Genomic DNA, 101,327 nt, shown 5'->3' with positions numbered 1-101,327 from the left:
AAGCTGGGGCTCATTTTCTGTCAACAGCAGTCGAGTAGGATATGAACCGTGGGAATCAAAAGGGTTTCATAGCAGCAATTCCACTGGCTTTGCCACTATGGGAGCTGCAGAGAAATCTCTTTTTCCTTTTCCTTTTCTCTGCTTGGCATCTCTCTGCCTGTCATTTCAGGCTGTGATGTTTTGTAGCTGGAGGGGCTGCAGTAGCAACCAGCTCTTGCCTCCTGGAATGTATGTTGCTCTTACCTACTCCTGCCTGGTCACTTGTGTACACCCACGAAGAGAAAAGATGCTCCATGTTGCCTGAGTGCTTGAGAGCCAGATGTTTTGGAGCAGGCAATCCCCAGCAGCCAGTACACCAGCTGTGTGACCAGCAAGACTGTGAGGTGATTTTTGGAGCATCCCCTGCTGTGGCTCTCTTCTCCCCTCCTTGCATCCCTTGGAGCTTCCCCAGCCCTGTGGGTCCCCTATGCCTCTTCTATACTGCATCCTTGCCTGTCCTGGGACTTACTGCACATATGAGTGTTAGAGGCTGTTATTCATTAGCAGCATTGGAACAAATACAACTCTGTATGGAGATGGGTCAGGTTTTGTTCATTTCTCTTTTTATATCTGTGGCCTTTAGCTGTAGCCAGTATGCTTGGCTGCCTATGGCTGCCCAAGTTGGTTCTGTGGGGGGGAATGTTGCCTTGGATGTGTGAGCTGCTTCTATTTCTAAAACCCAACAGTGGTCTTACAATCTTAAGTGTGATTTACTGTAGTGCACAAAGAAGAAATGAAAACGTCAGACAGGATCAAACTCTTGTTACATCTTGTCCCAACACGGGTGCAGATGAGGGTGTCCGCAGAGCAGAAGGGAGTTGTGGGGTCAGGCATTGGCTGGTCCTTGCTTGCCTTCCTCCCCAGCACTGGGGCTTGCTCTTGCTCCCACTTGGGGTAGTTCAGCAGTACTCTGGCCCTCCTTGCACTTGCAGAGAGGTTTCTTGTCACCTCCATGGGACTTTAGATGTGGGAACGCCTTAATCCTGCTCTGTCCATCCATCTCAGTCCTTTTTTTGTTTTGGCTGGGCTGATACTTCTGGGCTTCTCTCCAAGGGATTTACTTGATTTCTCAGAAAAACCTGTTTCAAGCTCCCATGACTCATAATGATCTTGCTCAGAAACTACTTTCATTTCTTTACTTTTCTGGTTAATCCTTCTTAAACAGTGACCTTTCCTTGGCTCCCCCTGGAGAACAGACCAAGGAGGTGTGTTCCTCCCTGTCTCAGTGAATATTGCTGGTTTCTTGGGAGTTTTTGGTTTTTTTTTCTTTTTTCTTTTCTCAGTCTGACTGCAGGGATTTTGCTGTTTTTCGCTCGTGCAATGAAGGTGTAAGTTTTGAGGCAGGCTGGACTGTGTGACACTGCAACACTGATGGCAGAGGAGCCTGCCTTGGGGCATGCCCAGGGTGCACATCTCCTGGCAGCAGAAGCTGGAGTGCAGGCAGTCCCCTGGGCTCTGGAAATACATCTGTCAGGACAGGACTGACCCTGAAGTGGTCTCTCTATTGAACCTGAGCCTGGAATCTTCTCCTGCTGGCGCTTATGAGCTGGTCCCTCTGCTGCCGATGGCTGGAGGACAGTGGGAAGAACCTAAGGCAGTGCCCCTCCCTGCAGCTGGATGTGTCCCGATGTGAAATAGCTGCGGACTGAGCACATGCCAAAAGCATGGCCTTCAGCACAGGGTCAGCAGCAGTAAGTCTTGTCACGCATGCCAGGGAATGAACAGGCTCAGCAAAACCCCTGTGGCACAATAACCATGCTTATGCTCAAAATGCTGAGTAGATGACATGGATTAACCCTTTGCTAATGCTCTTAAAAGCTGGCCTGCGGCTGAGGGAGATAAAGGGGCTTATTATTACAAAATCAATATCCTGCTGGAGTGGGATTTCCATGCAGTTCCCAGTTCCTGCTTTCCAGAGGCAGACATCTGCATTAAGCAGGAGAGCTGGGCACCAGAGCAGGGCACCAGGCTGTTCCTGCAGGGAGCGACCCTGGGCTCAGGAGAGGACCATGTCCATGCCCTAGGTCAGCAAGTCCTTTCCTTGTGAGGAGTGCTAAGAGGAAGGAGAAGCTAGTGGGGAAGCTGTCATGGCCATGAGGCTGCAGCTCTCCTAGCTCAACAGTCTTGACTGGGGTTGTCCACCTTTGTGGTATACTCCTTGTGGGTGATCTCCTTCAAGGGCTGCTTCTCCATCACAGCAGCCTTCAAGGCAATGCTCAGCTGATGGTTTTCAATGCTGGCTCAAGTGTCTCTTGTGTTTTCACACAGATCTCCCTGCTGGCTGATGGGGATGCACTGAGGGGTAAAGCTTTCCTGAGCCACAGTGGCATTTCTCCCTACCTTCTCTTGTGCCTCTTTGAACCTTTTAAATCTTCCCTCTGCGAAAGTGTCCTTCTCCCACACTCCCACTACTGAATTCTGAACTACAGAGGAGTTGTGGATGCCCAGAGAAATTGTGAATGCCCCATCCCAGGAAGTGTTCAAGGCCAGGTTCTATGGGGGTTGAAGCAGCCTGGTCTAGTGAAAGGTGTCCCTGTCCATGGCAGGGGGCTTGGAACTAGGTGACACTTAAGGTCCCTTCCAACTCAAACTACTCTATGATTCAGTGAACACACAGGTACTAGCTTCAAGTCAGTGACCATGGGTAATCCTCTTTGCTTGCAGAAAGTGGGCAATGGTGTGGGCAGTTTCACATGCTAGTCTAGGTGACACAGGTGTTGTTGTGCACCCATGCCTTTTGGATGTTACACAAGTTTATACAAGTTGTTTAAGAAGCTCTGGTTACTGAATGCCTGGGTCTCATCTGAAAACAAGGTTATGGCAGGACTGAGAAGTCATTGAACAGATGCTGGGCTCAAATTAGGAGGTAGGAGACTTGTTTTATAAAAATAAAAATTTACTGGGAAGATAGACTAGCCCCAGAGGAATATTGTAGCATTCTAGTTTAGAGCTAGATGATCTTAAAGGTCCCTTCCAACCCAGCCCATTCTAAGTCTATGATTCTATGACCTTCTCAGGTCTCTTCTAATGCAAACCAACCTATGATTCAATGATTTTGATGTCTTAGAATTTATCTGTCCAGCAGGTCGTAACTTCACTCAATGTTTAGGGAGATGTTGTCCTATCCTGTAATGAAGTCTCAATCTCAAGAGAAGATCTGAGAATAACAAAGCTCTACCGAAGGAATAGGGACTGGAGTTTATTTCAGTTCCACTGCATCCTTCATGGAAACCAGAAGATATTGCCAATGGCTGATCACTAAGTGTAGGTGATAACATGCTCCTTGCTGAAGGAGTTCTTTGCAACTGGTCTGGGAAGCTCACTGCCTTAGAAAGCCATTAAATTAAACAGAAATTAATCTAAGTAGGGGTGGGGTGGCTGGAATGGTTTGATGGGGCATTAACACAATTTGCCACTTGTTAAGAAAAGGGTATCTATGCTTTGGGCCATCTGATGGTCCTGAGCTAGGATCCTTAGCTGCATGAGGATAATCAGATGACTCAAAGTCATTGTCTTTCAGTCTTATGTTTTCTAGACCTCTTTAGTGTGGCGTTCTGATGACTTGTGTGAAATGAGAAGCTGCTGCCTGATTGTTCCAGGAGTCACAAACAGCGCCCCCCCCCCCCCCAAGACTATAACAACAGAGACCAAAATCCCTTCACAGTGAGCAGTTCCATGAACCAGGCTCAACCATAGGTTTCCTACAAGTCTCTGGCATCAGAATTTATAAAAATAAAGAATTTAATAGAGAAATTCAGCAGCACATCAGCTTGAGCTGGATGCCTTAGGAGAGGGACCACGAACAAAGAAATTCCCAGGCATTTATATGCTTAAGATCACACACGTGACCTTCATGTGCTCTTAATGCAGTTTTTTAGTCCAATGGTGATTTTTGGTCTGGGTCTTCTAATATATTATTGGACTTTTTCTCTGTCTTCATGTAAACAGGCCATTGCCTTATTTTATTGAGTTGATGGTTGTAGCATCCTCATCTTCTGTTTTGCACTTCTTGTGCACCTGTTCATTGGCAGAACATGGGAAACTAAAAAAGTGTTAGACTCAGGATAAATATTACAACTAAATCATCAGTGTATTATCAGTATTTTTTTCATACTAAAGATAAAACATAGCACTGTGCCAGTTACTAGGAAAATTAACTTTATTTCAGCCAAAAGCATATCTCTGTGAAAGTCCACAGCTTGTGGCCCAAGGCTTCAGGAAACCCAGCTACTCCTGCTAAGAAAGTAAAGCCAAGCAAACAGTATTCTAAATCACACAATATTTCAACCATGACTCATTCTATTAAAAATTTATTTAAGCTAAACAACTAATATATATCAACAATTAGTTATTGATTGCTGCCATAAATAAATTCACAGTAAAGGCTTCATTCTTTTCAGGCTGTAATAGGAGTATCCTACAAGAAGACAATGTTTGTACCTAAGCAAAAATACACAGTAGTTTACATATGAAACAAGTGAAACTATTTAGTAATTGAATGTCGAAAAGATGACGACAAAGATCTTCAAACAGGCCCAACCCACACAAAAAAATGCAAGTTGCTGTTGAAATAGTAATGAAGCAACAAGTTACAAGGCTGTGTGGGATGCCTCTCTGATATCCTCCAGCATCCTTACCTATGGATGAAGATTTTTCTGTTATCAGTTACTGATTGTCTCATTCCAGGGAAGGGCTGTTTTCCATTTTGATTTGAATGCTGATCCTCTAATCAGCTGGAGAAAAGGAGTCACTTATATAAGCCAAAGAAAAGGAAATGCTTCTGCAGTACAGCTCACATGAATAGCTAGGGCTGAGTGCTGTTTGGCTCCTGAAATCCAGCTTCTGCATCTTCTCACCCCATTTCTTTAGGGCTGTTTTGACTGGAAGGAGTGGGAATTTGGGAGGCTTTCCTCTTCTGACTGGCTTTTTTCAAGGCAGTCGGTGAAGGCATGACTCCATCTTCAGACAAAGATCTCAACGGGCTAGATAAACCCAGCTTTGTGGTGAGTCTGCTCTCTGAAGGGTAATTCTTGCATAAACAGGTGCAAACCCTGTGGCAGGAGGAGAACGGGAAAGCGAGGGGCTCAGGCTGCTGCAGTGATTTTGCTGTGTGGTAAACTTCTGTCTCGGCTCTTACCGACACAAATCCAAAGAATGATTTCCTCACTACAGCCCCTGCTGCTGCTGCAGACTCAGCATGCTTTCTGCTCTCTGGCACCCTTTTAACTTCTTTTCTCTCCACTATTTCTAAAATGATAATGTAGATGAATGTCAGCACAAGTGTATCTGTACTGAAAAGCAAGTGAGTTTGTGGCTGTGTTCCTGGGTAAAGCATCTTATGTATTAATTAGAAAAATTAAAATAGAAATTTAGCCTGGTTAAGACTGTGTTTCTTTGGCTTTTGGACTTATTTCTAGTGAGATGAATTGTTAGAAAGGTGGGTGAGGAAGGGATTTGGGTGTTATCTGAGGAGGACACCCTGTAGAATTATAGAAATGTAGTAAAAGCTGTAAATGATGTGCCAGTCCAGGGGTGTGTGGTACACTGAGAATGCTGCTAGCTATAACAGCCATGGGCAAGGTCCTGGGACATGGAAGCCCCTTTCCTATCCCAAAGCAGGGGTCACCTCTGTTAGAAACAAAAAACTGCTTATTTTCTGTCAGCAGGTGTGAAGGAGTGGGGTCCTGCAAACATCTTGCTACCTTGGTACAGACCAGCTGCCTGTGCTACCGTGGAGGAAGCATTTAACCTCCTAGTGTACAAGTCCCACATTTCTTGGGTAGCTCTGGATGAGCTTGCTTTGTGCAGTGGGGGTGCTGTGGCCAGAGCCTCAGGAAAGTGCTCAATCAGTTTTCTTTCATTTTTTTTAACAAGCTCTCCATTTTAACTTGTTCTGCCATAACACATACCAGATTTGTGAATTCTTATGGTTTGAATTACCCTAAAGAAGGTAGAAGACAAAGGTCTTTTACCTGTGGTTCAAGCAGTTCAGCTCCTCACTGACTTCCTGATGCACTTCTTTAAGACATGATTGAGGGCCCTTGTGCTGTGACTGGCACATGGAAGGTGTACTAGTTCCCTGCATTCATGGGAGCAGCTGGGATGAGAACCCCTAACACTGGTTTCCATTCCCTGCTCCAGACTGCTCCTGCCTCGTCCTCCTGCCAGTATCTCAGCCTCACAGGCTGGCTGAGGTTGGAATGAAACTTTGGAGGTCACCTTCTCCAAACTCTTGTTCAAGCAGGGTTGCCTAGAGCCAGCTGCCTAGAACTGTGTCTAGACAGTTTTTTAGTATCTCTAAGGACAGAGAATCTAGAACCTCTCTTGGCAGCCTGTGCAGTGCTTGGTCACTTACAGCAAAAAATGTTTTCAGATTTTAAGATGGTACCTCCTGCATTTCAGTTTCAGTCCAGTGCCTCTGCTCCTATTTCATCCTGTTATCTCCACTCCATCCTTTTCCTGATGATCCCTGCTCACTCCCCTCCAGCTCCTGGGGAGAACCAGGCACTCATGTGATGGTCATGCGGGGCTGTTACTGGCTCTGCCTGGCTGGAATATGCCTCCTGGTTAATATGGGGAAAATTGCAATGAAAAGAAAGGAGCTTACTGCTGTCTGCCTAGCTTAGCATTTGTCTACCCGTGGTGTTATTCAGGAGTAGTTGTCCCCAAATAACTCCATGCATGGGCAGTCTTAAGTACTTTGGTGTACATTTGTTAATCCATGGCTCAGGCTCTCTTGTTCTGAAATGAAAATGTCTGCACAGGGAGTTATTAAGGAACACCTTTTGGTCTTGAAGTTCATGCCTGAGTCCAGTTTGAATTAACTCTGCCTTCACCTATCTATTTTGAAGTATCTGTAATGCTCCCAGTTTGCCTAGGCTGGATAAATAACACTGTGTTTGTTAAAGAGGCTTCTCCATCATAGCTATCCTGTAGCAAAGTCTCAGGCTTTAAGTTGTTAAGGTAGTTTATTTGAGTGGTACTCCAGTAGAAACAGCTCAACCTGGGTGATGCTGGGGAGGGATCTTGAACAAAGAAATTAATGGGCAATTGTACTCTTACAACCTGAGTTCCCTACCCCTCACACAACCATTCAGATAAATAACAATATTAGGATCTGGGGTCTTAGGGATTACATGGCCTGTTATCAACAGTGTGACCTAAAATGGGACTTCAGAGACTCAGCCAAGAGAATGCAAACCTGGAAGTTCCAGGCAAATGAATTCAGTGATATCTGCCACACCTGCAAAATTTACAAAAGAATGCAACAATAATTTCATGTCTCTGTTCCTGACCACAGCACTACCTGTTTGCCTCCATCAGTAGGTAGGCTGGGGGAATTACTGCAGACACTTTGCTGTTGTGTTGGGTATTTTGGTGTCTTCAGGTTCCTGCAGAACTTGGAGGATAAAAAAACAAAAAGAAGTTTGGTGCAGACAAACTGGTTAAGCTTCTCCAGACAGCAGGTTTCTGTTCCTGCCTGATAGAGCTGGGCACCTCAGCTCAGAAAAGCTCTCTGCTTCCAGGATGCTGAGAACTTGCTGGTTGGAGATGGGTCAATGAAACAAATACTTTGGGATCTTAATTAGCTTTTGCATCTGGCTCTACATGTTGTGGTTTCCCAGGCAGCCTCCCTCCACCTTGCATGTGTGCGTGTGTGTACGCACAGGGGTGAGAGTGGGCTGGAAGGAGGCACAAACAACAAGGAGAATGTGCTCAACTTAAAAGCTGTGGCAAATGAAGCAAAGCACTACTTTGCTTTTCTTGGCAAAATGCATCTTTATATAAATAAACTCTGAAAGGTGTACAGCTCCCTGGGAAGCCCTGGGGCTTCTGGATGCCTGGGAACAGACCTGAGCCTTCCTGGGTAGCAGTTTCAGCCAGCTCCTTCAGCATGGATGCTGGGATTTCCCATCTACTGGTGTCCCTGTGTTTCATACAGCTCCTCTGTAGGAGCAGGGTTTTCTAGTAAGACAAAAGGCAGGTGTCTTTATCAAGGCAGAACACTGGTACAGGTGACCATAAGGAGATTGAAAGAAAAGACCAAGGAAATGAAATATAAAACATGCTTCTACTCAGTAATTAGTGGCAGCCGGGTGTTTTAGGCATATTTTATAAAATATGTCGGTTGGGTGGAATTGCCAGGAGGTACAGAGACCAGAGGACAATGCAGCTTTCACTGACAAGCCCACTGCACATTCTTCCTTGCTTCTGGTTGCAGTATCTTCATCCTTAACTAGATTTTAATGACATTAACACACTTTGTCTGGATGTCCCTTTGAGATTGAGACACCCTCTAATGTTTCTTCAGGCCTAGACACACCAGCACATACAAAAAAATTCCAGATGTGTTTTGAACCTCTGTTTTAATTTCCCCTCCTTGGTATTTTTTTTTTTCTTTTTTTCTTTCTTTTAATATCGTGGCATTGTTGAAAGCTACACAGGAGGTATTCCTGCCAGACGTGGAGCGTGGCTGCAAGAAAGGTGGCTGCTGGGTGGCTGCACGGCCAGGCTGTGGCTAACAAAGTGTCTCTCCTGTTGTCTAGGGTGAACATGGGAGCCACTGCCATTCCTCACCAGCTCATGCTGCCTGGGGCCCAGAGGAAGGTGGGGGCACTGGCCACAGTGGGACCAAGCTTGCCTACACTGTCACAGATGTGCCTCCCTGGTATCTGTGCATCCTGCTGGGCATTCAGGTGAGACAGGAAAGCAGGTAGAGGCTGGGAGTAGGTGAAAGTTACATGGCTGTTCAGCCAGTTAATTGGGGTGAAACCTGAATTTGGGAGTGCTTTACTTTCACAGGGCTTGAGTGGAGCTCTGAGGCTGGATCTTGGCTCAAGTCCTTTGGTCCACATCCTGAGCACTGACTATTATCATCATGCCCATGGCTACATTGCACCCTCTGAAGTGCAAATGGTCAGTCAGAGTGCTGGGACTGGGGTCAGATAGTTAATAAGAACATGTTGGGTACCTTGGCTGAAAGTAGCCAAACTAATTTCTTCTGCCTTCCCATGGCACCAAAAACTCAGCAGCAGGGCACACAGAGCTTTGGCTGGTCTTTGCCCAGGTGTGTTAAATGACCCAGTGCCACCAATGCTGTGCTGGGTAGGAAGCCTGAGGGAAAAGAGACCTCAGAGTCATTAAGATAATGACAGACTGTGCCTGGAGGTTGGTGGAATTCTGTACTTCGTTTCCTTAAATGGAAATTTAGAGTGTATCAACTTAACACATCTGCATCATACTTTTAATATAACATGCCTGAAATGAATAAAGTGTGTTTCTGAGTGCCACCAGTTCCACCACTGCAGTTCTGTGCTACAAAGTGAGAGCAAACAACAAAGGTTAATAATTAAAACAAAAATGTTTTAAAAATTATTTTCAGATTTAGTCATTAACTACAGGTCACTGTAGAAATATGTCTGTGACTCTTCTGACAAATACAATGCCCAATTCTTCCATTCTTTGGCACTCACTTTTTTATGATTAATCCATAATTGCACTGTGTGAGAAAAGCTACTGATGGCAAAAATCATGTAGCTCCAAAGTGCCACCTTCTTCTGTCATCCTTTGTGGTGCAAATAAGATGGACTGAAATATTTGCATTCACTTTGCCTGACTGCTCTCTCCCTGTACCTGGGGAGGTCCCCAGCTTCCTGGAAAAGTATGTCCAACAGCTTTGTCTGCAGGTGTTGAAGATAAGCTGGTTGTGTCTGACAGTGGCCTGGGAAGTCCAGAGCACTAGGAAAGGTCTTTGGACTTGTAAAGGAGGAGACATTTCAGTGGGTGCATTGAAATTCTTGTAGGTGCTTTGGAATAACCCCTAACTGAGCATTAAAGCTCCCAAAAAAAAAGGAGAGAGAATGGGAAATGCAAGTGTCACCCAAGCACAAATCTGTGAGTTCTCTCAACAACATGGTAATAACATAGAGCCAGTCCTGTGTCCTTCTTCACCCAGTCTTTCTCTGTGGCTCCCAGCACTTCTTGACAGCCATGGGAGGTCTTGTAGCCATCCCGCTGATCCTCTCCAAAGGGCTTTGCCTCCAGCATGACCTACTGACCCAGAGCCACCTGATCAGCACCATCTTCTTTGTCTCAGGAATTTGCACCCTTCTGCAAGTCCTCTTTGGAGTCAGGTAGGCCAAATGCAAGAAGTGGGAATGTCACTTAAATACTCACTTAAATAAATTACTGTGTGCTAGGCCACCACCCTGTTATAGAGTTTATCAATGAGTCGTTTGTTACCCTTGGGCAATCAGGGTCCATGCCAAAGCACCCTGAAACTGCTGACAGCTTTACCGGGCTACCTTGCTGTCCCAAATTTTATATCTCTGATACTTCATATACCTTTTGTTTGGCTTATAAGGAATCTTCCTCAAAATAATAAAGCATGGCAACATGCAGGAAATGTACCTGCTTGCTCCTTACTCCAGGGATCCTCCAGCTGAGGCAGGAGCCTTCTGATTTGTACCCGGGGTCAAGAGAGCACAGATTCTACAGGAAACTCTAGGGGAGGGGATAATTAGATGAAATTGAAGTCCATCTGCTACCACTTAGGGACTCAGGGAAGAGTTCAGCAGCATGTCCTGTTAAGTGATGCCGTTTCCCATGCTCAGGGATTTGTGGCATAAAAGGTAAATTCTTTGCTGATGAGCAGCCAGCAGTGAGATGAGCATGGAGTTGCCATTCAGTACCCAGAAAAAGAAGTATTTAATGAGAGAGATGAATGCAAGTACTCCCCTTTTCCAGACAGACCCTATATCTTTGCTGACCTTGAAAAATTTCTTCTCTTCCCCTTGTCGTAACTCTGGGCTGTCTCTCTCTCTTTCCACAGGCTGTTTTTTTCTCCAGCATGGTGGGAACCTGTGTTTCTTGCTTCAAAGACAAAAGTTACACATTCTTTGGCTTATGAATCTGAGGGACTCTGCTTAAAACTCCTGCCATCAAATCACTCATCAACTGCTAGCTCTACAAAATGTTTTTCTTCCTCCTGCTTCATTCAGTATTGTAATTTTTCTTTCTCTCTAAGTCTTAAGAGGTGTCTGTAGACAAACTTCCTACCTTGTTACAGGATTAGTGGAGGAAGGAGGAGTGGAGCACCTTGACCACAAAAAACAGAGAAACTGGTTCTTCATCCAAATTCAGCCTGGAGTGCATGACCATCACTGCTGGTGCAATTCAGGCATTCTGAGTTCTCCCAGGCACTCTCCAAAACATGCCTCTGTGAATTCCTGAGAGCTGTAATGTTCCCTGCTCTCTGTTAGCTGGAGATGAAAGAGTAGCAGAGAGCCTCTCTCTCTCCCATGGCTGAATAGCTAATTGAGGTACAACAGATCAAATTAAGTGGTAAGGAGTTGTTCCCATGGGATAAACTTGAATGGCTTTTACTGTGCTGAGGGTGCAATTGCCTTGCTGCTGACCCCAGCTGTAAGACATGAGGACATTCATAAAGCAATAATCAAGGGAAAAGCTGACCCACTGCACCCTGCAGCTCAGTCATGTTACACAGTGTGAAAAAGCAGCAGTGGGTCCTAGACAGTCACTGGAGACACTATCAGAGGCTCCTGAGGGGACACACAGGTCATTTGATGTTATGATGAGCCCTTCTTAGTAAATGCTTGGACATCATATACTGATTATCAGAATATAATATTGCCTTCCCTATTTCTGTAGCTTTCCCTCTTGCAAACCCCACAGGAAAGAGTCCAGTGTGCCACATAAGCATTACCTTGGCACCCCATTCTCCTCTGAGCCCACCCATTCCAACACTGGCTGTGAAATGTCCTAAGGACCAACACAGCAGGAATTATAAATCTATTGTTAGATTCTAAGGCATGGCCCTGGGCCTTCTCTTTCTTTTTGTTTGTTTTTTTGTGCCTTGCCCAGCAAAATTGTTTCAAAGCTTTGACAGTGCTTCAGTTATGCATGACTAGTATAAATATTTGGTTTAGGTGACAGAGACATGGTCTGTTGCAGTTACAACATCTCTTATTTCAAGAATGGTAGAAATGCCTCTGTTTCAACAGAGGCACCTTGAAGATTTCCTTTGGCTGTTTCAGGGATGCTGTACCCACCCTCAGACAGCTTAGGATTTTTAAAGCATACTAGAAGAGTGGTTAAAAAAACTTGCACTTCAGTGGAGGCTTGTGTGGGGCTTTGAGTTAGGCCTTTTAGGTCTTTCTTTGTTTCTTTCATGCATGGCAAAAGAGGCTGGTGTAGCTCAAAAGGGCATTGCTCTGCTGTATAAATCTCTGCATGAAGCCAGAGCTGAACTCCTTGGGAGATGAAAGCTCCTTGCTAGCCCGAGGGATTCCCAGAGGGAGAGATAGTCTAAGCCAGGAGACATGTGGTGTGGGAGGAGAGCCAAGGTCTCACCCAGTCAGTGCCCACAGACCCTTCCGTGCAGGTTTCCTTCCTAGTTTCAGTGGAAATGCAGAAGAGGAATTTGCATTAAAACCTGGTGTACTGAAAGTCAAGTCACATTTTCTGTCACCCTCAGACTGAGGATTGTTGTGACATTGGAGAGTAGTTAGTGCATGTCCTTGTGTGCATGAGCACGTAAAGAGTTGTGAAGTAAACCAAAGCAGCCAAAGAGGACAGAGGAAGCAACTGGATATTGGCAATACTGATGCTAAGCTTTTCTTCAGCATCTCACCATCTTTCTTCCTTGGTCTTCTCCCTTCCATCAGGTTTTTCCTACTCTGTGCAGGTCTGTGGTCTCATCAGCCATTGAAAGTACTATTTTTTCCTTAAGATGGGGTAACAGGGTTGGACTGCAGCACCAATGTGCCCCTCCATTGCTGCTATTTGAACCTCAGCTCTTGCCCCATGTCACTGCTCCTGCATGCAATGGGCAGCAATTCCTAACCATGGTCAGTGAGAGTGACCTGCCACAACAATTCAAAAGATACTGTCAGATGCCACAGGCAGACTGATTTTTAAATTCATTTTTGCTTTCCTTTCTCTCACCCTTATGGAGCGGAGTTTCTAGCATTTTCACTTGCCATTTTTTCCCTCTGCTTTTCTTCCAGGCTGCCTATTATTCAAGGAGGGACTTTCACATTCCTGACCCCCACCTTGGCAATGCTGTCTCTCCCCACTTGGAAGTGCCCTGCCTGGACACAGAACGCCACCCTGGTGAATGCCTCTTCACCAGAATTCATCCAAGTCTGGCAGACACGGATGCGAGAGGTATATTACATTTTCAGTGGAACCTGCTCTGTATCAGGGCTGTTGCTTTCAGTAAAGTGCCTGACCATGTAGTGGCCATCACAGCTGGAGAAACTTCTATTCCAAATGAACCTTGGCCCTCATGCTGTTGTAGTTTCCTGATCATCTATTCTCTATCAAAACTGCTGCTGAATGGGGGACATGCAGATCTCCTCATGTGATTTATGTCCTTGCAAAGTCTCCACTGGTCCAGTCAAATCCCTTCTCCATAGAGCATGGTTAGCCTAGAAGAAGAAAGGGAGGGAAAATATTTTCAAGGAAAGAGCCCTATCTAAGCACAGGAAACGTAGTAAAAAAAATGCAAGGCAAAACCTACTTTAAATATTAAGGAAAAGGGCATTCTTAGGTAATCAAAAAGGAAGAGGAAATGTCAGGGGTCTCACTGCCTTATTCTATATCGATTGCCTTTATCAGAGCAAGTGACTGAATTTGCCTCTGTTGATCCATTTGTTGGTGTGCTTTCCAAATCACTTGGGAAGTGTTGAAAGCTCATTTGCTGAGCAGCACAGGCTGCTCTCTGTTGATGCACATAAATCTATCACAAGGGCACCGCTGAAATCTCCTTTCAACCTGGGTCATTCACCCTGTGTTTCTCTTCCCTTTGAAGCTGGGGAAAGGAAGGTGCTCAGCACCACAGAGGTCCCAACCTGGGCTTGTCACCAAATCTTCGAAGGCAGAGAGCAGCCACACCCCTGCCTGAAGCTGACACTGAAGCCAGCAGCATTTCAGAATGTAATTGCTGCCTCCTTGGCAGTGATTGTCAAACACTGGCAAGTTCAGGGTGAGGAATGTGTTCCCAGAGTGAAACTGATACTCAGGAAAAAAAAGAGGCTGTGATGAGTTGCCTCCCCCATCAGCGTGCTGAAGAGAGCCAAGCCCTTCCCAAAAGGGAGATCAGTAGATACCATGGCCCTGCTCCTGTTTTTGGGGCAAGAGCTTTTCCCCTGTCTTGTGGCAGCAGGCAGGAGAGTACAGGCAGGTGACGCATGCTTGGGTGGCTCAAGAGGACTGGGAGGAGGTGATCTCTGGAACAAAATTAGCCCTGGTGAGGACTTAATCCATCAGCCAAGCGGGCAGCTGCTGTGTTGCTGCTTTGGTAGTCCTTCCCACATGTAATTCTCAGCCGGGTTTTACTGTTGTCAGCAGGAGGCCTCTATGCCAGTCTGTCACTGGAGACTGAGCCTGGCTCTCACGCTGGATTTGCACTGACATAAAGAAAAGGCTCAACAGCTGGAGCTTCTTCCAACCTCAGTTTTCATCTTCCATTTTTCCAGGTGCAAGGAACTATCATTGTAGCTTCTTGCTTTCAAATCTTCGTTGGATTTTCTGGCCTGATTGGATTTCTGATGAGGTTCATCGGCCCCCTGACAATTGCCCCCACCATCACCTTGGTTGCACTACCTCTGTTTGAGCCGGCTGGGGATATGGCTGGGCAGCACTGGGGCATAGCATTCATGTAAGTCTCACATCTCTGTGGGAAACTGAGTACACAAATCACCTGCCTCTAATATGAAACCAACCGACACAGTCTGTAGCAGAGTTCCCCTGGGTTCAGGTTTATTTGTTGAGCACCAACATGTGACAGGCTTGTGCAAGACAGCCATGTGACAGTCATTCTCCTCCAACCCCCAGGAGGCTAAATCCCTCAGCAACAAAGCAAAACCCAAAAGTGAGTTTTAAAACCCTGATTTTTGTAAAAATCCAAAGTTCAAAGGTCAGTAGAGATACAAGCCTTTTCCACGTGTGTGTGTGTGTGTGTGTGTAGTCTCTGTCACAGTTGTCTGCACACACTGTCTTACACACCCATTATTTAAGTTTTAAAGACATTCCTAAAATGACAAAGCTGAGCACTCAGAGTTAGGTGTCTATGTTGAAATAGCTGGTGCTTTATGTATTGTCTTCACATGAGTAGGAGGAATTGTTCCCTCCAGAGAGGAGGTCTGGAAAGGCCTATTTACATATGTAGCTTTGTAGCAGTGAGTGCTCTTTTAGGGATATTTGTGTGCTTGCCCCTGCATGACTGCAGACTGTGGCAAAATTTCCTTGGTATTTCAGAAATGAATTAGAAAAGGAGAAATGCCACTGCATGGTTGCCTTGCAGACTTAGCACCTTCAGCTCCCTAATGTAGACTTCAGCATGGGATAGCATGCAACAAGAGTAGGTTGTTAACCTTTCTATGGGTTACTATCCTGTTATTTGCCACTGCTTTCAGAGCTGATTTTGGAGACTTGGGACACAGGCTTGACTGTAGCCCTTGGAAGACAGCACATTGTTGTGAGGACATGCTCCAGTACACTTCTCTCCTGGTCTCTTCTCCTCCGTGCACCTGCCCTCCCAGTACCATAAAGCCACTTCTCCTTCACCAGCTCCTCACCCAACTAGTCTCTTCCATCAGCACCTCATACAATTCCAAACCCTGCCCAAAACCCAGCTGTCTTTTCACCATTGTTCCATCATATTCCTGGCTTGTTGTCCTGTTCTCCAGCTCTAGTGATTTGTCCCAACTCCTTATCTTAGCAAATGTGAATTTTCCTTCTCAAACTGTATGTTTCTATATCTCCTTTCTCTGCTGCTCTTCTCCAGCCACTAGCTCCCACCCTCAGACTCACACTTGACCTCTTTGCCCAACTGTGCCCCCCCATTAATGGGGTCCCAGTCCTTCAGCCTGTTCTCAGCCCAAATCACCTTTCTGTCCTGTTCAGTTCTGTCCCATCTTCCACCCATGGTAATCCAATTCCTTTCTTTCCTGACTCAGACACCTTAGCCCCAGCCTGATCACTGTGCTCTGAGCCATCCCAGCTGTGGCCTCTTTTGCTGCCTTCTCCATACTCCATGGGTGTTGTTAGTGAAAGAGGGAAAGCAGGGATGGAGAAAGAAGAAGACATGAGCCATGTGCTCTCAGGGCTGCTGTTCACCCCCACCACATCCCAGAGCTCTTGTGATGGAAGATCCCCACTTCTGCCTCAAGAAACTTCTCTAGTGTGTGGTGACTTACTCTCTGGTGATGATGCACATACAGTTAATCACTGGGCAAGGCCTGGATATACTCAGAAGATTCAGAATCTTTATGGTCTGCAAATGTGAAAACCTGAGATGTTTCTGCTGACCTGGAACCTGGAGTCATTGTTCCAGACTGAGCATACCTGAGCAGATTTTTGTGAGAAACAACAATATCCCTTGCCCCAGAGAACAGGTTCTACTAAATCTCAAATTTATGCTTCAGGTCATAAAAAGATCCTGTTATTGCCTAAGGCAAAATGACCTTTTCAATGCAGGCTACATGCTATGTCTATTTCCTGAATGTCACTCTTTGAAATAGGTTTGATACATATTTTTCAAAAAATACTTGCCCTGAGGCAGGCATTTTTCCACAGAAATTTTCATCCTGGATGGGTAAAGTTATGTAAAACTATAAGCAATTGAAAATAGAGTTTGTTAATAGAATGTGTCAGGCAACCTGAATAATGAGCAGTGAAACTTCCCTGAGACAGATGAGGGTTCTGTGGTGAGTCATAAGGGCTGCTGAGCACCTTTGTTCATGCAGATGCACAAAATGTGCACTCGCACAGTCCGTCTGGACTCTGTAGCATTAGAAACCACAAAAGGAAACCAGCTCCTCCTCAGACCTTTTCCCTCCAGTCATCCAGTGCTTTGAATTGTGTATGTCATGGAGTGCCTTTGCAAAGAAGTGAGGATAGAGTTTTCTTTGCACTGTTGGAATTCTGCCTGTCCCTGACTATTGCACCTACAGTTCATCACCTTTTCACATGGGGAAAACTACCAGTTTTCCAGTGAAGTCAGTGCACTTCAGCTGGTGCAACTGATTTCTCACCAAATACTATCCAGATGAATTCATTCAATGTATAAAATTTACATTTGTTATAAAATAATGAGGGGGCCTTCAGAGGCCTGGCTAACACAGGAAATGTCCATGCTCTTCCACCAGCTCAGCAAAGTGGGATGCCCAGTCCCTGCCCTCTCCCCATGTGTGGTAGCCTCCAGCTTTATCTGGTTGGCCTTTCTGGGCAAAAGGCACATGGGGGGCAGGCTGTGCTGCTGTTCACAGATGTTCACTACACAAGGGATGGGAGAAGAGCTGAACCAGCAGTTGCTTCCACCAGCACGAGCCCCAGGTGCTGCCAGGAACACACGGGAACACCCCTGCCGGGGAGGGCCCGTCCATCGCGCAGCCCTCGCAGACAGAGAGCCGTGCTCTGCCCTTCCTGGCTGGCTGGGAGGGCTCTGTGGGCACCATGTGCAGCCCCACAGTCCCACCATGTTTTTTTTTTCTTTCAAAACAGGGATTTGCACAGCCAAACCAAATCCTCTTCTTTTACTCTGTGTTACAGGAGCTTTTTGCCCCTTGAAGAACAGCACAGGTAAACCTGAAATCAGGAAACAGTAAATCCTTTATTTCTAGTACATCTGAATTACACAGGCAGAACCTGAACCTTGCGTGTCTGTCAGGTCTTTCTTTTACTTAGGAGGCATTTTTAACCTTTCTGCAACTGTGTCATATAGATGCACTACCTGGGTTGTCAGTTGTGAAACAATAAGGATAAAAGAGTTATTTGCAAATATGTGGAGCTATCAGGAGATTATGATGGAAAGCTTGTTCCATGTCTGGCTTGGTGGAGTGGGGAGCTACCCTCTAATGCTGAGAGCCTGTTTTTATAGGTCCTCTGGAGTCCTGGGTTCTTGGGTAACAAGTGTTCACTTAATGTGGGGACAGGTGGGCAGCTGGGCACCCACTTTGTTTATGGTCTCATTTTCCCTCCTTCTAGGACTATTTTTTTCATAGTTCTGTTCTCTCAGTACTTGAAAGATGTTACTGTGCCGCTGCCATCTTACAAGAGAGGCAAGAAGTGCCACTTCTCTCCAATCTACCTCTTCCAGATCTTTCCGGTACGTTGGGGTTCCTGGATACCAGGGAATTGTGACAGAAGGACTGGCCTCACTCACCCCGGGCTGCCTGGACTCTTTCCACTCGTGTTAGTGCTTCCCAGCTGAGCCTGTGTGGCAAGGGGCAGAGGGGGAAAAGCTCCGCATGGCCCTGATCATTGGGAGGGAGGGAGGGAGAGAAGAAGGGAGGGCCACCAGGAGGTTCTGCTGCCTCTTTGCCTCATTCCACGTGCAGGGAAAAGGGTCGGGCGGGGGTACCCTAGCTGTGAAAACTGCTGAAGATGCAGCCATACCCTAACCAGCCCTCACCGCTGCTTGTGCTGGCCAGGTGCTGCTGGGGCTCTCGCTGAGCTGGCTGCTCTGCCACGTGCTGACAGTGACCAGCGTCCTCCCTGCGGCCCCCACTGCCTACGGCCACCTGGCCCGGACAGACAGCCGTGGGGACGCCCTGTCACAGGCTCCCTGGTTTCGGCTGCCCTACCCAGGTACCGCTGCCTCCTCTTCCCCATCCTGCCTGCTCCTGCTTGCACCTCCACTGATGACGATCAGGTGGAGATGAAATGTCAGAAATCAGGCGAACACCCACAGCATTCCTGCTGCCCTTCCTCCCCCGGGGCAGATTTCAAGGCTAAAGTGCCCCACTCACTTAAACCGAGCTTTTTGCTTCCAGGCCAATGGGGAACGCCAACGGTGAGCCCGGCCGGGATCTTTGGCATCCTAGCCGGGGTGATTTCCTCCATGCTGGAGTCCGTGGGGGATTACTACGCCTGTGCCCGGCTGTGCGGGGCCCCGCCGCCGCCGCAGCACGCCATCAGCCGCGGCATCGGCGTGGAGGGCATCGGCTGCCTGCTGGCTGGGGCCTGGGGCACGGGCAGCGGCACCACCTCCTACAGCGAGAACGTGGGGGCCCTGGGCATCACCAAGGTGAGCCTCGCTGCAGCGGGGTGGCCCTGGTGCCTCCCGGAGGGCTCCCCCGCGGGTGTGTGTGTACAGGAGAGCGTGTGCGGGAGCTGGGCAGTGATCTCAGCACACCTCCCGAAAGGCGCTCTGGAAAATCCTGCCTTGGCACGCTGCTGACCAGCACCGCAGCGCTACAAATGACTTAATGGAGGTGGGCAATGCTTCCCTTTCTCTGCTTCTGGCCTGCATAGGGAACTAGTGCACTCACTCGTGGCACCTGGCCTGGGTAAGGCTGAAGGGATGCTACATCTGAGCTAACCTGGACAGGTGTGGAGAGGGAGAGGAGAGGGTGAATATTTAATAGGGCTTCAAATTCCACAACTTCTATAACCCGAGGATGGCAATCACGTGAAAGGTAGACTGTTTCTTCAGGGTTATAAAATGTGAGAGCAAAGGTTTGTGGTTTTATGTCTCTATAAAGTTTTGTGAGCCCCTTGAGTATATTAATTGCACTTATCAGGGAAAGAAATTTCCAGAGATAAGCTTGATAATCAGATCATAGATTTTCACTAAGCTTTGCAGCCAGAGGATAGGCTGACAGACGTCTAGCTGCTAACTGGACATTTTCAAATCATTACCAAATAAGTGATTTCGTGTCAGAAGAGCTGTGAGTTCAATAAATAAATGCACTTTCCTTACAGCTTTCACTCTATAATTCTTATTTTACTGGATTTTATAAACGTCACTCACAATAACCATTTTTCACTCATTGCAGTGTTAGCGTTTGACTGAGGTGGCTGCCCTAGAGCACCAAGGGCTGTCTGGATGTCTGCATGGAGCCCAGTTTAGTCTATCACCACGTGTGCATTGTCACTAGGAAGTCTATGCATAATAACCATCTACCTGAGCTAGTTCTTTCCTGATGGGTAGTTTGCTGCATGCATTGTATGTATGGGATGCTGCCCAAATTCATAATTACTAGATTATAGGACATATATTCTCACAATGTATGCTCCAGGAGGACTTGCCATACTTGCTGATTCAGGAGAGATATTTCCGTTGGATCCCACCTCTGCTCACTCTGTCCACACTTGAAAGAGCTGAAAATAGTGTCATCTCAGTCAATTTAAATCAGTGTAAACACTCTGGCTGGGGACAGATGGGGATGCCGAGAGCACAAGGCAGATTTAATTTCTTTTTTAACATGGGAAACACATTTTTCCGTAACAAGTGGAAACACAAGGGACTTGTTTCCTCTACTTAAACAGAGAAGTTCAGCACCACCTGAGAAATTTTTGGAGATCTCAGATACATACAGGGGCTGACAGAGAAGGCGAGGAGAAGCTGCTAGAAGCTGCCAAGATGCAACATCTTACGTGACACCAGGCACCAACATTTAAACTGCTTGATCAGGCCCAGTATGCCAGTACTGAGAACTCCTTTCCAAGAAAAGGAGAATTTTAAAGAGAGGTAAAGGCCTCAGAGTGACCACATATTGTCAGGAACCTTGTAGTTTCTTCAGCCTTACGAAAGAGTACTGATTTGATTTGATTGTTTTCCTGACATAATTGAAACAAACTCCAAACTAGTGGCTTTAGCAGAATATTGTCACAGTGCTATCACTGGATTAGGTCTTTTGCCCTTAAGGCCAACTCCATATACATGGTAATTCAACATTTTAGCAAATTGAGACTGAATCTTTGTTCTAATCCTGGAACAAATAGATCAGTTGGTTTTTATTAATTAACATTTAGATCGTAATAGTGTCACAAGGTTTTAAGCCAAAGAGTACAAAAAGGACCTGAAGGCAATGCATGATTTTATTTGGAAACTCCACACCGAATAATTTTCATTTATCTTTCAAAAGCAAGAAAGACTTAAAATATTTTAAAGGGACGTGTTTAAGAAATATTTTAAAAGAGACACTATTAGTTACTGAGAATGCTTTCGTTGAAAGGATTCAAAAAAAGCCTGTCCTGTAATTAGACATTCTTCAGATATTTAAAGGGAGGGATTAAAATATTTAATTGAATTAGAAAATGTTTGCAGAGGATTATAGAGTTTTCCTGACACAAATATTGTAAGTTTAGCATGATTCTTTAGGCAGTCCAAGTTTTGGTGTGAGCAAGACACATCTTGACTAGGAAGTTTAATAAATATTACTGCTTTCCTTTTCACTTTCCATATAAATGTCTCTTTCAACCCTTTGTTTGGCAGATACTCTTTTTCTTTCCTATTCATATGCTCTAGCAGATCTGAATGAAGGGCATGGCTTGGTGCTTCATCCCATCTCTGTTGTAGTGCTCAACCAAGGAAAGGCCACCCTGACTCTTCCTAGGGGAAGAAATGAGAGAAAAATGGTTTTACTGAAGACAGACGGGTGATGAGAGATAGGGACAGATCAAGAGACTTCCTCACTTCTTACTCTTATTGCTTGACCATAGAAAGGATATATCAGAACCCAGAGCTCAGGATGGAGTAGCCAGCCAGCTCTGGTCTCTGAAATCTTGGTCTCCAGGGAATGGAGGGATCATTGTGGGACACCTCACTGAAAGTCATTTCTGGATGGCAATCCAAACCCTGGTGGAAGGATTGTCCAGTGAATTGACTGGGGGTTTGCAATGCCAGGAACAAGCAAGAACAAGTGGGGATTACTGTGCTCTTAATTTAATTGTTTTTATTTCAGTTTAATAGCAAACTGTTGAAGTTCTGTCAATAGTAGGGAGAGGATAACACTGAGTAAATAGGTCTGGTGCTCTCAGAGTGCATTTCATGATAAATATTAATGGTGCACAAATACTGATGCTTCCCATTCAGTGTCAGTATCCCAGCTCACCAGCAGCTGTATCCAAACCTGTTCCTGAACATGCCATGGAGTGCTGGGGCCAGAGCTGCCACACCTATCTGACAGGCTGGTGCTGGAGCCTGCTACCCCTCGCCTTTCCCTGCTGGTCAATGCATGACTGCCTCCTCTTCCTCTTGCCCCAGGTAGGGAGTCGAATGGTGATCATTGCTGGTGCCTGTGCCATGCTCCTGAGCGGCATCTTTGGGAAGGTTGGGGCAATGCTTGCCAGCATTCCCATCCCTGTCATTGGAGGCATGTTCCTTGTGATGTTCGGAGTTATCACGGCAGTGGGGATTTCCAATTTACAGGTAATAGCTGTGTGAGCACTGCTTCATCCCTGCTGAAGGGGACTTAATTTCATTGAGACAGAGAATCACAGAAAAAGCTGAGTTGGAAGGGACCCATCAGGACCATTGAGTCCAACTGCTGGCCATGTGCAGGACACCCCAAGAGTTACACCATGTGCCTCAGAACATTGTTCAACACTTCTTGAGCTCTGTCAGGCTGGTGATGTGACCACTGCCCTGGGGAGCCTGTTCAGTGCCCAAACACTCTCTGGGTGAAAAGCTTTTTCCTGATACCCAGCCTAAACCTCCCCTGACTCAGCTTCATGCCATTTGCTGTCACAGGTTATGAGGGTTAAGAGATCAGTACCTGTCCTTCCTTTTCCCCTCTTGAGGAAGCTGCAGACTGCAGTGAGGTCTCCCCTAAGTCTTCTCCTCTCCAGGCTGAACAAGCCAAGTGACCTCATCTGGTCCTCATATGGCTTCCCCTCCAGACCCTTCACCATCCTCGTGGCCCTCCTCTGGACACTCACTAATAGCTTTATATCTTATATTGTGGTGCCCAAAACTGCACACAGGACCCCCAGTTTTAAGTCAGCTATAACTACACTACAGCAAATGTAAACATTTATGTTGGCAATTCCTCAGGTAAAAATAAGGGGCTGAACCCAGAGGGGCTAAATCACAGAGGGCTCCCTGGTAAGGGCAGGGCTGGCTGGGACTGGGGGCTGCAGGATCATAAATGCTCCAGCAGCACCAGGACTGGGTCCATTCCCAATTTCAGTGTTTGCATCCCACCATGTCTCATGAACACAACAGTAACCCACAGTTTTATGCATGTAATGTATGAAATTTCTCTGTGCAGTATACAGATATGAATTCCTCAAGAAACATCTTTATCTTTGGATTTTCTCTCTTTGCTGGCCTCACAATTCCCAGCTGGGCAAGCAAAAATAGTACACTGCTGGAAACAGGTAAGAAGTGACATCAGAAACATTTTCTGTAGCATAATACTGAAGGAAATGCTGATCAGATAAATCTCTTAAAATAGTTTTTCCTGATAAAATGCTGAAACCTGTGCTTTGACTGTTGCCTGTTGTGTGAGGGCTGTTTTTGCCTTTTGCTCTCATGCACAGCCGTGGTACAGAAATCTCTGCTTTTTGTCAATGACTGCACCTCATCAGATTCTTCTTGGGCTAAGGATTGCAGAGCACTTCCCTGGGACACATTCCTGGGGCAGGGCAAGAGAATACTCCGGGGCTGAATCTTGATCAAGGTTCTCAGTGAATGAGGCTTTCTAATGTGCTCATACACAATAAAAATGCTGTGCTTTCAAAATGCAGGAGCATACTCCTCTACTAAATTCCATCAAGATCACTTTATTGAAATTTTCAGTTCTCCAACAGCTGGCCTTGTGTGACTAATGTCTACATCACAAAGGCCAGAGTGTCCTTTCTTAAAGCATATGTGGTCTGCTGGGTGGGCTGATTAAAGAGCTGGGCCCACAAACCACGTGCTCTACAGATGCTCTATCAGATGCTCAGTGCCACTGGGCTTTGCCCATGGCCATCAGCCCTCCAGGGGAAACATCACACCTGATGAACTTGTGGTGGAATCCCATGCTAAATATACTCATATTTCTTTGGGAACTAAAGCTCATGCTCCTGTGGGGAGCTGTTGGGTGTTACATTGTGGAGGTGCTGAATGTGTTTGGAGCAAAAGGTGGCTTTTTCTCGGACAGTGCTGGGGTCTGCAGTGTTAATAGGCTCTTAATGTATTTATGAGCCATCTCCTGCCCACTGTGGGTCTGTGCATAATCATGTAGAACAAAACTGTAGGTCTGAAACTGGCTGTGAGATCATTCTCCCTTCCGCTGCCAAATCTTACACTCAGCTTTGGATTTGCAAGTCTTGTCCAAGCAAGCATGCAGCTTGTAGCCTCTTGGCACCAGAAATGTTGCTGGTAAAACAGGTAAAATGCATCTTCCTGCACCATGATCTAAGGCTTTTTTTCTGCTAGGAACCATCCAGCTTGACCAAGTGATCCTGGTGCTTCTCACCACTGGCATGTTTGTGGGTGGACTTCTGGGCTTTATCCTGGATAATACCATTCCAGGTAGGATTTGCTGAAATGAGCTGCTAGTTTGTGCCTGTCCTAGGGCTTGTTCCTGGTATTTTCGTCTTCGTGACTCCTGTTCTATGGATAGGAGTTGTGCTAGCAGCCATGAAACACTGTGTGACTGCACTCCTCCCAGAGAGGCGTGAGGAACAGGATGAGAAACATCACTGAAATGGTCCTTGTCTGGAAAACAGCAGCAGCTTGTCAAAAATTAAATAATTTGTCAGGAACAACCCAGGCTGAAGAAAAGGTTTGTTTGGCAAATAGGTCTTTCAGGGAAAATGCCAGCCTAAAACAATGTTGCTGGTTAAAAGAGAGAGGAAAGCAGCTATAAGAACAGGAAGTAGCCAACGTGTGCCTGTATGGGAGCTGCTAAAACTGAGGCTGAACTAAAGCCACAGCAGTGGAAAGCAGTAGGAAAGACTGGTGATGAAAGACAGGCCACCTACAGCTGGCTCTCACAGGCAGCAAAGAGCCTTGGGTTTCCATCTAGCATGGGGAGGGAGGGCATAAGAATAGGAGAGGAAACCCTCTTTTCTGCTGCAGGAAAAGAGCAGGAAGGAAGAACACTGTTTACAGAACACTGTTTGTTACTGTCTGAGGCTTCTTGGAAAGCCAATCTCCCTTTGGCTCATTAACTTTCCTCTAGCCTTCAACTGTCAGCTCCTCTGGGCAGAATTGACAGGTATGCTCACTCACTTTCCCAAGAGATACTTTGCTGCCACAGCAGTTACAGGCACTTAGGAATTCCTTTGGATAGGGTAAATACCTGTGACTGACTAGTAACTGCTAGCTAAATCCTCCCTGAAGTGTTTGGGCAGTAACACCCTGCACTAACCTCTTTGAACAGTTTTCGGATCTTCTATGACAGGTGAAAACTTGGTATACATGATTCCCATGGAAAAAGTGGAGAAGGCTGCTTATCTGGAAGCTGTTGCAGGAGAAAGGGTGTTGTCTGGAAGCTTGTTAGTAAATATTTGTAGAGCTCTTTGGAGCTGGAAGGGTTCAAGTAGAAGGGATTTGTATTTTGTACTGGATCTGCTGGGATTTGATCAGTGGGTGAGGCACAAAAAGCAGCCCTATGCTCTAACACCTGCTGTTTTAAACACAACAATCTCACTTTGCTGTTGCAGGAACACAGGAGGAGCGGGGGCTCCTGGCATGGAAGCAAAGCCATGAGGGAGGGACGGAGAGCTCTCAGCTCGTTTCCAAGGTCTATGATCTTCCGTTTGGCATAGGCACCAAATATTGCAATGTCTCTTGGTTTCACTATCTCCCTGCTTGCCCCAAAAGACTGTCTTGTGACAAGAGAATGGATGAACTGAAGGCTGCTGAGCAGAAAAAAAGTATTAAAGCAAGCTTAGAAAGAAACTCTGAGATTGGTGCTGATACAAGGATATAAGCACCTGGCCTGCAAATGAACTCATCTCAGAAGCAGAGGTCTGCAGCCCCCATCATCTGAGCATGAGCTGGCAGCTGTTAGAGGGGGGAGCAGGAGAAGGACAATGTCTTCCTCTTCCCAGCTCTGCTGACTGCACCACTGATAGTCTTGAAGAAGTAATTTTTTCTTTCTCTCTTCCTGCCTGCTCACTTCTAGGAAGAGCCTATTCCCTCCTTGGGGAACACCAAAGCCCAAGAAATGCCTAGGAAAGATGTTCTGTTTCCTTCCTTTCAGTGACCCTTGGGCACCCTAAGGGGCAGCTGGTCAGCTGAAGCAGAAAGGCTTCCTGTGCCCTGATGTAGCAGCTGAAGGAGGCAATGGAGAAAGCATCCCTGATGTGAGCCCTGTACCACTCTCAGGCATCCCTTGGGTTGAAGTCAATCCCCAGCACCCTAAAGCAACACTCACCTCTCACCTTGGCCAAGGGGAAGGAGCAGGTGCTCCTAAGTCATGATTCATTCTCATTCCATATTCCCATCATTTAGCCAGCTAAGTGAGTGTTGCTGTAAGAGAGGCATCTAAAGTTAATGAGATGGATTGTCTTCTGAACCTGTCTCTTCTGCCTCAGACCACAAAGGGACTCTAGAGACCTTAGTTAGGTTCTTGACCTAACAAAAAAGAACAGCTTCACTGAAATGTATCCCACCTTTGGAGTGCTGGGAAGAGTCTCAGATGAACCAGTTTGCTGTAGGGCACCCTGCCCTACAAAGATGAAGGAATCCTCATCAAATATAAAGAAGAAAACACTTCTGCTCACAATCGTACGCATCCCTGTGCTACTGCTATGTCCTGTGTGCCCTTGCTGTACCTGTTTGCTCTGGTATGGTGACTGGGTGGTGACAAGCTCTGTCACTCTGGAAAACAGGTGTGCATCACATGTGGTCCTGGTTGCTGTAATGTAGTAACTGGTGTAATAATAATGTAATAGCTGGTTGCTAAATGTAATAACATTGTTGCTGTAGGATAAGCTTGTGTTTCCTTCACTGAGATTAATACTTGCTTTTTGTATGTATAATAAATAATAAACAATGGAGTGAACTCTGTAATGGTATTTCTCAGGGTGGCAAGTGGCATTCAGAGTCACTTGCAGGCCTGCACTCTTGTAAACTATGGTCATGCAAGAGGAGGCACCACAGTAACGCATTCTTCATCTTCTCCTTAATGTCATTACAATGCTTCTAGCCTCAAAGCAATGCCTGCCTACATAAATGAAGCACACTGGAAAGGCCAGGGAATGGCAAGGCCGCACCCTGGAGAGCTCTGAAGAGCTCTTAAACCCAAACAGGACCCCTGCCCCCCCACTTTCAAACACGGCAGCATGGCAAACATTCATCTGGGGTGTTACCACAGTCTCAAGTGCAGGAACAGAAAGGGCTCTGTAGTGTTTACTCTTCCCTTGTACTTCAGTACTCAGCTCCACCTGTTTTTGCCTGAATGTGTCATGCTTTTATGCACCAAGGCAATGCTGGGCCACAGTCCAGGCCTCTTGGACTCAATCTAAAAGCTGGCTGCTGAGCTGGATAGCTAGGCATGCCAGCTTTAGTTTAGGTTTTAAAATAAAACTTCCATCCTTTCAGTTTGTGATGGCTGGTAGCATGACCTCAACATAATCACTATCAGAACACAGTTTGTTCAAGTCTGCAGAGAGCCTTTAATGATAACTCAGAGATGTGAAGGACTTTATTCAATTTCACAGCATTTTTAATTCCAAGACACTATCTGAGCAGCACTGCTAATCCAAGAATTAGATGTGGAAGAAGAGCAGAGGGCCAGATCATTTGGCTTTACACACTTCACAAAGGTAAATAATCCAAAGTGTACTACTGTGCCTGCACTTTTCTGGGTGACTGGGGAGTGGGTGCTCACTGCTGCTGTCCTCAAAAGGAGATAGAAGAGCCTCATCCCACTCTCTGTGAGGAAATCCCTCTTTCCTTGTCAGCCCAAGATGAAAAATTGCACTAGAAAAGTAATCACTGTCAGGAGGAGGCTTTTGCAGGTTGCAGTTTGAGACTGCATCCTGTGGGAGTGTGCAGACTGCCACTGATCTGGCCTCCCTGCTGCTCTTCCCACACCTTATGCTAGGCAAGGTCACTTAACTGTACATGCCTCAGTTTCTTTGTGAAGCAAGGCTAAACATTAAATAGCAATGGGTAAAAACATTTATTAATAAATAGCTAAGACCTTTAAAAACTTTAAAAAGTATAAATTACTCAACTGATATATCAAGAAGTACTAAAGAGGGAAGGAGAAATCAATGGTAACAAACCACTTCAACACAGTGTCTCCACACTGCTTAGAGAGGCAGCTCACTGAAAGAGGTGAAGCCTCCTCACATGCCTGGTGTACCTGGCAGTGCTTGGCAAAACATTAGTGGAGATACTGTTTAGAAATCTTCATCATCGAAGGTCTCAGTGCACCGTAGCATCACTGTCTCATGATCATAGGGAAGATCTTCTTCCTGAAAGCCCACCCAAAGTCAAGCAGGATTAAAAACCAGAGGAGTTCATTGGATTTCAAATATACAGTGACTTGGTCAAAAACTGATGTACCAGCAAATGCAGCATGAGCCCTCCCTCCTCTCTGAATCAGCCACCAGCACTTGGTGAGTTCCTGAGGTGCCTGATGAAGAATGGCTCAAATTTTCTGCCAATTTCCTCCTAAAATCACAGGGCTTCACCCTGTGTCTATTTACATCATCTAGACAGCTGTTACTGACTGTGGTAGCAAGTATGTCATATAACAGGCTCCTTGAGGCCTTGAGTTCTACCAACTTCAGGCTTTTCTCCACTTACAGCAACAGAATGAAATGGTCTTCTCTTTCACCAGTTTACAGAGAAAAAGTGGCTCTTGAAAATCAAAGTCTGGAAGATAAAAGTGTTCATGTCTGCAGTCCATCTAGTCCGTCTCTGCATTGATGCAAGAATCTTCAATAAAATACTGCTTTTAAAAATAGGTGCTGTTTAAAAATGTATAGCTTAAGGAGCACTAAATACCACTTGCTTGTCAAGTGATTCATCTAAAATCCATAATTTTAAAAGAAAGCGTGCCTTTGAAGACACAAAGGTGCTCAGTACTATTTAGGAAAAAAAAACCCACTGAGTTTCTTTCAGGTAAAACCTTTGGATCTCAATCTAAATTAACTCTTTCCTGCCTTTGCTGCTATGCTTCTCACATGATATGATCTTAAGACAACAGCTCTTGAAAAATTACAGGATTGCATAACTGATCTCATGCTTAGAAATATTTCTCTATCACATACTGTAGAAGCATGCTCCTGTTCTCATTTTGGAGTCCCTGCCCTTTTAAGACCTCTTCCTTTCCTCGTCCAAATTATTTCCCCCCTCCTCTCGTGCGAATCTTTCTGAAGCTTTTTATTCCAGTGGAGTGCATGCCCTTGGCAGCCTTGAGAGCCAGGGCAGCGGCTCAAGAGGAGCTGTGCTCAGTAGCTCTGTGACTGTGAAACAGTGACCATCCACAATCCAACAGCAGTAGTTGTAGTTGTACCTGGACAGTTAACCAGAAATGACAGAACATGGCAGTGGCATGAATGACCAGCAACAAAATCCATCACCTCGTCAGCTCTGCAGGTGAAAGGAAAGGAGACCATGGGCTGCCTTTTGTATTTCAGTGGGGTGCATGCCTTACCTCGGTACTTACTGTACTTGCTACCCACCTCTGTATCTTCTACAGGGTGTGTGCACAGTGTACTGGGACACTGCTTTATCCTTGAGATAATTTATGCCAGCACTGCCCAAACTCCTGTGCTAGCACAGCACCAGCACAGGTACCACATCAGGGGAAGGGGAATGGTCTGCAGAGGTTCAGTCATACCCATAAAGTAAGCAGGATGGGTTCCTTTCCCTGTCAAGTCCAGAAGTCTCTGATGTTCTGAGTAGCCCAATTTCTGGGATAAGGTGAGTAGCCTATACTGATCTCTCTGCTGCTGCCTGAGTTGGTGTGTTTCAAGCTAGCTGGAACATCTTCTATCCCTGCTCTGCAACCACTTTCATAACTGTCTCAATCTGTTTGCTTTGAGATGGATCCGAACTTCTGCTCTCAAAACAAAAAATATCTTGTCAGTCATATTTCCTTTCTTCTACTTTTTTGCCTCTTGGTAGCACTGTGCTGTTCTGCACTCTAAATCAAAACAGACTGTAACCTCCATATTATCTAGCCTGGGTGATTTCTGCTCAAACTCCCTTTGTATTGTCTTATCACAGATAACTAAAAGTTCCTGCATAAAAGAAACCTGTGCAGCTTTTTATTTCCTTGTGGATCCACACAGTACAGTCAACTGCCAATTTGCAGTACTTTGGGCTCTTTTTCTGCTTGTCTTCCCATCACTCCCATTCTTCTAGTCTTACTTTAAATGTGCCTCTTTAAACCTTGAAAGAGACACTACCTCTTCCCATACCACCTCATCTGTGAGATAGACTTGGGCTCACACATAATGAGGCAGCCCCAAGCAGAAGGACAAGACGAGACCATGCCAGGCATGACACTCACAAAAGAAATTTAAAACCAGAAACGCTGTATCTTGCCTAAAGCTTTTCTTTCTTTTCTAGGCCTGTTGAGTTCATAGTAATTCACTTAAACACAAGAAGAACCCTGCTCTTACACACAACATAGCTATTCACAGACCAAAGGGCTGTGTAGGTCAGTGCTTGGTCTCTGACAACAGTCAGCAGGGGAAGATTAGAAAAAAGTGCAAGAATTGTGCACACAGTGTGCTCTGTTTTACAATAAATGCTCGTACATTATGGCAAACTGGGCTGTGAGGCCTTCCTGCACTGGAAATTTAATCTGGACCTTCAGATTTAGTAATTGCACATGGACTGATGACCCTGGAGTCTAAATGTGGTAATCTGTATATGCAAATATTTTTAATATGTTGTTTTTTAAATTTTATTTAGTGCTTTCTAGTTCTTCTGGTGTTAGACACAATGAGTAATCATTCTGTGTACCAAATCCCCACCATGTACAAATAAAATGCTCTTACATTGCCTCTCAGTCTTTTTTTTTTTTTGTAGAAAAGTCCTACTATTAACAGTTTCTATTCAATGCCTTTTCCTGTGCTTGCTCCCATTTTCTGCACCTCTCTAGTGCTACTCTCTCCAGGATGGGGGAACTAAATGGCACTCAGCAGTCTCTCTGTGATGGATTCCAATAGTGGTGCAACACTAGTTTCTGCTTTGTTTTCTGTCACAACTACCCCTCATCACAAACCTTCTATTTGCCTTCAAAGGAACATCTGCTCAAAGACCAGGAGGGAGCTAGGCAATAGAAACCAGCAAACCAGGGGCTACTGTGGAGGCACCACTGACTCTGAACCAATACAAGCACGCTCTGCTTGAGGGGTATGTCCCTTTCGGTTCTGCACCCACGTGCAAGCTCTGAGCCACCTCCATGGCAGGGAGACAGGAAGGAGAGGAAGAACAATGCAAACACAAAGACTTCTGGCTCAGCAAAACTGCAACAGCAGGCTGAAGAGGAAGGTCAGGTACTTTTCACCAGCTCTTTCAAGAACACGAATGTCCTGCTTCTAGAGCCTGCCAGTGGAGGGCTCAGGGCAGGGAACCTGGTACCCAGACAAGCAGAAGGTGGTTGAATGGTCAGAATGAAGCAGCTGGGGGTTGATGGAGAACTGGAAAGTGAGATTTACCTCCTCAGAGGAGATCACTAAAGCTTTTCCACAAAGAACTTTCATGCAAACAATAATAATACTATTTTTTTTTTTTTTACAATTCCTCATGTCATTTGCCATTTTGAATAATATTCAAAGCAGTGTTTGCTCACACTTAACCTCTTACAAAGGCAATCCTATTGGCCTTTTGGAATGACACATCTAAAATGATGAACCCCAAGTTCTTATTCGTAATCATTCTGGACAATATGATCAGAAGTTTGAATACAAAAATCCCTTCCTGACATTGCTCTGAAATACATTGTTCCTTCTATAAGAAATCCTTTGGCAAGGCTTACCTGGGAAAACTGTGCATTAGTGAAGAAGAGGTGTTTTAGGAAGTCAGTGACCTGCAGATAGAGTCTCTGGTGATCCTCTGGATTTTCAGAAGTGCAGCTTGCAAATGCTGAACTGAAAATGGAATCAGATACTGTATTTAATTTTCTGTTCTGTTTTCCTTACTTTCTCTCCTCTACATTTTTATTGTAAATTAAAAAAAAAATTCAAATTGTTTTCAAGATGGCTCTGATATTAAAGACAATAGCCAAGCAAGACAGGGAGGAGTTGTGATGGATGTATTGATAACTCTTTGCCAAGAGCAAGGTAGATATGTAAGAACAGAGAACAGAAATACAAGAAACTGGTGTCACAAGGAGATCTGCTGATACATTACAGCATAGTGACACTGTTTTGGGGAAAAGTAAATATCCATTAAAACAGCAGCAATGGTTATTTGGGAGTGTATTTGGTAGAGTTGTTCAGGAGAACAGCTTTGAGTTCCTCTGTAAAGTTTTGGAGTGAATGCAATAACCTGTGGTCATGAACTGATGTGTTAGCTATAACTGGCAGGTTTGTTCTCAGGTAACTGTGGCACAAAGCTAAGCTTTTCATTCTGGACCTCACCTCTTTCTTCTTATTTTACAAAGTTCTGCCATCACACCTCATTACATTACAATGGGCAGAACAACAGGCAAGAAAGAGAACACAATAAATGTTGACTATTGAAACAGCAAACTAATTTGGTACCTAAAACAGACTTTAAAGATTATAGTAATACTTTGCCATATTAAGGACTACTTAATCTTATTTTAAAATAAAATGGAAATTGTGACCTAATAAATGCTATTTAATAAATAAATATTTGTTAAGCTTTTTCATCCATTCCAGTATATTCTGATCATCAGCCAAAACAACCTTATTTTAATTTATTCTCTTCTGGAAGTACAACCTGGAGTGGTGGTGAAAGGAAGAGATTCACATTAAAGATCACTCTAAGTGTTGAAAAATAAGCAGAAAATGTGATAAAATCCCCACAGATTAAAAACACTATTTGCAAAGAGAAACAATCCTAACAAAGAATAAGTAGAAAGAATACATAAAAGATTAATCATAATGTGATTTTCCTCTTGAAGAAAACAATGCTTTTCTTTCTTTGGTTTACTGGGAAAAATCAAAAGAAGTGCCAGCTTTGTATCTGACATGTTCTCTTCTAGGTAACTCATCTGAACTGAAGAGGAAAGAGATGTTATTATTTAAAAGGTCCTGTGGTTCTTTGGTGTTACTGTTCAGGTCAACCACACTTTAACCTGATCACCTCCATGCGACTGAATTAGGGTAAGACAAGGGAGAAAATGTTGCAAAATTATCATATTTGTCTCATTAAATAAGAGTATGGTTTATGATGAGCTGATTTATCAGGGAATGCCTCTTGGTCCTCACAGGCCTGGTAAGTGACAGAGAGAAAAGGAAAACATTACGAGTATTGTAAATTGTAAAGACAGAAAGCTGTGCAGAGTGGCAAAGAAAATCAGGACCCCAGTTATCCTGAAGTGATGGGCTGCTCTTAATAAGTGATTCTTACTGATTCTGCTGTAAATGACCATTAGTTGTTCACTTTTTCCTCTTAAAAAGAAGTATTATTGTGAGCCCAGTTGCTGGAGGCTGCTATTCTGACCATTTATTACAAAAGAGAGCTGTTGTCTTACTCCACAGAGCACTTGTCATGGAGTTCTGACAGTGGGTTATTGACATACTGTGCTAATACTCCAAATGGGGAGTGTTTGTAATTTACCTCTGGCTGGACATTCCCTGAGCCTTGCTTCTGTCAAGGAAACCAGCAGCAACGTCAAATGCATCTTCAAACATCACCTAGCAGAGAAATAATTTCAGAAGTCAGCATATCCAGCCAACTAAAAGTTTTATCTAGGGCATAATTCTTAATAATGAAGTCTTTAAAAGTGTTATATTCTCTCTTTACATTTAACAGGTATGGTTACAGCTGGAGTAAACCAAGAGGTTTTGTGGAGACAGGAATAATGTGGAATAACTGTATTTCATGGCTAGGAACACAAGGTCAGTCCACTCCCTTAAGCCTGTGTGCTTCAGCCTCTAGGAATTAGACTTCACATTACATCTCCCAAAAAATCAATAAAAACTGTGAATTGTATCAGTGCTTTAGAGATTTGACTGTGGACTGCTGCTTATGGCTGGAGATCTCAGCTGTACCAGCCAGTCTCTCCAAAACTGACTTTACGAAGGAGATTGGATGCTCCTTATGCCAGACCACTAAACTCATTAGTTCACCCTGCCATAATGCAGTTCACACACTTTCTGTGCCAGAAATACCGTACAGGGAACATTCCCACCACACTTCCTAAGGCAACGAGCAATATGAGTTGTGTCCTGTGACTCAAAAAGAACTTGCCAATGCAACTGACTTACATGCTAAAGGTAAACATCTGTCCCTTCCTTGCAGCTAATGAAATTACACATACCTCTTCCAGCAGCTAGTTACTTCAGTAATCAGTGCTCCAGGAACCATTTCTAGAACTGGCTGTTATTTAATCAATCTCTTACTAATAAATGCCCATGTCTACTCAGTCACTGACTTCTTGGCTCTGCAGAGGTGCATGGTACAGGCAGTCATTGGCCCCTGTACCACTGGGACTGGTCTAAAAATACTTTCTCTTTGCTACCCAGTGTTTGGATGAAAAAACCCCACCCAACCCAAAACACAGCAGGCTTTTGGCAAACTAGGTATCCCTTCTGGATTTATATCATCTACGCTCTTTGGAGAGTCTGCAGAGCACAGTAACTGTATAATTCTTGTTCTTGCTCCCTGTCCCTAGAGCAAGGTAGGAGAAAATTTAACTGTTGCTTAGCACAGGAACTCCACAAGCCAGTGGAGACTAGCAGGATTACTACCACTGCACTACTGTAGCTTGCTAGGTATCCTACCAAGAGAAAATTTGGTGCATTTACTCAGACTGCTTATTGTCTCCACTTACGTATTCAAGTGATCTTGAGGAAGCTTAGTTACAATTACTGTATGTTTGCAATTAAAAGCTGCAGAGCCAATTGTCATCTGAAGGCTTGGAGTTTCAGAGGCAGACTATGAATGTTGCTGAGCACTTACTTCCTCTGGTGTGGAGACTGAGGAACCACTGGCTTCCTCACTGTTACCTCCGCTGTCCCTCACACTACCTTCAGTGCAAGCAGGCTCTGGGCAAGCAGCCTTGGGATCCATGAGGAAATCTCTCTGGCTACAGTACTGCAAGATGCTGTCCCTGCTCTCTTCAGAAAGCTCTTGCCAGAGATGGGAAATAGCTGTGGAGACCTCAGGAAGAGGCACCTCTCCAGTGCAAACAACTCCATGCTCTATCAGCAGGTCCACTGTGTGCTTATAAAAATACAGGTATCTGGAAGGAAAGGAAAGGAAGTATCTCTTAAGAGCAGGCTATAAGGCAGCCATCTACTGAAAATCAGCTACTGGGATCCATAGCTACTTCACTGACTCTGCTCCAAGACACCATACAATTACTGAATGATGCCCAACACAAAAGCAGGCTCCAGCTTCAGCCTCAGCAGGACTGCCTCACAGCAGAAGCTCCAGGCACTGCAGGCTGTATGGGTTGCATGGGCAAACCTTACTCTGGAATTTAATAAATTTTCAGTTACTTGCCTTTGTATCCTGAACCTTTTGCACTGCAAGTCACTTTTTATACATTTACTGGCATACCCTTTAAAGCCCTGGCTGAGGTCATCTCCTGATGCATTAGGCACTGTACATGCAGACAGAAAGACACCAGCCCAGGTCTGGATGCTCTGACATAATGGGAGTTCCACTTCCTCCATTTTATATCTAAGGAAACACATCCCTAAGACTGACTTCTATGCAGTCTGTAGTGAAACTGGTGGTGGAACATAGGGGGTCATAATTTCAACCCAGTGACTAAATCTCAGAACAAGCCTGCTTCTTCTGTTAGCGCTGTGTGGCATAGTGAACCAAGGATAATAATGTTAACTCCAAAAAGCTGCACCGAAGGTTATTTAACGTTAATTATATGCTTAGAGAGTCTCAGATGAAAATAAAAAGATCAAAGGAGTATAAACCAAGAGTTCTATAAGCAGCAGTCTTTGTTACTATGTTTGGGCTCAAAATGATTCCTTGGAAGATGTCCCAAATGAGCACATTTCCTGATTAACTGAACAGTATTGCATGAGAAAGTAACTCAAAAGAGGTCATTCTTTTCTTTTTTATTTGTAAATATTTGTTCCAGCAAACCAATATTGAAAATGTAATTTTGTAAGCAAGCTGTTAAAACCCCAGTTTCCACACTCTGGAGTATTTTCCACCACTGCTGGAGACAAAATACTGGAAGGGAAATAAGTGTTATCATGTAAGGTAATGCACTTACTAAGCTTTCTGGATGTCCAGCTCCAAACAAACGACCTGGAATTTCTCAAGCAGAAGAACATGAACCACCATTAGACTGATCTGCTATAGAAATTAAGCTTGAAGCATGACTCAGCTACTTCCTTCCCAGCTGGAAGGAGACAATCACATTTTGCAGGGGACAGAGTACTGTGAGGTCCTACCAATGTATCTCCTGCTGCTGAGCATGGGAAAAAAATCTAGACAGTTTAAGCTCAAAGCACTTCTGATGCTTCCCAAATAATGTGATTAAATGATCACCAAAAGGCTGTTCCTTTCTTTGCTGAAGAGTCCTTGTCGTTTTATGCCTGTTATGAAAGGTAATTTTTTGACAAGAATTAGCTATAAACCAAATGCAATCTAGGACAACAGGGTAAGCGCCAGAGTCTACACAGTACAGGCACTGGTCTACCTCGTCAGTAAAGAACATGTAAGCCATAAACATGGCTCAGTCGTGCTGTCTTTGATGATGCAGATTTTTCTAATCCTGAAAATCTGGATTCAGCACATTTCAAGGTCTTCTAAACGACAGCTTAACTACAGCCACCGCCAATTCTAACAGGAGCAAAAGCAGGAGCAGGAGTGGGAAGCTGGTGCCATCTGCTGGTCCAGCTGCAGTCTCCTTTTGAGGAAAAACCCGGTGATCGAAGGGGGTTTTGGAAATGCACGGCAGCTCAGAGCAAAAGAAAAGAAAAGAAGGAACTGCAGAAGTTTTTGGTTACAGTGGTGATGCCATGGAAGAGGATGCCAGCTGCAGCTCTAGATTCTCCTGCACTGATTGTTGTTAACTGTGGAATGGTTAGGGTGAAATTGACTGCTTGATGGTACATGATCAATTATACATGCATTGATTTCTCATATCTTGGCAATCTAATCGTTTATCCTGTTGGAAATTCAGGGTAAAACCTCTAAGTACCTCCTAGTGCTGTCTGACAGGAAGGGGGAGAACATGGAGTATAATACTCAGTTTTAAGATACCAGTAACTTTCGAAAAAACCAGTAATTTTACCATTATGACTTCCAAATAAAATACATGGACAACTGACATGAGAACAGTGGTCTTTGACTTTTAGGACCCACACCAGGTATTTAGGAGCTTAAAGGGTTTACAGACTCACATCCACTAGCTCCAAGTGTAACACACTTGTGTTACACAAGTGTTCAGGTTCCTCCCCCCTCCCCAGTGTTGCAGTTTTGCATTGTTGCAGAATGCCTCCTGGTACTTTCCAGACAACCACTATTCTGCAGCCCAGAGGCTGAGGACTACAAGAACTTCCTTGGCTGGATCCAGCCTTACCCTACTCTGATCCCACTAAAAAAGTACTCTGAAGTGTCAGGAGATAAGGGTCTGCTTCTGGAAGGGGCAACAGTGTTCAAGCTCCTCATAACAATGGCATTAGAGGAAGGATGAGCAATGTGGCGTGAGGAAAATAATGTGCCCACCTCTGGTTCCTGCACCTCCCTGGAACACAAACACCTAGACTCTTGGCAAATTCATCTGGTGCAGCAATCCTTACCCTCCTAAAATCTAGCCCCATGGCAGGGATACAGTGGTAAAGCGTGGCAACACAGGGACAGACACACTTGAAAAAAATTTTCTTCTTTTTCTTAAGCAGTGAAAAATCCTCAGGGATTTACCAAGGCCTGAAAAGCTGGGGACTGCCACAACTGTAAGAGTTCATTCATGTGCAAGTTGCAGGGACTTAGGAAGTCATCAGCTTCATCACCAGCAGGGCCAAAGTTGCTGGCACAAGGCTTCTGTGAGGCAGATGCAGGCTCCAGCAGGGCTGCATGAACGGCAATGCCTGGATGCATAGTGATAATGCAAACAAGTTAAAAACCTGTAGGCAACATGGGGTGCACCTACCGTTCAAATTCCACTAGATCTGGGGATCCAGTGTCTGAAAACTGGGTCAGTTCTGGCTTCCCATATTCTTCCAGTGTTTGTTTTTCACATTCTTGAAGCAAATACCAGATGGCAGAGTCACTTTCACTCATATCTTCTGAGGCTGATGTAGTGCTGGAAAGAGCACAAGGGGAAAAAGACACATGAATAACTTCTCAACTGGATTGATAATGCCCTTGTCATGTCACTCCAGAGCCTAGGGCCATTCTTCCCAAGTCAGGTTTTCCTCCTTCTTTTGCTTTTCAGTCAATCAGAAATCCTTGCCAGAGATCAGCTACATAGAAGGGAAAAGAAATACAACCACTGACTGGAAATGAGACCAACAACATGCTTAGAATGTTTGTGCACTCCATGGGATTACAGCGGTCCAGGTGAAAACTCTTTGTCCTTTCCACATGATGAAAAACCTCTGTTTGGAAATACAGTAGCAATGACAAAGAGTTTCAGAGATGCTGGGATGAAAGCAAGTGCAAAATATTATAATCTTTTCTTGACTGGTATAAGCCCTTACCTGGGACTGCCGAATTGCCTCCTGACATATTCCTCCCTGACTTCCTCCAAGCTGGATGGGCTCCCCTCCTCCAGACTGCAGCTCGCTGTTGTCAGCAGAAAGATTACTGTCACATCAATGGCACTTTTGGTTTCTCTCTCATCCTCAGCCCCAACCAAGCAAAATGCTACTTCACAATCCAGAGCTTTTCATTAGGCAAAAAATTATGTGAAAGAAGAAGCATCTGTCTCTCCTACAACATAACTCCTACAACATAACTAGCACTACAGTTAGTTTACAGGGAGTTTATGAACAATGAGGAGCTTAGAATCAATGCCTTCTTCCCAACACTGATTTTATAGAACTGATGGTGAAAACAACCTACAAATCAAACTCCTGGCACACACTAGTCAATGCAATATTTTTTGTTTACCTTATAATGAACAAATTGCATGTGAAAAACCCTGACATCCAACCTGTGATTCACTACCACTATGGATTTTACATATATGCAAATACATAGAAGGGGAAGCTTGCCTCAAACTCTGCTCAACCAGCCTCACTGCTTGTTATCCTTTCAATTTTGCCCATTCAAACTATTCTTTCTACCTGTGACTCATTTTTATGGGTTATCCAAGGATATGGGTTCAGATGAGATTGTTAATTTTAAGCACTGACACTTCTAATTGATACAAATTATTGGAGGTGCAAGTCACATGAATAGCAATTTTTTTTCTAGCTAACAGGAATTTGGACACTTGAAGGGACAAAAAAATATGACCAAAGCCTCTATCCTATCAGCCCCTAGTCTTGCTTGCTGCCAGCAGAGGCTGTGGCCAGCAGCACTAAACAGAAGGCAAGTTTTTTTGGGCATGAGGCTCCACAGCAGGAGCTGCCACAAGTGCAGAACGGACACAAGAGCAGGGTGTGAGGATGGCCCGCCAAGCTGAAAGAAAACAAAACTGTATCATCTCTTTTAACCATTTATATCAGAGTACATTCTTAACCAGAGGCTTCCATTTCCTACCCTAGGAAATCCTTTTACCTCACACTGCAGGGTGCTGTTGTGCAGTCTAAGCTCTGGCAGGGCTGGTGGCAGCTGTGGCTCGCTCCGTGCCACTCTGCTGTGGCCAGGAGGAGCACACAGCTCCTGCAGGCTCTGAGTGGAAGCCTAAGGATCCAGCCTGGGGACACATGCCAGCCCCACACCTGCTGGGGTGAAGCAGCCAAGGGTACTCAGCCTGAATGGCCTGCTGCCATGGGATAGCAGGGATTGCTTGTTTCCTTCCTTCACCTAGGCTGGGGAGGGGGTAGGAAAGACTGAGTCAGAGGGGGATTTCTGAGATACAGTGCCCAGTGGATTGACAGACTTCTCACTATCCCTTACTTATTGCTACAACTAAAGCCTAAAAACTAAAGCTGGCTGCAAGGCTTTAATGGGCTCAGCTGTGTACCTCTGTCTCTATTTAACAAATACATAAAAAACAAATCCAGGCTCTCTGTCAAGAAAATACTTGCATAGTTACCTTTCATCTTCAGCAAAGAACACAAGGTTTGCTCCAGCTTCTGGATAGATGTCTTAGCCTTACGCAAAACCTGATACTAAACATAAGAAGAAAACAGAACTGATTGTTCTCTGCTCTAACTAGATTCATGTTTTAACATGCCTTCGTTGCTTTGCTTTTCCTTCATGTTTACCTTCAGTAATTTCCATGTCTCTGTGTTGTTTTAATAGCTACCCTTACACATATGAAAAGGGGGAAGAATTAATAGGAGAGTAAATATATATAGAATATAAATATTTTGGAGATATATTATGCAATACATACACATAACACCCAGTCACACAGACATTTGCTACTTTACTCTGATCTTTTGTCATCAGCAAATGGTCTTGTTTGGATTGTTCTCTTCTTGGAGCATGTCCAGAAATACCATGCTGTGAAGTCTTGTTGGATGCCTACCAACTTAAGGCATAAGACTTTACTAATGATTTTCCATGAGATTTTTGCTAGGAGAAGCCTTTGCCATGTTCCACATTGCTGTAACCTGCATTACAGCAGCATAGAACATGGCAAAGGCTTCTCCTAGCAAAAGTCTGGATTAACAGGATTAACATCAGTGGTGCACATCATTCCTTCATCATCTATACCAAGCACAACTGAAAACATATGGCCAGTGCATTTAAACATACACATCTCCAAAATATTTCAAGATTTTTGTGCGTGGTGAGACCATCCATATTTACCTTGCAGAGCTTTCATGCTGGATATTTCGCCAGGCACGAAGAACTGGGGTTACAACCAACCTTTTGTATTAAGGTTTTTTAAGATATCAAACTTCCTTGGCTCCCAAGAGTCACACAAGGGGCATAAGACACTATGAAAAAGATATTTCAAGAACTGGCATGTGAACACCGTCCCCTTAGACCAGGCAAAGGAAGTGGATGTTTAGGCTTGGCTTCTGACATCCTGCTGACTTCAGGTTAGCTTGTATCTTGCTCAGAATATGGCAAACTGAACTCTTACCTTAGCCTACGCAAGGGCTAAGGGACTCAGCAGGCACAGGCCACATTTAGTGGTACTTAGCATATTTGAGGGACAATTCCTGTCCTAAACAATCATTACTCCCTCTACTTTACAAACTGAAAAGCCCAAGGTAACCAATGTAACTAAACGAATCAGTGGCAGAGTTGGGGAAATACTCAAATGATGTTTACTCTTCTCCCTGGAGCATGGTAATTTCAGTCTTTTCAGTAGTATTTTGAGTAAATTTCTTTATAAAAAATCTTTATAAACAATTTTGGTTTAATAGTTTCTTCCTTTAGTAGATGCCAAGAAACAGCAGCAGTGCTTGTTTTTATTCCTGAACTTATTTTTCCAGTGTCTTGAAGACAAAGTGAACCTCATAAAGCTGAATGAATTGCTCCTTTCCCTCTAACTCCTTCTAAACTCACTGTTCTGATTTCAGAACAAAATGCTGTGCCATCAGCCTCATCATGGGATCTCTTGGTTTGTTTCCAAAATACTATAAAAGTAAATGCAAAGCCATAAAAAAGCCTGCAAGGAAAGTACAGATAAGGCACATGATAAACCCATGACCCAGCAACTACAAACTGGACAACTCGCTTAGGCTGAGTTGGCAGCTTTAAAGAGATCCAGAAAAGGTGCATACAGTGAAATTACACACATGCTGGCACCCATAAAGACACATCCTCACAGACTGAACCTAAACCTAGTTAAATCTGAACATACTCATGTATCAGAATGATGCAGAGAGAAATAATCACTGTTCCGCACCTTTGAGGCACAGTTGTCTGACTGGGATAAAACTCTTCCCCGCAAGCTGCTGAAGAGTCTTGCCAGAGGAACCCAGTGGTGTACCTGTGGCAAGTGCTGCTTTGCCATGCAGTGTTCTACCTCTTGCAGGTGTCTCAGGGGATTGACACTCACTTTGGCATGTGTCTTCCTACAGTCTCCAGCTGTGCCTGTTGAAAGCTGCAATGCAACATTTATTTATACTGAATAAATATGTAAGTGAAGAGAAAGAAATCTTACAGCCTGCATAGTGGATAGACAAAAAGAAAAAATCTGGTTTATCTGGCTTAGAAAATCATGGGAATTTGAAATATTCTCTTTGCCTGAGAGACACCTGCCTATTCAGTACTTACTAAAACTTAATTCGCCACTAATAATTAACAGCAACCGAGCTGAAGCCAGCCTCCCATCTCCTGCAACCTTCCCTACACTGGATCTGTTTCATTTCCATGGAATATCCAGGGCTTGGCTTCACAAAGCACTGAAACTCCTCTGCTCCCACCGATGTTGCTAAATGACAGACTTTTTTATAACACTGATTGTTTTTTTTCCCCAATAAACTGTGACACATTGGTGTGGGCAACGATACCAGGCATACTCTTGCACGAGAGAGCCAGATCCAGGCCCAGACGGGCCTGCTGGAGCTGCCCCGCCGGCCTGACAAAGCCTGAGGCGCCCGCCTGGAAAGCCCTTCCCGGCCTTCCCCTGGATTAATGCCCCCTGCCTCGCTACCGACCGCAAGCACAGCCTAGAAGCAAGAGTGCCCGCCCCTGCTGCTCCTTCTGAGGTCGGGAGGGACAGGCCGGCCGGGGGAAATCCCGTGAGGGGCCGCGCCGGGAGCCTCTGGGACGGCTGGGTCTGTCTATCAATCTATCAGTCAATCAATTCGCGCCGCCCGGACCCCGCCCGCGCCGCCGCCGCCGCGCCTCTGCCGCCCGCGCCAAGCAACACCGGCCGCACGTGGCGGCCGGCCAATCGGCACGCAGCCGGCGCCCGGCCGCGGCCAATCAGAAGGAGGGAAAAAGGGGGGCCGGACGCGCCGGCGGAGGGGGGAATGAGGCGGGCAAGAGGCCGGCAGGGCACGCAAGGCACGCTGGGAGCTGTAGTCCCCCTGGCGCTGGGCAGGGCCGGGCCGTCCCCTCCCCGCCCGTGGGCGGGCGGAGCCGGCGGCGCCGCGGGGCACCCATGGCGGCGGCAGCGGAGCGCACGGACGAGCTGGTGCGGGAGTACCTGCTCTTCCGCGGCTTCACCGCCGCCCTGAAGCAGCTGGACGCCGAAATCAAGGCGGACCGGGAGAAGGGTTTCCGGGTGAGCGGCGACCGCGTCCCCGTTCCCGACGGGGCGCTGGGCGCGGGTGCCCCCCGGGGAGGACGCGGTTCCCGGGCGGGCCGCGGGCGTCTCTCCGCGCTCCAGGGGCTGGGCGAGGGGAGCGGGCCTGGCGGCGGGGGGAGCCCTTGGAGCCCCGGCCCAGTGCGCTGGGCTGGGCTGGGCGCCGGGGCCCGGCCGGCCGCACAGGCGGGACCCCCGCGTCCCGGGGGCGCCCGGCCCGCTCTGCCGCCGCTCTGGGACGGGCAGCCTCCGGGCGGGGGCCGTAGCGGGATGAAGGCTCCCCTCCCGCTGGGCTCCGGAGCGCCGGCGGCGCAGGACAGGGGGCTCCATCCCCTCGCCTGCCTTCCGAGCCAAGGGCTGCAGCTCCCGGCAGGCGGCCCGCGCCGCTGGCGAGCCCGGCCCTCCGCGGACACTGCGTCCGAATCCCGCCAGCGGATTCTCGGCTGCGAGACGAGAAGAATGGAGGAGAACCGTGGACCGAGAGGGCAGGAAGGCATTTCTTTGCCTGCATCTTTTCTCGGTCATGAGATTTTCATCCGGCAGCTTTGCAGCTCCGCTCTTTAGTTTGTATGTCTTGAGTACCGGCTGCCTTGACTAACGTGTGGAAATAGGCACAAAATTTGCCAGTCTCAAAAACAGAGTTTCAGTCCTTCGCGTGAGCTTGTATTCCTGTAGCAACAGTTTTAGGCACCGAATGTAGTGCTTTGAGCAGTCAGATTTTTCTTTGACCGGCAATATAAGCACTACTTTTATCATTAATAAAGCATGTTGCTTTTATTTTTTAAAAGCACTTTTGCTAATGCGTAGAGGTCGGCAAACAGCTGACTTAATCGGAATTGTCCAAGAATGGTCTGCTGGGGTCACAAACTTCAGTTTTCTATATCTGTAGGAAGCCACAGAGATAAAAGTTGGGTATGTCCGAAGATACTGGCTCATGAGGGGAGAGTAAACCAGATATTAAACAACCTTAGTTTAATTTTATACAGGATGGAGATTTTTCTTTTTTTTATGACTGTCTTGGCCATCACAAACCACTGAACAAAAAATCTATTCCCACACCACCATTCCACCTTATTCATGTTGCAGAAAAAATTTCCAAAGAGACATAATGACAAAAAAGAAAAATCCTTTTGCAAAATTTTATGCCTGCCCTGTTAGTAGATGATGTTACTAAAGATAAACACATTTCAAAGATTGCAGTGGAGCGGAACTGAGTTCTTTCTGTTGGCTAAATGCAGGTATTTTTCCTTTTAGTCTAAAAATAATACTTTTTTATTATTATTATTATAAACTGACTTTTGAAAGAGGTAGAAAGTTTTGCCTACTTGCAAAAAAACACATCAGTTGGGTTCAACAAAATGTGATATTTCCGTCAAAAGCTGTTTGGCTATGCTCTGTCATATTTCTTTTTCCTTCATTTGCAATGTGCTGCAGAGTGGAAGAATGCTAATACAAAATGCAGAATGTTTCCAGGATTAGAAAACAGCTAATGGATAAGGATTGTACTATACTACTTCCGAAGTTAAAGCTTCTCAGCACTAGGTTACAATAAGTCTTGTGCCTCAAGAGCCCTCACGTGGCTGAAGTATTCTCTGTTTTGCCCTCTTTAGGTGGATAAGATAGTGGACCAGCTGCAGCAGTTTGTTCAGAGCTACGATCTGGCTGCCCTGCGGGATTACTGGAGTTATCTGGACCGACGCCTTTTCAGCCGTTTGGAAGACGTGTATCGGCCAACAGTGAACAAGCTCAAAACCAGCTTATTCCGCTACTACCTTGTCCATGCTATTCAGGTAGTGTTTGATTTTTAGGCTTCTACTTTATAAAGATCCTGGTTTCTGAAAGCAAAGGAATAAGCTGCTCTTGTGAGCCTCTGCCAGGCCTGCTGGATCAGGAACAAGCAATTCGTGTGTCGTGATCAGGAGTGTAGTGTGGAGTTTTGTGCAGACTCACATGACAAGCTTGTGTGTGGGATAGGGAAACTCAGGCAAGAGGGAGACATGGGATAGCTGGGTGCAGGATACAGTCATATAAAGACAGGTTTCCCTCAGAAAGGATAGGACTAGCTCAGTCCTGCTCAGTTAACTTAGATACTGGCAGAGAACACGAGGTTCAAACCAGAACAGACCAGAAATGTGGGAGAGAAAATGAATGCCTTTTTGCTTGCTTCGAATAGAACAGAAAATAATGAGCTTAAAATGGAACAGAGATTTTTCTGTTCAAAACCTGGAAAGTCAATGGATTATATTCTCCCCTTGATTCTTCTTGGTTCTCTTCCCCGACTGAAGATCTGGGTGTTGGTGGAGGAGTCAAAATCGAATGCATCTTTCCAGAAGTGTGTTTTTTCATGGTTTATTTTGCCATTGCTTACCCTGAGGTATGACAGTCCTGTCTGAATAATGTGTCAGATGGAAACATTTTCAAGCTACATCTGCTGTGGACTTGAGTAATTTGGATTGTGCTTTGGTCCTGTGTATGAATGCTCATATCAGTGCACTCTGCATTGGTTTAACTGGAAATCAGTGTGTTTGGTTCAACTGGTCTCAGCCTTTAAACAAGATTGTGGTGACCAGAAAGAAGGTTGGATTAAGTGCATTTGTAAGCTTCTAGCGTATTTGGGATTCTTTTGTTTCCTGATGAATCTGTAAATATCCACTTGTTTTGTCAAGGTGGTGAAAATAATTGTTGTGTTCATAAGAAAAAGCAAATGTTCCTAGACCTAACGTGGTGGCGTTAATGGAAGTGTGAGCCCTGTTCTTTTTGCTGTGTTTCAGAATGGCCGCAATGACAAGGCGCAAGAGTTTTTCCTCAAGCAGGCCTCCGAGCTCCAGAACCAGGCAGAGTGGAAGGATTGGTTTGTCCTGCCCTTCCTCCCTGCTCCAGACTCCAACCCCACCTTTGCTACCTATTTCTCACGCCAGTGGGCAGATACATTCATTGTGTCTCTGCACAACTTCCTGAGCGTCTTATTTCAGTGCATGCATATCCTTTTTTGCAACTAATAGTTAAATCTCCCTTGCCCTGGTGTTACACTTTCAACAGTCATGCCAAGGATATAGTACTGTAGAACTCCCTGCTTTCAGGTGACTTTTTACAGCCAAGACTTAATAGAAAGTTAGTGTTTACCAGAGGATGTTGGAATAGTTACTGCTCAATTATCTGACAATATATTGTATTCCCAGGGGAAAACAATTGTGGTCATTGCTGATGCTGAATCATCCTGATGCTAGTGACCAAAAATGTTGTGCACATCTTGTTCTGAAATGGTTTTACTTTTGCTTGACATAGTACAAAACAGGCATACAACCTTGGGTCATAATCCATAACTGTACTGGCATCTTCTACCTTTGGAACTCATTCTAATTGAGCAGTTGATTGTTGGCAGAAACACTTTCTTTTTCCCCACACTACAGAGTTCTGTCTTACTTGTTTGGTGATGGGCAGGCTTATGCTGTAGCTGGAATACAACTCATCTTGACCTGTTTCTTTGGGGTACAGTAAAGGGTGCAGTAAAGCAGTACTGTCTTGCCCTCCACTTCTGACTCTGAAAAGAAATAATCTAAAGATCCTTGCAAAGTCCACATAAAATAGTTGGTGCAAGAGCAAAGCAAAAAATTGACTTAAGTAATTAAGCTGTTGCTAATCTTCTGGTCATGCACATGCTTTTTGCTAATTGTATGGACTGGGCAGCTTTATTTTTGCAGATAAATGGCTGGTATGGAGTTATGGCTTTTAGAATTAAGCCAGGTGCACACAAGTTACTGTCTTGATTTTCTTTAACATTGCTTACCAGTTCCAGTCATACTGAACTTTGAAGCTGAATGTCTCAGGAGCAGTCTCATACAAGAGGAAAATGAATCGTTGCGGCATAAGGTCAGAACTGAGATCGCTCTTGAACTGCTGACTGTGTGATGTGAGCTTTGTAAGATTGATTCCATCCATCTGAGAACATTGTAACTGTTCTGCTTGGTGCAGTTACTCTAAGGCAGATTGTTTAAGTATTTTGTTTTATTTTGATTTCTCTTTCAATTGTCTCCAGCAACCTTTGGGTTGTGATCATATGGTGAAATGTGTGTTTAGGATATTCCTGTCCCTCTGCTGGAGGTGATTGTCTCCCCTCCTTGTGCTGTCTGACAGGTGATTGAATACTATACAAACTCTTTTTCTGTTACACTGCGAAGTCAAAACAGGGTGAAACTGGTGGCAGGTTAAGGGTGTATGTTGTAGTTATGCAATGGGTTGGAAGGGATGTATGGATGATTTTGTGAATACTATTTGGTCACTTCCAGATTTTAGCTGATAGAGCAATAGAAGCAATAGAAACAGGCAGTAAATTCTGGCAAAGAGACAGAAACTGCTACTTCTGACATGGCTCCTTCAACCATGTTTGATGTGCACTTAAAGCAGTTTAGATCAGCTGATGGAAATGTTGAGAATGTCTGTTTCTCAGCTCTAGATCTTACCCTAAACCTAAAAGGGTCTTTTGGTTCAAAATGTTGCCCAGCTCGATGTCTTGTTTGACAGTATCATCAGCAGATACTTAGGGAAAGGGTGTAACACAGGTCAGTCATTTCCAAGTATAACTTCTAGTAGAGAAATTTGTAAAATCTGCAGTTTAAGAACTTTCTGAACTATAGATCACATGTGGTTGCTCACATACGAGTAGGAAGGCTTATTCATGCAAGCAGAACTTTAATTTCACTTCCTCAAACATACCAAGAAAAGCTCTTTCTGTATAAATACTTCAGTAAAGTTTGTGCTTTATCTCCTGTGTTACAAAACATTGTTGTATGTTGTGTTTCCTGTTTGTACTGTTTTAATAGCTGTTCAACACTGTCCTAAAAATTTAAGTAAAATAAAATAATTTATTTCAAAAAGGAGGTAATTCTTGGGGAAAAAACCCAAGATTTGTCACTGTGTATGGAGTTAGTGGGTCGGTCAACATTGACAGGAGGGTTCTGCAAAGATGGTCAGTGAATAGGGACAGAGGACAAGGTATGTTTTGAAATAGAGCTCTATTATTTACTCAAGTTTTGTATTCTCTACTTTGTCATACTAAAGCTATGGTTTGTGTTTTGCACATTGGCTGATATAATTTGCAGACTGGGTAAGAGTTTTCTGGCAAATCAACAGAAGTAAAACTAGACTTTCCCTTTTAGTCAACTTGTCAGGTCAGAGGGGGAACCAGCTACCTCTAGAATACAGGTTTTAAAAAAGGATGCCAATAAGTATTGAATTTTACGCTAGCTGAAATTAACTAGTGATTTTGTTTTATGTTGCTGAAACAATGCAAATACATAAATAGAAAGGTAGATTTCTAAAGCTCATATTTCTTCCTGTATTTTCTTTCCTTAAATACTGTGTTAAAAAGAAAAATAAATATATCTGAAAAACAAATGCACAGAAACAGAAAAGCCTGAGGAACTCTTTGTGTGAGTAAGAGTCACAGGCATAAACCACATATGTTCCAGAAAGCTGCATCCTGAGGTTCCTCTCTGCTAAAGGGAAAAAAAGATGGGTTTTCTTTCTCCATAATGTGGGGATTAATCTCACTGTCATGCTTGGGAAGGAGTTGCACAGAGTATGGAGCTGGATTTCAGGGTGACCTGGTTTCACTGATCTTGGTGTACCCTGCCAGTTCAGCAAACCCTTGGCTGTGGGAAGAAGATTACCTTGTGGGCTCCGTGCCTGCAGTGCCCTGGCCTCAAACCGCCAGCATGGAGAGGGACTGGTAAGCTCTGCCCTGCCCAGCTCTTGTTTCCCAGCACCACTAATGTCCCCACAGTGACAGCCCAGGAGAGGCGTGAAGGGTTTTAAGTAGGCTCCAGTTTCATGTGTGTAAGGTACTGATTGTTTTGACTAATTGGGCTAATGTGGTGCTAGGCTGGTCAGAGCAACTTTTTTCCTTCTCCACCCTTCTAGAGCTGTTGAAATAAAAGGAGTAAACAGCTTCAGTGAGTGGGAAGGAGGTGAATCTCAGTGACCCTGTGTTCACTTGGCTCTCTTCTTCTGTTGTAGCTGTTTGCTCTGCAGGCTGAGTCCTCCCGCGTGAAGAAAGAGGAACTGGAGGTGGAACAAACAGTTATGCATCACAAGTTGCCTGCATATGTGGCCAACATGGATCGACTAGGGGACTCTGAACTGTGAGTGCCTTCAGGAGAAGAGCTGGGGACAGGCTCTGCTGCTTTTGTTGGGTCAGAGAGGTTCCTGGAGGGTCATTTCCATGCCCCTTGCCCTGGGATTCAGTGCAGAAATTATGGTGAGCTAAGTAGGTGTAATAGAATTCATGACGGGTGTCTCTCCCGTCATTTGGGAGGTTCTTGCAAACCAGTGAGATCCCAAGCACACATGGAAGTGATTCTGCTCTGCTGTCAGCATTGCACCAAGGTGTTCTGGGCATCTAGGGCACTGTAGCAATGCAGTACCTGCAGTATTGCTCAAATGAAGTGGATTGTCTCTTGATTCCAATTTACTTGAGTGCCTGCAGTGCCATAGGTGAATGCCCTGTGTTGTTTTGTAGATACTGTTACTGTATGACCCAAAGGGATTCTTGTTACACAGGGATGTTTTCTTGCTTTTGCAAAGTCAAGGGAAGAGGAGCTTCTCTTCTGTGAGATTCAGTTATGCACAGAATTCCCCATGAATTTGCTGCAGTTAAATGTGCATTTTATAGCTACCTGTACTTTGTGCCTGTCTCTGGAAATTAGGCAACATACACAGTTGAGACAACCTCTTTAACTGTTATTTTTTATCCCAGGACAGGAATAGGATTGATTAAATTATCCAGTGACAGATAGAAGTTGTTGCAGGTACCACACACAAAATGTTCTAACCTAAATTTTGACTGATTAAATAGACTTAAGTGTCTATTCAACTACCTTGATAAGTGCTTTGCAGTCTTTGCACAGGACAGGCTACAGAGTTTAGTTTGTGATATGTTTTTTTTAACTGTGTGGAAAGCCCTGATGCTATCTGTGTGTATGGAGGAGTGTGATATGAGGGATGAGGTAATTTAGTTATTTTTGTCCATTTGACAAAATGTTTGACAAAATTGTTTGTATTTATTTTTGTCCATTTAAATTAGAAAAGCTTGCCTAAGAAGTGGCCTTTCTTGCATGTGCAACTTGTCTCTTAGTCTGGGGGCCAGTTCTGGTTGCTTATTTTCATGTCTCTGCTTAAGCCAAAGCCCATCTTTGGCAGACCAGTTCCATCGTTGAAGAGTGGATAGAGATAGTGAGGATTATTGTATTCCCCTTGCCCTTGCTGCCACTCTGCTCTCAGAGGAAGCTGTAGCAGAGTGAGGTCAGACAGTTATGTTCTGGGAAGCAGCTGCTGCTCTTGGCAATGTGGACTGAGAAGGGAGGTGTTTATAATCATAGAAATGGGCTGTAGCTCTCTTATTTTCTTTGGGTCTGAATTTTGAGATATTGAGGGCCTGTGCTGTATAATTGTTAAACATGATTTGTTGATTATCAAATGGTGTTCAGTGAAATATTGGATGCTGAATGTCTCTCAAAGTAGTTCTGTTTTATGCTTTGAATTAGGAGTCACATCTAAGTAAGTTCTACAGAATTCTGAATTCCCCTGCCTTTCCGTTAGGGTTTTTTCTAAACAAACCAGATGCAGTGGAAGGAGTTTAAGGCTACAAGGGGATTCAGCAACAGTTTGAGCTCACTATCTCAGTGGCATTTTTGAGAAGTGAGATTTTGGTTACAGTGACTATAATGACCTGCTCTAGGCACTAACAGGATATTTTCCAGTAGTTTTTTACTACACAGTAGTGGTGCACTGGCTTGGAAACGAACATCCGTCTTCTAGTTGTTCAGACAACTGCCACTTCACTAACTGGGTGGTCTTTGATCAAGTTGCCTCACTACATTTGCATACTCTATTTGGTGGTGTTTTGTTTTTTTCATTAGTGATATGACCTGCAATCAGAGGAGTACAGCACATTCTCTTCAGTCCCGGGGAGGCTTTCTGTCCTCTTTTCTCTCCCAAAGTAAAAAGGGCCCTTCCAGACCAACCCATTCAAGTGGGGCTTCTTCAGTGCAGACTGGCAGTATGCTGCTAGGGAAGAAAGAGCCCACAAATCACCAGGTAATTCTTGACTGAAAGCTGCTCAGTCTCCAAGGAGTTAACTTGCAGCATGGCACTGCTCCAAGCTTTTGCTTCCACCTGAAAAATTAAAAGTCCTTTCCTGCCTTGCAAATGTATGCTGGGCTTGAATGTAGCACAAGAACAGCTATTATCTTCTAAGAGCTTGTGGAGCCCGTGCAGGTGCTTGGTTGCTTTTCTCCTTCTTTTGCTATTTGTTCTGCACCCTACTGGAAGCATAACTTTGCCCAATCACTTCTCTGCCTTCCAGAGTGCCAAAGGAAAAGAAGGAACAGTGAGCTGTAAGGACGGGAAGAGCCACTTCAGTGGTTTGGGGGCGGGCGAGTCCAGTTCCCTGCAGCAGCGGCAGAAGCGCTTGCAAGAGCATGGGAAAGAAAGGAAGGAACTGTTGTCAAAAGGGACCTTCCAGGTACTGCACTGCAAGGCTGGGAAGCAGAAGGCTTGTATAGCTGTAAAACTAAGTGGTAAAACAAATGCAAGTGTTTCCTTTAGGCTTTGGAATTGCTGGGCAGAAATAACTGTATCAAAGGTGAAGGTCTGTAGATAATCAGCTCCTTCTGCACTTGGTTTATTTCTGTGTCCCGGCAAGTTAATCAGTATTGGCATTTCAAATGGAAGAAGAGCTGTCTTTTGTCTCCATGTTTTTCAGCAGCCTGCTGCTGAGGCTTCATTAACGTTGCATTTGCTTTTAATGGTTGTGTTCAACTACCTTGTTAAAATCCCCATTCCTCAGTGGTAATGAACTTGGCTCACTCATCCAGCCAAAGTGAATTCTCTTCCTGTAGGTTCTTATGTTGATTTTTGCAGGCTTTGTGTGGGGCAGTGAAAACTAATAGAAAACTTTCCTTGATAGGAATGGAAGTTGCTTTCCTAGCAACATTTGCTTTTTGGAGCTTTTTGTACTTTATTGTCACAGTTTTGCCTGGTGGTATGCCCTGCTTTAAAATCTAATGAAAGAATAAAACTGTGTCCTGGATTTTAACTGCAGAAGGTCACCACACTATTTCTGTTCACCTGTGTGTTGTCTGGCTTTCAGAAGCCATGTTGTCAAAAAATACAGAGCACAGGCAGCATCTCAGCTGCTGTTGTTTTGTCTGCATGAGACATTGTGCCTTGTGGAGAGACAGTGCTGAGGGACTGTTGCCCATTGGTCAGTGTGTGACAGTTCTGTGTGTGGGAGGTTAAAGAGATGTTCCTCTATCACTCATCATTCAAGGCCTTGAGAGGACTTTTTATTCATGGTTCATCTAAAACACTTTCAGCATTGGTTGGAAAATTGCAAAGCCTGATTTCCCAGTAAGTTTCATTTGACTTTAATTTTTCTACATTATCCCAGGTTAGGGCAGTGATTTTTGGGCTGTCTAAAGATTGGTCCTTGTGCTCTTGGGGAAGCTTGATACTCTTAACTTTCTTTTGTATTAAGCATATGAGAAAAAAGGAAACTGAAAGGTGGCACTGTTTCTTTCACACTGGTGTTACTCACTGGTTGTTGCCTCCCCACATTAACCAGCAGAATAATTCTTGTATTTATTTCCCAATCTTTTCCAGCTCTGATTTCAGATGATTTGATTATGCAGTGCTTGATCCATTGGTCCTGATGATAAGCTACTGTACATTAGTCAAGCATGTGCTGGACAGAACAGGAATTCATAACCACCAGTACCGTTTTGGGGACACTTAATGTTCAGAGGATGGTTTATCAAAAGAATGCTTGCAGATGATTTACCACCTTATGTGCTGTATCTGCTTCTTGTTCAACTTCTGGTGGCAAGGGAAGGCTAAGCTGCTTCCAAATATTTCTGCAGTGTAGCTCTTGTCTCATCCAGATACTGTCACCTTCTAACACTCCATTTGTTCTGTTTGCCCTGTCAAATAGGGTTTTAAGCTTTTGGACTCATGTGTCAGCTCTACTGTTGTCATCAGTCAGTTGGCTGCAGTGGTGGCTCCAGTGTGCACAATCTAAATCTCTGGCAAATGAAAATAATCCATACACTGGGGCTTGAGAGCCAAGTTTTTGTGCAAGTTTGCTGAGCTGCATATTATACAGACTTAACTTATATTGCTGAATGCAGGAATTTCTTGAAATATGTTAATTTACTTGTGAATCTGTGCTCTAATGGCATGTAAATGGGCCTCTGATATTGGCTGAGGTATGCTAGAAATGTTGTGGTTATTTTAATTCTTACAGAAAAGTGTAGAGCTGGGCACATGGAGTGGGATGTAAGGGACTGTCATCCCACCCATGACAACTAAGCAGGTCATATTAAATAGTGCAATTGTGCAACACATGGTCCTTGTACTCAGAAAGGTCCCTGGCAGAACAGTGGGCTGACAATGCTTCTATTTTGTTGCAGCTTCTTTTTTTTTTTTTTTTTTTCTCCCAGCAGGCTGGGGTAGCTGAGGAGCTTGATATGGAGCTGCTTCCTTGTATTTCACACAGGATTTCTTCCTTCAGGGCCAAAGTGCTGAGAAGAAAACAGATACTAACATAGCTGAGGCAGAACCATGCTCAGAGCTGCATGCTGAGCAAACAGAGACTTCAACCAAAATGCCTGGCAGCAGTGCAGAGGCTGTGGGGGTTCGGCAGGAGCAGCCTTTCATCGTCCTGAGCCAGGAGGAGTATGGGGAGCACCATTCATCCATCATGTACTGCAGGTAATGCACTGGCAGAAGAGAGCTGTCTTGTAGAGGCCTCTGCAGCAGGATCAGCTGTGTCTGACCTCTTTCTCCCAGCCTCTATTCTGTCCAGCACAGTGGACATGTACTCTCAGTTGTAGGGCAGTCTAGTCAGTGTGACTGAAAATAGCATGTAGCTTGTGCAGTGAGAATGGACAGAGATTTTTGTGACTGGGCAATGCTAGCCAGGAAGAAACTCCCTTGGAAAGCAGGTATTGCTTAAGGGCATTATGCTTTGTGTCTGGGGCTTAGTGCAGTTCGTTGTGCCAATTACTGTGAAGGGAGCAGGAAGCGGTGCAAAGAAGTTCTAATTTCTGCAGAAGGAACTGGTGTGTGGCCAGGAAAGGAAGGATTAGTGGGTTGCATCTGAGAATTTGAGGGAGAAAAATATCCCATCAGTTTCATTCTACACACAGGGTTGATTGTTCTGGACGGAGGGTGGCCAGCTTGGATGTGGATGGGGTCATCAAAGTCTGGTCTTTTAACCCCATAATGCAAACAAAAGCTTCATCCATTTCCAAATCTCCATTGCTGTCCCTGGAATGGGCCACCAAGCGCGATCGGCTGGTGAGTAGTCCGCGTGTGGAAGCACAGCAGATGATTTGGGGCTGTGTTGCTACGTGTTGCACATTCACTTCTAGACAGCTGTGCTGTGGATAAGACTGGGGCAGCAGTTAGTTTCCACTTTTAGTGGGAAACAGGGAACCAAAGCCTCTAGGGTCTAGGAAGAACTAGAGTGGGGAATGTACACTCTGTATTGAGCAAGGAGTTCACCACCACTTGCCTTGAAACGGAAATTCCCAAGCTGCAGTGTGGGTACAGCTGCTGGATAGAAGTAGTGCCTTTGAGAGAAATGCCTGTCTCCACACAGATCACACAGCAACTTGTAAAGACAGGCAGAGGCAACTGAGTACAACAGCCTGTGGGAGGCCTGCAGCAGAGAGCTGTGGAGCTTTACTCATACCCTGAGCCAGCAGCAGAGGAGGGTAAACAGGGTTGCAGGGGTGGCATTTTACTTGTGCAGGTGTGAAAAAAGCTCCATGGCCACTTTTAGACTGGTGTCGTAGGAGCTGAGGGTTTGTGTGTGCATAAGGAGCTTGGAGCTTGTTTAAATAACACGGCAGTTTAAATGTTTCCTATATCCCTTTTTCTCTAGTTCTGTTACTAGAGAGGAACCTTAAAATATATGCATTCCTTTGAGTCCTAAAACTGTTGCTAGTGTTCCATGCCCTCCCTTGGCAGATACAGGGCTGTATGAGAAGGCTGGCCTGCAAATGAGGCAGTATTTTTTGAATTTTGGCACTGACAGTGTGTGGCTTGCTAACCCCAAAATGCCACCTGTGAAGAGCTGGTGCTACAGCTTGTATCTTCTTTTGCTTTTAGAAAGCAAGTTGTTGATGCAGTTGTTGTGCTTTGTTTGTTGTGTTGATGTTTCTTCTGCTTTGTGGAATTTATTTCCTTCTTGCTAACAGAAAGATTCTTCATTCTGAAATACATGTAGGATTCGCCAGCAAATTAGGCACTGAAGTGACAAAGATCTGGCTTGCTCAATTTTCTTTTATAATGCATCTCTCCATGACTTAAATTTTAATTGGAAGTGTAACACCACTGATAAAGCACGTGTGAGCTCTTTGGGGTGAAAGGAGTTGGCTTGATATTTCTCTTTAGCACACAGTTAACAATCGTAAGCTTCTCTTTCCTTGGACCCCTAGATATTGAGACTCCATACATGTTTTGCATCCTATAGGGTTGAGCCATGACCTGGAAGGCGGTGTTCATCCCACCTTGGGGCCTATTAGATCTTTTTCTTTTTGGGAAGCAGGGTTTTTACTCTGACTTCTGTGGCTTTGAGGTAGTCCTTCTCAGTGTGATTGCACAGGAAGACAGGATGTACCATAATGGAGCAATATTTAGTCTGAATGCATAAATAGAAAAAAAAAATTACTAAGTCTTGGTGGTTGTTGGCCAGCATCATTGTACTGCTCACTCACACTCTTTCCATCTATTTCCTTGCTGGTTTCAAGCTATTGCTTGGCAGTGGGGTTGGGACGGTTCGTCTTTATGACACAGAAGCAAAGAAGAATCTCTGCGAAATCAGCATTGATGAAGACATGCCCAGGTAACTCTGGAATACTGATTTTTAGAAGTAATGTAAATAAATGTAAATCAATGGTGTTGATTTTAATAGTGAATATCTCAATGTTGCCGCTGCTTTTCTGCAACTGCAGGACTATCCAGTCTTCATCTAGAGGGCAGTCCTTGCCTGAGCATAAAACAAAACTGCCCAGTTAAATGGGAGGCACTCAAAAACTAAGCACATGAATCCTGCCCTCTTTCACAGAGTGCCCTGTCTTGTGGGGTCTTAATGGGAGAGCTCGTAGGTGAGTGTTTTGCTTGAGGCATCTGCAAGAGAGAGGTTCAGACCATGTGCCTGTGTTTCAGGATCCTCTCGCTTGCCTGCAGCCCAAGTGGCGCCTCCTTTGTCTGCTCTGCAGCAGCCCAGAGCCTCGTCTCCCACATTGACTTCTCAGCAATCAACTCTGGGGGCAAAAGCATGAACCAAGTTCCTGGGAAGCTGCTACTGTGGGACACTAAGACAATGAAGCAGCAGGTACTTGCTAGGTTTCTTTCCTTTCTCAGTGTGCTTGCTGAGAATGTCTTCTGTTTCAATGTGTAGAGCCCTCTTTCTAAATATTGCTGATTTTCTTTTCAACACCCTTCTTTTTCCTCCTTCCTCCTTTCCCCTCTGTCAGGATAAAAATAAATTATATAAGTAGCTGCTGGATTGGGTGAAGTTTTTTTGTTTTATTGGTGTGTTGGGGTTTTTCTGAGGAAATCTTCAGAATAGTCCATGGCCTTGTTTTTATCCTGGCTGCACAGTTTGTGACTGGAAATATCCCAAATGAATTGAATGATGCTTTGCTTAAGCTTTCTCCAGTTGAACTGTACTGAAGGGTTTTTGTTGCTGCTCTTGCCCTTGCCTTCCATGTTTTTAAGTGAAGTGCTGTCCCTGATATGTAGGAGAAAGCAACATACTTAAGCTAATGCCTGCCAGGAGCTGGTTTTGCAACCTTGAGGCTATGGCCAAGAAAGCTTGGCTGAGGTGAATTGCTGGTTTAGTGTGACAGTAAAATGCTGCTGCCAGACCTTGAAGTCTGTAGTCATTAAAGGTGTAGGGCTCCAAACCAGAGTTCTTGTTACTAAATACCATCTTTCTTTCTTTCTTTCTTCCTTTCTTTCTTCCCTCCCCTGGAGTTCATCTTTTCAGCACCCCGAGGTCCATTTCTCAGCATTAATGCAGATTTTCCCTTCCAGCTGCAGTTCTCCCTGGAGCCTGAGCCCATTGCTATTAACTGCACAGCCTTCAATCACAATGGCAACCTTCTGGTCACTGGGGCTGCAGATGGGATTGTTCGTCTCTTTGGTACGGTGGAAGGGGACCTGGGGTTGATAGCCAGCTGTGAGGCCGGGACTGGCATCTGGGCTTGTGTCACAAGTGGTGTGGCCAGCAGGACGAGGGAAGTGATTGTCCCCCTGCACCTGGCACTGCTGAGGTTGCACCTCAAACTTTGTTCACTTTTGGGCCCCCACTATGTGAAAGACACTGAGGGGCTGGAGTGTATCCAAAGAACAGAACCAAAGCTGGTGAAGGGTGTGGAGCACGTGAGGAACGGCTGCAGGAGCTGGGGTTCTTTAACTTAGGGAAGAGGAGACTGAGGGGACACCTTACTCTTTCCACAATTTCCTGGAAGGAAGTTGTAGCCAGGTGGTGGTCAGTCTCTTCTCCCAGGTAAAAAGGGATCAGACAGGAGGAAACAGTCTCAAGCTGAATCAGGGGAGATTTAGAATGGATATTAGGGAAACTTCTGTCCTCAAATGGATTGTCAAGCACTGGAGCAGGCTGCCTGGGAAAGTGCTGGAGTCATCATCTATGGAGGCTTGCTTTAGAGCAGGCTGTAGGCCCATGGCCTGACAGGCCTGCCTGAGAAGCTAGCCTGGGAAATTCATGGGAGGATTCAAAACAATCCTCAAAGACACAAAACAGCCTGCAGGTGCTGTTTTTCTGATTCCTGTGTTTTCCTTACAGGAGAAGGTCAGGGGGTGGTAAACCCCACTGACCAATGATGGTAATGTAGTATTTTACTAACCAATAAGAGTTTCCTTTCTGTACTCTTCACGAACTAGTCTATATAACATGGCTATAACAATAAACTAGAGATTCTCTCCTGTTCTGACTCCTTTGAGAGTCTGTGTCGTTCTTCCCGCCGTTCCCAATTAGAACGACAATCATCCTTGGAAGTATTTAAAAGATGTTATGGATTTGGCACTTATGAATATAGTTTAGTGGTACACTTGGCAGTGTTAAAGTAACAGTTGGGCTTGATTATTTTGGAGGTCTTTTCTAACTTAAATGTTCCTGTGAAACTGAGTAGTGAGGTGGCCACTAGTCCTCATCTGGATGCCCTTAGCAGGGAGGCAGCTGTAGGATAGGCTTGGAGACCAAGGTGGAAGCTATTGTCTCCACAGGAGCTCTCAGGAGCGAATTGACATAGCCTTTTTCTGGAAGACATTGGCTGGAGACCCTGGTAATGCTGCTGGATTTGTTGTTTCTCTTCTGCTGAAGAGGAGAGTGAATTTCCCCTTAAGCCAAGTGGTCTTGTGCTGTGCCAAGTAGCAGCTGAGTTGTGAGGAAAGCAATTAATGTGAGACCATCCATTTAAATGCAAGGGCTTCACATCAGTCCCCCTCCTTGGAACAATTTCTGTTTCTCATGTTTTTGTCCTCTTCAGCCTGTCCTTGCAATAAAGGCAGTTCAGGCCTCCTACCTTTGAATGGGGAATCTGCTTCTGGCACAGGTGCAGGCAGCAGTCCCAGGTCTTTGGGAGGACAGAGCTGTCAGCAGCTTGGAGGATGGGTAGGATAACAAGGGAGGGAGGAGGAGTGCCAGTGGTGCTTGGATGCAGAATGCCTGCAGTTGACAGTGAGCATGCGAGCAGCCCTGTGAAGTCGAGTAGTTATAGACAATGATTTTTGTGGCCAAAGTGAAAGCGGGAGTATAGGCACAGGGTGCTGGGACTGGATTGGGCTCCCCCTGGCTGGTTTGGAGGGCTGTCACCGAGACCTCAGGAACATAAAAGGCCTCCCTCTCTTCACCTGAGCTCTGTGTGAGTATGAGGAGTGTTCGGTACTGGTTCTCCCCTCAGATATGCAGCAGCATGAGTGCGCCATGAGCTGGAAGGCACATGATGGGGAAGTCTACTCCGTCGAGTTCAGCTATGATGAGAACACAGTCTACAGCATAGGCGAGGATGGCAAGGTAGGCTGTGGATGACCTCCTGCTGGTCAACTGGCAGAGAGATCACTTCTGGAGTCTTCTCCATATGGTGGAAACAATTGTAAAAATACTCTCAGATTCTGGAAATGTGGACTGCTAACTGCCATCTTAGGTGTGCGGTACCACTGTGCTCCATACAATCTGCAGAGAGAGTGTCTGAAAAAATGTGTCAATAGTTGGAGCTGTCGTGGACCTTGTGTGCGAATCCTACTGTTTGTGACATCCCTTTCCTAGATAGTCCATGTAAGGATGACCTTTCTCTGCCTCTGAGATCACTACATTTGAGATCTGGAATTCACAGGGAAGCACATCCTTGACCACTTTGCATAAATCTTGTCAGCAGCTCCCTGTTGTTTATAATAAACACTTCAATTTCTGCAGTTCCTCAGTTTTCAGCAGTAGAAGTGTGGCTCAGAGAGAGACCTTGGCTGAGGAGTTGAGCAAGTTCTCACCAGCATACTGCATGCAGTATGGAAGGACACATAGGTAGTAGTGCTTGAGGAAGGCACTATCTATCTATCTTCTATCTTAGTCTGGATAGAAGGCACTCTTACAGCCTTTGCAGCCTGTGTTTTATTAATATAGCCACTTAGATATAGATGCTAAAATGCCATCTTCCGTTTGTGAGGAATACCCACTTTTTTGCTTAAAAGCAAAAAAAGGCAACTCTACTTGCATCCCAGTTAATTTCATTTTAGACTTTTGTCATCTCTTTTTCTCATTCTAGTTTATTCAGTGGAATATCCATAAAAGCGGATTGAAGGTGTCTGAGTATGACCTTCCCAGGGAAGCTACAGGTCCTTTTATTCTGTCTGGGTACAGTGGCTACAAGCAAGTCCAGTTCCCACGAGGACGGCTTTTTGCTTTTGACTCTGAGGGCAATTACATGTTGACGTGTTCTTCTACTGGGGGAGTAATTTTTAAGGTAAGTCTGAGAAGTGGAGGGGAGTACTCTTAAGTATCCATATGGCTCCTGTTGATTACAAGGGTGCAACAGCAGCCTCTGGAAGTTCTTAAGCAGAAGGTACCCATCCTTGCTCTGTCAAAGTTACTGCTCAGTTTCACACTGTGCATTTTAGCAGTGTGTGGTGTGTGGCAGTGTGTGGTGTACAGCAAGTGCTTGGGTCCTATAGCTGGAGTATTTGTGCTCCTTCTTAAAGCTTAGTTTTTAGTGTCCAAGTGCCTCGGATAAAGTTTTAATTAGTTTTCTAATATATGGATGCATGCCAGTTCAATGTAAAATGTATGGTTGTTGACTGGTGCTCATGTTCAATCTGCCTTCTGTACCTGCTAGAATTCTCTAGATTCTCTAGATAGATAGATAGATAGATAGATACCTGCTAGATTCTCTGTTAGACCCAGCCTGATTCTCTTCCCTTACTCTGTACTAAAATCAAACGAAGGGTAAGGCTCAATGGTTCTGAGTGCCCAAATTTCTGTGCTTCAGTAACAAGTGTTACTGATCACATGTCCATGCTTTTGCAAGGCAGGTTAGATGGAATTTTTACTTTGCATCTGGGGCACTGTAGAGCACCTGAACTAAGAATGAGCTATAGTTTAGGCTCATGTGCTTCTCATCAGAAGCTAAGAGCACTATGCTCTTAGCCTGCCTTGTTCAATTACTTCAGTTCAGCTGATGTCAAAAGTTGAGCTGCTTGAGAACACGTGCTTCTGTAGTGAGACTGGAAGCTCCCTTTCTTGTCTGTGCTACACACATCTCAGTATCTCTCTGATTTTCTGCTTACTTATGCATGCTCTTAGAGATACAGAGTCTTTATCAGGCTTTGGCTTGTCTTGTTGGGTGCATTGCCCCCGCTGCAGAAACATACTTCCTTAAAGTCTTACACTTTCCTTCTTTTTAGTTAAATGGTGAGGAAAAGGTTCTGGAGAGCTGCCTTTCCCTGGGAGGACACCGAGCTCCTGTTGTCACAGTGGATTGGAGCACTGCCATGGACTGCGGGACCTGCCTCACTGCTTCTATGGATGGGAAAATTAAATTAACAACCTTACTGGCTCAAAAGTCTTAACCTGGACACTACTGAAGGGGGAAAGCGCAATAGACTTGACAAAACCAGTGTTAACTCACAGGAACAAACTGCATGGGAGAGAAGGCAAAGCAAAGTCCCTCTTCTCATTGTAGCTTTTGCCTCTTGATAAATATGTTTGCCAAACCACTGTGCAACAGAATGCCAGTATGGAACTGGATCAGTGGCAGCACTGAAAAATAAGTCTCCACTAATCCATTGTGGCAGCTGGACTTCCCTCTGTTAGGGAGTCTTGAGTAGCACGTGGCTAAAAGGCTGTGGTCACGTCACGGTTCTGCAGAAGAAGGTGAGGCTGGAGGAAGCAAGCATGAGGCAGCACAGTGCATGATGATGACTCAAACTGGAAAGGCTGATAAGAAACCAGAGTGCTCTTTGGGTATAACATTTGTTGTTATGATTTTGTTAGTTTGTTTTTATTTGTTTTTTCCATAAAAAGAAAATATTCCCTTGCATTTGAACTCTATGCTTTGTTAAGCAGTTGCTGCAAAACATGGACGGTGGTGAGTGCAGTGATATGCCAAATCTCCTGCATGCAAAAAAGCCCTTATGTTTTCACCAGGTGCTTCCAGCACTAGACATACACACCAGGGTGAACCAGACATCCAGGAACAAAAACAACTGCATTTACTTTGATGTATTGTGTTACCTTGCCATAGGTATCTGCTAGCAGCCAGAGCAGAAATCCTGAATCAGTCTTTGAAATACTTGTGCTGGAGTTCAGAAGCTACATAACGTCTAGCAGCTACCTGATGGTGGATAGGGGGAGGGAGGCCAAGACCAGTCTGGCCCTGTCTAGGGCTCTCTTGTCACTGGAGCTGTTTCTCCCCCTAAGGCCCCAATCACCAGGGCAAGTGCTGTGCTCAGGTATTGCATAATCTTTGAATGGACTCAGCAGATACATTTCATCTGCTTATACATTGCCATGGAGCTTTCTGCTGCTTATGTCCTTGGCCTGTTTTGGGAGCTTATGGTACTGTTGTTCCTTGGCAGAGCACACACTGCTGGAAAATGAACAGCCATTCATGAGCCATATGGATAGCCATCCTCATGGACAGCTGTTCAAGGGCAACACTGCTGGATGCTGAAATCCTCACTACAGGCTTATTCATGCTACAGGTATCTGTTGTCCATGGAGCAACTTGCTCCTGCTGACTACACTCACGTAACCCCACCTTCCGTGTCAAGGGCCTCCAAGAATAACAGGTCCTATGCCAGACTGACATCTAAATACAGGGTTTCCACCTCAGTGCTGTGTGATACTAATGGTGCAGCTCCTCTTCATGCCAGTGTGAGCTAATGTCTCCTCAAAGCCAGTGCTGACTTCAAACTGGCTTCAGGAACTCCCAGGGTTAGTCCAAGAGTTGAGAGAGTTCTCAAATGAGAGCTCTTGTCGGCCTCTCAAAAGACCAAGAGAGATTGTTGTTGTACTCTAAGTCCTGCAGGGTTGACTACATTGCACAGTTGTTTTAGAATTTAGAATTACAAAATTATAGAACGGTCTGGGTTGGAAGGGACCTAAACCTCTTCTAGTTCCAACTCTCTGCCATGGGCATGGCTACCTTCCACTAGACCAGGTTTTCCAAAGCCTCATTCAGCGTGGCCTTGAACACTACCACCACGGATGTTACTTTCTTCCACATGTTATCTTCCAGCCCGCACAGAGGGTCAGCTGAGATTTCTGGAGAGAAACTACTTTAAGGTTTACATCATCAGTAGGACTAAAAGCAAAACAAAAACCGCCAAAGAGGGAAAGAAAGTTTAAAAACACGTGCCAGCCCAAAGCTGCTTTCCAAAATGATGCATTATCACAACATTGATACTGTGCAAGAAGCCTGGAGAGAAGGAATGAAGACGTTGTTTTGCTAGAACAATGCTCAACATGCTCCATTCCCGGAGGAGCCTTTATTCCATCCCTGGCCTCGCTTCCCGGCTCTATCCCCCGCTCCAGCGGACCGGCACAGCCGGGGCCCCGGGGCGGCACCGCGGGCCCGTCCCGCAGCGCTCGGGGGTGGCGCCGGGCGTCCTCGCGTCGTTCCAAACGTGCCGTCTGCTCGGCAGCTGGCCCTGAGCCACGTTTACTTCTTGACGGAATATCGAGGGACTCCGGGCCTCACTGACCGCCCGCCTGCCTGATCAACCACGGGGCTCTGTCGTGACTTGGGTTTTAGGGCGGCCCCGCCCCGCGCGGCCATGGCGGCGGGAGCGCGGCGGCGGCAGCTCCCGGCCTGGATGGGAGCGGCGGGGGACGAGCGGGCGGCGGCGGCCCCGGCCCCCAAGGCCGTGCGGCGGCGGGCGGCGGCGGGGCGCAGGTAGCGCCGCTGGGGCGGGGGAGCGGCTGGGGCGGCGGGCGGGAGGGCGAGCCCGGGCGCCGCCCGCGCTGAGCGTCCCCTGTGCATTGCCCAGGCCGGCGGCGCTGTACTGCATGAACGAGGCGGAGCTGGTGGAGGTGGCCCTGGCCGTCCTGGCCGAGGTGAGCCGGGACCTCCGCGGGTGGGGACGCGGCCCTGGCCGTACCCGAGCACGGCCGGGCGGCAGGGCTCCGGAGGATGGGCAGGGAGCGCTGCTGCCCGCGGCTCCCTGCAGGCCCCGCTCCAGGCGGGTCGGAGGGCGCTGCCGGGTGCCTCATGGCTCTCCCGGGCCTCTCCTCCTGTCCCAGCGGGCGGGCCTGGCGAGGCGCGGCTCAGGGCATGGTGGGCTGCCCTCCTAGTTCTTGGGGTGCTCGCGGCCTGAAGTCACGCACGGCCGGCCTGTTGTTTTCCCTCTGGTCGGAATCCACAGTGCGAGGAAAGTGAAGAGAAGGCCCGGTCCAGGAGCGAAGAAGAGCAGGAGCTCCCACCAACACCTGACGAGGCTCCTGGAAGCACGGCCAACACGGATGAAGGCAGTGAGCACGGTCCGGCACTTCCATCCCCTCCTGGTGCTGGTGCTGACGCAGAGAGGACAGGCGGGAAGGACTCTGAGGACGATGTCCTGAAATACGTCAGGGAGATCTTTTTCAGCTAACAGCTTCTCTCTGAATTCCCAGGAGAAGAGGGCACAATGGGGAGCGTGTCTCCTCCCGCGGCCCTGAGAGCGGTGGGAGGAGGGACTGGGGGGGGCTGTGCATCCATCTGCTGTGTTGGTGCCCTGTGTAGCTGGTAGGATACCCATGAAGGCCACAGGGACAAAGGAAGGAGGTACACAGTTCTCCCACGCTGTGCTGGGCTCAGGGGGATTTTTGGGTCCAGGTGTGTTTGTTTCTGTTCCACATTTCAGAGCATGGACAGATTAAAGAGGACATTTGGATTTCTGTGAGTATCCCTTTGGTGGGTTGGTGTTGGGCATGGAGGGGAGCAGGGAGTTGCTGACCTGGAAGACCTTTGCTGGCAGAGCAACATGGTCCTGGTTCAGTCTTGGGGGCTCCCTTGTCCTTGTGGTTCCTGTCACAGCTGCAGTGGGTCCTGGCAGGCTGTTCCCATTGGGCCTGCTGCTGAATTTGCCTCCAGTCTCCTGCAGTCCTCCCAATGCTGAGGAAGACGTGCAGGAGCAGCCTGGCAGGGGCCGGCACTGCCCGGAGGAAGCTGACCCCATGGCAAAGTGCATGGGGGTGTAGGAAGGGATGAAGATGGCTCAGTATCCTCTTCCCAATCCAAAAAGGGGACAAACCAACCACCTGAGGCCAGGTGTGAGAGCATGTATTGAAATGAAGAATTGGTCAAATCAGCATCACCAGCCTCATCCTCACGAAGGCTGAAACATGAAAACAGACCCTCATGTCCCTTGAAACAAATTCATTCAATAACAAAGGATATCACTGTTAAGGAGGTGTTCTTTATTTACATAAGTTCTCCCAGCCACTGGATGAATTCATGCAGTTTATATTTACAAGGCTGTTACATATTTACTGCACAGACCAATCAGTAACATAAAATGCCTATTTTGAAAAAATATTATATCAAGGTAACTATTTCAGCCTTTTCTGCCATCTAGTGTCCTTTAAAGGACACTACATCTAGTGTCTTTTAGAGGTTGTTACAACCCCTTTGGGGGTTTTGGTGGTCGTTCAATCGTCTTCCTCACTTGTCCTTTTATTCCACTTTCTTAATTGGTGCATGCTCAGTCTGTTATCTTTTCAAACTACAAAACTGGATCTTTCTGGTGTTATTTCTGTGTTGTCCTAGTAGCTTTCTTCACAGATTTGAAGGTTGGTTGGCTGCTTATTTATTTTAAGTGATATATCCTGTCTGCTTACAAAGAAATTACCTATTTGGTTACATTTTCCTGAACATTTGTTAGTTCCTAGTTAAACATAATCTACAGATCCTGTTTTTAAACTCCCTTTATCTTTGTTACATGGTAGGGCAAAAGGTGTTAAAAGCATTTTGTTAGTTACAGATATCTCATCCTATGTGATCCTATGAGATACTAGCAACGTTTTTACCTTAGACTAGGCATGGTCTGAGAGCTGTGTCCATTGTGTGCTGGTTCTGCTACCTTCACTGCTCTTTGGGGCCAGAAGTGCTGTCACTTTGATGCTGTGCCCCAAACTGAGTTTTTTTACGCACTGTTTTACCTCAGAAGTTTCTGTGCTCTGGCTGCTGGTGTCTGCTACCAGCTTGATGCAGGAGTGCTGCACACAGCAATGTGCCAGAACATGGCTTGACATGAGCCTTTGGACTGGGAATCAGATTTTTTCTAGGAAGCAAATCTGTATTTGGATGACTATTTTAAATCATGTTACCAATAGCTCTTGCATTCACTGTCAAATCTTAGTGGGCAGGGCCTCCTCAGTTAGGTGGCTTAGGCAGTCTTTTCCTTGCCCCACCTGAGGTACACAGTGGCAGTGAGAATCTGGAGCAGTAGCAGAACCAGAGTCACAAGCAGTGCCAGGAAGCCTCCAGTGAAATCAGAGGGATGAATCCACTGTGAGGTTTGTAAAAGAAATATAGCCAGGCCTCCAGACAAGATTATCATCTCGATGAAGGCTATGATGCGGATCCACTTCCATTCCCCTCTCTGCCATGGGCAATTCGTAAGTAAAAGATAAAGGATGTGGAAGAGGATGGCGAGCAGGCAGGCATACACACAAACTGTGGCTAGTGCCATTCCATGTAGACTGATGTACATTGCCTGTAGATGGTTGCTGTCCAGGCACTGCAGCTTCCCAGCTGAATCATTCCACAGGCAGAAGTTGTAAAAGCCAATCCGTTTGTCAGGGAGGTTCACCAGGTTTCCAGCTTCATACAGCAGTGCGTAGGTCATCAAGGCCGAGGTCCCAACCATCTCCAGTAAAGTCAGCACACTGAACAGGTTCTTGTTACACCTCTGTTGCAGCAGACCCATCCTGCTGCCTGCATCGTTTCTTGCTACCATAGTGTGGGGATGCCTGTTGCAAAACACGAAAGGGGGACCCCTCAGTTGATGCCCTTTATGGCACCCTTCCCAAGATGGGTTCTGAGCCTTAGAGCTGGGGTCTAGGGACTCCCTTGCAAATAGGAGTGTCTCAGTCCTGCCTAGGACTGCGTTGCATATATGTTAGTGGGTTAATGCAAAGGTGCATTTGGTGCACTTCTGGTCACAGCAAACATGGCTTAATGATGTCCTGTGCGTGGACCAGTACAGGGAGGAGTGTATGACTCTGGCCCACACATGCCCTTTGCACCATGGTCTCACTGGAAAAGGCATTTACCAGCAAACTGCAGGGACAGGAGGAGAGAAAAACTGCTGTCTGGTAAGACGCAGGATAAGATAAGAGATAGGATAAGAGCTATTCTGGGATAATGCCTCTCAGTTTTTATCAGACAAGGACATCCCTTGTGATCTTTGGGCTACTGAGTAAAGTGCAGACATGACAGCATCTGAGCTGCAGGGCTCCCCTTGCCTCCCTGCTCTTGTCCTCTAGCTCTGGGACACCCTGTGCCATTGATACCAGCCATTTCCAGCATCTGAGCTCCACATGCAGGTCCTTGCACGCCTGTAGATTTCTGAGCACAGCAGAAGTGAATACCTTCATCTCTGCTACCCACTGAGGCTGGCAGACATGGTGCTGCTCCTGTCTTGGTTGCCTGGGGACCAGTCCCCTACACAGACAGACAGGTGCCCAGCTCAGAGAGGCACCCTGGATCCACCTGCAGCCACTCACCTTCCTCTGAGGCCCAGGGACATGGGTGCTACTGAGAAACACCTGTGATTGCCATCTACCTTGCTTCTCTCTCAGACTGCCTGGCAAACCTGACTCTGCTCCTTTCCCTGGAATGTGTACTGTCCTCAGTGCCCTCTTGAAGGCTTCTGCTTCACACTGAAAAACAGGGAAGGGCACTGGGAAAGGGTATCTGTGGCAGCGGCCTCAGGGAGACAAAGAGTTAACATTGTTCCACCCCAAACCCCTTGTGAAGGGCGGCCCAGGAGTTCTGATTGGGTTTGAGTCCCTGGGGGGTTCTCCCTTGGTGTGTTTCTAATGGTCCCTGACCCTGAACTCCACCCTCAAAGGTGTAAACCCTCGGTTCTGTCCCTCAAAAACCCCTGCTGAGCCTCTGTTCGGGGCTCTCTGTTCTGGACCTGACTTTGTTCCCATGCTGAATAAATGGTTTAATGAACCGGGAGCCCGTCTCGTTGGTGTTTCATGCTGGTCCCCAGAATCCTGCTGCTTCCCTGGACGAGATCCCGAGGTTGCGGACTGCAACAAATGGTGGAGAATGCGGGCATCCAGTGAAGCACCAGGAGAACAGCAGGACCCGGCTCCATGGACACCTCGTAAGTCCCCGGCTGATGGCTTGAGAGCCGGCGAGACCCCCTGCCTTGGAAAGGAGGACTCGAGAGACCTGGCAGGGAGACTGGGTTGAGAGTGCCTCGGGCATGGGGAAGAAAAGGGATTACGGAGGTGTGGGAGCCGAGACCAGACGCTGGGACAAGCACCTAACATCACCCAACGAGACGTATTATGGACGATATCAACATTATGGACGATTATGGATGGTATGGCTCTTCTGGTGGACTGTTTCTGTCTTCTGTGAAGTTCCTTTTTTTTTGGTGTATACCTCCCTGTACCTTCCCCTTTCCTCTGTTCCTAAGGGCAGGACAAAGGGTGAAAAAAGCCAAGGTGGCTCGGGGTTGCTGCCGACTCCCCGTCACCCCGGTGTCTCTGCCATCCCATCCCCTGTTTTCCTGAAGGCAGGCAAGGGACGGAGAACATCCAGAGTGATGCGGGTCTGCTGCTGTCTGCCCGCCATTCCGTGTCCTCCTTCACCCCCTGTCTCTCCATATTCCCCGTTCCCGGTCCGGGAAAGTCCGTCCCGGACACCCCCCCCCCAAGATGGCGCCGGCCACGCGGTCTGGGATCTCTTGTTTCCCGCCTTGCTCCTTCTTTTCCGGTCCTGAACCTTCCCTTCCCGAACCTCCCAGTAACTCCTGCTTCACTCCCACCCCTTTGTTCGGCTGCTCCACCCCTGGGGGCTGTGCCTTTGACATCGTGGGCAACACCTCCTCCGGGGAAATCAAAACTGTAACTGAGCTCCCAGAGCCAGTGTTACACCGAGATCATCTGAAGAGGCGGCGCCCACATGGGAGCCAGAGCCGAAGCTGGAGATCGAAGAATTCTGCCCCTCGTAAGAGGAGATCTAAGAGCTGCACCCTTCCAAAGACAGAATCCTAAAGTGGAAGAGACTGAACTAAAAAACCATTATGTTTGCATTAAGTACCATCACCGTTTAATTTGCCCAGCGTGGTCTGAGATTTAAGTGTTTGTTTTTAATTTTGGGTTTTTTTTTTTTCTGTTTGCCTAATGTGTTTTGTGATTGAGTTTTTGGTGTCCCACAAAGCAAAGTGGGTGCTCTGTGGAAGAGGTGAGATTTTAAGGTGTATGTTTGGAAACATTTTAAGCTCCTAATTAAAAATTGAAAAAAAAAAAAAAATAATAAAAAAGGAGCAGATGTGGCAGCGGCCTCAGGGAGACAAAGAGTTACATTGTTCCACCCCAAACCCCTTGTGAAGGGCGGCCCAGGAGTTCTGATTGGGTTTGAGTCCCTGGGGGGTTCTCCCTTGGTGTGTTTCTAATGGTCCCTGACCCTGAACTCCACCCTCAAAGGTGTAAACCCTCGGTTCTGTCCCTCAAAAACCCCTGCTGTGCCTCTGTTCGGGGCTCTCTGTTCTGGACCTGACTTTGTTCCCATGCTGAATAAATGGTTTAATGAACCGGGAGCCCGTCTCGTTGGTGTTTCATGCTGGTCCCCAGAATCCTGCTGCTTCCCTGGACGAGATCCCGAGGTTGCGGACTGCAACAGGTATCCTTGGCTTCAAGCTCAGCCTCAGGCTTGAGGCTTTGCAAATAGCTCTTCCTCCTTTTGACAAGCTTTATCTGCTGAGAATCATTTCCCACTTTCCTTCAAGAAGTTCACATGGCCTACCACTACCTATTACCCAATAGTATATCATTCTTCAATCCTGTGTGGGCCATTTACTTAAGAATTTGACTCTGAGTCCCTTCCAGTTCCGACTAGTCTACTAATCTGTGATATCCTGGATGTCCTCCTAGACCACCACCCAAAGCTGATTGTGAATTTGGTACAGCCTATGAGTTTTTAAAGTGCCAGGAGAGACTCCACTCAATCTGTACTCGGCACCTGGTGGTATTGCTGGTGACTGGTGACCTTTCATCATCCCCCTCCTGCTCCTTCTCTCCCTGGAAACTTGGAAGTGGGGCACCTCTGTTAAATGAGCACAGAGATGAAGCTTCTCAGTCCTAAACTCCCTGGAGCAACATATATATGGAAGGGGGGTGGGTGTCACAGCATCAGACACCAACCTGTCCACTTCCTCTGGTCACTTTTCCCTCACTTCTTGTAGGATCTCTTGGAAGGTTTCTTCACAATAGGCTTCTGGAGAGACTGGAAGGTCACATGGAGGTCACATGCCCATTGTTCTGAATCTGCAAGGAAGACACAAGCAACCAGGAGAATATCTGTGTTTGGGCACAGAGTGTGCTGCAGAATGAGACCTCCAGCAGATGTAATTTCACCATGGTTTGTCTTGCCTGTAGTATATCCCCTTGGTTTGCCTGTCTTACGCATGGTCTCCTGCACCCAGGCTTTGCTCTTCCTCCTCTCCCTGTTCCGCAAGGGCTCACACCACTCTTTGTTCTCCCTACTGTCCTGCCTCAAAACCCTCAGAGGAAGAACAAGCTGCACTTGGAGGGAGCTCTTGGCTGGCTGACCAGGTCTCCAGGGATTTCTGTTAGACCTCAGGGTTGGGACCACAACAGCCCAGCCAGCTCTTGGCCCTTTCCACACACCCAGCCACCCACCCACCCTCGCTGTCGTATTTATTTAGACCAGTTATTAAGGAAGGCAGGCTTGTAGAAATGTGGCTTTTTGTTCAATAATCTCACACACTCCCTTGGTGTCCATGAAATATAAAAGCTATTAAAAATTGTCCTAGTTGCACATGTTTGCTAGAGAGGAGACAAAGAATTAAATTCCTATCAGGTTTGTGGTAACATATGGCAGGGATGGAGGACAGCCACCTCAGAGACCCTGTGCTGCTGTGTGGTTTCTGCATGCAGGAGGATCTGGAGAAAGCCCATGATATCTCTGCCCTCTCCTCTGCTTTGAGACCCATATGTGTAAGGACATATTTTCCCAGTGATGTCATCCTCTTTACTGCCAAATTGCTGGCATCTTTGCCTCCTGCTGCCTCCCCTGCCCAGCCCAACCCAGTAGGTAAATCCCTGTCCCTATGTGTGACCAGAAACATGCCTGGGATGGCCCTGTGCCAACTGGATAGAGAACTCGCGACTGGCCTGGAGGCAGTGATGGCTGAGACCTGGCGCCCTGCCACAGTGCAGCCACAGATAGGACATTTGTGAGCTCTGCAGCTCATCCCTGAGGCAGGTTTGACAGCAGCCTGGATGAGAAGCAAGGGACAAACGGGAAAGAGCTCTCACCCAGTGTACAGCTTGGGTTTTTCCCAGACAGCAACAGCCTTTCTGCTTCTAAGGAGGTATCTGTGCCTTTGGATGGGAGACTCTGTGGCTCTTCCTCAAAGGTGCAAGAAAGAGGAACCTGAACATGACACAGCGAGCCCCAGCCTGGATTCATCCTCCTTGTTCCTGGATTGGCATTGATGGAAACACTGGTTTCACCATCAGAGCTCTGTGTCCCCAGCAGAGAGAGGCCCCATGTGAATGGCTCAGGAGCAAACTGAGGTCTTTGTATGGGAGATAAGGCTCCTAGGCACCCTCTGTGCTTTTGGGACTGCACAGCCCTTTCCTCTGCTGCTCACAGGCAGATGGGCAACCTTCCCAGGCTGAGGCTGTGCTTTCCTCCAGAAAGCAGCTGGTGGAGTGCCTGGGTAAGGGGACAGGAGTGTCGCCCTGAGAATCAGACCTTTCTATATTGTTTTCATAATTTCTATCCCTTTTCCCAGGAAAGTAACTATAAATATAGGTGTTTATACATTCCATTAAAGATATACCTTTTGATGAATGTCTCTCATGACCAGTGCGGTTAAGAAAGTGGTAACCTGATTATCCAATCCCTGGTCATTGTGAAAAACCTATAAATACTGAAAGAACAAATAAATGCGTTTTCTTCTTTCACCACACCTCGAGTTTTGTCCGTGTGAATCATTTTGTGTATGACAGTGGCACAGGAAGGCAGAGCTCTGTCACAGGGTCTGGACTCTGTGCAGGGACAAGCGCCTCTCTGGGATGCCACTGCAGTGGGACTGAGTGCAAAGGGGCAAGGGAAGGGGCATTTCCTTTTGCACTGAAGAGCCCTGCAGATGACATTCCCGCATCCCCTCTCCCTGGCTGCTGAGGGGAGAAATGCTGTACAAGAGTGATGGGAAAGTGTCAAGCTTTAGATGTGATGCTTTTCCTTCAAGACATCGGTCCTGTCCCTTCAGCACCTCCCCACCCCAGCTATCCGGATCATCTTTCCTCCTCAGGCAGGATTAGCTGCAGAGAAACCATGGGTGAAGAAAGGCCACTGACAAGCTAAGGATTGCTGGTAAGCAGAAACCAACCAGTGGCAAATGGAACAGACTGCAGGGGAACTGCCCTTAAAGCGTCTTACAGCAGGTGAAGAAGCCTCCAAGACATCTGCACCTTGCAACACCACTTCTCCTGGCAGTTCTCCCCAGTGCCAGCGACATTAAAAAAGTGAGGATCGCAGTGGAGGATACTTACAGGCTGCCCATTTGGCTGTGTGTGGAGCTGAACCACGCTGGAGAGGGCTGTGCTGCTGTTCTAGGAGCCAAGTGGGTTTGCAGCTGCTGCCGGTCCTGTTCTGGCTGTTTGCTGTCACCACAGCCTGTTTTATCACATGCAGATAGTTATCTGCTTTCTCTTTCAGTTCTGAGGGCCGTGCTCTTTCCTGATACCGAGTCAGTTGCATGTGACCAAGAAAACAAGCCAAGCCCAGCTCCTCAATCAGCCAGGGTCAAGCTTGCATTTCCTTTCCCTCTCCCGGCTGTGCTGACCAGCATGAATAACTGACTGGGCTAAGCTCACCCAGACTGTTGTGCTATTAGAGTAGCATGGGTGTCCATGAAGCCTTAGATGAATTTGTTTAGTTTTTTTGACACTTCTTTAGAGGTGACTGACTATCCCAGCATGGACCTCAGTCCTTCAGCACTGCCAGAGTTCGCTGCCAACACAGCCCTTCCTGCACTTTGGACACTGATCCTCACCTCTGCTTCCCAGACACAGTGTGGCTCAAGTTCTCTCGCCTGCAGCCACCGTGCTTACACAGGCACAGTGCAAGGTGTCAAGGTGCCTGCTGCTGCAGGGAAACACTGAAACCTCGAGTTATGTTAGGGACAAAACTTCCTTCAGTCCTCCTGGGCAGATCTGGAACTGTTTGTCCTACTAGCAGTCTTGTGGTGGGTCTGTAGGGAGGGCTGTGTGTTGGGGGTTGCTGCATGTGGGACACCTAGCCATGAAACTGTTCACAGATTTTCACACAGTGATTCCATGTTTAGGCACAGTCTAGAAATCTCCATGTGGTACACACGTTTTGAGCCTGTAGTACTGGCACTCACATCCAAGAGCACAAAGTGAAGAGAAATATGGAAGTCCTAAGAGAAGCTCGGTGAACAGAGAGGTGCAAGTGGTGGTGGGGGGATGCCTTCCTGTGTGCCTTTGTGTGTGGAATAACTTGAGTGTAGAGAGGTACAAGGGTTTGGATCAAAGGAGTTCAGATCATGGCAGGGGTTAGGCATGGGTTCTGGTGGGTGAGGACAGAAATCCTGCTGCAAATGAAGCCTAGCAGTCCAGAGCTGCTGAGCTGAAAGTGGAGAAGGAAGCTTTGGGGCCATCTTCTAGCATTGAAGCTGATGGCTGGGAAACTGAGGAATAAGAGATTTCTGAGGCAAGACCTCTGTTCCAGTGAAGTAACATGCTTTGGCAGGAGACATGTTTGTGCTTCCAAGAAGCAGGGTCACACAGTTTAGCAACGTGCTGTTCATTTTTTCTGTCATTCAGGGTGAAAAAGGGTTTATAATTTTGATCTGGTGATCAACCAACTCCTTAGCTGATCTTAGCACCACAAGTGAAGCTGCTGTTTCACTGCCATGGGCAGAAGGCACAAGTAGATCCTTCAAAAATGTCCTCACTTTTACACTGGGGTCCTGTTTGCTGGGATAATCAGGATGACTGCCACAGTGGGTCTGCTTCATCATGCCAGAGTATTTCTCCCTGGAGCCACTGTCCCCCTAGAGGGATGGCTGTTCCAACACCATACACCATGTAACCTGACATTGCTTCCACTGGGCACACACCTTTCTCTTTTGGCCTTTTTCCCCAAGAGAAGATCCCTGTTCAGCCAAGCTGGTCTGCTGCCTCATCTGCTTGATTTCCAACATTTTGGAATTGCTGGCTACTGTACCCTTAGGAGGTGATGTTTAAAAAGCTTAAATGTGTGAAATACACCATTTGGGAATGTTACTCTTGGAGTGTGGCATCTCACTGGCCAGAGCTGGTTGCCTGAGGAGCCCCATGTCTCCTCCCCAGCAGGGTCTCAGTCTCTGCTGCTTTTAATGCCTCCTGGGATGCCATAGCTGCCAAATGGGAGAAGTCCAGTCAAAATTTGACTCAAGACTTGCCCTTGGTCCCAGCTGACCTTCTGATTCTGGAGGCTTCCTTCCACACCTTTGGCTGCCCCTCTAGCTGGTAGTTCCCCTGCCTTCTCCTTCCAGGTGTTTGGGAAAGGAACATTGTGCCCAAAGGCTGGGCAGGGTGCAGTATGCCTTTCCATTCTCCTTCCTAGGGACATTTCACAGGAATGCTCTGACTGCCTCATGGGCTTCCAGTGCCGAAGTCCATCTGATGATGGAGTGGTTGGGAAAGCTAAGTCTGATGGGGTTGGGGTGAGCAGGGGAATGATCATCTACATGTCTCATGGAGAAAGAATGGGAAGGGAGAGGAGAATGAGAACAGGGCTTCTATTTGTGTGTGCCTGGAGGTAGGAGAGATTGGATGGAATATTTGGGCTGCTGGGTCCTATTTTCTGTGGGTGGGAAAGGACAGCATGTTTCAGGAGCCAGCTTCTACTAAATTCCTGTGTGAGCATTGCTTCCTGGAATTGTTTCTTGAAATAGATACCATTTTTTGGTGTGCATTAAGAAGGTTTATGTGACTTTAAAGTGGAATTAACTGCTCTGCAGTTCTTGATTTCTCATTGTGCAGTTAAAGCAAACACTCAGCAGTTTAGTAATATTAGCAATCACAAGGAAAGCATGAGATGAAGTGGGACTTTCCAAAATTTTCTGCTTATTTTACCCTTCTGTTTTTAAAATAAACTACAACACCTTATCCCATATATGATTTTGTGGGATAATACTCCAGTCTGTCTATAAAACACAGAAACAAAATGTTAAAAGCCAGGATATTAATTTATTTGTTTGTTAAATTTCCTCTAAGTGATGCCAATTCTGGGAAAGCCTAGAAGAATGTGATATGTTACATTTCTTGGGTACGATACACAATATCTAGGAATGAAATCTGCAGCTGGGGAAGGAAGTGTCAAGCCTGCAAAAACATTTAAAGAGACATTCTGTATTAATCTCCTCTTTGGCAGGCAAGCTCTTACTGATCATAACACTGCAATGTACTCAACTGTACAATACTTAACCTGTACTTGAACTCAGCTGGGCTGCCTGTCCCACGGAAGACAATTACATCTGTAATGACCTGTGCCCAGACTTAGAGGCTGGGAGAAGTGGTCTCCCTTTTAACTTCATCTCTCCCTCCATACTGTGGGTGGCTGATAAGTCTGTTTTCTCAAGATCTGGATCTCCAGAGCCTTGGCTGGTGTGACAGGCACAGCCCCTGCACGGATGGCAGGTGAGCACCATGTCCTCAAGTGCCCAAATCTGTGCTGCAGGCCGGGCCCCTGGGCTCTCTCTCTCAGCATGACCTGACCCAGCAGATGTGTCTCACCAGCTGGACATGGGCCAGGTTAGCTGCAGTTGGCTTTAGTGCTGCACTGCATGTACCTCACCTCACAGAACCGCTGGGTGAGGTCCATGATCAACAGGTAGATGAAGCAGGTCTGACAGTGTACGGAGTGGTGTGTCCCTTGAGAAACAAAGAATCTATACATTTTTAAACACCTTTTATTCTAGGCAAAGAGGTGGCTTTTACAGCTGATAATGAATTTTAATATTCAACCCAATGAGCACATTATTAAAAATGCATGTACCCTACTGCCAATAGGGGAAAATATTTTTTAAGCTCTCTGGGACTTGCCTTGGGTTTATTTTTTCTCCAGTGAGACTGCTGTCAATCAGTAAATCATGGTGTAGTAATGTGATGAAGACAGTTTAAATTACAGAAAAATGAGCTCTTCCAAATGCTGAGATTGAGGGAAATCCCAGCCAAAGAACTCTGTACTTATCTTTGTGGAACATACTCTGTACTGAGGCTTGAGATTATGGAAAAAAAAAGAGGCTTATTGATATTTAAAGAATTAAACAAACCTGTAACACTTATTTTTTTTCACTGGCTCAGGTACTTGAAATATCTTAGGTTGAGTATCAGTGCCTCAAGTCTCTGAAACAAAGTAGTGCCTTGAGTAGTGCCTGAAAAAGAATAGAAACAGGAATGAAATATTACTACTAACAAGTTCCAAAAGATTGGTTGACAAAAAGGTATTATCTATCAGTCAGCACTTAGGGGCTGTTCAGGGAGTGTCCCAGGCTGGGACAGTGCAATTTTGGTAGGAGTTCAATAACTAATGGGAAATAGTTATCATGTAAAGACTGGTATTTTGCTTTTGGTGATAAAATTATTTGTGTAGAGTTACAGTGATTAAATTAAATTGTCATATATCTGTCTCTGGTCAGAAAAATACCCATATAGCTACAGCATATTCCTTCTAGGACAAAAAAATACAGGTATTTTTGCTTTTATGACTTCTGTTCTTAGCAATGCTGTGAAAATATTCTAATATTTTAGGGACTTCTTTTTTGTGTGTCTTGGTAACCATTGTGATTCATAAGGGAATATTACAGTTACAAATTGAAAAGCCCCAACAAACCAAACCAACAATTGCAAATAAACATAATAACCACAATGCCAGACGGAGTACACATAAGAAAGCTGCTCAAGGTTGAATCCCTTATCTGTTCTTTTTAAATAATTATGAACCTGGATACAAACATTTATTGACAAGGGTGTTCACTTCCTACTCAGAATGGTTTGTTTATTTTCAGTCTGGGAACCTGGACAGCTATTCTTTCTCAGTAATATTAATTGCCACTGCTCTGTTTTTCATATGTTTGGGCTTCCAAAATCAAGAATTGACATGAAATGCAAAAAGCTCAAGAAATGCTGGTCTACCTCTTGAACCAATATTAATTAATGAACCAGCATTAATAAATCAGTCAGCATTATAAAGTTTATGTACATAAAAAAAAAATATTACCCATTGAAATATCAATGTGACTTCTTTACAAAGAGCAGTTTGCTTTCTCTAGCTAACAATAAGAGTCCTATTTTACATCTTGGGGCCATATAGTTTTCTAGGCTGAATATCAGCAAAATGTTGTAGAGGGCTACATACAGCTCCAGAATGATGTCAAAAATTCTACTGCAACTGTGATATTCCTTGCTGTTCACCTTTTTTCAAATGCTTTTAACAACTTTCATCAAGATCAACAGCAAAAACTTTGTTAAGTCTTTTGATCTAATAAACTTACTTAGTCACTGAGGTAGATCCACATGGGAAAATGAACATAATCATGAGAGGAAGAGAATTAAGAAGTTTCTTGAAAGGATTGTGATCTATTTGATAAACTGTTGTTATTTACTTTACATAGTAACAGCATCACCCTGACATGTTTTGCTTCTGGTACATATCCAGCAAAAGAACTTTATTCATTGCACGAAAGGTGTATGAATGCAATCAATACAATTTCATTGCATGAAAGATGTGTTCACTTATATTTTAGCACCAAAATGACAGAACAGTACCTAGTGAAACTCGACCTGACAAACAGTTTTGCAATGTATACTGGTGCTTATAGGTCTTGGCAAGCATAGCATTACAGGGTCAGGCTCTTAGTGGGCCTAAATGGTGTTCAGTCCTGAACATCTCCTCCTCTGCTAAATTTTCTCTTTTTCTGTTGTTTATTTACAGTATTCATGTCACAAGCAGGAACCAGCAATTTCCAGGAACTATTTTTGTTGGCTAAATTTCATCCCCAAGCTTTCTAAAAGTAATTCACTCACAAGAGTTTGCTTTGCATATCTATGGGAAACCTCTTGAGTAATATAATGTCAATCACAGGCACCAAAGAAACGAACACCAAGAAAACAAGGAGAAAAACATGCTTCAACATTGTTTGCCTCAGCAAAACAAGTAAATCTAGGTTACAGGAAAATAAAATGTCTCTTTGTCCTCCTTTGAAATCACTCTTTTAAATCTGAGGCAACATTTGTCTATGAGCTTAGATTAGATGTAGGCAATGGGCCTTTAGTGACACTGTGATGACTCTTCTGCATGTGTGAGAGGAGGACACAGCTCCTGAACACTCTGAACTGGTGTTGCAAAATATGACTGGCACCAAAGTACATGAACATGATACTTCTTGTGCTTAATGCCAGAGCCCTCCCCATCCTGACCCTGTGACTGCTTACTCAGCTGTGCTGCAGAAGCTGACAGGTGAAGGCCACCTTCTTCAGAATAACAACTGCCTTCTGGATGGTCAGGGTTAAGCTACAGGGAAAATGAATGCTCCTGGTCTGCACTGCTCATTTGACCTAGTTCTTTGACAATGCATCAAGAGCATAGAACTATCACAGAATCACAGAGCATTTTGGGTTGGAAGTGACCTTAAAGATCACCTAGTTCTAACTCTCCTGCCATGGGCAGGGATACATTCTACTAGACCAGTTTGCTCCAAGTCCCATCCAACCTGCCTTGAGCACTTCCAGGGATAAAGCATCAACAGCTTCTCTGGCCAAACTGTTCTGTGAGTCTTCACCCTCATAGTGAAGAATTTTTTCCTAATATCTAATGTAAATTTATGCACATGTCTTTTTATTAATTTACATTTCATCACCAGTTGTGTAGATCGGATCTTGATTCCTGTACTATGGACATCTTAAATTTGATGAGGTAGATCCAACCTATTAATGTTTCCATAAAAAAGAAACATACAAAAGTTTTATTCCCTAATAAATGACCATGTTAGGGCCATAGCTCTTCATAACACACGATGCTCACCTCTCTAAAATCACGTGCACCTCTGATCTCCCAGTACTCACAGTCTACATAGGAGGAGCTGATCGTGTTTAATAGGTGTGTCATTTGGTCAGAGTACAGATCCTTGCTCTGCTGTCAGTTACCCTGAACTTAACCACTTTGCTAAGCAATCACAATAGTGTCTTCCATGGTTAATGACATAAGGTTTACACAAAACCAAATAATGCACCTGTTGTGCCTAGACTGATCTGCAAAATGTAAGGCTGCAGAAAAAAAAAGTGTATTGGTTTAGATTAAAGCTCTGTATCATCACAGTTTTTTTCTCCTCAGAAAGGCCACCTGGCACAGATACAGTGCTTTGCCTCTTCCAGTGAACTGCCTATTAACATTTGACTATAAGGTTTATGTGCAATCTTTTTAAAAGTGTTAAATAGTGTGACTTTCCAAAGTCTAGTTTAGTAACATTTCTAACATTTACTCCCTCATTCTTTATGAGATACAGAGAAGATATAATAGACGGTGGCATATCTGAGTAGTTCTAAGTTACCTGGAATTCCAGTTTAACACATCAGAATTCAGGACCTTGGAATTCACCCTGGCTTGCAGTTTCACTACCTTCTCATGTTCCTTCAGACATAGATAATAATAAGAGATACCACAAATTTAGTGTATTGCTTAGAGAAAGCCATTATCAAATTTATTATTGCAATAAACCTACAGGCAATTATGTTTTTCACAGCTGGATTAATGAGGCAGGAGAAAAGGCCTAGGGGAAGCTTCCTTTACCTGTTTGTTATTTACACAGTAGTCCAAGAATACATTATGGAAATACTGTCCTATGGACTCTAAGTCTTTCATATTGAAAGGAGTGTTTTGTCTGCAGCCTGAAGCATCAGTCTCCTGTAAGTTAGGGATTTACAGGGCAAAACATTAATTTGAAAGAACACAAACATTATTTAAGACAGGCTGTAACAAGATAAAAAACATTAAATATACTGACACTGGCTTCCTGCACAAGAGTAATTTTGTGTTAATTTGTTATAGAAGTTAGACTAGAGGGATTTAATTTACTGGTTTAAAGTTTAGTTTAGTACCTGAAGGTTTAATTTTATATCCAGTGTATCAATGTCTTTGTAAGTGGAAGTCTGCACAAGAAATCAGAGCCATTTGTAGAAAAACATAGAACAAACTTGGCAATCTTTGCTGTCAAAAGGACATCTGGGATCTATTTTGAACCAAACTTCATTCTTGAAAGTGGTTGTATGCCAGAAAAGAAAAAAATGAAAGAAATAAGGAATTTGATAAATAATTTTTTTGCAGAGGACATGGGGAGAAATATGCTGAAACTGTCTTGAAGAAAACTCTTTTACTTTGAAGATATTACCAGAAAGGAAAAAATATATTAAGTGAAAACCTGCACAATACTGAAGAACAAAACAACCCACTCTGAAAAGTAGCTTAACCTAAAAAAAGCAGTCGGAAAGGCTTGGGTACGGTGCAAAGATGTAAACAAACCAAAACAATAAGGGTCATAGAAACAACAAATTAACAAAGATATAGTGTAAAGGAGAATAGGGTATTCTAAAGGGAAAGAAAATGAGATTACTTTTTGGCCATGCTTTGATTATACAAGACGGAAGGGAAACATTTCTTCATGATAGATCTGTTTTTGAAGTAGAGCTCCTGGCTTGTTAAAATGCAGTGGTGATTTCCCACAATCAAACCATGTGGATTCAACATAGGTACGGCTTTCAAGACAAAATTGTCTGCAGGAGTTGAGCTTTGCTTGAGTCACCAATAATGAAATCCATAAAGCCCTTTGTTATCCAGGAATTCTTAGTTTCTCCTGGATGCACCCTCAGTATCAGCATTGCAGTCTTCTGCTCAGTGCCCTTGCCACTTTTGGAGAGGGGTAGTGGTGGTGATAGTTAAATCATACACTGTGTTTCACAGTGAATGGCATAAGATGTGAATCTTGCAGAATTTAGACACTGGGCCTTAAGAGATGGCCACTGGGTACTCCTGCAGGTTGTTGTAGGTGTAAGGATAGTAGTGGGCAATGTAGCAGGTGACTTGGTCAGGGAACTGGAAGATCCAAGTCAGTGAGAAAAAATTATGTCTGTCTTGCCTCATGGTATTTTTGTAATACTTGATTTATTTCCAGTCCTTTGCCAGCCATTTCTTGTGCTGTTCCTTAGTGCTGGGTTTTGAGTACAACAGTGGCCGCAAGCCATGTTTGTACAGGCTGTTTACTTGCTAAAGTTGTCAGTAGTGAGGCACTAAGGCATCCCTGCCTGTGTATTGCTTGCTTGGAAGCAGTACACTGTGTGTGTCTGTTCTTTGTGTGGAGGTCGGTGAGGGGTCAGCCAGTACTCAAATACAGAATTAGTAGGCAAAGAGCAGACAAACAGTGTGATGCTGATTAGCACTGTAGCATCGAGTACTGTCAAATAATGTGCAAGGCCATGAAAAAGCACCCTGCAGTGAATCAGGTGCAAATCTGGTTCACAGTGTTATAAATCAAAGTCTAAGCAGCTGCCAGGAAAAGGTGCCTAATGTCACCAAGCATGTCAGTAACGCAACTGGAATCTTGATTAGAACTCTTAGTAATAACTAGAGCATCGTAAAACATTCTCCACACTATAAAAGGAGGTGCTTAGGAAATGTGTTGAGTTTGTGTGTTAGATTATCACCTAGAGAACACATTCAGTGCCAAGCCAGCACTCATGTCCTACTGCAGCTAGATGCTTGCTGTCCCAGGAATTGCTTGTAAGTGCCTGCATGCCATTCCTCAGGAGCAGCAGGGCCAACTGGCCACACTTAAAGGCAGCAGATTTCTTCTTGGTTGGCAAGTTTCATTAATGAAGGCTGAGAACCACGATACCACAACACCCACTTTGCTGGAGAGCTGTACAGGCTGAAATAAGAATCACTTCCAGTTGCCTGTGTGTGAGGTTCAAGTCAGTAATAAAAACTTGGAAAGTTGCATTTTTGAAGAACAGCAACTAAAAGACTGTAAGAGAAAGCCCTGCCCTTGTTTGTAAAAAGACAGGGAGCTGAGATTCCAAGCATTCCTCCACATCCCTTGCAGTAAATTAGCACATCCAGTTGCAAAGGACACCTCTGTTCCTTCCTACACGGCAGTTTACCAGTTCTGGCCACCAAGCATAGCAACCTACTTGTGACAGGTAATATACCCATACTACGGAAGTAGCTGATTTCTAAATGAACTCATGTCAAAGAGTACCAGTGCCTTTCTGTGTATTACAAGCCTTTACTAACTGTATTTGCCTCAAGAAAGGTACTAAATCCCTTTCAGTTTTGTGCTTCTGTGGCCACAGCTAGTTCTCCTAGGATTACAAAACTGTTATAATCCTTTCTTATCCATGTAAAAGTATCCCAGGACCAAAATCAACAATTGCCACATGTTCCAAGTTCATCCAAGGCAACTGGATGAGCTTAGCAAACACAGGAAAGAATAAATATTCAAAACTTGTATTCAACCAGTGACAATGGAATAAGGCAACTAACTTCCTTTAATTCTGTCCAATGAATCTTTGCCAGGATGAGAAGCCTGTATTCAAGAACTGATCCAATCTGACCAGGTTTTGTTTATACATTTTGGCAAAAACAAAATATCCTTCCAGCACAGACTTGAGTGTTGATGTTGTTACACAGCTCTCATATTTTTCACTTTCTCTTTTGGCTTTTATCTTTCTTTGCTCGTATTTTCTCAACAAACTAATTTTAAGCTGGTTCATATTGTTTTTCACTGAGAACAATGGCTTGAGCCGAGCTGGACTTCTGAAATAAGTAACAGAACAAGGAGAATTTAAAGAAGTTGAGGCAGATGTGTAACTATGTGACTAGTTTCCTCCCCCATCTATGGGAAAATAATTTATTCCCAAGTGCTTTAAAATTACAAGGAAAATCACATTGCTTCATCGGGCTTTGAATTATATTTGTAAGTGCTTCATCTACCAACATCTGACAGCAAGATTTCTTAGGATGTCCCCATCTTCTCCTAGATAAATCACTTCCAGATGACAACTCCTTTGTCAGGAGTTTGCTATGGCAGCATTGTGTCCAAACCTCTTGTAGTGTACAATGATTCAGGTGTACTGAGTATCCACTCTGAAAAAGGTAGCAGAATAAGGGCATAGATGTCTCAGTCCCACCTCTACGCATTTCCAATTTTTAAATTATTTCTGAATTGCAATTTGTTGAATATATAAAGCACAAAAACTGCCTTAGTCTTCACTATCTCAATATAGGCTTGCACTAGGACATCTGTACAGACTGCATAAAATCTGTTATTAGCTGACATTTGTATTTAACCCTGTAGCCCTGAAGTACAGTATTGACATTGCTAATAAACAGACATGAGATTTGTGCTGAATCTGTAAGACCTCAAGACTAAAGTCTGAACTTTATCTGTTCACAGCTTTGTTTCACTTAATTTAGCTGTGACAGCAATTCTTTAATTGACATATATGGGTATTTTATTTTGTTTGCCTTTGTGTGGTACACACATAGGCTTATACAGACAGCAGTAACAAGGAGGAGTTCTGTGTAGAAATGCAGGCCTACAGCTGGACAAACCATGTTTTAGGGGTAACAAAGATACATCTGAAGTCAATGGGGGTTTACTTGCTTGACAGCAAGGAATTCTTCAAAGCTGGGAAAAGCCACTCAAATGAAAACATGATAGGCAGAGAAAAGACTTTGAAAAAAATCTCTTAATTGGATGATCAGGACTGCTGGTATTGTGCATTGACTGCAACACTGCTCAGAGTTAATTACTTGTCATAGGATCATAGATATGAAAGGATCCCCTTTCAAAGCATTCCCTATCCTTCCTACATCTCCTTATATCAGGCCAAGAGACAGAAATTTGGTTTCATGTGACTTTGTATTTGCTTTGGGTGTGAATCAGATACCAGCACCACTATTACTTATTTCTTACTAGAAAAAACACTTCTCATTGCTTTAGGCCTGGTTTCTAGATTTAATTCTCTTCACAAGAGACAAAACCCCATAATAAATAAAAGATTTTCATCTGAAGGATATGGTTTCAAGTGTAGATGACACCATATATGAGAAGTAAAGGAATTAAACACAGAACAGATGAACCCATTTTTAAATGCAGTGGATACCTAACTCTAAGGGATGCCTGGCTCAGTACCTGGTGGTTAAGGGTGAGCTGCAAGGTGAGACCGAGATAAATACTCACCTAGGCCATGAACTGTTAAGTATGAGTAGAATGATTTCCAATTTTGTTTAGAGCTTCACAGTAATATGATCACTAATATATTTTCCCTTGCCTAATCTTTCACCCTGAGGTTTTACAGGGAAAATGTAGGGGAATAATTTAAAGGGTCTTAGTATGTAAGAACAGTGCTGACTCTCTTCAGTCACAGATTAACTGGGGTGCAGGGGGGTCAGGTCTTCATCCTAAACCAATTAAATTAAAATACTTAAATAGAATTGAAAGTACATAGTAGGACAGTTTGGTTTTGTTTATTTTCAGAGAATAGCTGCCTCTTTTGTTTTATGGCCTGCAGAAGAATTAGACCTAGTGTCTGTAAACTGTGTACTCCACCACTATCCCATGCCTGGACTATACTCCTGCCCCTGTATAACTGAGACAAGCTGCTTTTCAGCTGTTTGAGGAGGCATGAGCAGGAAAGTCTGGTGGGTTATGTGGTGAAGGCCCAACAGAAAGGTCAATTTGCACAGGCATTGAGGAATAACTGCGGTGTTGGAGGTCACAGCCACCTAAGCAAATTGGCTGGACTCTTCCAGCTTCCTCTGTTGTCATGGAAGGCATGTACTCATGAGGAACAATTCAGAGCACACAGTTTTGGATCTGCTTGGGTTTGCTCTCTGGAAGACCTGTTTTTCCTGGAAGACTGGTTATAGAGGCACCAGTGATGAGTTCCTTAGCTAACACAGGAGTCCAAGTTGGTTATGTGGGAATACACATCCCCAGGATTTCTCTGAATTGCAGGTAGGCATGACTGTCAAGCCCCTAGACCTTGCCCAAAGCAAGTCACAAAGGGGGTACATGGCCACAGAAGGGGCTGTGGGTGGTGTGTTCTTTACTGAGCAGAAAAGGAAGAATTCAAACCTTCTTCTTAGAGTGCTCAGCATGATAATGTGTGCTCTTGATCATGGATATAACAGAAAACCTATGAGCTCCACAAAGAGTCTCCGGGGCTGAACAGTCATGGGAATTCTGCTGTTTGCTGCCACAAGATGAACACCTTGACCTCTGTATCAGCAATATTTGTTGTGGTTGTATCAGTTTGTACATGACACAAGGACACTGGTTCCTCATACATACCAGAAAGTTTCTTCCTCCCTGTAGTCATAACCACACTCCAGGTATGGTTACACAACCCCCTCTAGAGTCCAACTCTGAACCTTCAGCTCTGGAAAGCAATGGATGTGTTTGTCTCTGTAGTGAAGGTGGTCCTGAGAGGCAAGCAGGTGTGGAACATCTGGGCCATGCTACTATTTGAAATAAATTATATCTCTGAGAAAATAAATTTGAACCATAAGATTTCCCTACTTATAGTAAGATAAAATTGTGTGTTTAATATGTATGTACAGTACTAGTGTGTGCTGCAAGAAAATCCTTGTAATATGAGCAAATAGTGGGAAAAAAATCACAATACTGACCTTAAAATTATTCTATTTTACAGGATGAAAAATAATATTAAATGATAAATATCCTGTGATTTTCAGAGTTACTTTTTTTCTTTTCCCAAAATGCCAGTTGAATGATCAGATTTACTTCCCTTGTATAAACAGTAATTTCTGTAACCTAATCACAAAACAAATAAACTCAGTCATATGGTCTTATTTCAATTATCCAGTTTTGTTTCTATAGTCATCATACTAAAAAAAAAATCATCATATCAATCAGAATCATGTGTAAGCAGTGTTTTGGTAAGAGTCCACCCTTCATTTAGAGAGGTGACCAGGAGGGGCAGAGAGGGCAGGGATAGAAGGCAGGAGTGACTGCCCAGAGTTTGGAGTGGAAGAACTGCTGATGAAAATTATGCCATAAATCTGTCTTGTCCACTGGGCAGCATTATCCCTTACATGAGCTCTAAAGTTTGCTGCTGACAGGGGAAACTTCACAGCCTAAACTTTAGTCTGGGATCCCCAGGAAGTTTGGGTACCTCTGGTGAGAGTTTTTGTATTATTTCTTGGGAAAAAAAAATATGTTGGTAGCAGCTTGATTTAAAATGTTTTCTTTAAGCTTTATATTGCTAACTGTTTTTCTCTCTAAGTCTTAATTTATTTTTAAGTGAATCAAGGATGACAGGAATTCAGGATGAATGCACTAAAGCTTTGTTTGATATCAAAGAAATTGTCCTTCACAAATTATTAATTTGTTTTTAAAGGATCTGTGTTATATTTCCTTAAAGGAGTTTTATTTACTCTTGCAAAATGAAGAGATAGGTGCTATTTTCAGATCCTTGTGTAAACTTTGTGAAAAATGTTTTTGACATGTTTTTCTTTAATACTGTTCCTTTTACAGTGTCACAGTGCACTAAAGCCCTTTGGGTTTGCTACTTCTTTCCCAAGGAATCGTTTATTTCTAGTGGAACAGCTAGGAGGGCAGGGAAAAACAGAACTGGCTTTTAAAGAGGTCAGGTTCTATTGCCAACAGAGAGAACAAGAACGGCCACGAGATGGTAGCAGTCTGTCAGAGAAGGCCAGGAGATGGAGCTGAGCTCCTCTTCTTGATCCAGAGAGGCAAATGTGCCCTGTGTGTCTTGTACCTTACAGTGGAACATTTGCAGTGTGCAAGCAGAGCTATTTTAGAACTAATTTTTGGAATTATTTCACTTTGAGGTAAAGCAATTAAGAGTAGCACCATAGGCTGGTGCGCCGTGACTCAAGCAAGGATGCCAAGTGCAAATCCATTTACAAATTGCCAGCATAAGCTGACATCTGGGATTGTGTCCTGCTGTGAGGCCTTGGCTGGCTCCTTCAGTCCTCCTTTTTGGGCTGTCGTGGCATCCAGGATGGCACAGCCCCAGGCTGCAGAGTGCTGACCTGCAATAAACCCCTTCTGCCCTCTCGGATCCACTCAGAGTAATACAAGGGGTTAATTTCTTACAGCTTGGCCTTGTGAGAGATCAGGTGTCATCTGCTCTCCCCTGGCTGACATAAACTTCATGTTAACAGAAAGAGACAGTGAAAACTCCATCATGTGCCCTGTCTGGTTTGACAGAAATGCAGTCATATGCCCACATGTGATCAAGATTAAACTCGTGCTGCAGAGTGATCTGGCAATGTGCAAACCCCTATTAATGTGCCCAAACACACAGTTTATTGGGGAAAAAATAGATTTTACTTCTGCTGCTTCTGCTGAAAGATAAAAGAAAAAGGGGAACTTCTAACAGACTGCTGGGGCAGAGAACTGCAGGGATAATTTTGGTCTGGATTGCAATTACCAGAAAAGATACAAGAGATTGTTCTGTAAACTACTGTGAATTCTGGCAGCGTTTCATCCTTTTTTGATGCATGGAATTTATGGGAAGCTGTGTGAAGGCTGGCAACACTTATCTATCTTGTATCTATTCTACATCATGCTTGAGTGAGGTTATTGTGTGGCAGCAGGACTTAAAGGCAACATTCAATTTACAACATTACAAAGTTAATTTAACTCTGCAGGGAAGATGAGGCCTGCTCTTCTTGTTGCACTTCTGTGTACAAATGCTGGTTGTGCTGCAAACAGCAGCAGTTTCATTTAGGCACAGCGCTCAGATGTGAATACTTAAACACCTTCCAGCATATGCAGTTTAAAAGTTCAAAGCCAGCAAAATGGTATCAGTATTTGTATGGAACCAAATGTCATGATCATTTGCTTACTGAGAGCCATAACCAACAGTCTGAACAGCCTTTTCCTCAGTGCTAATGATTTAAATACCCGTTCATTACTCAGTGAGACTCTGTCCCTGGAGGCAAAGGAGGAGTCTAAATGTCACTTTATGTCACAAAAATGAAGACTTGGTTTGTACGAGGTGCCTTTTGCCCTGTGCAAACATGCACACATGCTTTAGATTTCTCTTGGTTTCTATAGGACTATTCTTAGCAGCACAGTGAAACGTGGTTATGTTAAACATGCTACAGAGAAGGTTCAAAATAAACTGTGTCTGGAATTGACCTGATTCTCTTCTTTGCTGTTTTCCTTTGGCTATAATATAGCTCACAAGGGGATAAAATGCTGCACTGAAAGTAACAGTTTAGCTCTGATGCAACTGTTGACACATTTTCCTATTTCTGACTTAATTTCCATGTTTTCCTTTGATTGCACAATTCTCGAAGGTGCATCCCCCGTTTTACAGAAAGCAAACTGTTTAAGAATATACATATATTCCAGATACTTCTAGCTAAATAAAAATAATATACTCTCTGGATACTTATACAACTGGCTCACTTAGGGGATTTGGTAAATCTCTATGAATTTTTACAGGTATTTGAGAAGCTCCAAGTCACGCAATCTCCTTTAAATTCAGTTATTTCTGCTTTGTTCTTTTCTGTTCTTTGCAGACATTTTATTCTCTCAGGCCATCTCACAGCGTCACATCCCTAGCAGCCAATACTGATTCTTGTGTCCATGCTTAGGTTTTTGTTTTGTTTTTGGTTTTTTTTTTCATGTTCCAACTTCAATAAGCCTCCTGGGCTTTCTTTGAAGATTTCATCTGCAGCAGCAAAGAAACCCTTGTGTATTACAAGTCTTCTATGTGGATTAAAAATGTTTTAAAAGGCTTTATTTTAATGACTGAACATAAGAGTTCTTGAAGATACATGGAGCTGGGTACTTGACACACACCTGAACTCAAACCTGGTACACAGAAAAAGTAAAAAATGTATAAAATATTTTTTGCTTTCTTTAACAGGTTGCTTTGAGCTCGTTGTAATGTTTAAATTCCTTCCTGTGTTCACTGAGATATAATGGAGGTCTGTAAATAAGTTTCTTTCCTGTTTTCCTCCAAATGTTCTGGTTCTTGTATATACAGAGAAGTTTATTCATGTACTTGGGAAATAATTCTAATACTTTTCTTTGTCACTTCAATCTGTTTTAAAGTCTTGACTGAAGTTCTTGCGGCATGTTGAAACAACCTGAGATCACCTAAAAGGAAATCTGAAATGCCATGGTTCAAACCTGGCCTTGCAATGTCAGAAAGTTTGCATGCAACAATGTGTGCCTTTTTCTGAGGCAATGCTCTTTGAATGCAAATGCTTGCCCAAATCATGTTACTGTATTCCAGCACAATCCCTTGAGAGAAATGGGCAATGCTGAGAAACTTTTGGAAATGGTTGGGGAAAAACAGAGTCACAGAAAATGGATGGTGACCACACATGGGTCTTACTCCTCCTGCACATGATCTCGAGAGATGGGCAGTGTCTTTTTATTTATATGGTTGTGCAGTGCTTAGCACAGCAAAGCTTTGAACCCTGCTAAAAGTTTTTGGATGTTATGGGAATGCTAGTAAATATTGTGCTATTTAACCGATGGTTATTGTAATGCTTTCAGAATTTGTTTTGTTCCCACAGGTTTTATTTTTATCCACATTCCTCAGCTATGTGTTGGTGTGACTGTCACTGTCATTGTTTTGCCAGGATTGGTCCTCACTACATTCTAGTCTACTTTATTTTTGGATTCTGAGTATGGCACTGACCTCTAACCAAATGCAAACCTCCCTGTCTGAGCTAGGCACCTTAGCATCTTTCCCTTGTCTGTGAAGAGTTAATCAGGGTAGCTGAGACTAGAGCACAACTCATGTCATGCTGAACAGATGCCTGTGTTTGGTTAGATGAATACATCCTTCAGCTCCAGCGGTTTTTTTGACCAGATCCCCCTTGGCAGTCCTGCTGTAGATACCTATAGCCAGGAGAGATGAAACCCATCCTTGGGGACAGGTACCATGCTGCCTGTGTAACTAAGCATAGGAAGATGATGTGTGGAGTGTTCTTAACACAATCCCCATCAGAGGGCTGGGGGCTGCAGGGGCTGTCCCCCTGCCCAGCAAAGGGTCTCCTCTCGATTTTTTCTCTTCTGTGAATCCATGTCCACAGAGCTGGCCACATCTAGGGCAAAACATGTGCTCCAGATGACAATTTATCTCCCTTTTCCCCCTCTGCCACCTCTTCTCCCCCTGCCCTGTCCTCCCCTTTGGCTAATCCCTGCTGCTGTTCCCAGTGCTATCCTTGTGCCAATAGCCATCTGGGTGGTCAGGGGCTGGTGGAAGACACTGGTAGCAGGGCTGATGAATTTCAGTGTTGGTACAAAGTCTGAGTTTGTGAGTTGCAGTAAAGATTGTCTCTGATTTATTATTCAGCCATCCAGGATGAGTGATCCACGTGGATGCCCTGGGATAACCAGGCTGTGAAGGGTCTTGTCTCTTAGAAAGACTTCTGTAAGATACAGTGCAGCCAGAAGTCTTTTTTAGCTCAGAGATTATGCCCCAAAATTGTAGAATGCAGGCAGATTATGAGCAGCAATATGACACCAGTGCTGGGAGGAATAGTGACCAGCTTTCCAGAATGGCACAGAAATGAGGGGGAAGTGAGAAGAGCTGATGGGGAAGATGCTTTGGGCATGAAAAGTTTTGTTTTACAAAAAAGAAGGTGAGCAGACAGCATATGCCTACTGATGGCAAACTCTGATGCTACAGCACTGCATCAATAAGCAGGAGCATTTAGAGATCAGCTATCCTAATTGTGTAGCCTGTTAAACATCATGAACTTGGATTAACATTTCCACAGCACAAGAGATGGAAACATATTTTGTTATTTTCTCATTTACTTCTTTCTGGAATCGTTGTCTAGAGGTGATGTGGTCTGTGTAAAATACTCCACGTCTTCAGAGGTTTCATGGGTGTCCTGTCTGTATTTCACAGCTCGGATGTACTGAGCTAGCTCCAGTTAGAGCTGCAATAACCTGAGCAGTGCTGTGCTGAGATAGCAGTCTGAACGTAGAGAACAGCGCAGCAGTTTCCCTGGTGACTCCTTTTCCCTGCAGGAAAATTAGCTGACCAGGCTGCTGTGCTGAGGTGTTCCCAAAGGCAGAACTATTTTGCTGGGCATTAACTCTGCAACCTTTGCACCAGGCTCTGTTGCCTGTTTCTGCACCAAGCAGAGCTCTGATATAACAGACAACATGACAAAAACTAACGCAGCTGAGTTTATTTTAATCTCTCTGTTGCAAGATAGCTGTACCCAGATTAGGACAACATGGAGTAGATCTGGTGATGCTTAATAAGTCAAGAAGATCTGGGACTGGCTGTGTAAATTGGCATAGCAGATCTATAAGGCAAAAACCAAAAAATTCAATAATGTTCTTACTTTTAAGATAAAAGCAAAGCCTCTTGGCTCACTGAAATGACAACAGCTCAAATAGAGTAGCACTTAAAAAGTAATGAAACCAATGCACTAGCTTTAAGCTATCTGCCATGGATGCTGCTGAGAAAATTGGTGAAGCAGTAAGAATTCTGCATGGACTGCAAAATGCTGCTGAGAAGCTATATAAAATCACCATAGGTTCACATTTCAGACAGTTGAAACACTTATAGTCAAGAAACTAGTATATATGAAACAAGTTCCTGCTCTTCAGGTGGCTTCATGGACTTTTCTAGACTGCATCCAACCTTGGATGATTTGTTCTATCTTCTCCCTAAACATTTAAATTTTTTTCCTAATGGACTGACCAGGAAATCAAAGAACAGTGACAAGCATCTTGCTTGCCTTGGTTGTTTTTCCTGAAGTCTTTAGAAATAGTTCATGAAGTCTCTGCAGACTGTAGACCACAGACTGAAAATCATTTAATAATTCTCTTTGCATGTGCCTTGCAGATTCCTGGGACATAGCATTCCCTTCAGCAGAAAAATCAGGGTGATGCCTCACAAATGCTTTAATAGGTTATTTGAGAGAGAAGGTGTGTTTTTTAGGTCACAGAGGAGTGTGTATGGCAAAAAGAACCTGATAGACAACAAAACGGCTAAGTGACATTTAGAGTATGATAATGAATTATGTTATTATTTCCCTTTTACATTCAAAAATTTTCTTTATGAGGTGAGAGGTAAATGAGTTTTTATGAGTGGAAAACACTGGTTAGAGTTCTTCTGCTGTGGCTAGGTTGGGGCTTTTTAATGTTAAATTTGGGTTAAGAACAGTCTGTGGCTGTTACTTTATTCTTCAGTTATATTTTTAACTTTTGGCAAAGTCTCATAGTTTTGAAGATGTTTATTTTTATAGATTTCAGAAAACAAAATAAATAAAAACAAGCTATTTGTATCTCTGTATAATTCAATGTCATGACTATGACTTTCTCTGGTCAAAACCAGGACCCAGCAGCTGTTTTCTTCTGCAGCTGTGGAGAACTCGGATAATACTTGACGGTGTTAAAGGTACAAAGTATTTTCAAAAAACCCCATTGTCTTTGCTTCCAGTAAGAGAAAGTTCTTATTTATGCAACAGCCAAAAGTTGAAACTCATAACACTGTTTTTCCAAGCAACCCCATCCCAGCAGCTGGGGAGGGGCTTAGTACCCATGTAGGGAGAATTTATCTTGAGATACAAAGACATCACTGTAGATGAGCATCCTGGACCCCTCTGTGCTGCTCCTGGCCCCAGGTCCTATGGTACTGCTCCTCTCCTGCATGACAGGGTGGTTTGGGGAGGCAGCTGGACTTCCTTATGCTCTGCAATCAGATGTCAAGTACTACTAATCCTAAGATTCCTGTTCCATCAGCTTTGGAAAAGCTCCTAAATGTTTCTATGGATGGAGAACTTCCATGTGTTTCAGAGTCAGAAATGGGAAGCTCAGAAGGGTCATCACTTGGCACTGCCTCACTCAGAATGATTTTGCCTTAAGGCCAGAGAAGCATGAGCTAGTAGGGCAGAGATTTTAGGGCTCAGTTTTTGCAGGGACTCTTAACGAATGCCATTGTCATTAAAGGAGCTTTCTGATATTTCTGGCTCTAAAAAGTCCAATAAAAATTATGTGGGAAAACATACCAAAGTCACCCTTATTTTTTGTATTTATAGCTCCAGTTCTCACAATACACCACAGACATTACTGTCTAACCATACAAGGCTGCATCCTCAATAAGGACATCTGTGCTGAGATCTCCTGGAGTCTGGCATGGCCAGGAGCTGAGCGGCCAGCACTGTGCGCAGAGGGGAAGCCAGGCACAGTAACCCTTGGAGGAGCAGCAGGCAGAACCAGTACAAGCACATCAGCAGTCCCAGGAGAGCAGGACATGTTTGGCAGCCACTGTCACCATCCTCCAAAGGGAGCTTAAGGGAGGCAGCTGGGAACAGGGTCTGGGGAAGGAGCAGCACCTGCAGCCTCTAGCACTGGAACAAGAGCTCCTGTCACAGTCTGTGCATGCTACTACTGACTGCAAATCCAAGACAGGCCTTGCTTCTGCAGCTGGACTTTGCTCTGAGGGAATAGGGGTGTCCTGGATACCCTCTTGTTAATGAAACCTTATTTGTGATGAATAAATTAGTAGCGCATCTCTGCTTTGAATCCCTTGGGAATCTGCAGTTCTCCCTCTGCTATATCCAGTGTGGACCCTACCTGCTGGGCACAGCACCTGCTGGGTTAATCACCCAGTTTCTGTCCTGGGTGTGTTCTGCCAGCTTTTCTGAGGCAGTAATTCCCCACCTTAACTTTGCTTTGAGTAACCCATAAAATGTAATATGCTCAGTTAAGATATTAATGAGCTTGAGGCAGTCTCCTCTGGTTTGCTACAGATGGCTTAAGTATTAAACCAACAGCTACCTCTTCTTCTTTAAAGTGTTCCTTCTTGCTAATTATTTAATGAAGGCTAAGGATTTTATGTCTCTTTCCACAGTAAAATGTGGAAAGAGACTACTTGCTGGAAGAAAACACAGTTCCTTGAAACAGCACACACAAGACCACCAGAGCATCTCAGAAGGACCCAAAAATCTGGTCTTGTGACCAGCTGCAGTAAATGTATGGTGACTTATGGGAACAAGGTCAATTTTCAGCAGCTGTGGTTCTGATCCTGTGTGCAGAGAATGGCTGCAAAGTGTATTTTTTTTAATCTTGAAACTGCTGCTAGAACGCAGTAATTGTAAAGATTATTTTATCTGCCCATAGGAAATTTGCTTCACCAACTTCCACTAACTTCTACTTTATCTTCACCGTGTTCTATCTGAATTCTTTAAATGCTGCTCGTAAGTAACACTGACTTAAAAGAAAAACCACCCTCCCCCTGAATTTTGTAACTGTATTTAAATACAGAAGGTGTCCCAACCCCTATAGGTAAGAAATAATATGGGGTTTTAATAGTTTTCAAGTAACAATATTCTAAATTGGAACCCAGCATTTGCAGCTGATTACCACTGGCCAAAAAATGAATGACCACGACATCTTCTTCCTGGGAGCACCAAAACTGATAGGAATACATTGCTTTTCTACAGTAAAAGTGGGGAAACACTGAGGAAACTTGAAGGTAGCATCAAGTAAAATGAGGTATGGGGGTTTTTGAGAGAGAAAGGCCACAGATCTATTTTTTTATTTATTTTTTTTTTTTAGGTATGAGGATTTATTGTGTGAACTCCTTAAACAGGGGTACCATAGATAGTAAAGGTTGCTGTAAGTTCAGAAAGTGTCTCTGCTGCATCATGAAGGAAAAATTTACCAAGTGCTGTTGTACACAAAGCCATCATCTCTGGCTTAGGATGTCCTTGAGTGCAAATCACTGGAAGCTACTAGGCATGTTAGTGGTGTGCTGTTATATATGCAATTACTGGCTACAGCTGGAGACAAAGTACTGGGTCTGAGGGACTTTTTTTCTGATTTGGTAGAGACTTTTAACTCTTGTGCTTTTCTGCACATTTCTCATTTAAGTTAGACATACTGCAGGCAGCAATGAAGACCTATTTTGCCTGTTCTATAGCAATAGGCTAGAAATTTTGTAGTGCCTGTGTCAGGCTCAGTGGCATTAGCTTAACATACATGTTAATCTCCATGCTTCCAAATGCTTTTGGATGAGTATACAGGTTATTGCATTCAAATACAGTTCTTGCTCATGGAATCCCACCTGAGCGCCAGTGGGTAAGCATGGGTATTAGACTGTCAAATACAGCTGGTATCATCCTAATGACATCCTGTACAGTTCTGACTTGAAAGCTTCTCCAGTGGTCCTGCACAAGAGCTCTGAAATAAATGCTTGAGTCACAGAAGTTACCCTCAGCATATCTATCCACCTTCCTGTCACACACTCTTGGTTTGAAGACCTACAGGGCACACATCATGTGGAAAGTTGTTTCTGAGTTTCATTATTGCCTCTGAGAAATTAGCAATGTGGCTCTTATCTGAATTTGACAAACCAGCCACCAGATATGATTTCATTTTCCTGCTACATATAAGAAAGACTCATCTCCTATCAGAAATACCCTCCCATGAAGACTTTTCTGGGTCTGATCAAATGGCTTTTTGGCCATCTCTTTAGCAAACTAAACAGGGGTTAAGGACCTTTGATGAAAAATAACAAAGCTGTTTTGGGTTACTGAGTACTGTTCAGCAGCTGAGCTGCAGCAGTGAGTTGCCCTTTTGCTCCGAGCTTGCTGCAAGCAGAGACGGTATGTGCAAGCCTCAGTCACCGTGAAGTGCATTTTATTTGACAATTGGAGCAGCCAAAGAGGTCACCTTCTCTAACCCAGTCAGTGAGCAGCAACCCCCTTAACTTGGATTTGTGTCCGAGCTTTGGACTGATTTATCCTCTCTGTGTACATTCAGTGCCTTGTCACAAAGCTCAAGGGACTGAAGGGGCTATGATACAGATTTCTCATTTTTAAGTAAAGTCAAAGTGAAGACATGGGAAGGGCAGAGAATGGATTTTGCACTGTTGTGTAGCTCCCAGCCACAATTACAGTTTGAAAACAAGCCAGAGGATTTGTACTGTTGGGAACACTTGGGACATTTATTTGAGGTTCAGAGAGAAATTCCAGGTGGTTCCCACAGTATGACTTTTCTCAGACCTTTGAAAGAGGTGATTTAGAATTTCCTCTGTAACTAAATAATTATAACTAGCAACAACTTCCTCCTGTTTGCAATTTAGTTCATATTAAATTTGTCTCTATCATTTTTGTCTGAAGGAACTTGTGAATCCAGTTCATAACTGGCTCATGTGGAGAGATCAAGAAATAATATTTTTCTGAGAGTAGGCACCCAAAGGCTTCAAGCTTCTCATGCTCGATCACAGTATCAGCTCTGGGCTGGGGTAGTGAGGGTAAGGAAATATTTCTTCCTGAAGAGTTTATCAACAGCATCTTGGCATTAGGGTAGCGAATTATTTTGGTTAAATGCTGCTTGGAGTTCTGGAATTCTTATGAGTGCAGGTTTTCTATACATAGAAAAGCTATTGTAAGAGAAAATAAAATAATAAAGTTTTTTCAATCAGCTAGTTCAATGGTTTGCAGCAGGTTGGGGTTTTTTTTTGGATGTTGACCTGATCCAAGGCTTATGGAAGGTAGTGCAAAAACTCCAAACAGAATCCTGGCTTTAATTCAAGGAATTAAGTACTATGTCTTAATTCCATAGGATATTATTGCACTAAAGAGCTTATTAAGATTAAAGTGGGATTAGGCATTACTATGAATGAATGCAGAAAGTTTACATGGTGGGGATAAAGCTTCAAAGCTTTATTCCACATTTCAGAGAAAAGGTTCAGAACTGAAGCAAATAAAAAGAAATAAAATAAAAATTACTTATGATAGCATTACACACAACGAGGAGCATGTTGTGCCTTCCAAAGTGAGAAATCTGGCACTAATGGTAGGATGTAGAATGAAAATCTTACTGTATTTTCCAAAGAAGCAGTTCTCACTGAAGAGTGAAATGAAGATGTCTCATGTGCTTCCATGTGCTTCATGTGCTCTTTGTTTTGAGCTTGAGATTTTTGCAGTTTTTTCCATATTATTTTTCAGCAGCTGAGAACCTGGCATCTTACTTTGTGTCTCATTATCAGAAGCTTACAGATGGCTGCTAAACAGAGCTTTCTGTGTATTTAGCTTTGATATTATAATGGCTAAGCATGAATTTCATACAAGAAGCAAACTTACTTTCTGTGCATAACTAGTGTATAACTTGAGAGACTGCAGCAATGGAAATGGCCCGGTGTGACTGCCCTGACTCCTGCAGGAACTACGCCTGCTCTGTACCAGATGTTTTCTGCAGGGGATTCTTGGATGCTTTCTACAACACAGTCACAAATATACTGAGTATCAGAGCCTTCCCAGTCCCCATGGGGCCCATGTTTTCCCAAGGTATTTGTCAAGACTTCTTGATAACAGCTACTTAATATTTTGATGTTACTTTCAGATAGTTTTTCCTTGTTTCATCCTCCCTAATATCTATACCCTACAGCTACAGCTACCTCCAGGTGGGAATCATAACTCCATTTGACTGTTTCAGAGGGCTGTGCATTGTAGAACAACTTCCCTGATGCCTGTGGACTCCTTATTCCTCCTGTCCTCATTTTTGTTTACTCTTCATCCCCCTTCTACATGAGCTCAAAATATGGAACAGTTTATCAGCTTCTGTCCTCAAAACTCCTAGGACTGAATGGAGCCTTTTGGATGAGGATGCAATGGTGTCAAGATCCTCTCAGATTTATAACAATATATAGCTCCTTGTGGTACTCTTTCCATACAGGCAACTTTAGTTCAAAATTGCCTCCTTTGCTGACCGTATTTCATTCCAATGTAATTGTTGTCTTGCTTTCCCTTTGCTCTTGTCTGAGGCTGGTGCTTACCAGCTCATCTAGCTTAAGGTTTGTGTTTGAAAGGACTTTCCCCAATGCCTCCATCTGTGTGTTCCTCATCCCAGCTGTCTAAAGGTGACCTGGCCATGTACTGACATTTTCAAGACTGACTGTGCTGCATCTCTGCAGTGGCCCCTTTTTAGTGAAGTTCAGTATCCACAGGCTGGAGTAATACACTTGCTTGGAGACCAGAGTGATAACTAATTCATTAGTTCACAGTGATTTACTTAGAAAGTGCCTAGCATGAAAAGACCTTGATCCCAGAGAATGTTTCTGGTAAAACTGCAGTTGCTAAAGCCAGATCTAATACAACTTATTTTCTACGTGGTTGAACTTCTGTTATTTTTCTTCCCTTACTTTCAGACCTGCAGCCAGTTCCCTGGTACAGACAGATGCAAGATTGCTATGCCCATGCCAGCAGCTGTCTGGATGATACAGATTTGAGCTGGCTTAAATCCAGATATCTCTTGTGAGATGGGCAAATGAGTTTGCCTTCTCCTTGAGCCTAGAGAAACCAATGTGGGGTTTTGATCAAGCAGTGAGAGTTGTGCCTCAGGTCACTGGTGGGGCAGAAACCTGTGTATGGCTGAGGAACTGGCCTTGCCTTCCATCTGCCTGTTTCCCCCTCTACAGCCCCTGTAAACCTGCCTAGGCCATACTTTCAAGAGATGTGTTCCAGCAGCCCTCAGTGGTGGGGGTTTTAATGATCCCGAGATTTCTATCTGTTGCTCCTTTTGGTGTCCTGTCCAGGGGTGAGGGGAAGTAAAACGTGGGTTTATGGAGTTCTAATAGCACAAGACATAGATTCTCCCACTGGTGTTATTCCTGCTTACCTACTCTGTCACCAATGATTACAAGGTCAGCGTGGTGGTAGTCTGGAGCTCCCACACTTTGATGTGTTTTTCTCCAAGCTCTCTTCCTTCCTTGATGGTTGTTCAGCCACTGCCTCCCAGAGGGAGCAAGGTCTCTTGTAAGGGACCAAGTTCAGCTTGCTCAGTGCTTTATAAATTATTTGTGCCCTGTGAGGATGCTCTTCTTCAGTATCATAACAGGCTCAGAATTTCTGCAAGTGCTCCTTGGCCAGCTGCTATACCCTCCCTGTCTGGCACAGACCACAGGGCAAAGCCCAGTGTTACAGCTTTGGCAAGCAGCTTTCTGGCTATTCACTGCATTCCTTCTCTGTGTTCTCCCTGTTTTTGAAGGCATCTTTCCTTCCTGTGGACTTTTCCTGTGCTGACCACCGTCCTGACCAAGGTCTCAGGGTACCAGAAGCTTTCTTCATGTCCAGTGCCTCCCTGTCTAAAGTCCTGCTCTTCACAGGGTAGTGTAGTTCATCTATTTCTGTCATATACCCTGTCTGCTCTGACATCTGGACAGTCTGTTGTATGTTGAGTATGTGCTGCTGATTGCTATGCTCAGACACTTCATTTACAGCCTCAGGAATGTGAGAGGCCCTCAGAAAAATGCCAGAGGCAAGAAAGCGTTTGAAAGTTCCAGAAGGCCTTGATAGAGAAGGTATTATTGTCCCCCAGCAGGAGCAGCAACGACCAAAATTCTCACCATAGCTGTGCTAAACTTCGAGAAGAGGAGCAACATAAAATGTGAGAGCACATGTTAAAGGTAAATTGGAAGTTGCAACTGGCAGAATTCAATTGTTATGCACCCCCAGCCCAGAGACTTCAGCCATCCCATTCCCTCCAGGCAGATCACAGTTGGTGTGGAAAAAGCTCAAAGCCATAAATGCTCCTTGCCTTGGGCTGTCAGGGCAAACCTCAGAGGTGCAGGTGCCTAACATTAGGGTACTAAGCTGATGGCAGCTTCAACAGCCCTGACAGCACTAGGAATAAAGTTTCAATGTTAAGCAGTCTGGTATGAGGAAATTCCAGAGTTGAGCACATTTATAACATGTGATACTATCTTTTATTTTAATTGCATAATCTTATGTTCTTTTTTTATTTTTTTTTAATTTTTTTTTTCAAATCTGTCTAGATTTGCATCACATGGTGTGGGGAAACAGACTTGGCTGGAATAACCTGCCTACCCTATGGAGCATTAAATAAATTCTCTCAAAAATACAGACTTCTTGTTCCTCAGATCTCCAAGCTGAGGCCCTGGATCATACTGTCTGAGTGAGATTTGACTCAGAGAGAATGAGATTCTCTAATGAGTACTTACAGCTGCAACCACAGATCATGACAGCTGCATTTTAAACTTCAAGAGAAAATGTTAAGTACTCTGAAAAATCAAGTATTGAAGACCTAAAGGTGGTGGGTACTCTTAGTGTACCTAACTCTCAAAATCCCATTTATAAAATTGAAAAGTGCCCCACAAAACACAGAGTGATATTGTCAGGGTACATTCTTTAGCCTACACCTTATTGATCAATACCATAGGAAAATGTGACAGTGGCTTGATACTGAGTGAGGTGCTGATTTGAAAACTGTTGGAGGATGGTAATTTTACACTGGTGCTCTTCAGGTCTCCTGAAGAATCCAACTTACACTGAGAGTTTGGGGGTTTATTTTTTATTTTGTTATTATTATTTTATTTTTATTTATTTTTAACAGAGATTCCTGAGGTGATTTAGATATTGAGGGGGTGGGTGGAGAGGGAAGCAAGATAAGTGCTTCTCACTTTTCCCAAGGTTCGTTCTTCTTTTCTTGCGGAGATTTGGTTTTAATTAATTTTCTCATTAGAGTCAGAAACCGGGGTCAGTGAAGATGGGACTCAAAAGTTGTTTACAGCTTTAAGCAGACATAACTATGTGAGAAGATATTTTCCTGGCCTTCAAAATGTGGTTGTGAAGGGGTTTATAAAAAGCCCTCAAAAAGGGAGTCCTGGACAACTCATACTCATATCTCACAAGATAAAGAACATTCAAAGACAAAAGACTTTTAATTGGCCACTCAGTGATGAGGAAGGAAAACACTTCTAAGGCTGAGATTTGACAGCATAACACAAGAAGGCAATTGCACCTGACCATCTTGAAACCCCTATGAACACCTAGAAAGTTCAGCAACAGAAAGAAGCAAGAGGAGATGAGTGTTTGCAGCTCTGTCCTGCAGTCATGGCAGTGAGAAGGATCTAAGTGGCATTCACATCTCAGCATTTTTTTTTTTTTTTTTTTTTGCTATGGGGTAGAAAACACACTGCCATTCATTTTCACAGAGTCATGGAAAATGTAACTGGCCAAAAGATTTCAGCCTGAAGGAAACGATGTGCAACACTTTTGGGAGAATATGCCAGTCATCACTCAGGAAAAAACTGCTTCTCAGATGATATTACAGTCAGTCTTTATTGCCTATTGTTTGTTGCATAGCCGTTTTTCTCTAATGAGAAGTGATAAGTGACTTTCAGGGCTTTCCCCAGGAAAGGAAAGGATTTCAGAAGGAAAAGTTAAGTCTTTCCTGGCTATATTTTGTAAGCAAGTCAGACTACATTCTTAAGATTTTTAA

The 101,327-nt window shown here is 44.6% G+C and overlaps 5 protein-coding genes across 14 annotated transcripts; 3 read left to right on the top strand and 2 right to left on the bottom strand.

The window, feature by feature from the left end:
• Positions 1-4,908: 4,908 nt before the first annotated feature.
• On the top strand, positions 4,909-26,751 carry LOC131592424 (solute carrier family 23 member 1-like). Its single transcript, XM_058863923.1, has 12 exons — positions 4,909-5,042; positions 8,586-8,735; positions 10,015-10,172; positions 13,068-13,227; positions 14,541-14,722; positions 18,052-18,172; positions 18,498-18,654; positions 18,840-19,093; positions 22,058-22,222; positions 23,064-23,172; positions 24,218-24,313; positions 25,450-26,751. The coding sequence occupies exons 1-12, from the start codon at positions 4,989-4,991 to the stop codon at positions 25,716-25,718; spliced, it is 1,875 nt and encodes a 624-aa protein (XP_058719906.1). The 5' UTR covers positions 4,909-4,988; the 3' UTR covers positions 25,719-26,751.
• Positions 26,752-27,410: 659 nt separating this feature from the next.
• Positions 27,411-42,707, bottom strand: LOC131591928 (stimulated by retinoic acid gene 8 protein homolog). Its single transcript, XM_058863057.1, has 8 exons — positions 42,457-42,707; positions 40,799-40,893; positions 38,572-38,656; positions 38,022-38,174; positions 34,856-35,138; positions 33,512-33,588; positions 31,740-31,851; positions 27,411-28,215 (listed from the first exon to the last, which is right to left on the bottom strand). The coding sequence occupies exons 2-8, from the start codon at positions 40,812-40,814 to the stop codon at positions 28,141-28,143; spliced, it is 801 nt and encodes a 266-aa protein (XP_058719040.1). The 5' UTR covers positions 40,815-40,893; positions 42,457-42,707; the 3' UTR covers positions 27,411-28,140.
• Positions 42,708-42,993: 286 nt separating this feature from the next.
• LOC131591412 (WD repeat-containing protein 91) lies at positions 42,994-62,532 on the top strand. The gene is made up of 15 exons (XM_058862077.1): positions 42,994-43,175; positions 44,807-44,986; positions 45,968-46,175; positions 46,984-47,066; positions 49,212-49,336; positions 51,113-51,290; positions 51,559-51,717; positions 53,764-53,963; positions 54,401-54,551; positions 56,009-56,103; positions 56,427-56,595; positions 57,300-57,408; positions 59,189-59,301; positions 60,047-60,244; positions 61,182-62,532. The coding sequence occupies exons 1-15, from the start codon at positions 43,053-43,055 to the stop codon at positions 61,344-61,346; spliced, it is 2,256 nt and encodes a 751-aa protein (XP_058718060.1). The 5' UTR covers positions 42,994-43,052; the 3' UTR covers positions 61,347-62,532.
• A 116-nt stretch (positions 62,533-62,648) lies between these two features.
• LOC131591414 (cell cycle regulator of non-homologous end joining-like) lies at positions 62,649-64,658 on the top strand. Of its 2 annotated transcripts, XM_058862085.1 has the most exons (3): positions 62,761-63,673; positions 63,768-63,834; positions 64,143-64,658. In XM_058862085.1, the coding sequence occupies exons 1-3, from the start codon at positions 63,555-63,557 to the stop codon at positions 64,365-64,367; spliced, it is 411 nt and encodes a 136-aa protein (XP_058718068.1). In that variant the 5' UTR covers positions 62,761-63,554; the 3' UTR covers positions 64,368-64,658. The 2 variants fall into 2 exon arrangements, with proteins under 2 accessions (XP_058718067.1, XP_058718068.1); XM_058862084.1 differs by having other exon boundaries at positions 62,649-63,673; positions 63,768-64,658.
• On the bottom strand, positions 64,198-72,713 carry LOC131591413 (transmembrane protein 140-like). 9 transcript variants are annotated; one of them, XM_058862081.1, is made up of 5 exons: positions 72,526-72,665; positions 71,281-71,398; positions 70,144-70,266; positions 67,486-67,641; positions 65,155-66,729 (listed from the first exon to the last, which is right to left on the bottom strand). In XM_058862081.1, the coding sequence occupies exons 4-5, from the start codon at positions 67,506-67,508 to the stop codon at positions 66,144-66,146; spliced, it is 609 nt and encodes a 202-aa protein (XP_058718064.1). In that variant the 5' UTR covers positions 67,509-67,641; positions 70,144-70,266; positions 71,281-71,398; positions 72,526-72,665; the 3' UTR covers positions 65,155-66,143. The 9 variants fall into 9 exon arrangements, 5 of the variants coding, with proteins under 5 accessions (XP_058718064.1, XP_058718062.1, XP_058718061.1 ...); XM_058862079.1 differs by having other exon boundaries at positions 71,281-71,445; positions 72,526-72,657; XM_058862078.1 differs by lacking the exon at positions 71,281-71,398 and having other exon boundaries at positions 72,526-72,680.
• Positions 72,714-101,327: the final 28,614 nt, after the last annotated feature.

Source organism: Poecile atricapillus, chromosome W, assembly GCF_030490865.1.
Source record: "Poecile atricapillus isolate bPoeAtr1 chromosome W, bPoeAtr1.hap1, whole genome shotgun sequence".
In the NCBI taxonomy this organism is placed as follows: Eukaryota; Metazoa; Chordata; class Aves; order Passeriformes; family Paridae; genus Poecile; species Poecile atricapillus.
This window is presented reverse-complemented; position numbering and strand designations above follow the sequence as displayed.

Excerpts from the sequence above, each read along its gene's own strand:
- LOC131592424 (XM_058863923.1), top strand. The coding sequence starts at position 4,989 with ATGACTCCATCTTCAGACAAAGATCTCAACGGGCTAGATAAACCCAGC. Across the intron at positions 18,173-18,497 it reads ACCTCTTCCAGATCTTTCCG|GTGCTGCTGGGGCTCTCGCT; the intron begins GTACGTTGGGGT and ends TGTGCTGGCCAG. Across the intron at positions 18,655-18,839 it reads GTTTCGGCTGCCCTACCCAG|GCCAATGGGGAACGCCAACG; the intron begins GTACCGCTGCCT and ends TTTTGCTTCCAG.
- LOC131591928 (XM_058863057.1), bottom strand. Across the intron at positions 35,139-38,021 it reads GATCTAGTGGAATTTGAACG|ATACCTGTATTTTTATAAGC; the intron begins GTAGGTGCACCC and ends CTTTCCTTCCAG. Across the intron at positions 31,852-33,511 it reads CAGGGAATGTCCAGCCAGAG|TTCAGCATTTGCAAGCTGCA; the intron begins GTAAATTACAAA and ends TTCCATTTTCAG.
- LOC131591412 (XM_058862077.1), top strand. The coding sequence starts at position 43,053 with ATGGCGGCGGCAGCGGAGCGCACGGACGAGCTGGTGCGGGAGTACCTG. Across the intron at positions 53,964-54,400 it reads TCATCCATCATGTACTGCAG|GGTTGATTGTTCTGGACGGA; the intron begins GTAATGCACTGG and ends TTCTACACACAG. Across the intron at positions 57,409-59,188 it reads TGGGATTGTTCGTCTCTTTG|ATATGCAGCAGCATGAGTGC; the intron begins GTACGGTGGAAG and ends TTCTCCCCTCAG.
- LOC131591414 (XM_058862084.1), top strand. The coding sequence starts at position 63,555 with ATGGCGGCGGGAGCGCGGCGGCGGCAGCTCCCGGCCTGGATGGGAGCG. Across the intron at positions 63,674-63,767 it reads CGGGCGGCGGCGGGGCGCAG|GCCGGCGGCGCTGTACTGCA; the intron begins GTAGCGCCGCTG and ends TGCATTGCCCAG.
- LOC131591413 (XM_058862078.1), bottom strand. The coding sequence starts at position 67,508 with ATGTCCCTGGGCCTCAGAGGAAG. Across the intron at positions 66,730-67,485 it reads TCCCTGGGCCTCAGAGGAAG|GCATCCCCACACTATGGTAG; the intron begins GTGAGTGGCTGC and ends GTTTTGCAACAG.